Source organism: Ursus americanus, chromosome 1 (assembly GCF_024610735.1).
Source record: "Ursus americanus isolate L20-20 chromosome 1, mUrsAme1.1.p, whole genome shotgun sequence".
In the NCBI taxonomy this organism is placed as follows: domain Eukaryota; kingdom Metazoa; phylum Chordata; class Mammalia; order Carnivora; family Ursidae; genus Ursus; species Ursus americanus.
In genome coordinates this window covers 49780163-49924341 of record NC_142127.1, presented here as the reverse complement: position 1 = coordinate 49924341, position 144179 = coordinate 49780163, and the positions used below count along the sequence as shown (strand labels likewise).

Here is a 144179-nt window from a genome sequence, read left to right as displayed (position 1 = left end):
GTATGACACATTTTGCACAACAGCTGGCCTGGTCTCTTCCAAACTCCAGTGTCATGAAAATGGGAACTGGGCAATTATTCTATAAAGACCAAATATGTTGTAAGCAAATATAATGCATGAATCTTGATTGATCCCAGATTGAAAAAAAAAAGTTATAAAAAGACATTTGGGGGAAAATTGAATACAAAGTATACATAATAGTTATTGTTACTTTTCTTAGGTATGATCATGGTATTGTGGTTACATGGGGGAAATGTCACTGTTCTCAAGAGAAAGTCAAGTGTCCCAACATCTACAACATTCAAATGTTAACAATCAGTAAATCTAGGTGAAGGATGGGTAGGTGTCAATTGCATTAACCTTCAACTTTCTTGTTGATTTGAAATGTTTCAACTAAAATGTAGGTGGTGGAGACTGGAATATGGTCTCGATGGTTTTCTCATTCCCTCCGTGATCCTGGACCGCAAAGCATTCCCCATGTCTTTGTAAATTATCTTTTGTTTCAAATGCCTTCTACTCTGACCCTCCTGAAACACTTGAAGTCAAACACACACCTGTTCCAAGCAAAGCATTGTTTCCACTGCCCAAAAGTGCGCGGGGCTGTCCTCTTCACAGCTGTACCACTGTGAGCACTTTTCTGCTTTAGCACCTCACATGTTTGTTATTTTCTCATAGCTGTGTGCAGCTTTAAGAATCTGTCGCTGTCTCTTTGTGACTTAAAGATGAATCATTCTCCCAGTCACTAAAGAAAAAGATACCATATGACTTCCTCATTGCCGTAGAGCAAGAAGGAGCCACTCCCAGAGCCCTGGCTCGGATCACTGGTGGATTCCAAGAGTGGCTTCTGAAGTTTCTAGCGGATGCCAAGTGTCTTGGGAACACCATGGGGCTGAAAATTGAGACTCCCCTTGGAAAGTCCTTCCATCTCTCAGGGCTTCAGTTTCATTAGTTAAAGGGAATGATTGGAAAGAATGCGTTTAAAGTTCCCTTCAAACTCCAACCGTTTATCATTCAAGTCCCTGCTTCCTGGAACATATCGATTGCGGCCCAGGAGGCAAAGCCAAGGGTGAGTCCTGCTCCTTGAGAACAGTCCTCAAATTCTTGGGTGCTCCCACATGAAGGAACACTCTCAGCTCTTCTCCCAGCAAGCCGGAAACATTTTAAGACCTAACCCACCGCCACACCTGGCCTATTCTTACCTTCCTTCTGAAAACAAATGTGTCGGTTGGCAACTTGTGAAGCCTCAGAAGAAGAATTAATTCCATATGTCCTTAGCATGCTATATAAAGAGAGCATCAAAGGAGGACACTCTGTGCGGAATATGGTTATCCGCTTCCTTTATTCTCCAAAGCTGACTGTTGTCTGTTAGCGATGGGCCCCCTTGGAAAATTCTGACAGGGCAAAGGAAAGAAGATGATGGAGGATAGGGCAGAAACTGCAGAGGAAATCCATAAACTTTCATCCAGGGTGTGAACAGGGGGGGATAAAGAAGATGAAAAGTTTAAGAGATCGGTAATAAATGCAGAAGAAAAAACATGCTAGAAAATGGTGTACTGAAGACTGATTCATCCCCACATTCAGTTCAACACCCTTGTGCTTCAACGGCATTTTCTATCCTGTTCACTTTTCTAAGAAGAAGGCAAAAACATTTAAACTACATCCTTCCCTGGTTGACCATTCAAGCCAAGCAGTGGCCCACAAAACTGATAGTTCAGTCGAGAACCTGTTGCACTCCTATGACTGACTACAGAGTTTAAACGTGGCCAGCTCGAAGCCCAGAAGTGGACCTGCCCCACCTCTAGGGAACACAGGCCAAACAGAACTCTCTGGTCTTTTGCGTGACTTTTGTAAGAATGTATTTAAACAAAGTAAAAAGTGGGGCGCCTGGGTGGCTCAGTCAGTTAAGCATCTGCTTTCACCTCAGGTCGTGATCCCAGGGTCCTGGGATCCCTGCTTAGTGGGGAGTCTGCTTCTCCCACTCCCTCTATTCCTCCCTCTGCCCCTCTCTCTGCCCCTCCCCTTGCTCGAGCTCTTTCTCGCTGTCTCTCTAAAATAAACAAATATTTTAAAAAGTAAACAAATAAAGTAAAAAGAAAAGAAAAAAGATTTCCTTTTAAAGGAAAGAATGTAGTCTGCAGGGAACTCTGACCTCCATCACCGAGAACCGAGGCGATTTATTGGTACCCAGTTTACATATTTTCCTAGTTAAATTAGATCGATCGTTCATTGCTTATTTAACAAATTTGCTATAGTCAATGTATTTGTAGTAAAGACAAGTTTAAGCGCTTTAGAGACCTGAACCGGAGTCTGTCGGGAAGAGCTCCCACAGAAGTCAAAGGTAAAGGCCACTTCCCCTGAATGTTTACTGTGAGCTGTATTTATGCAAATATTTGTTTTGTTTCTTCTTTTATCCTCTATCTCTTCCACTCAAATGTAAATTCCATAAAGATGGGGACCATATCTGTGTTTTTCACTATTGAAACTCCAGCCCACAGGGCATAGCGCAAATGCAGTAAGTAGTTATTGAAGGAAGATATAGAGAATGTTTGTAATCGGAAAACGAACAAAGCATGGTATGGTTCCCCATTAAGTCACATCTTTTTTTTTAAATAAAATCTCAGCAGATTTTTTTTACATAGGGATTTTTTTTTTAACATGGAATCTTTACATAGATCCCTTAGCACATTCTCACGAAGGTCACTCCTGAATATTTTGTGAGCTTTGTTTCTAAAAATAGTGTCTCTCTCTCTCTCTCTCATTATACTTTAAAGCCCATCAATGCCAGTATGTGGGAAAGCTTTTGATTTGAGTATATCTATCCTGCTTGCAGCCAACATACTAAACTCTCTTATTAAATCCAAGAGTTGGGGTTCATTTTGTTTGATTCTCTTAGTAGGCTAGGTATAAAATCGTATCATCTGCAAATAATAAAATTTTGTCTTTTCCTTTCCAATGATCTAAATCTTGTTTCTGTTTCATCTTTAATTGCACTAGCTACAAACTGGGAAAGACATCAAATGATAATGGTAGTGGTGGGCGTTCTCTAATCCACTCCTGGTTCTAATGAGAAGCCTCTGGTGTTTCCTCGTTCTGATTTTCACAACTGGAGCCCAGCAAACCCTCATGTGCCCACTTCCTTTCACTTTACTCTTCTAACAGACCACTTAAAATGATCCTAACGTAAAAATGTAAGTCTTAGTAACACCAGGGTGGTTAGCTCTTCAAAGAAGTGTCCTTTCTGTCCCTAAGGCACAACGTAAGGACCTTTTTCTGCCTCCGTTAACCGCACGCGCGCACTCACAAGGCAGGTGTAGCACGCGCAGTCACGCCAGGCCGTCCGGGCTGCGGAGGGGGTGGGGCGAGGCTGATGCCCCAGGGGCCCGAGCACAGCACCGCACTTGCAGCTAGGGCAGCCCTGCTGCTGAGGCCCCGGGGAGCCAGCGCCCTTGGCAGACATGCACATTCTCATGCTGAGTCCGGCAGAGTGAGACAAACAAACGGAGAATGACTGTGTTTGTCCTAATCAGCCTAAGAAGTGAACGTTGTATTGAAATGATACAAAAAGAATTACTTCTGCTATTGCTCTAGACCACGATGCTGCTGAATTCTGGGTCTTTCCTTGGTCCACCCACCCATCTGTGATTGAGCAAATTCTTCTGTCCCTTCTACTTGCTTCAAAGCAGATTGGAACTGGAAGCCATTTTAGAATTTTTGGAGAGACACTGCCCTTCTCTGGTCTCAGACGTCCTCCCTCCCGCAGACCTCTCCTCCTTTTCAGAATGAAACTCTTCCATTGTCCACAATAGCTAAACTGCGGAAGGAGTCAAGATGCCCTTCAACTGACGAATGGATAGAGAAGATGTGGTCCATATACACAATGGAATATTACTCAGCCATCAGAAAGAACGATTACCCAACATTTGCAGCAACATGGATGGGACTGGAGGAGATTATGCTAAGTGAAATAAGTCAAGCAGAGAAAGACAATTACCATATGGTTTCCCTCATTTGTGGAACATAAGGAATAGCAGGGAGATCGGTAGGAGAAGGAAGGGAAGAATGAAGGGGGGTAAACAGAAGGGGGAATGAACCACAAGAGACTATGGACTCTGGGAAACAAACTGAGGGTTTCAGAGGGGAGGGGGTGGGGGGATGGGCTAGACCGGTGATGGGTATTAAGGAGGGCACGTATTGCATGGAGCACTGGGTGTTATACACAAACAATGAATCATTGAACACTACATCAAAAACTAATGATGTACTGTATGGTGACTAACATAATAAAAATTTTAAAAAAGAAAAAGAAAAAAAAGAAAGAACCTCTTCCACTAGCTGCCTCCAGGTGATGAGGACCGTGGACACAAATACAGAGGAATAATCAGCAGGTGCAAGGGCATCAGGACCTCAGTGTATGGACTTGATGTGCCGCCTGGGCAAGGAGGGCTTCCCCCGAGAACCGCATTTTCTACAGGCCTTCATCCAAGCTCTGGTGCCATCAGAGCAGCCATAGAGGATTGGTGTCACTGCCACCTCTCTAGGTGAGAGACTACCCCTAAGGGATCCATTATGGGGAAGAGACCTGGCAGGTGGTTGACAACAGCAGGTATATTTCCCCTTCCACCAACCTTTGGCACCAGCTCTACTGCCAAAACCCTAACCCACGTTTGAGTAACTCAGAACCTTCCTTCCGCCCTCCTAGCTGCCTCCATGGCTACGGCACCCTGTTTAGCAAGGGGAGGCAAGAGTGCATGCACATCCGCACTGGTGCTCATGGATTGGGAGCAGGAAAGCGGCTGCCTTTGTTCCCCTCACCACACCCCTGCCGCTGCCCCTCTCACCCCTCAGAGGAAGTCTGCAGCAAATGGCTGAATCAAGCTATATTCCAGAGCCAGCCCTAATCCCAACTGTTGTAATGTTTGTCCTCAGTTCTATGTCTCATTCCCTGTTTGGCTTCACTCCAGTCTCCAGTTCTGACCAGCACCTACTCCTAATGCCCAGCTCAGCAATCCAAGCCTCGGCCTTACGCTAATATTAGGAGTTGTAACTAACACACACACACACACATACACACACATATATTTAATCTTTACAGCGATCCTCTAAAGTAGGTACTATTATTATCCCCCCTCTTTTACAGATGAGAAAACTGAGGCTCCAGGAGATTAGATGACTCCCAAGGCCACATAGCCTATAAAGAGCAGAGCTGAGATTTTTTTTTTAAAGATTTTATTTATTTATTCGACAGAGATAGAGACAGCCAGTGAGAGAGGGAACACAAGCAGGGGGAGTGGGAGAGGAAGAAGCAGGCTCATAGCGGAGGAGCCTGATATGGGGCTCAATCCCACAACGCCGGGATCACGCCCTGAGCCGAAGGCAGATGCTTTACCGCTGTGCCACCCAGGTGCCCCAGAGCTGAGATTTGAACCCAGAATCTGCAGTTCTAACCTCGGAGCTTGTACCCACACTGAAAGTTCTAGCCTGCTGTTCCCAGTCCACCCCCAGACTCTCCAGCTCTGATGGCAATCTGAGCCACTTGACAATACAGCTGAGCCCCATGGCCTGCCGCCCCAAGTTAGAAGGCAGAGTATGCCCACCCCATGCTGCATCATAGGCTCTCCTGACATACCCTTGCCCCTCCTACGGACAACAGAGCCCAAGTCAATAGGAGGTCAATACTGAGCCAGGTCAAGATGGTCTGCTCATGGAAGCCCAAGGAAACTCAGGCATCAAAGCATCCCAGTTGCTAATTAAAATGAGTTCCAGATATCCAGAACATAACCATGGCACCCTTCCAGAAGTGCCCACCTTCCAGAACTGCAGACGACGCTGTCCCATCAAAAGCATTCCTGTGTCTGGAATTGCCTGTGAAATCCAAGGAGTGAGCACTGGAAGAAGGCAGCTGTGGGAGCACTGAAGGCCTGAAGGTGAGAAAGTCCCCAGGAGAGAGGCCTTCACTTCCCCAGCAAGGAGCAGCGCTGGAAACCACCCATGGCCATTGTGGCAGAACCCCAGGCATTGACTTCTCTGAGCTGTGTGCTGGTGACTCCAGCTGCTGTTCTACAGCCTTCTGGACCAAATTCTGCTGCCCTACTTTATGTGGCTCTCCCCACAAACAGGTCTAATTTTATCCACACACTGACTCAGCATCCCTCAGCCCCATCCTGTTCCTATCCCCCATCTCCATGCTTCCAGCCACCTCCCTAAGCACTTCCTAAGGTATTCATCATTGTCGATTATTATTCATAGTCAGATGAACAATTTGTTCGGAATTTACAGCAACCAAGCTAACTCATTTAGTTCTTATATTCATAAGTTCCTTTTAGTTCTTTGAGGTGGCTATTTTACCCATTTTATAGATGGGGAAACTAAATCCAAAGCTCAATTGCCTTGAGGCAAGCCACTGACCTAATCACTTTCAGAGGGCTGTATAGCCAAGATTCAGAAAGTATTTTGTATTGAGATCAAGATAACTTTACTTTTGGAATTGTTGGGAAGGTAAAACAAAAGGTACCCGCTGGTTCCTCTGGCCTTTGAGTCACCAGCTTAAGATTCTTGAGTTCAGTAACAGAGATCAGCCTGGTTCTGGGGGTCCATGCTCTTAACACCTAGGTATTCCACTTCTCTGATTCCCTTTCTTCCTGTTGAGCCCGTCAGCTCTAAATTGAGTTGTGTGGGGAAATAGGCAAAGAATCAGTATCAAAGAGTCCCCAGCATAACCCAGAGGAGAATTCCCACTAACCTACCCGCAATACAGGTAACTCAGGTCCAAGACAGAACCTTGTGCAATAGTCCCCCCTTATTTGTGGGGGATGTGTTCCAAGCCCCTCCCGTGGATGCCTGAAGCTACAGATAATTCCAAACCCTATATATACTATGTTTTTTCTTATACTACATACCTACGATGAAGTTTAATTTATAAGTTAGGCACAGTAGGAGATGAACAAAAATAATAAAATAGAACTATAATGGTATACTGCAACAAAAATTATGTGAATGTGGGGCGCCTGGGTGGTGCAGTCGTTAAGCGTCTGCCTTCGGCTCAGGGCGTGATCCCAACATTCTGGGATCGAGCCCCACATCAGGCTCCTCCGCTAGGAGCCTGCTTCTTCCTCTCCCACTCCCCCTGCTTGTGTTCCCTCTCTCGCTGGCTGTCTCTCTCTGTCAAATAAATAAATAAAATCTTTAAAAATAAAAAATAAAAAAAGTTATGTGAATGTGGTTTCTCTCCCACTCTTTTGCTCTCAAAATATCTTATTGAACTGTCCTCACCCTTCTTCTTGTGATGAGGGGAGATGATAATACGTCTGTGTGAGGAGATGAAGTGAGGAAGGCGAGAGGTAGTATGAGGCCGCTACGGACCTTCCGATGCTACCTCAGGAGGACACCTGCTTCCAGACCGCGGCTGACTGCAGGTAACAAACCCCGAGCAGTGAGACCAGGGATGGGGGGCACTACTGGAGACCTAAACTTATGCATGATGGGGGGGGGAGGATCCCGATTCTTAAATCACAATATGGAACATTTCCAAAGGGAGGCAAATTTGCTTTATTTTGTTGTTGTTGTTGTTGTTGTTGTTTTTGAGAGAGAGGGTGTGCGTGTGGGAGCATGAGTGGGGGGTGGGGAGGAACAGAAGGAGAGGGAGAGAGAGAATCCGAAACAGGCTCCACGCCCAGCGCAGAGCCCAGTACAGGACTCAATCTCATTATCCTGAGATCCGACCTGACCCGAAATCAAGAATTCCGTGCTTAACCAACTGAGCCACCCAGGCACCCCTGCAAAACTTGCTTTAAAAATTAAAAAAGAGGGGCACCTGGGTGGCTCAGTTGGTTAAGCGTCTGCCTTCGACTTAGGTCATGATCTTGGGTCCTGGGATGGAGCTCTGTGTTGATCTTCCTGCTTAGCCCCTCTCCCTCTGCTGTTCCCCCTGCTTGTGCTCACTTGCTCTCTCTCTCTCCTCTCTGTCAAATAAATAAATAAATAAAATCTTTTTTAAAAAATTTAAAATTAAAAAAGAAAAGCACAAAATGCCATCAAAGTCATTTTGTGTCTACTACAGTATCTCATTAAGACAATGCTTTCCAGCCACATTCAGTGGGCAGGTTTGGGGGGGGGACAACAGCAAAGGACAAACATGAAACATGTTCTAACCTAGGGGCCATGGAATCTTTGCTGGGTTTCAGGGGGTCCATGCAATCTTGGAAGTTCATTCAAAATTTTGTGTATTTGTGCCTTTTTCTGGAAAGAAGTTTCAGAGCTATCACCAAGAAGCCTATCACTCACGAAAAAAACAACACTAAAAACACAAACTTAATTGTAGATATAAATATATTCTATAGGGGTGCCTGGGTGGCTCAGTGGTTAAGCATCTGCCTTCGGCTCAGGGCATGATCCCGGTGTTCTGGGATCGAGCCCCACATCAGGCTCCTCCGCTATGAGCCTGCTTCTTCCTCTCCCACTCCCCCTGCTTGTGTTCCCTCTCTCGCTGGCTGTCTCTATCTCTGTCAAATGAATAAATAAAATCTTTTTTAAAAAATAAATAAATAGGGGCGCCTGGGTAGCGCAGTCGTTAGGCGGCTGCCTTCGGCTCAGGGCGTGATCCCTGCGTTCCGGGATCGAGCCCCACATCAGGCTCCTCCGCTGGGAGCCTGCTTCTTCCTCTCCCACTCCCCCTGCTTGTGTTCCATCTCTCGCTGGCTGTCTCTCTCTCTGTCACATAAATAAATAAAATCTTTAAAAAAAAAAAAATAAATAAATAAATAAATAATAAATAAATATCTTCTATAATCCAAAAGTATTTTCTCAAACCCAACTACCCCTTCCTCCTGAAAATTGTGACTCCTTCCCCACTGGTACCAGAGAGTTGCTGGGGCTCCAGGAACTCAGTGCCACCAGGCTTGGCAGTCCAGCTAGTAATTCCTATGATCCTGTGCCTGCCTAGCGATGCTGGAGACCCTTCCTCAATGGAAGGCCAGGTATGCTCCCATAGCACCCTAATTAAGCCAAATGGGGAACATTCAAAATAGCTGAAAGGGAGAGAGCATGGAAAACAAACATCCAGTCCCCAAGAGAACACAGCTCAAGTAAGCTGAGGAATTCCTGGGGGAAGGCTGGAAGGGCTGAAAGGCTGGAATCACTCAGGGAAGCAGATGAGATTTCTGAAGGTTAGGAAGGAAAAGCATATTACATGGGCCGGGCTTGCAGGTGTAACAAGCACAGATCAGAGGCAGGAACAGATTAAAGCAGCAGAGATGCGGGGAAGGAACAGATGGACTGGTCCAGGGCCAGGGCGGAAATGAAAGGCAAGATGAAGGCCATATCATCAAGCATCACTGAGAGATGAGGCTTGAACTTTTATATGGAAGGTGTCACAGATTGGGCAGATTTCAATGGGGAAGAAGACCATGTGACTAGGCTCTAAAGGAGAGGACTGGGAAGTGGGGTTTAAATGATAGAAAATAGAAGAGAGATATGATTACTGAGAAGATAAATTGGCCAGCACACGGAGGGTCAGGTATTAATTTTGAAGGCACATGGTAGACGAATGGACCAGTCAGCAAGGGGCGTACAAGACCAGATGCAGGTGTGGATATATGGGGTGACTAGGGTCAAAGGAAATTGAGGGACCCTCCCCATGCATGCTTGGGGTCCACCTCTGCAGAGGTCTTCCCTCAGCTCTAGCAACTGACTTTTAATGTAGAATTATTGTGAGTACCCGTGATGGTCCCAACATTCGTCTCTGCCAACACTTCATCTCATACCTTTTAAGAAAAGGTTAACTGAGTAGCCAGGATTAAAGAAAAATATAAATTACAGCACAAGAAAGCCAGAAAATGACCAATAGCTTCCTAGTCCATTCTGGAATCAGTTCTACACCCTGAGCCTGGTGTGCATTCTTTTCCTTAATTTGTTGTTGTAGGAAATTGTGAAATCCCAACATCCTAACGACCATCAGTAAATGACCGGTTAAATAAATTCTGTTTTATCTATACCCTGGGATATTATGCTGCTACTTAAAGGAAAGAACAGCATCCCGTTGTGCTAACATGAAAAAGTGTTCAAAATTCCATCTGGGGAGGGGGGCGCCTGGGTGGCTCAGTCATTAAGCCTCTGCCTTCAGCTCAGGGTGTGATCCCAGAGTCCTGGGATCGAGCCCCACATCAGGCTCCTCCACTGGGAGCCTGCTTCTTCCTCTCCCACTCCCCCTGCCTGTGTTCCCTCTCTCGCTGGCTGTCTCTCTGTTAAATAAATAAATAAAGTCTTTTTAAAAAAACAAAATTCCATCTGGGGAAAGAAAAACAAGTTGGAGATCGTACATATAATACAATTCCACTTGTTAAAAGGAATTATACAAATTAGTACGAACTGTAGAGTTCTTGATATTCATCCAACCATCCATCCATTCATTCAAGAAACATTTATTAAGCGTCTTCTATGTATCAAAATCCCTACCGCTACAGAATTCTATTCCAGTGGGGGAGATGGATAATAAACAAGAGAGCTCAGCCAAAGTTATGGGTGCCATGTAAAAAGGGCTAGGGGTAAAAAGAAATCAGGGGAGGGGAACAGAAGTGTGGGACAGGTACGATTCCTGATACCACCGTCAGGTTCAGGAGACCTCCTGGAGGTGTACTGAAGTAAAGAGTGGAAGGAGGTAAGGGGAGAGGGGAGAGTCAGGCTGCTGTCTTGAGGGGACGAAGGCTGTGAGGCTGGAGCATGCCTAGAGGGCTCGGGCTGGTGGGGAGGAGAGTTGGGGGAGCAAGCAGAAGTCCAAGTCCAGGGTAATAGAGCCTTACAGACAGGATAAGAATACTGCTTTCACTCAAAATGAGGTGAACACACATGCAAAGAAAAGCTTCTAGAAAGATATTAATAGTGGTTAATTGAGAAATGGGATTCGAAATAGGAGTGAAAAGCCTTTTTAATTTTCACGTTATGAACGTTCATACGGGTTTTAAATTTTATTATGAGTATCTATGCCTTTTATCATTAATTTCTAAACTAGTTCAAATTGCAAGATGTCTTTTTAATATTGAAAATCATTATTCCATTAAATACTTAAATTCAATGAATTTGCTACTTTTAGAATATTCGATGTTTTCTTAGATTCTGTATTTGTCTTTTGGCATCCATTCATCACAGGATCTGTTATAGTAACTCTGTTTTATTTTCTGTATTCTTGATACTCTGGTATTTGGGAGCCACACAGACTCAGAGAGAGACTGCCCTTTCCAGGGCTACTAATTCCTAATGATAATAACAGCTTGCCAAAGAGCACACCTTTCATATGCAAAGCAACTAATCCCTGAGTCTGTATCCCCAACTAGTTCCTACTCTAACTCACGAAACCAGGCCACTGTCTCCACAGCCCTAAGTCAAACCCAAGGCCACATATTAGGCAATTTGGGACAGGCTCTATGCCCCAAGGCCCAACGGAATTATTCAAACTAGCCAGTCCTTAACTGCTTTCTCTGCCCTAACTTGCCTTTCCCCAGAAACCCCAGTAAAGGCTGTGGCCTCATGACTTCCCCTCCCTCCTGTCTTCTGCCTGCAGATCATCCTCGTGTTGGGGGCGGGGGGTGGGGAGCTGTGTACTGTGGTATAAAATACTTTAGTGGCATGGGCCTCTCAGGTTTACCACTCAGTCACACCAACATAAATTAAACCCTGGGCATCATAATTTTAGAATATGCAGCTATATACCTTTAAAAATTCCAGAAATAGGGGATAAGCCACCATTTCATTTTGTTTTATTTTTCATTTTAACTGTTGGATTAACTCATTCCCCAGCTCATTCAGACCTCAGCCTATGTCTTTGAAAAATGGGAAATGAAGACCACTGAAAACCACGAAGGAACAAAACTGCAAATCTGAAGTTTTTTAGTGACTGCTGAGCAGACTAGTACCTGTTCAAAAAGAAAAAATCCCATCTTACCGCCACACTCAACGGTTGCTGTAGGTAGAAAGGCCTTGGAAATACAAAGCCAAAGGGTGCATGTGGTTTTGAATTTGAGGAAGTCTGTAGGAAAAGCCAGGATGGGGCTTTCAGCTAGATCTGAAGAGGGGTGGATCACAGAAGAGCACCTGCTACAGCCCTCAAAATTTTACAGAACAGAGATTGCGATGCCTAATTTGAGGTGTCAGAGTACAGACTGCATTTTTATACAAAGGAAAGATTTGGAGCAGAAGTCATTGGAAACCTAAGAGAACCTAAAAGATGAACCAAATGTAAATCAGAAAAGGTGTATGAATGGGCGATTTACAAGTGTTTGTTGACTGGGGTCAATCTTTGAAAAAACAGTCATAAAATGCAAATCACAAGTTTGTATTAGGGAGGGGTCTGCAAATTTCTGGAAAGAGCCAGATGGTAAATACTTGTAAGCCATACTGTGTCTGTCACATCAACCCAACCCCGCCATGATAGCACAAAAGTAAGCACAGATAGTACATAAATGAATGAGCTTATGTGTCAGTGAAACCATACTGATGGGCACTGAAATTTGAATTTCACGTAATTGTCATGTCTCACAAAATACTATTCATGCTTCGATTTTTTCCAACCACTTGAAAATGTAAAAACCATCCTTAGATCCCGAGCTGTAGTTTGCTAGCTCCTGACTTAGGGACTAGAGTTTAGAAGGTTTATAAAGGTCTATAGAAGGAAAAACATGTTGGGCTTCGGTTCTTGTTCTGAACCTGCTGGTGTGGGGAATCTTGCAAAACTCCTTGACAAGGAGGTCCTATACCTCATTACTCTTAATCCTGAGTCTGTCCTGGTGTACCCAGTCCTCGCTCTCCCTCTGACTCATCAAAAAGTGTCCTAACCCTCTTTTCTCGGGTTGCTGTGGGTTTCCACTGTGTGTTAGGTCAATGTTACATCTTTAAGCTAAAGCAACATCAAGGTGGGCTTATTTATGAGCCATTAGAGAATTTTTTAGATTTGGGATCCCAAAAAGGCTTTAAAAGTATTTTATCCAGGGTCACCTGGGTGGCTCAATCAGTTTGGCGTCCAACTCTTGGTTTCAGCTCAGGTCATGATGTCATGGGTCGTGGGATCAAGCCCCACATGGGGCTCTGGGCTCAGTGTGGTGTCTGCTGGAGATTCTCTCCCTCAGCCCCTCCCCTACAGGCACACATGCGCTCTCTCTCTCTCTCTCTCTCTCATAAATAAATCTTTAAAAAATTATCTGATCCAATTCCTGTATTTTAGGAACTAAATAAACAAAGAGTCAGAGGGGATAAATGGCTTGCCCAAGGTCACCCATTTCATTGCAAGCAGATCTAGGACTAGAACCCACAGTTCCAACATCTTCATGTTCCCATGTTTCCACTCTACTACCTTCATTTGTATCCTTAGAAAAAAATTATGAGGCTTGCTATGGGATATGGGTGGTGGTGGGAAGGGCTGGAGGTGGAGATATTGTAAACAATTAAACTCTTTTTAAAAAGAACATAAAACAGAATGCCATTACTACATCCATAGAATTTTTTGTACTGTTAGGTCCCAAATATAGTTTGAGGGAGAAATCATAAATCTCAGGTAGAAGGTGAGAGATGAGAAGTATTTGCAGGGGATCCTCCAATATACTCCTTCACTAAGCACTGCCTACACACTAATAATAATAATAATAATAATAATAATAATAATAATAATGTCTTCCACAGAGGTATTCTACAACATAGATATTCTACAGTAGTTCTCAAAGTGTGGTCCAGGAACCCACAGACATCCCAAAACCTTTCAGAGCCTTCACAAGATCAAAACTATTTTCATAAGAAAACCAAGATATTGTTTGCCTTTTTCACTCTCAATCTCTCAAAAACAGCAAAGTTTTCCAGAGGCCACATGGCACACAATATCATAATAGAGTGAATGCCACAGTAGATATAATAATCCTGGGGTGCCTGGGTGGCTCAGTCCTTAAGCGTCTGCCTTCAGCTCAAGTCATGATCCCCGGGTCCTGGGATCGAGCCCCTCATTGGGCTCCCTGCTCAGCAGGAAGCCTGCTTCTCCCTCTGCCACTCCCCCTGCTTGTGTTTCCTCTCTCACTGTGAATCTCTCTGTCAAATAAATAAATAAAATCTTAAAAAAAAAAAAGAATCCAGCTGTCTTCTATCAAGTGAAACATAAAAGAGATTTGCAAAGATGTAAAACAATATCACCCTTCTCACTATTTTTTTTTTGTTTTGGAAAATATTGTTCTTTTTCTGACAAATATATTATTTGTAGTAACATCTGATGGATTTATTATTTTTAATGAATTAAATATTTTTAAACTTTTTAGTTTTATTTTCTAATACAATAAATATCAATAAATAAACAAGTGGCTTTTTTAAAGGATTTTATTTATTTATTTATTTATTTATTTATTTATTTATTTATTTATTTATTTCTCATCTATCTATCTATTTGTTTGAGAGAGAGAGCCAGCGAGAGACAGCACGAGCAGGGGAACAGGCAGAAGGAGAAGCAGACCCCCGGCTGAGCAGGGAGCTCAATGGGGGGCTAGATCCCAGGACCCTGGGATCATGACCTGAGCCGAAGGCAGACACTAAACCAACTGAGCCACCAAGGCAGCCCTGGGGCAGGGAATTTAAATGAGGTCCTCCCTCCTAAGGAGAACATCACAGGGGAAGAGAGAAACACTCAGGGCAAAACTCATACCCCAGGCGTGAGTATAGCTCCAAGGAAAGCAAGTATTTTAAAAAGCCACCTTCAGAGCCCTCCTACAGGAGCTATGAAAAGAACACTTAGCTCCTGCCCAAGACACCTGCCCAGGTATCTACCTGTGTCTTACCAATCGATAAGTACACGATTCTCCCTTAAAAAGCCCCCAGAAGCACTCGAAGGGAGCAATACTAAATGTGGACCCCGTCATTTGAGCCTGAGCCCAACTACCTTGATCTCTTATAGCAAACAGTTCTTAAAGACAGAAATCAGCAGATACATACCGACGAATGATTTATTCCACCTCTTATTTCTCTACATTGAACACTTTTTAAAATTTTTTTTAAATCTTTTTTTAAAAAAGGAAAAAGGAAAAAAAGCAGGGGTGTGGTGGAGCCTGGGTGGCTCAGCCAGTAAAGCACCTAACTCTTGATTGCAGCTCAGATCATGATCTCATGGTCCTGGGATCGAGCCCTGCAATGGGCCGCACTCAATGGGGAGTCTGCTTGAGGATTCTCTCTCTCCCTCTGATCCTCCCTCTGCTCATATCTCTCTCTCTCCAATAAATAAATAAATAATAAAATCTGTTGTACAGATGTACACTACAACAACTTTGGAACACAGTTTCGAATTATTTACTAAAGTATCAAATACACATATCCTACGATCTAACAATTCCATGTCTCATTCCATATTCAATAGAAACACATATATGTGCACCAAGAGACATGCAGAACATTCTTCACAGAAATGAAGACAACCCAATGTCCCTTAATAATACAATGGATAAATTATGATATTTTTACATATGGAATATTACACAGCAGGGAACATGAACGAATTGTAGCTACACATACTACATGGATGAATCTTACAAACATGAAGGTGAGCAAAAAAGACACATAAAGGAATACGTTCTGTGGTGTTAAATCATTATGTACTATCTTGGTATATTTTAATAAAAGATTGAGTGCCGAATGAGAAAAAATTCCTACCAAGCTGGGAAACCTAATGTAGCACAGAGTCTAGGCTCTGAGAAACAACACTAGGGGGTTAAGAAATGGGGTGAGTCACTTGAAAACTGAAAGACTAAGATCTTTCCATACTGATATTGGGCAAACAAAGCCTCATAGTGTTGCTGATTGGCTGTGGATATGCAGAATTGTGAGCTAAGTAAAAGGCCTGGGCTGGCTGGCAGAGGTCCCTGTACACATGGGATTACAGCTCCAACTTCAAGGTTATGGCTCGGATGCCCCTGTGGCATGTATGATATGCCCCCCTGGGGACTGTTCTACCCAGCCAGGCTCATGCTGGTGTCAGCAAGCAAGGTAGTCAAGCCAGTGTTTGTTAGTATTTTTCTATTTGTGTATAGAATTCAAAAATAGGCAAAACGTTAAAAATCAAAGAAGTGATAATCATGAAAATCAGGATAATTGTTACCTAGGTAGAAGGGGGAAGTTGAGAAGGAGGTGAGCAGGGTAGGACACATGAAAGGGGTGCTGGGGGTAACAGCAGAGTTCTATCACTTGATGTGGGTGGTGTTTTCATGGCTTTTTATAATTATACTTACTTTATAATTATTCATCATACCCTGTGTTTTATGCACTTTTCTCTGTGTGTTATCATTCACAATAAAGGTTTAAAATAAACAAATCAACTTCATTTTATATAACTATAGAAGTCTGTCTGAAATTATTAGACTTGTAATAAGTGTATTAATACAGCTTAATTTTTGCATGAAGGTATCAGTTGAAAATGGAAGCCATCTATTTCTCACTGGGCAAATTATCGTATGCTATTTTAAGGTCTCCTGCGTATTGATTTAAATACAGATGAGCTGTAGAATAAGTATGTTTAACACACTATTCTAAAATGGTGACACTGGGTTCGAAGGTATTCCAAGAGCATTCTAAGAACGACTTTTAAAAGTGCTGTATTATAACCAATGTTTAACTTGGATCCCCTCCATTTTGCTAAGCTTTACACCAATTGAGCTAAGGTTTACAGGCCATAAAAAGCAATCAGAACGAATTGTGACATTCTCAAAATATTAGAAAACTAGTGCTCTGGAGATCATACTCCAAAAGTTGGCTCAAGCAAATTCCAATATGCAAATGTATGCTTTAAAATTAAGCTTCATTAAAATGCACTTACGAATTTAAGTGGAGGCTGATTTTATAACCACATTTGGAATTTAGATTCTTACTACTTTAAAACCAATGCTATGTAAACATGAAAATTAAGTAATCAAATGATGCTTTGCCCTCCTTTTACAACAACTTCACTTGAAACGATTGATATACTTCAGGATATAAACCCTCAGAACACCCCAGTGAGGAAACAGAACCCCTCGGCTTGAGCGATGCACTTGGCCCAAGTCAAAAGCAGACTCCCTTGATCCCATGAAGATCACTGGCTCAGGAAACCTCGAGAAGGCCTTCTGCAGCTCATCCCAGCAGCCTTTCCCAGGCCCGAACAGGCCCTCTGCATTCTCCTGTCCGTGCCTGCCAGCCCCCGGAATTGGCTTACATTCTCAGAGCATGCCCCTCCTAGCCCTCCAGGTCCTCTCTCCCCCAGTTTGGCTGCAAAAGGGCCTCTCATCTCCCCAGCACCTCTCATTACAGACCCAGTTTGAGAAAAGGACAGAGCATGATAAAAGAACAGGACACAGATATTAATAACACTGGCCCAGCATGTAATGCAGTCCACACCCCTCAAAAACCTGACAGGGAAGTGTCATTAGACCCTCATTTTACAGAGAAGAAAATCAAAGCCTGGACAACCTGTAAAATCTGCTTGAGGTCACACAGCTAACAGAGTGGAACCCAGCTAAGCCAGGCCTTGGTAATCGACTTCTCTGCCTCTTTGCAGACGCGGTGTCTTCGACTGCTCCACTCGGTGGTTCAGAGCTAGGGCTTTGGGTCAGACAGTCCACGCTGGAGTCTCAGGTCTATCACTTCCAAGCTGTGTGACCTCAGATGGATTGCTTAATCTCTCTGGTTTCAGTTCTCTAAGACAAAGCTCAGTGAATGGTAGCCATTACTATTTCATTCTCAGATGCTAATTTCGAGTGTAGACAGACCTCTGTTCTCAAACTTTCCTTTGCCTAAGGATCACCTCAGGGAACCAGTTAAAAGTAGATCTCTCCTCTGCCCTGGGAACCGCTGAGCCAGGTCCAAGAAGCACCACTTTAATGGTTTAACAAGAGTCCTAGAGATTCTGAGGCAGAGAGCCAAGATTCAGCAAAGAGCAACCAAGTGCTTCTATCCTCCATACACATCTGTACATACATTTGTTTCTCTCAGGGAAACTCTGGCTCTAAGAACTTGAGGTCTTTCTTCTGAAATAAATGCCACTCCATATGTGCCTTCTGGCTGGTGGCTTTCAAACATTTAGACGATAATCACAATAAGGAAACCATTTTACGTAGTAACTAAACACACACACACACATAAATTTTCCACGAAATAAGGTCTTCAGTGTGCATATTGCATTTTCATTCTTTTTTTTTTAATCTTTTAATGCTAGGCACAACTTCCAATTTCATATCACAACCCAAAAATAAGTTGCAACCAATAAATGAGCTGCAATCAGGAAAGACCAACAAACACTAGATGAATAAATAGAAAATCTAAGCAAAGAAACAAAACTATAAAAAGGTACCAAATAGAAATTGTAGCACTGAAAAAAATATGTATAGGAAATAAAAACTGCACTTAATGGACAGATTGAAATGGCAGAAGAGTCCGGAAACTGGAAATTATTCAGATTGAAAAGCATAGAGAAGAAAATTGAAGAGTCTCAGACACCTGAAAATAATATCACACAATCTCACATACACATAATGAGAACTCCAGAATGACCAAAAAGAGAGAGAGAAGCCAAAACTGTCAGAAATAATGGCTTCAAAGTTCCCTAATTTGGTGAAAGACATAAATGCAAGAAGATTCAGGAAGATTGAGCAAAACCCACGCAGGAGAAATAAAAACACACCTAGGCATAGCAAACTACTAAAAATCAAAGATAAAGAGAAGAATGTTTAAAGCAGCCACAGAGGGTGCCAGGGTGGCTCAGACGGTCGAGCGTTTGCCTTCAGCTCAAGCCATGATCTTCAGGTCCTGGGTTCAAGTCCCACCTGGGGCTCCCAGCCCAGCAGGGAACCTGCTTCTCCCTCTCCCTCTGCCTTTTCCCCTACTCATGCTCTCTCTCTGTATCTCTCTGTCTCGAATGAATAAATAAGATCTTACAAAAAATAAATAAATAAATAATAAAGCAGCCAGAGAAAAATGACTCATTACTACAATGATATATTTAATAGCTAACTTCTCATCTGAAACAATGGAGGCCAGAAGGTAGTGATGCAACACCTTTAAAGTGTCTAAAGAATAAAAAAAACTTCCAACTCAAGGGGCACCTTGGTGGCTCAGTCTGTTAAGCTCCCGACTCTTGGTTTTAGCTCAGGTCATGATCTCAAGGTAGTGGGACCGAGCTTCATATGGGGCTCTGCACTCAGTATGAAGACCGCTTCAGATTCTTTCTCCCTCTCCCTCTGCCCCCTCCTCGCTCATGCTCTCCTCTCTCTCAAATAAATAAAATCTTTAAAAAAAAAAAAAAAAAACCTTCCAATTCGAAATTCTATATCCAGCCAAAATATCCTACAAGAATGAAAGGAAATAGAAATGTTTTCATATAAATGACAACTAAAAGAATTCACCAATAGAACTATACCACAAGGAATGCTAATGAAGAAAATTCAGGTGGAAGAGAAATAATACCAGATGGAAATTCAGATCTTTAAGGAGAAATAGAGAGCACCAGAAAGAATAAATATGTGGATAAATATAAAAGACTTATTTTTTCTCTTAATTTATTTAAGTACATCTGACTATTTAAAGAAAAATTATATCAAAGTATTGTGGTATTTATAGCATATTTATAATAATGCATATGACAACTATAGCATAAAGCAAGAAGCAACAAACTTTCTCTATAAGGGGTCCAGATGGGGAATATTTTAAGTTCTATAAACCATGTGGTCTCTGTTGCAACTACTCAACTCTGCCACCATCATATGAAAGCAGACATAGACAACATGTAAATGAATGGGTATAGTTGTACTGCAATTAAACAAAAGCAGGTACAGGGCAAGATTTGGACTAAAAGCCACATTTTGTCGACCTCTGGCATAAAGGATTGGGGTCAGTGAAACTGTATGGTTGCAAAATGTTTACATTTTATGTGAACTGGTACCATAACTCTAAGTAGACGCTAAAAACTTAAGGATTTATATTGTAATCCCCACAGCAACCATTTGAAACAAAACTTTAAAGAAAAATAACTAAAAGCCAATATAAAAAATAAAATGAAATTCCAAAAAATGCCCAATTGACTTACCAGAACACAGTGAGGGGGGTCCCTGGCTGGCTTAGTCAGTAGGGTATGCAACTCTTGATTTCAGGGTCATAAGTTCAAGCTCCACGTTGGGTGTAGAACTTATTTTTTAAAAAGTGAAAAAATAAAAACAGAGAACAATAACAAAAACTTTTTAAATTCATAGAACCAATAGGGAAAAAATTGTAAAAGGATAGACTTAAATCTAAATCTATCAATAATTTATATTAAAAATAAATGAACCAAATACTCCAATTAGAAGGCAGAGATTATCAGACTCAAACAAAAAAGTAAGACCCAACTATATGCTTCCTACAAGAGACACATTTGTACCAATTATCAATATATTGCCTCCCAGCCCCATATTCATATTTTATTGCAGGCTCTGTACAAATGGAGCTAGGCCTTTTAAATATCTTCTCTTTGCCACCTGGCACAATATTAAGCTTTGCAGAAACAGTGCAGGAAAAGAGGATTTTCCTTCCTGGTTAGAGTGCTTTCTCAGCAGATACCCAGCACTATCAACTTCTCTAGGGCCCAGTTTTTGCAATGCACAGTGGTCAGCAGCACACAGCAACCAGCAGCTTTTCCAGGACTTCCTGGGCAGTTTCATAGCAGAAATTACTGCCAGCGAGATACCTGCTGCATGAATAACTTTCCTCAACACCCCAGAGGGCAAGTTTCTGGCAATTTCCAGAGAGTAGATTTCCAGCAAGTTCTGTCAATGCAGCACCACACTGATTTCATGGCCATTCTGTAAGCCATGGCTCCACACTCTCCAACGAAGTCTAGCCCTCAGCTTTGGCAAGTGGGTGGGAATTATTAGGAGGAGGGAGAAGCTCTTCCTTGGGCACCCTATCTCAGCCTTAAGGCTAGTGGCTGACACTAACATCTGCTGTTCTTATATTCTTTAGAATTTTGTTCACTTCTTATTAGTTGATTTCTCATTTTCCCAATCCCCAATTTTACTTAAAAATTCTTTATATTAAACTTTCCTGGTTGAAATTACTATATAGTTTGTCTCCTGTCTCACTGATATGGCACTTCTAATATAAAGACGTAGGTTTGGGGCATCTGGGTGGTTCAGTCAGTTGGGCATCAGACTCTTGATTTCCACTCAAGTCATGATCTTGGGGTTGTGGGATCAAACCCTGTGATGGGCTCCATGCTGGGCATGGAGCCTGCTCTGAATTCTCTCTCTTCCTCTCCCTCTGCCCCTCCAACTCCCTGCTACCCTGCTAGCACACACATGTGCACTTCCCTCTCCAAAAAAAAAAAAAACAAAAACAAGTTTTTTAAAAATGTAAAAGGAAAATACCCTACAAACAATAATCATAAAAAGAGCTGAACTGCCTTTATTACTATCCTATTTGGTAGTCTTTAAGACAGAGTATTACCAGAAACATAGGTATATAACCAATAGCAATCATTATTAAAGATTTTCACACCCTTCTCTCAGTAATTATCAAAATGAGACCAAAAAAAAGTAAAAACATAGAAGTTCTCAACAATTCTATCAGCCACCTTAATTGGAATTTTAGAACATTTACTCAACGACTACAGAATGTGTGTTTTCTCAAGCACATAAGTCACACTCACAGGAACAGACCATACATGGGCCATAAAACAAGTCTCAATAAACCTCAAAAGATTAGAATCCTACAGAGTATGTTTTCTGACCACAATGGAATTAAATTAGAAATGCATGCTGAACATATTTTTCTCTGAATTACTCGAGACTCATTATTCTGAATATTAACAATTTACCAGATCCATCAGGGCCTAATCAAACTGTGTTGGGACATTCTCCCCATGTCAATTAGCTGTGTTTGATGGTATCTATCAGCTTTTTTTTTTTAATATAATGATTTGAGTTTTCTTTTCTTTTCTTTTCTTTTAAGATTTTATGTATTTATTTGACAGAGAGAAAGCACAGCAGGGGAGCTGTAGGCAGAGGGGGAGGGAGAAACAGGCCTCCCACAGAGCAGGGAGCCCACCTCGGGGCTTGATCCCAGAAACCTGGGATCATGGCCTAAACTGAAGGCAGATGCTTAACCGACTGAGCCACCCAGGCACCCCAATATCTATCAGCTTTTGGTAGTTTTTCTATTCCTATCCCTGACTATCAGTTTCCTTTTACTTTGTTTTCCTTTCATCTTGAGAAACTTTGAACTCCTATTTCCATTTGTAAAATGAAAAAGGACAGAGGTGTCTGGGCGGCTCAGTTGGTTAAGCATCTGCGTTTGGCTCGGGACATGATCTCAGGGCCCTGGGATCGAGCCCTATGTCGGGCTCTTTGCTCAGCAGGGAGCCTGCTTCTCTCTCTTCCTCTGCCTTCTGCTCCCCCTGCTTGTACTCTCTCTCTCTGTGTCAAATGAATAAATAATATCTTCTAAAAAAATAAAATTGAAATTAAAAAAAGAAAATGAACATTATATTTTCCTAGTAGTTTGTAAGGATTAAAATTAAGTAATTTATTGCATTAGTATCTGTCATTCAATCACTCAATAAATATTAGATAATCACACACACACACACACACACACACACACACATACACACACACAATTATATGCCAAATTTATCTGCAGGCCTTACCTCTCTTCCAAGAGCCAAATGATACCTGATATTTCTGCTCGTATATCTCATAGGCATTGTGGTAGACGGATTGCAAAAGTGTCCCAATTCTTTATCCCTTCCTATAACCATGTCCTTTGCAATGTGACTTTGTAGTTCTTCCTACCACAGGGTGGAATTTACTCAGGGTGACCAGTCATTCCAATTTGCCCAGAACTGAGGAGTTTCCTGGGACACAGGGCTTAGAGTGCTAAAACCAGAAAAGTCATGAACAAACCAGGATGAATTGGTCATGCTAATTCTACTTTCCCTTTTGAATCTGGGCTGGTCTTGTGACTTTGGCCAACAGAATGCAGTGGAAATAACAGTGTGCAAATCCCAAGCTTAGATCTCAAGAGGCATAGTGAGGTTTTCCTCTTTCTCAGAACCCTGCCACTGCTATATGAACAAGCACAGGTCAGCCTCCTGGATGATGAGAGACATGTGGCCCAGTCACTCTGCTTGCCCCAGCTGCCAGTCATGTGAGTAAGCCATTCCAGACAAGCCAGCTTCCAACTGACCACTCAGCCCTCCACAGACACATGAGCAAGCTTATGCAAGATCAGCTGAACCTGGCCCCAATCACCTGACTCCTAGACTTATAAACAATAATAAATGTTTATTGTTTGAAGCTAACAACTTTTGGGGTAGTTTGTTATAGCTAACTGATAGAGATACCTCAAAGTCAGCATGTTTAAAACTAAACTCAGAGTTGATCATTATGTGACATGATGAAGGTGATAACTATTGCTAAAATGGTAATCATATTACAATAAATAATGTGTCAAATCAACATGTTATACACCTTAAATGTACACATTATATTTCAAATACATTTCAATAAAAAGGGTATGACTGTATTCCAATAAATCTGTATTTAAAAAATGAAATTCATACTGTTCTCCCCAGCTCCAAGGTCCTCTGTCTTGATAAAGAGTACCACCATCCATTCAGTTCTTTATGCCAAAGACCTAGGAGTCAGCCTTGAAACCTCCTTCTTCTTCGCCCTCACCAAATTCTATTAATTCTACTGCCCAAATATTTCTGGAATCCACTCACTTCTCAACATTTTCCCTCTCTCCGCCTAGATTAAGCCGCCATCACATAGCACCTAAACTATAGGGAAAAAATTACCTAGCTTATCTCCCCACATCCATTCTCATCCCTTCTACAGTCCATTCTCCAGACAACAAAATGTTCTTTTTAAAAAAGAAAGAGAAGAGAGGGGGCAAAAAAACAAAAACAAAAAACTGTGGGAAAGACCCTGTTAAGAAGATGAAAAGACGGCCCGGTGCCGGCTGCTCTTTCCAGGGGGAGGAGAGGAAAAAAAAAAAAAGAAGAAGAAGAAGAAGAAGAAGAAGATGAAAAGACAAGCCACAATGGGAGAAAATATTTGCAAATAACACGTCCAACAAAGACTCTCAAAATTCAACAGCAAAAAATGAAAACAATCCAGTTAGAATATGGGCAAAAGATGCGAAGAGACATTTCACCAAAAAAGATGTGCATGTAGCAAATAAGCCCGTGAAAAGATGTCCAACATCCTTCGCTGTTAGGAAAATGGGAACTAAAACCACAAAGAGATACCACTATACACCTATCAGAGTGGCTAACATTTTTAAAAAATGGCAGCAGGAAATGCTGGTGAGGATGCCGAGAAACCGGATTTGTACCTTGCTGGTGAGAACACGAGATTGCACAGGCACTCTGGCAAACAGCCCGGCAGTGTATTAGTTCGCCAGGGCTGCCATCACAAAGCATCACAGACTGAGTGGCTTAAACAACAGAAATTTATTTTCTTACAATTCCAGAGGCTAGGAGTCTGAGATCAAGGTGAGGGTAAAATTGGTTTCTTTTTTTTTTTCACAGCTTTATTGAGATATAATTGACATACAACACTGTGTAAATTAAACATATACAATGTGTTGATTTGATACCTATTGCAAAATGACTACCCCCAGCCCCATGTTGGCCAACATCTCCATCACACAGTTGTTTTTTCTAAGGCCTCTTTCCTGGCTTACAAATAGCCATCTCTTCCCTCTGTGTGTGTGTGTGTGTGTGTGTGTGTGTGTGTGTGTGTGTGTGTGTGTCCTAATCTCCTCTTTTTATAGGGATACGGTGATATTGGATTAGGGCTCACCATGATAACCTCATTTTAATTTAATTACCACTTTAAATGCCCAATTTCCTAGTACATTAACATTTTCTGATACTGGGGATTGGGGCTTCAACATATGAATTTGGATTGGGGGCAGAATGCAGCTCATACCAGAAAGTTACTTTTAAAATTAAACATATAACTACCATATCACCAGGCACCTGGGTGGCTCAGTCAGTTAAAGCACCTACCTTCAGCTCAAGGTCATGGTCCCAGGGTCTGGGATCGAGCCCCACATTGGGCTCCTTGCTCAGCCTGCAGTCTACTTCTCCCTCTGCCTGCCATTCCTCCTGCTTGTACTCTCTCTCTGTCAAATAAATAAATAAAATCTCAAAAAAAAAAACCCACGTAAAAAAATATAACTACCCTGTGACCCATCAACTGCACTCCTGAGTATATATTCCAGAGAAACAAAGACTTATGTTAACACAAAAACCTATACATAGATGTTCACAGCAACTTCACTCATAATATCCAAGATCTGACAACACAGATGTCCTTCAGCAGGTGAGTGGCTAAACAAAGTCTGGTACAAATATGGCATGGACTACTACTCAGCAATTAAAAAAAAAAAGGATTAAACTACTGATACACACAATCTAGAAGAAGCTCCAGAGAATTGTGCTGAGAGAAAAAAGCCAATCCCAAAATCTTTCATATCATGTGATTCCATTTATATAACATTACTGAAATGACAAACATTATAGGAATGGAGAACAGATTAGTGGTTGCTGGGTCAAGGGGACGGTGGAGTGGGAGCTAAGTGGATGTGGTTTTGAAAGCGCAGCACAAAGAATCTGTGGTGACAGAAATAGTCAGTATCTTGACTGTATCAATGTCAATCTCCTGGCTGTGATTTATACTATGACTTTTTAAAACATTGCCATTGGGGAAAACTGAGCGTGGAGCGCCTGGGTGGGTTAAGTGTCCGTCTTCCGCTCAGGTCGTGATCTCGGGTCCTGGGATCGAGCCCTGTGTTGGGAGCCCTGCTCAGGTGGGGAGGCTGCTTCTCCCTCTCCCTCTGCCCCCCTCCCTGCTTGTGAGTGCACACACTCTCGCTCTCAAATAAATAAATAAATAAATAAAATCTTTTTAAAAAAACTAGTAAAGTACAAAAGATGTTTTTCCATTATTTCTTACGACTGCATGTCAATTTATGATTATCTCAATACAAGAAATTTAATTTTTTTTAATGTTTTAAACCTTTCGATTTTACCATTGTTCTTATCCCAAAACCCTATTAGGTCCCATGATCTAGCACCTGCCTACCTTGCAACCCTGTCTTGTAGACTCTTCTCACTCACTGTGGGTCAACTCAGCTGGCCTTCTTCCAGGTCTTCAAATGTGTCTTTCAGACTCTGAACTCTGCACATGCTACTCTTTCTTCCTGTAATGCTCTTCTCTCTCCTTTTAACCCAGCTAACTCTAATTGATCCTTCAAGTCTCTTTTCATTCAGTCACTCACAGGTGATGAGGATCTGGCACTCAGGATACCCATGGTCTATACTAATAGAGTTTAGAGCATTTGCTTTTCTGGATCTGGGTTCCTTTTGAAGTTTGTTTTCCCTTTTGCTATCCCAAAACTTTAGTAAAACCTTGTTTAAACATCTCAGAATCCCCCTAGCTGTTCTTTGGGTTATGATCCTAAGAAGGCCAGATGGTCAAAGTACCAAAAGTGTAATGGAAAAGAGTGTACTGGAATCCTCCACTGAGCTCAGCTGGGGCAGATAATTACATAGGGAGAAATGCTCAAGGTAACTGTTAAGACACAACAGTTGAGGCTGTGAAGTCTAGCTGCCACTTTTTTTTTTAAAGATTTATTTATTTATTAGACAGAGAGAGACAGCCAGCAAGAGAGGGAACACAAGCAGGGGGAGTGGGAGAGGAAGAAGCAGGCTCATAGCGGAGGAGCCTGATGTGGGGCTCGATCCCATAACGCGGGGATCACACCCTGAGCCGAAGGCAGACGCTTAACCGCTGTGCCACCCAGGCGCCCCTAGCTGCCACTTCTTTCACAAGATGTCTCCCTTTGTGGAGAGTGTCAGGGTTTGGATATTTATGTTATAATGAAGTTCTGTTTTGTTTTATTTAATAAACAAACAACACTTTCCTTGTACTAACATGTACAACGTGTTGGCTCTACTCTGAATTAGGATGATGTTGATGAAGACCGTGAATGACCACTGGGTGTCGTCGAAGTCTTATACACGGCAACAGTCTTGGTTGGCATGGCTCCTTAGTGGTCTATCTTTTCTGGAAGGTGGAGATAAATTGTGCTCAGCTCTAAATGGAACCAAAGCACATTATCAATCTAGAACTTAGCTGTGTGGTGACATGGGCCAGGAGAATATAGCTGAGGACTGGAAAATAAGCAAAAAATAATGTCTTGAAATCATCCAAAACAACATCCCAAAGTCCTTTCACTTGTATTTGTATACTTTCTTCAAAGTATTAGGACAGCTATCTGGGCCCTGTTAGTGGGAAATCTACTGTTTTGTTTTGTGTTTCTATTTTAAATTATTTCATTATTAGTACTTTTAGCCTTTATATTGCCTTTACCTTGGCTCATCCTATTAGGTACGGGTACAGACTAGTTTAGGTACGGGTACAGACTATAGTAGGAAGTGGGCTTATCCCCTCGTGACAACTCTAAGCATAATAAGCATGTGTCCTAAGGCAAGAGTGACACTGACATGGAAGGGAGCGCCCCACATGGCCAGGTGACAAACCTCTGCAACATGTCACCTTTTAGGAAATACATATGATTTGGGCTTAGACCTGCCAGAACCTCACTAACGATCATTTTAAGACTTGTGTTCCTGGGGCACCTGGGTGGCTCAGTTCATTAGGCGTTTGCCTTCGGCTCCAGTCATGGTCCTGGGGTCCTGGGATCAAGCCCCCATTGGGCTCCCTGCTCAGTGCAGAGCCTGCTTCTCCCTCTCCTACTCCCCCTGCTTGTGTACTCCCTCTCTCTCTATGTCAAATAAATAAATAAAATCTTGGGGGCGCCTGGGTGGCTCAGTCTTTAAGCATCTGCCTTCAGCCCAGGGCGTGATCCTGGCGTTCTGGGATCGAGCCCCACATCAGGCTTCTCTGCTGGGAGGCTGCTTCTTCCTCTCCCACTTCCCCTGCTTGTGTTCCCTCTCTTGCTGGCTGTCTCTCTCTGTCAAATAAATAAATAAAATCTTTGAAAATAAATAAATAAATAAATAAATAAATAAATAAATAAATAAATAAATAAATAAATAAAATCTTGAAAAAAAAAAAAAGATTTGTGTTCCTAATGACAACCACCAGCTGTGCTAAAACCTATTTCTATCCATGGGCTGAATGCACCTAGGAATCAAATCATTTGAGTTCTATGCTCACCTCCCAATAGAAAGTCTGATTTTCACAGACAAAAGACATTCTGGATTTTTTTCTATGCTTTGCTGACAAAGTCATCATCTTCTGACTCGAAGGTCATATTAGTTTTAGTAGTTAAGCTTATGTATCTCCAATGTGATGATGCAAGGCCATGATAGAATTTGCTGCAGTCCCAAGTTAAGCATTCTATTAGGTGACTCCAAAGAAAGCATTTGTTTTTTTTTAAATATAGATACCAAAATTCAGTAGCTTAAAATATCAGAAGTTTATTTCTTGGTCCGGTAACCTTCCAAGACAAGTGTTGGAGATTCCCCTAAGTGACTCCCTAGGGCCAGATCATCCGCATAGCTGGGGCTGGTTCCCTCCAGTGGATGGGGAAAAAGATCAGGGAGGAGTCTCAATGCTGTGTTAAAGGTTCCATCCTAGGAGTGGCACACATGACTTCCGCTCAAGTTCCATTCATTGCCTCGAACTGAATCACATCATTAATACCTAACTGCAAGGGAAGATGGGAAATGGTGGTCTAGCTGTGTTCTCCCAAAAATCAGATTTCTAGAGGCAGCACTTGGTCCACAAGTATCCATTACTAGTTCAAATCATGAAGTTTTACTCTGATTAAACATTAAATTGAGGCACAGAGCAGTAAATTTTCCCAAGATCATACAGCTAACAAATGGCCAAGTTAGGATTTAAGCCTAGAGTCTCTACTTTTAACCACTCTACTATACTTCTAATACTCTTTGATTCTCTAACAACCACTCTGCATTACTTTGCAATTTTTTAACAATATTTTTTTAATTAAAAAAAGGATGCAAGGAGCCAGGGATAGCTAACCAGAGGGACAATTTCCTATGAATAATTTGCAGGGCTCCTCCCCACCCCTACCCCCTCTGCATTTTCAGAGAGGTGAGCAGAAGCAGCCTGGGTATGCCGCATGTGGAAACCGCCCAAGACCTCACATAGTGGCACTCTGCCCAGCGGACTGCAAGAGGTTAGGGCACTGCTGCATGGGTTAGAAGCTACTTTAGAACCTTTCCTAAATTCAGTGCTGCAGGCAGCCTCACCAGCACCTGACCTCTTCCCAAAGCGCCTGGACCACGCATTGCCGCCCTCTCCCCTCTCCCCCCCTCCCGCCCCCGCCCCAGGCCCGGATCCCCTGCTAGCTCTGGTCCACTGGAGCCTGGAGGCCACATCTGCTCTCAGCGCCTGGAGAAGGCTTTCTCTCACTGGAGAAGAAAGTGAGCAAACACCCTTGCCTTGGCCTCTTAACACCTGTGGAGTCCAGGTCAGAGAATGCTGAGTTCTCCAGATAAATGAGGCAGCAGTCAAGAAAACATGTAATGGTATGTTCCCAGGCAGTAATCCCATGATGGGGGTACTGTTATTATTACCAGCATTCTACAGAGGCAAACAATGAAGCACAGAAAAATTAAGTCCTTTTCCAAAGGCCAGACAGAAACCAGTGGTTCACCTCAGCAGAATCTGGCTCCTACTCCACGCGTGAACACATCCTCTTTGCAAGCCTATGAATTGGCCCAACTCTAGTGGGTGAAGAAGTAGCATGGGGCGGGGTAGGGGGAGGGGAAAGGGAGTGGAGAGAAAGGAATCCGTGTACCCAAAAGTTTCAAAGCGTTCCTTACAAGTTCTCCCCGTTTGGTGGGGTTTGTGTGTGGATAGGAGTGCGCGCGCCCGCACGCTTTAACCACTCAACAGACAAAGTAAAAGGGACCTGACTAGGATCTAAGACCTGGAAGGCAAAAGGAAAATTTGGTTCTGAAAGTTCCAGAAGTGTGCCATAACTGACAACCGAGCGCTGTGAGCCTCAGGTGGTGAGGTTTCACCCTCCTCCGCTCTTTTGGGAGGGGCTGAGGTTTCAACCTGACAGCCTGGAGCCACACGCGAGGACAGAAGGTTCCAGCACGAAGCCGTGCTCCCTTCCCGGCTCCTGGACGCAGCCCGGGAGCGCCCCGCACCTGGCGGGCTGGCGCCCAAAGGTTCCCTGGGGCGTCGGGCGGTGCAACCAGTGCGGGGAGCTGAGGCTGGGAGTAGGGGTGGAGAAGGTCGGGGATTGTTTTCTCCCAGGTTGGAGGAGGAATCTTGCGGTGAGCCATTTGCACACCTCCCTGTCCCTTACGCAAAGTAAGTGCTGCTCTAAGTGCAGAGTGCCCATGCCAGCGGTCTCAGTGTTTGTCCTGGGGCGGGGTGGGGGTTGTAACTTATTCCGTCAGTGTTCGTGGCCCTCACCACCTGGACACCGGGGTCTGGCAGCTTTTAACCAACGAAGGAGTATGCGTTTCCCTCTCCCACTGCTGCTTGCCCACCTGAGCTCTTAGTAACCAGGCCTGTGAGCTCGGACTCAAAGGTGAGGCCACCGGCTTAGCACCTCAGAGTCTCGACCCATGCTGAGTACCCTCAAGGGCCAGGAACCCTAGCTTTTGTTCTCTTTAACCTTTGAGTAGTCTATAAAGTGAAATGAGCCTGGGCGGGGGGAGGGGGGCCGGTAAGACCGAGAAGGCAGAGGCTAAATTGGGTCTGAAAATTCTAGAAGCACGCTGAACTAAAAATTCAGCACTATAACTTCCCTCGGAAAGCCCATGGCTGTGAACATCGAGTATCGCCTTATTCCCATTCAAGTCCTTTTGGTTTACTCACACTAGCAGATGGAAAGGTATTCCTCGGCAGCAGCGGAAACAGCAGGGTCTCGGGTTGAAGAGCAGGGCCAGGCGGCGCCTGCCTTCAGCCCTCAGTCCCTCACGGTTGACCCTGGAATCTGTTTCAGGATCTTCCCAGGGCCGCCCATCGATCTCTCCCGCTCAATGCCCGCGCTCCTGCTAGTCCCTGGGAGAAAACTCTCCTTCCAGTGGGCTCCTGGGGCTGGAGGGGTGCGTTGGAAACTGTCAGTACCCCCTTCCCACCTGCCCCATGGCGCTCAAAGCACCTGGCCCAGGAAAAATGGGGTAGTGCGGCCTTCCCCCATGAGCCCCAGTCCAAAAATCCAGCGCGAAGTGCCAGCAGCCTTGCCCAGACCTGAGTTTGAATGATGACTCTGCTGGGTGTCCCAGAAAGTTTTCTCGAGGTCCCCACATCAACAGTGGGTGTGTTTCCATTACGCCCTCTTGCAGAGTTTACACAAGAAAAAAAAAGGGGTCCAAGTACGCAGACCCCGGAGTCAGAGACGCCATCTGCTTAAGAAGGGCCAAAGGGGCTGGGAGGAAGCTGACTGCACCCCAAATCCCTGGAGGCTCTGTTAGGGATTGGGGATCCTGGGAGCAAGTTGAGAACACTAGCAATGTGAAAGGATTGGGCAAAAGTTGTCCCCAAGAAGACACAATGGCCAATGAGGAAGGGACAAGAGCAGGCCAGTATGGTCCTGGAAAGGTGGAGATGGGAGGCTCTTATAAACTTCTAACCTCTCCCAACATCTTTGAGTTCTAGAAGGAACCCAAAAGAGATTCAAAAGCTCAGATTCCTAGAGCTACTAGGGGGACGAAAACACAAAAGAATGCCTCTAGGACCAATGGCCAGAAACCAAGTCCCCGGGAAAGTGCAAAGTGGGGACAAGGGGCAGTCCCGCAAGAGTGCATGTGACACCCCCTCCCCCCAGGAGAGTAGGCTAGTGTAAACGAGCCTATCCCTCTGTGCATAAAAGGCACCCCACCTGCCTACCCCTCGCTCCCTCCCCACAGGGGGCATCCTCCCCCCCACTGAATCCCTCAGTGTAATGGAGGATGCCCAATGGTAGAGGGGAGGCAGTGCCCAGCCCTGCCTGGGGAAGCCCAGGCCAGCGGTAGGTCAGGGGCTGAAAACAAGGCATCGCAAACCTGTTCTCCAGCTAGTTTACCAAGGCTTAGAGTAAATACCCTGTGATTTGTGCTACAGCAACAGAGAAAGGAGGGGTACCTGACTCAGAGAATGTCCTTTCTACCATCGACCTTCAGTGTTCCTCTGTAGAATGGAAATGATGATTCTGTCCATATCTGCTAAGGGTTACCTCGAGGCTATCATGGGAGGACACGGTGGGACTCCGTGACCAGATAAAGCGCAGCAGCAACAACCTGATGGGCACGGGATTCGTCGGGAATGTCTTAGCGATGAGACTGGGACTAGGAGGCCAGAGCAGAAACACTGAGCTCCCCTACTTCCCCCATTCTTCTCTAGTTCTCAGCAGAGTAAAAGAATGCCTCCACGGAGCAAGAAAACCAAAAGCAGAAAAGGGGAAGGAGAGCGCTCTGAGGCCGAGGAGGGAGTGTGCCATGAAGTGTTCCCCTAAACTCGGTCTGAACGCCCCTTCACCCTGCTCAGATCACTGTGGAGAGGGGTGCCCCTCTGCTCTGAATAGTGGACAAATGTGTCCATCCTCTAGGGTACTGTCTCCCTGACTTTAAACCAAAATGAGGAAATCATTAGGATATTGTGATGTGGTGACCAGATCATTTGGGCAAACCCAGCTTTGTGCCTGGGTTATCAGATTTAATATTTCAAGTCTTTACTTTATTCTCCAAATGCAGTTTTAAGTTCTGCTTCTCTGGTTCCCTCGCTCTTGCTCTCTCTCCTTGCTCATTGCCTCTGGCCTTTTCTCCCACATACAAATACAGTCCCTTGTTTTCTAGTTAAAGGGAAACTGGAGCCATATTTCCTTCCAGGAAGATGCCATTCTCCAGATCTCAGCTGACCTAGACTTCAGGCTATTAATGAAGGTTCTCATAGATAACAAAATACAACAAACTTGCCACCATGAAAAAGCCAAGAGGACATGCTTGGAATGGGAACAAAGGAGCAGAGAGAAGGCAAAACCAGGGCAATTGTCTCTTTTATACATTTTCAGGGGGGAAATTTCTAAATCAGACCAAAGCAGCTACCACTGTGGTGACAGAAAGACTCGGAATCTGGAGTCAAGACACCAAAAGGCAATATTGATTAAATATCTAGAGGTTAGCTTTGTAACTGGGGCCCACAAAGCAGCAGGCTGAGCACGGCGGCAAAGCAATGCAGTCCCAAGCATTTCTCACTAGTTCACCAGCCTCCATCAAGAGCCTTCCTTAACCAAAAGGAAGGCTGGGAACTAAATCCAGGCAGATTTGAGGGTGGATTACCTTCTTCATTATTCCGTAGAGAGTGAGCTGTGTGTGGATGCTGGAGTTTTAATTACACACTTGCTTTTTCTGGGGAAGAAGACCAAGATCATATTTTTCAAAGTATCAACTTGTTTTCCGTTAGGCAGCTGTTGAAACAAGTTCTTTCAGCGACATGTTATGTCTTTAGGAAGGGGTGCTTCAGATGGCTCGCACTAGCACAATTTTGTGGCTTTTAATTACTATTTTGTTCTTTTGGGGGGTTTCAGAGACTGGCGCCTCAGCGTGATTAGACCGTCTACTGGGCCCGCTGCAACCATGCACACCTCCAGCAGGTGGCGCCACAAGGCAAGCACTGCCGCGGGAACCGCGGTCTTGGAGAGTCCAGTAAAGGCGAGTGTCCCTCAACTCCGGACCACGGTCCCCAACCACTAGGAAATACTGATGTGGAGGAAGTCGCCAATTCAGATTTAAAAGAAGAAATTGCCGTGACAGTACGAAATAGGGTCCTAAACTGAATGAACTGTAAAATAGGGTTATGTGCTTGAGATAAAACTTTTTTCTATTTGTTTCTGAAAGTTTACCAAGACTTCTAGTATCGAGACGACTCTCTCACCTAAGTATTATTCCACTTCTTTGTCGTAAACATACAGAATTTAGAATTAGAACGAACGTTGAAGACCATCTGGTCAAGCATTCCAACCTAGACAGGAAATAACCGGGATCGCTTTTCTCCTGTCAATTAACCACCAAATATACATAATTGCTCGAAGTGTCGCCCTATCAGGAAAGTACAAGGGAAAAAAAATGGTTTCAAATATATCATTAGTAATAATACTTTTGAATTTATATAGCTTTTCTCACAAGTAACGAGAAAGAAATCGTTTAAACATTATCTAATTAATTGCCTAATATTCCTGTGGGTTGGTTAGGAAGTATGTGGAAGTAGGTATTATTATACGAGTTTTATGGATAATTTAAATCAATTGACTTTGTCAAGTGCCGAGTGACTGACAAGAGTAACCGCCAGACACTTCGAGGAAAAGCGGAGCTAGCCCTGGCCCGACTCTCGGCACCGCTTTGATTAATGTATGAACGCTGACCTCGGACAGGAAGATACGAATCATTGGAACTGGCTGGCGCCTGTACACAGAATGGGATGGGAGACCCCATGTCTTCTTCCTCTGAGACGAAATGCCAGTCTCCGTCTTCACGCCTTCAGTCCTACTGCTGCTGGCCGCCCTGACTCCCCACCGCGCCCCTTCCCCAATCCCTCGGCTCGCCGCTCACATTCAGCAGCGGCCTGTCTGCGCCCGCAACCACAGCAGCCGCAGCGCCCGCCCTGTGACACCAGCCCCCCGGCCGGGCGTACCCGAGCGCCTGTGGCCCCGCGGCCCGGCGCTTGGGATTGGCTGTTGCTAGGTGACGTCGCCTGCGCTCACGTGACGAGTGTTAAATGCCCACCCTGCCCGAACCCGCCCCGCAGACAATCGTAAGGCCGCTCCGGGCTGCTCACCTGCTCCCGCCTCCCGGAGCCCTGGCCTGGCCCCGCCACCCCTGCCCCCTCCACGGCCCGCCCCCCGCCCGAGCCAGCGCTGGGCAAGAAGCCGAGCGGGTAGAGAGGCGGAGAGAGGATGCGGCCGGCGGCAGCTGTCCCGAGCAGTGCACGGTGATCGCCTCCCCCGGAGGAGGAGTTGCCCAGACCGTTGCCACATTTCTTGTTTTCCTCCCCACCCTCTCTCACCCCCCGTAATTACATTGGCTGCCGGAGGGGACAGGGAGAGACGGAGGAGGCGCCTCGCTTCCCCCCTAGCGCCCGCCACCCCTGCTCTTTCCCGTCCCGGGCCAGGATGACTGGAGTCTTTGACAGTCTGGTGGCTGATATGCACTCAACCCAGATCACGGCCTCCAGCACGTACCACCAGCACCAGCAGCCCCCAAGCGGCGGCGGCGCTGGCCCCGGCGGCAGCAACGGCAGCAGCCTCCACAAGCCCCAGGAGTCGCCCACGCTCCCGGTGTCCACAGCTACCGACAGCAGCTACTACACCAACCAGCAGCACCCGGCGGGCGGCGGCGGCGGCAGTGGGGGCTCGCCCTACGCGCACATGGGTTCCTACCAGTACCACGCCAGCGGCCTCAACAACGTCCCTTATTCCGCCAAGAGCGGCTACGACCTGGGCTACACCGCCGCCTACACCTCCTACGCACCCTACGGGACCAGTTCTTCCCCGGCCAACAACGAACCTGGTATGCACAAGGCTGGCGTCAAGGGGGACAAGTCAGTCTAGTTACTGGGATGGGTGGGATAAAATTGTTTGGGGCGGGGATCCATCCGGAACCCTTGCCGTTTACACTGTCTGCTCCCTGCCCGCCCTGCGCCTTTTACCTTTCTCAACCACCAATCTGCCGAGGGTCACTGGGTACGTCCCTCGGTGCTCGGCTGGTGGGACCGGTTGGCTTTGGGGGGCTGAGGAGGCGCGCGGTGCATGCTTCACGGTAACCTCATTTCCTTACCACCTGCTCCTCCTTTCTCTCCGGTTGGCTCCTTCTTCCCATTCCCGGAGAATCCAGCTCCCGGGTTCGATGGCGGCGCGAGTCCGCACTTAGCGAAGTTCCCTCTGAGCGCCCCGCTGCGTCTCGGAGAACCCGCTTCCCGGCTCAGGCCAAGTCCCACGCCAGGCCCTTACGCCCAGCGGGAACTGTTTGGGGCCCCCTGATTGCGCTGTTCTCACGATTGCTTTGCGTTGCAGAGAAAGAGGACCTCGAGCCTGAAATTCGGATAGTGAATGGGAAGCCAAAGAAAGTCCGGAAACCCCGCACCATCTACTCCAGTTTCCAGCTGGCGGCCCTTCAGAGGCGTTTCCAAAAGACTCAGTACCTGGCACTCCCCGAGCGAGCGGAGCTGGCGGCGTCTCTGGGCCTCACCCAGACTCAGGTGAGTCTCCCGGCCTGGAGGGGAAGAGGAGCGCGCTGGCCCGGGATAGCTGGAAAGCAGGCGGGGTCAGGACGACGTTTTAAAAAGTATTTTTAAAGTAATTTAAAGGATTACGAGGCCCGCGCCTTGGGGGGCCTAAACTTCTACGCCTGAAGCTGAAATCCCCCAGGGCGCCGCCGCGTGTGAGAAAACGAAAGGACCGGGGTGGGCAGAAATCCGCTTCCACATAGGCTTTCCGCGCGATACTGATTAAGCGGGTAAAATAATTGGCCCTCCTGACCCTCTCCCGCTGTCACGATCACCACGGTGCACCCACACCAGCTGTCTCCGACTTTCTGAGATTACCTCCCAGTAGAGTGGAAGCCGGCCCAGCCTCCAAGGCCTCGCCACGTGATCCGCTTACCTGCCCAGCGTGCTTTCTACCCCTCCTCCCCTCCCCTGCCCCAGATCCAGGTTCTTCCACTAACGCTTGGGTCCCTTTTCCACAAAGGTCAAAATCTGGTTCCAGAACCGCCGGTCCAAGTTCAAGAAGATGTGGAAAAGCGGTGAGATCCCTTCGGAACAGCACCCCGGGGCCAGCACCTCGCCACCTTGTGCTTCGCCGCCGGTGTCGGCGCCGGCCTCCTGGGACTTCAGCGCGCCGCAGCGGATGGGGAGCGGCGGCGGCCCGGGCAGCGGCGGCAGCGGCGCGGGCAGCTCGGGCTCCAGCCCGAGCAGCGCGGCCTCGGCTTTCCTGGGCAACTACCCGTGGTACCACCAGGCCTCGGGCCCTGCCTCACACCTGCAGGCCGCCGCGCCGCTGCTGCACCCAACGCAGACCCCGCAGCCGCACCACCACCACCACCACCACCAGCACCACCAGCACCACCACCACCATGGCGGCGGGGGCGCCCCGGTGAGCGCGGGGACGATTTTCTAACCCGAGGGAGACTACGCCAGAGACTGAGAGAGCAGAGACCGGTGATCCTCAGTGCTCGCCCCAAGAGCCAAAGGGTCCCTCCAACCGGCCCGCAGACGCCTCCCACCCTCAGGGAGGAGCGGCCCGTGATGGCCTGCCACGGGCCCTGCTCCCTCGCGCGGCCACCGAGCGGCCAGGAACTGGAAGGTTCTTGGAGGCACCCCCTCCCCCCCGCCCTCGGCAGGGCCGCCTGCCTTGGACGCCTTGGCCGCCTGAGCCCCGCCTCGGACATGCCTCCCCTCCCCTCCGCGCCCCGCGAGGCGGTCGGGCGCCTTCCTCGCCGCGGGCCATGAGCTGAGTCCAGGGAGGGACGCCTCCCCCGCCCGCGAGCCTTCCTGGGTGCTCTGAGGCTCCTTTCTCCGTGCCCACCCCCAGGCCCAGCTCCAGTCGGCTGGGCTGATTGACCTCCCCGGCCTGCGCGCCCTCCCCCACACGCCCCCGTGACCCCGGCGGCCCGCCGCTTTTTTTCTGCCCTGCTGTCTCCAGCCTTTGGAGCCCCACTCTACCCCGCCTTAGATCTCCCCCAGGAACGCTCCCTTAGCTCTCTCCTCATCCATCACCAGTGGAGTTTTTTTATTTTTATTTTTTTAAAAGTTTAGGTGCCTTTGCGGATGACCTCATTTTGACGTTGGGGAAAAAATGATTTTTTAATATGTGGACACTGCAAAAAATGTGTTTAAATTATCTTTTTTAAAACCTATTCAGGATTATTAGGCTGGACTTCGACATAGAGTTTGTAAATAAAGGTGTCTGTGCAGATTTTCCCACTGATTTATTTGTATAAAAATACTTGTCTTTTCAGACTTTTTTTGTAACCCCCACTTGTGAAAACTGCGGTTTAGCAGTGACCTCAGCAACCCCTCCATTTTATTTTTCCCTTTGAAAATTTTCTCAGTTAAACTAAGCTACTGATTTGGTTTTGTTTTATCTTATCCTAACGTCTTTGTTCTTGAAATGAAAGGTATTTTGGGGTTATTTATTATGAAAACAACATGCTCTTAATGTTGATTTTACAATATGAAGAGATTATTTAAATAAATTATTGTTTTCATTGGATGTGTGCGCTTGTTCCTTGGTGTCATGACCTGGAACCTCGAGCCTCTGCCCGGGCGGGGAACCTGGCCAGCCAAGAGTGACATTTACATCTTTCAGAGGCTTCGAGAACGGTGAGGCGCGGCCAGGCGAGAACAGGCGCGCTCCGCGCGGGCCTCCCCGAAATGTTCACGCTCTGCGGGCACTCGAGTCTCGGCGCGGGGTTTGCCAGCTCGAGGCGCGGTGAGTGACTCAGCGCCGGGGCTGCTGCAGCCTCCGCCCGCCGGGCCCCTCCAGCGCCGGCGCCACTGCCCCGCGCCTGGGCGGTCTCTGCCGCCCCCGCACCCGTGCTGTTGGCCAGGCAGTGCTTCCGAGCCACAGCGGAGGACCTGCAGTCGCAGCCTGAGCGCTGCCGAGGCCGGGGTCAGACCCCTACGTTGGACCCTTCCCTCTGTTTGCCCTGTGGACCTTCTGGGGCTGGCTGAGCTGAGAACTCAGTGAGTCACCCCGGTCCTCGGGAAACTCGGTTGGCTGCTCTGGAATGTAGGGCGACCCCGGCACACAGGGCTGCGCTAACACACATACAATCACACACTGACTCTTACAGTTACATCTATACTATCGCATACTCTCATTCACGCACACACCGTGACACACTCCTGCGTCACACACATAACACTGACAAAAATTCATGCACGCGCATCTTCTTGTACTCTGACACACACACCCACATAAGCACACTCATGCATACAGGCACATTCACACAGAGACTGGTGCACATCACCGTGGAGTGGCACCCTTCCACCACGCATTCTCCGAGGGGAAAGGCCCACACACCATTCAGCTCTGCCTTCCACTTTGGGTCCCACCCAACCAGCTTCAGCTTCCAGTTTGGGAAGTGACCTTACTTTCGGTCGTTCTCTGCAAAGGCCAGGGGCAGGTGGGTAATGCAGGCCTGAACTAAAAGTCCCTTTCCTTCAAAGCACTGAGGCCTACAACAAAACCATCTTAGTTTTAGTCACTGACTCTGTGACTTTGGGTACCCACCTTAACCTCTCTGTGCTGCAGCTTGCAGATCTATAAGATAGGAGAAATAGTGACAGCTATCTCAGAGTTTTTGTGAGCATATGATGAGACAATGATGTGACAGTGCCTGGCATATGGTAAGCACTCACTTTTGCTATTAGCAGTACATCGTTTTATCCCAATGCCCCCCAAACAGGGAGGCTTTACTCTTGCCTCCGATTATGAGGCCCAGAGCTACCCAGAGGCCTTCCCGGCTTCATGTGGAAGAGCAGCGCTCTAGAGCTGAAAGAGCTCAGCTCCAGGCCCTTCTTGCATGAGAAACTGAACCTCAGCCATCCGCTCTGAAGGGACCAGCCTCTACTGGAGAGGAAATTAGGGGCAGGCCGAAGAGCCCTGCTAGCCTCTCCTCTAGGATGACTATTCAGGCCATCCTTGTGCGTCTTCAGATCACCTCTGCCAAAAAGCAGACACGCGATGGGGGTGACTTTCTAGGTGCAGTGGCATCATCCTGAGAAAAATCCTGTCTTTTCTGGCCAGTTTGGAGGCCTGCACGGAGTCTAGCTTACAACAGAGTGTGGTCAGGGAGTGAGGCTCTGGGAAGGACAGGGAGGCTACAAATCCAGTGTGCATTCCCATTCCTACATTGTTTTCCCAGGCTAGGATAGGCCTGAGCTGAAGCTCATTGACCCCGTCATTCTAACTTCTCTAAGCAGCCGCTGCCTAGCAGACCCCCATTCCTGCTCTCCCTCCCCCCAGCTCCAAATTCCGTGGTTTTCTTTGAGTGCCAGTAGCTGGTGCCAGCCTTTCTCCCGCGGTTGAATGTGCCCTCCCCTCCTTTGCGCGCATTCCCCTCCCCCTCCTGAAACCAGCGAGGAGAGACGGGGCAGTAAATTGGCTGGTGTCGAGGATCTGCAGCAGACAAGATGATTAAGAGGCCTACGCTGGAGCGCCCGGGGCAGGGAATGTCAGCCCAAGTTGGAATCACGCAACAGGCCTTGGCATGAGCGAGCCTGGGAGCCGGGAGGGCGGGCGGCCCCAGCTCCGGGGTGGGCCGAGGCCCCACAGACTCGCTGGAGTCACCGAACCTGGCACCCGGCGGCGGCGGGGTCGCGCCAGGCCACGGCGCGTCTTTCCCCGGGAAGCCCGCGAAGCAGAGAGCAGGAGGGTACCGGGGCCAGAGGAAGGGGGCGTTTCCGCAGACCCGGAGAAGGGCAAAGAGACGCGAGAGCGAGGATGCGCCCAGGTCCCAGAATTGAGGGGGCGGGGAGGGGGAGGAGTGAGCGAGGGGACAAACAAAGCCCGGCTAGGGGAGGCAGGGGCCGGCTCCAGCCCCGCCGGGGGCAAGGAGCTGGCAAGTCTTTCTCACAGTCTCACGGCCCGCCGAGAGACGCGGAGCCCTGTGATCAGCCCGCCGCCGCGCAGACACGCTCCCCCCGCGCGGGACTGCGCTCCCCAAAGCGCGAATGAAAAATGGAAATGGGAAGCCGCGATCTCGGCTCCCTACACTGGGAAACCAGTCGCGCTCGGAACACACATAAATCTTCATTGTAATCCCCTTCCATTTGCTCGCGTGAAATATCAGGCCAGAGACAGGATGTGACAAGCGCTGGGAAACAGGGGGAGGGAAGCCGAAGAGTGAGGGGTGCCCGGCCCTCTCCGTTCCACCCCCTGGCAGGGTTGCTCGGAACTCTGGCAGAGCGCTAGTATTGAGTTCCAATTCCCGAGGCTGGCAGCCTGGGCGCGCCCTCTTCCACATCTCCTCCCATTCCCGCCCCCCCTCCCCGCAGCGCGCGCAGGGCTGCAGGCCACCCAGCCCCGGGTGCTCCGCGGGGCGTAGACACACCCCCCTTCCCGCTGCCCCGAATTCCCGCCGCCCGCCCCGCGGCTCCCGGGCTGGGGAGAGCAGAGAAGAAAGGGAACGGATCCCGGGCCTAATCAGCGCGGCTGCAATGTGGGACCGTTTAGGAGGTTTCCCCCTCGGCTTTCTTTCAGGATTACTTGTGAAAATTGTGAATATCCGTCCTGTGTAAGAATTTCCGAGACTGGTGGGGCGAGTTTGGGGGAAGTATCAGGTTTGATGGGGGCGGAGAGAGCGCAGCAAAACTGGAGCTTTGTTTACAAACAGTTCAGCGGTAGAAGGGGGTAGGAGGGAAAGAGGGGTAAAGGGAGGAGTGCAGATGTGTTGGAATGGTCCCCTCCAGTGTTAGAAGCCCCTCGAAGGGGAAAGATGTTGGGGACCAGAAAGCCCCCTTGCCTTTAAAAAAAAAAAAAGTCGCACACTGACGGTAAAACCTAGGAGCAACTACCCCACTCCCACGCAGCCCACCCCCGCGTCCCTGTTCCAAGCACTAGCTCAAAAGTCAAAAGCCGCTCCTTTCCCGCCAAGGAGCAGCGACCACCAGTGCCTTAAAACTGTTTAGGATCAGAAACCTCCTTGAGAATGAAGCTACGGATCCTCTCTTCCTCCTAAAATACCTCCCTTGCATTCGAATTTGGGGTCCCCAGAAGCCAGGGGGTGGGGCGTGATGATCCTGAGGTTCCAGTTACGAGCGCCCCTGGCCCTGTCCGACCAGGCTTTCCGGAGACTGGTGCGCTCTGGCAGGGTCATGACACCCAAAACAGCCCCAGAGAAACCTCCCTCTGCCGGGACCTCCTTCCCCACCTGGGATCTGCCCAGCGTGCCTTTCCTGCTGCCCCGCCCCCTCCCTCCTTAGACACACCAGCAGGGGCGGATGCCGAGGCCCCAGTGCGCTCCGAGGCCCCCCTGGCGGGAGTTCCCCTCGCAGGGACGGGTTTGGCAGTGATTGCCACATTACAAGATGTTACATTCCGCCCTGGGGCCTGGGGCCGGGCGGGGCGGGGGAGACAATATGTTTCATGAAAAGAAAGAGCAGGCAGGTCTTGGAAGAGCAGCCACTCGGAGCCTCCACGTGAGAACACAGGCACAGTCTCTAGAGACCTTTCTTCCAGGGGCGGCCTCTGGCTCCGACTCCGACTGTTCACTGGTCCTCAGGGTTGGGCCAGACCGCAAACACTGCTGAGTCTCAGCGATTTGCGGGCAGTGTGGCAGCGCTCCGGCGATTGTCCGGAGGCCGTTTGCGGAATCCTCAGGAGCCCTGGCGCCACAGGCTGCGTCCCGGGTCGGATCCCGCCAGCAGGATTTGGGGCGGGGGAGAGCTAAGATCAGGTGTGCAGCCCGGGAAGGTGGAGAATTCTCAGCGACGTGGGCCAAGCGGGGGCTGCAGGACAGAGGATTAGAACTTAGGGGACGGAGAAGAGGCGAGAGGGAGGGAAGGACTGGAGTTGGAGAGCGCGGGGTGATCCCAGGGGGCAGACTTGGGCCCGTACGGCGCAAACATGGCGGGCTTCCCACACTCCCGTTCCTGCCCTCCTTTTGGTGGTGCAGGAATCTCAGACACCCTAGAAATGAAAACGTCGCTCACGGAACAATGGGGATTTCTGGCCCTGGAACTCGACCGAGTCTAGGATGCTGCGAGAGGTGGCCGCACACCGGGTGGATTCTCCCGCCCGTAGCCGCCGCTTTGCCCCCTCCTCCGGGGCAGCCCCCGCCCCGCCCCATCCCTCCGCGGCCCTGGCCTCAGCTTCTTAAAGTCGCAGGGTGTCTCAGCGCTCGAGAGAAGCGCCGCCCAAGTGGGGAGTGAGTGTTTCTGGGGGGCGCTATCTCGGGATGTTGGAGACCAAAGAATGGCATAGGGGACCGCGGGGTGGGCCCCGACAACCCTCAGCTTCTTCCCTCCTCATCCCAAACCCTCCGAACAGCAGGCTCGTATTCACATCAACTTCTCAATCCGACGGCTGCTCCTGCACCCCACTCCCCGCCTCCCACCCCCTGGCCTGCAAATTCCAGGGCCCAAAAGGGCTGCACTGTGAAGGGGGTTTGCGAGAATCTGGGAAATGGGCCGAAGGAAGGGTGGTAGAAATGGAAATAAGAAAGGACGGAGTGTCGGGATGAGGGTGCAGGAGGTCCGGCTCAGTCACTTTATTAATAGTTGCCGCATTTAAGGTGGGGGCCCGGGGCTTCCGTCTCATCCAAACCGGGAAAAGCAGGCACGCGGGGAAAGGGATTCTCTTCTCGACATGTTCACGAGGAGAACAGTGAAAATTTGCCTTAGGTGGCCAATTTTCTCATTTGCCCCTATTAAAAGAAAGAGCCCAAGAAATTCAATTAAAGCCACCCTGGCCAAGGCGCTATTTGAGGCATGAATGTCTCCCCTAAAGCTGCAGCAATCATGTGGCATTAGACACTTCCGGAATCCTATAGCCAACCTGAAAAATCCCAGACCCCCTTTTTCCCTAATTTTTGCTCTGATCTGTAATTTTATCCACATTTGCACTAGTTTGAGCATTCTGGCTCTCCCATCTGAAAGCCTGCAATTACTATATAATTCTTCGCAATTTCAGATGTCCTAATATGGACTGTAATTTTTGCGCAAGACAATTTCCTGCTATTTCAAGCATCAACATTGTCAAAGTTGTATGTACATAATAAATGGGAATATCAATGCATAGTTTTTAGCATAACATCTTGACTCCTCGATAATTATATCCGTTCGGAGCCTACGCAGAATTAGCCTGAATTGCATGGTAACTGCTGCTGCTTTAAAATTTTTAAAAATTACTCATAATTTTCCCAAAGATTACCAAGATCTCGAGTGCACAATGTCATCAGCGTAATGAAGAGTAAACATTTATGCTAATAATCTGCAATTTTTTTCATCAGCTATAAAGACAGAGGCTATATAGCCGAAAATTTCAGTCCTATTCTGCAAGCGCAGCGCTGCTAAAAGCCTGCCGCGCTCGGAGGCGCCTGGTCCTGGAGACCTCTTTCCACTCTTTACTCTCAGGATAGGAGGATGGGGCTGAGGGATTCTTTTTGGTTTTCTGGTTTTGCTTCGATCTGGTTTGGTCGGTTTTGTATTTCTTATTTTTCTTTTTTTTTCTTTCCTTTTTTTTTTCCTTTTTTGCCTTTTCTTTCCTGTCATTCTCCCAGCCAAATGCCGCCTTCGACCCTTTTGATTTGCTCTAGCAAAGATTGTGTCCAGATTATCTGAAATTGACACTGAAGAAGGTAAGGGTGGAAACTGGTTTCATTTTTCAGAGGGTTGGAAGGCTGCGCTGCGCCCGCCGCCGCGGCTCCCGCTCCGGGAGTAGGAGGGTGGGGGAGTGATTATGTATGCACCAGCTAATTCTTCCATCAAAACTTCTTGTCAGCGATGTCAGGATTATTTTTTTTCCTTTTTATAAAAACACTTGATGTTTCAGGAAGTGTTAATCCCTGAAGGTTGGGGGATGAGGGCGGGGGTAGCAAAGGAGTGGGTGTGGGTGACAGGTTTCTTGAGCCTGGGGAAGGCACCCTTTAGAGCCGTTTGCCTGTCTACACTGGAGTTGGGGTCTGCTGTGGAGCTGGGGACCGAAGGAGGGTTTCTTTGAGTCATGGGAGGGAGAGACCCTTACCCTCCGTACTGCATTTGATGGAGGTGCCTATGGCTTGTGCGGGATGAGGAGCAGAAAAGTTCGCTTCAGCCTGTGATTTCAGGATGTTTACCCCAGATGGTGGCTTGACAAAACCCAGATAATTCTGAAATCAGTTTTTAAAAGATAAAGAATGAAAGAGATAGATAACTGGATAAAAAAAGAGTACAACCGGGGACCTGGGTTGCTTCTTTCCTCTCAAATTTTCTTGGGATCGAGTATCTCAGGTTCTATATCCAGCACCTAGACCTACCTTTCCATAGGTGACAGAAATGGACAATTTCTTCAAGAGGAGAGATTTAGTTAATTTCTCCACCAAATAATTCTAAGAATAAATTCATATTTCTGTTCATATAGATAGAGGAATTTTTAAACTTTTTGTAGCTCTTAAAACTAGCGCAGAATAGGGAAGGCTGAAGAGCCATCTGACCCAGCCCAGGTTCAGATCCCAAAAAGAAAGAAATAAAAATAAAACCTAATAATCAATGAAGGAAAGCTGTGAACTATAAACACATTTCCAATTTCATATTTTTAAAATATAGCCTAGATTTAGAAACTGGATTCTTGCACAACTAGACTACTACTTGCAGGACCACTCAGTCCCAGGCTAATGAAAGCCAAGACCAGTGAGAAGGGGGCTGGGGATTGTTGCTTGTGCCCCTACACCCCCCACCCCTGCCCCTTTTAGAGCTAGTGTGTATGAGAGAAGATATTAAAGAGGTATCTGTTGTTTGGCAATTTTGCTAAGTCTGTCTTCACTACTTCGATGCTGTGCATTTGCTAATTTGGAGGCCTGGCCATTGACAAGCTTGCTCCATACACCTGCAAGCAATTTGCCGGCTCCGGTACCAGAGAATTGCAGAGATGGCAGCTCGCACCTATTTGATTTTTTTTCCCTTTTCTCAATGCACAGCAAATTTGGCTTTCAGTGCGTTATCTCTTTTGTTAATGCAAAAAGATTCCCTGGGCGAAAAAATTGCTCATAATTACCAGAGAGATGGGGAAACTGCATTAGAATAAATAAACCTGAAATTACTGTAATTATGTTGTGTTTGATGGGCCCGGCTTGTAATCAAGAAGAGAATACAGTGAAATGATGCTGACCCTCTTGGGTTTGCAGCTGTACGCGCACTTTGGGGTCTTTTTTTGCAGAAAAGAGTCATTTTGATAATCATTAAGCTGTGTGTAACCTATTTCAGAAGTGTTTTAAAATGAGGTTCACATTTTTTGAACAAGGGGAAAAAAAATCCCAAAATTGCATTTTGCCATTACAGACTCATACATAAGGAAAGGTTGTGTTTTCTAAGTGACAATTGTTAAGACATAATATTCGAAATCAGTATTTAATCATTATAATGAGGTATTGTTTAAATATAACCACCTTTAGATTATTCATAGTTTAATTAATATACTCATTATGAAAATCTTTGAATCAGATATTTGATGAACTACTTGTCAGTAACAAGGCAGCATTAATTAGGCCTATATTGAGATTAACATTTTTTAAAAGTGCAACCGCTTATAATTATAATAGAGCCTAACTAAAGACCGCCTTCGTTGAGCTAAAACTAATAATTTCTCTATTTGAACTGTTAGCAAGAGATTATTAAATTAGTATAAGCTAATATCTCAAAATATTAAAATCCGATTGACCAAACAGATTTTGCCTGTGGCTTCAGGCGCTGAGCCCTGGCTGCCGCACCGGAGTTGAACGTGTGAAAGCAACCCACCAAAACCTCCCCTCTTGCAAAGTCACAACTCCTGGGAAAACCAAATCCGGGAAGGTCCCTACCCCGGCGGCGGAATCCAGCCTGGGAAATCCTGTTCCCTCTCAGCTTTGAGATCCGTCCGCTCCCGCCTCCGAGATTTGATCTCCCCCATTTGCCTTCCGGGTTCTGGAGACCTGCGGGAGAGGAAAAGTCCTAATCCCAGGCCCTGAAGGGGCCTCGAGGTCCCCGGCTCCATCCCCCACTCTTTCCCCAGCTCCCTCCATCACCGCCCCTCCACCACTTCCCCTCCCCTTCCCAAAGGGCGTCAGAAGAGCCTGGAGCATCTGCTCTTTCACCAGCACCAATTGAAAAATGGGTGCTTGTCACAACACAGATCACTGCCTTCCCCGCTTTGCTCCCCACCGCGCGCTGCAAAGGGCCCCCCAAAGGCGGAGGCCAGTCCGCAGGAAGCAGTGTCGCAAGGCGAATGAGAGGGAAGCGGGAATCGCTCAAAGCAGTCGGTCGGGGCCCGCAGCTTCCCCGAGCTTCCTCCGCTCGGCTGTGGGGTCTGGGGTTGAGGTTGGGGTGAGACGCCCGGCACCGGGTGGAGGGAGCCAGGCTGGTTCTAGTTGCTCGGAGTCCACTTTCTCCTGGAGAGAATTCATCAGAGCGTTCCACTGGAGGAGCCCCCTTACCGACCTGGCCTCAGGGCCGTCGGGCTACGGTGGGGGGTCTTGACTCGGCCAGCTCCTGGGTTCCAAGGAGTCAGCGAGCCCTCCTGCCCCTCCCTTGGCATTTCCATCTGAGGAGCGGAGAGAAGCTGGGGATCATTAGGAGGGAAGGGGCTTCTCGTTGTGGACGGGCCCGACGGGTGGGAGTGACTGTGGAGGGGCCCAGGTGGCGCCTTGGGAGTGTCCCCCGGAGCTCACTGATTGACTGGGTGTAGCCTGACAGCAGAGTCCTTCCGGCCCCTTTCCGGTGTCTGGCCGCGTCTTTTCCGCGTCGGGATCGAGCGCCCTGCGGGCAAGCGAAAGCCGGAAGGCCAGATCTCGGCGGTGGCGAGGGGCAAAGCCCGGCGTCTCTGCTTTCAGCCCTCTAGGCTTCCGGCGAGGTAACGGGCTGTGGGGTGGCGCTCACGTCTCCCATGCCCAAAGCCTTTGAGCTCAGCTTTCATCTCCCAGCCAGCTTTCACAGTCCCTTTGGTTCCTGAGACCCGGCTCTGTCACGCAGCACCTGTTCCTGATTCCCCCCCCCTTCCAAGGACCCTTGCCAGACAGTCGCTGCCCACCCTTCTAACCCAGGTAGGGATCAGACCCCTTGGGGATTAGAAGCAGAGCAAGATGAACGGGCCCAGCGGCTCGGGAGGGCCTCGCCCGTTATTCTGGTTCTGTCTGGAGCCGGGAGTCGCTACCTCTGCATTATCTGTCCCCAGAGGTGGAGGCCCGGCCCAGCCCACAGCACCCCTTCACACAGCACACCAGACAGCAGTTCTTTCTCGAAACCATAATTTTACTGTCTCAAAGAAACTTTATAACTTATTTACAAAGTTCTTTTTCCCAAGATACAAAGCAATAAGTTAACATTCTCAATATAAAACTAAACTTTGACATAGAGAACACAAAACACAGTTGATTTCAATTGATCACATTTTCCAAATTTCACAAGTAAAATGTCAAGATTCCCATTTCACAAAGCATCAGGCTTTACAGCCACACACAACAGAACGGAAAAAAGCTAAGCTTGTGCAACATGTTTACGGAACAATAATAATAACAATAATACTTAACAACAATAATAATATGTACAGCGATTAGATCCTGCACTGGAGACTGGGCGTCCAGGGTGCTGCCTGGCATTATTCTGTGGTCGAGCCTCTGGGGATTAATGCTGCTTTTGTCTTACTTTAAAGCTCACTGGCTTTAGGGCGCTCGTTTATGCCTGCCTGTTTTCTCTTCACTGCCCATCGGTCCTCTCGCGCTCCCCAAGCAGGGAATTAGGATTTTTCTTCTTGTCCAGGCAAAGCGACCAAGGGTTTTTCCCGAGATGAGAAAATTGTGTTGGCTTCATTTTTTTTTCTTTTAAAAATAGTACGGAACATGTAAAAATGCAAAGCATTAGGTTCCAACCTCTCCATACCAGCCAAGTACAAAAGTTACTGTATTAAGTTAAAAATCACCAGGTCCTCCTTGTTCGTTTTTCCGGGTGTGTTTGAAGTAATCGGTACTTTCGGACCATGCGCTCCTTGCGCTCCACAGAACTGCGACCTGGCCAACATTCACCATCAGGCGAAGTCCATTTCTCAATAAATAAAACCCCCTCCCTCCAATTTCCCCCAATTCCCGACCGAGCTACACAGATGGTTAGGCAGGCCCAGGAGAAGGTCAGAAAGGACAAAACGTCCCAGCATGCGGAACTGGGCGGCCCGGCGGCCCGAGCCTCTTCCGACCTGGTGACTTTTTGCAGAGGCCGCAGAATGAGGACAGCGGACAGACGAGGACCTCGACTTCGTCAGCGCACAGATACAGAGCGAAAGGAGACAAGAGACAGACAGAACAGAAAAAAAGCTTTTGCTTTTTCTACATTGTTTTTTGTGGGTTTTTTTTTTTCTTCTTTCTTCCTGATAGTCCCACACAGCTGAGGGTCGGCGAGTCGGGTCCATCTGGCTCCTCTTGCTGCTCTGGCTGTCTCGGGAGGTTGTGCCTGCGTTCGGAGACCGCTGTCTGCTGTCACCGCGCGGCCTAGGCCGGGGCGAGGGCGAGGGCGTGGGCGCCGCGAAGTCGCCAGTCCAGACCGCGCGGGACTCCAAGGAGGTGGCGGGCGTCCTGCCTTCGCTGTTCCTTCTTCTTTGCCCCTGGGGCCTTCTGTAGGCCCAGGGCTTGCGGACGGGGTGGATGGACCGGGAGGCGGGAGGGGCCCGGGCCAGGGGAGACGGGAAGGAGGCGGGAGGGTGAGGGCGGCAACCTCACATGAGTTGGGGTTGCTGCATAGCTTCTTGGTGCGCCGAGGGGTACCACGACGTGTAGCTGGGGATGTAGGAACCCGCGCTGCCGCCTGAGCCCTTCCCAGATGAGGAGCTGGGGTTCCAGCCAGGCGGCACTGGCGGGGAGCCGGCAGACAGCGCCCGGCCGTTGGCCAGAGCGCTACCCTCCAGAGCCGCCCCGCCCTGCTTCATCAGTTTCTTGAACTTGGAACGCTTGTTCTGGAACCAGATCTTGACCTGCAAGAGCGGACAATAATGTGACTCGGCTAGGTCCATTGTGCCTACCCTGGTCGTCGGGGAGATGAGGGGGCCGTGGGACAGTGGAGAAAGGATCCCCTTCGCCGCCCTGCGCTACTGGGCAGCTCCCTGCTGGAGGAGCAGAGCCCCACCACCACTTATAAGAACCAAGGCCTCGAGGCCAGGCTGCGAGCCGCTGTTTGCCCGCAGAGGCAGCTCTCAGAAAGCCAAGGGGGCGTGGTGGTGAGGAGTTAGGGGAGATCCAGGCCTTCGCTTGTCAGGGACTCAGCCCGACCCTGGCAATCGTCTGGGGGAAGAAGCAGCGCCTGCACACCATCGAGTCTTCAAGTCCAATATGAACATCAATAAAAGAATCGAGTGGAGGGAAGGAGTGGAGGAAATTTATTTGCAATGCCACCTGCTTTCTCTTTGCTCCATCCTTTCTGCCCTTGAGTGAGTTGGGGGCTGAGTGAGGAGGCCAAAAGGTTTTGTTAAACTTTTCATTTGGACTTACATCAACCTTTCCTTAGTGTCTGTTTGCTCTCCCCAGCTCTGCTCCAAATCCCGGCCCAGACGTTGGAAACCTGCGCCAGTCCTGATCAGAAAGCCCATGGGATCCCCAGAGTCTTAGAGCAATCCGGGAAGGAAGGTCCCATTCCTCCTCCAGGGTCTGGGACTTGGGAGGTGAGAAGGCGGAGGAAAGGATTTCCCCTTACCCCAACCCGGTGAGAAGGAGGAGGAGGGAGACAGAGGCTCCGGCCCAGGCCCTAAGCGATTAGCCACACACTTTAAAGGCAAAGAAGGGATTAAGCCCAGCGTCTATTGTTCCAGTTGTTCGGGCACGTGTGACCTCAGAGTCCCCAAACAAAACATCTAGGGAAATCCTTCCGCGCCCTAATCAGATTGTCCAAGGAGTGAGGGCCGGGAGGCAGGCAGCGCCGAGTACAGAGTGCAGCGACAGAGCCAGGGCAGAGAGAACTGGGGAGGAAGGAGAGACGCAGGGAGAGCCGGGGGGTGGGACGGGGACACACACACACACACACACACACACACACACACACACACACACACACACACACACACACACAATCTCCGACCCAGAGGCCCAGAGAGCGAGAAATGAAGCTCCGGGCGCAGGCCGGCCGCGGGAAGCCCGCTTGGCAGAGGGGCAGCGGCAAGGTACCTGCGTCTGCGTGAGTCCCAAGGAGGCCGCGAGCTCCGCCCTCTCGGGCAGAGCTAGGTACTGAGTTTGCTGGAACCTCCGGTTCAAAGCCTGCAACTGCAAACTGGAATAAATCGTCCTGGGTTTGCGGATCTTTTTCCCCTTGCCATTGAAGCGCACTTCACCGCCTTCCACCACCGTGCTCTTCTCGGAGTCAGCCCCTGGAGGGACAGCAGAAGCGGGGGCTGCTGTTAATGCAGGGACAGCCTTTAGTGCGGGGAGCCGAGGGCGAGTGGCAATCAAAGGGTGGCAGAGGCTGGGCCGAGAGAGAACGCTCAAGAAACTCCGAAAGCCAGGGAAGTGTCCCGTAAAGTCCGAGGGCCGGACCCGGGCCGCTGCAGGCGGACTGGGGCAGTTCCCAGGCGTGCAGTTCCTGCCTTTGCAGAGAAAGTTTGCTATTTTTGCAGGCGGTAGTTGAGGTTTAATTACCCTTAATTGCATACATTGTTTATAGCGCTACGCAATAAATAATTACTGAGACTAATACGTGCACATGTGGGTTTCTCTTTTCCAAAGGGGCATTGTGTGCTCGGCGCACAGAGCCGCCCAGAGGCCCAGACAGTGCCAGGGGACGCTCTCGGATTTATTCTTTGCTGGATAGATGTGAGTTGGGTGGAATTTTTTAAAAAATTTTTTCTTTGCTATGACAAGGATCCATACATAGATTGATAGCCGAAACCTCCATTACTCCGGCGCCCTCCCCACCCCCACCTCTCTCTCCTCTCCCTCCTCTCTCTCTCTCTTCCTCCCCCCCTTCCTCCCTCCCTTCCTCCCTCCTTCTGTCCCGCTCTCCCTTCGTACCCTTTCCTCTCCCTCTCCGTGGCGGGCGCACGTACCTGGGTCCTCCAGGCGGCTCTGGGCGAGGCTGGCGCTGCCCGGGTAGGACTGCACCGAACTGATGTAGGGGCTGGACGCGTGGCTGCTGACCGAGTTGACGTAGGGGTAGCCCAGCGGTCGGGAGAAAGACGAGGCCGAGCTGTAGGCGCCGTCGGGCTGCGAATGGCCCGCCGAGTGTAAACAGTGCATGGAGTAGTGCCCGTGGGACATGGGAGAAGGAGACATTTGCTGGTTGGGTGGCCCAAACTCCATAAACACCGCCTTGCCCGACACGGGGCTGTTGAGACTTTCTGGCATGGTGGTCATGGTCATCTCTTCTCGCGGGGTCTGGGTGTGGGTCTCTCTCTCTCCTCTGCTTCCCTTTTGGGGGTCTCTGTGTTTCTCAGGACAGGAAGGAACCCAATTTAAGCGGAACAGGGGTTTTCACTTTCCATTCATAAGAAAATGGAGTTTGTCTCTTTGAAAAGTCTAAGCATGATGCTGCCGAGCTCCCCAAACTCGCTTCAAAGCTTTGACTCAGCCAAGGTCATAAATATTCATGAGCTGGCGGAGCTGATTGGTCCGCTGTCTTGCATAATCACCGGGGATTGGTCCGAGGCGCTCCGGCTCCGCTGGACTAGAGCGGGAGAGGTGGCCCGGCCTCGGGAGAAACGCGTCCACACTTCCCGGCCGGGGCTCCTCTGCAACAGAGCGCGCCGTGCGGAGCGCACAATGGGCTGCAGCGCCCGCTCCGGGACCTCAGCGGCCCGTGGCTCTTCAGCCTCCCGCCTCCCCGGCGCGCCTTACTTCCCAGAAACCCACCAGCGGTTCGGCGCAGCCGCCCTCCCCCCACTACTGTCCCCACCCTCCGCCCGCCCCCAACACCGGGACAGGGGCACCGCTTCTCCTAGCCGCCGTCACCCGGTCCAGCGCTCAGCGTGGGCGGCTCTGGAGCCCTGCCGCGGCCTCGGAGCGCGAAGTCGGGCACTGGGGTGGGGTGGGGGGCACCGGAGGCGGCCAACAGAGCGCTGTCCTCTTGAGAGTCGTGCGCCTAGCGCAGCGCTCTCGTTGGCGGCGCCTCCCTGGCCTGGGTCCGCTCTGCCACATCCTGGGGTCGGGTTTGGGGCCCTCCGGACAAACTCACTCACTCGGCCGCCGCGCCGCCGCCGCCGCTCCCTGGGGCCCGCTCGCATTGCTCCAGGCCCAGCTGGCCACTCCAGCTCGAGGCTGCACCGGTCTGATCAAAGCAGAGCGCGCAGAGAGCCAGGAACCCGCGCTTCTCCTCCCAGGAAAGGCGGCCGCACCGCCCCCTCCCCCCAACACACACCCCCTCTTTCCCTCCCAACCTTCCTCCGCCTCCTCCTCCCCTCCACTCCCTCTGCGCCGAAAGCCCTGGACTCACTCGCCCCAAGGGCGAGGCGCAGAGTGGAGCCGAGGAGCCGGCGGGCTCAGTTCGGCTTGAGCCTCAGATACCAGGTGGTCATTTTCCGGCCTCCTGGGGTCTGGCAAGAGTACCCGGGGTTTAGGAGTCCTGCGGACCACCGAAACCCGCCGCAAAACCAGGCCAGTGGTAGGCACGCAGATCTGGTTACAGACACGTCTCTCATTGTCGCCCCGGATCCTCCTCATCTCCAGTGGTCAAAGCGAGCGCCACTGGGCCTGGGGGCAGGGCTGGCAAAAGCTGCCACGGCGCCTTCTATCTTCTGGGGCGCTAGGTACAGAAAAGCGCACAAAAGCCCCCCGCCGCAGCCACCACACAGCCACCCCCACGAGGCGTGGCGCGCACCACGCTGTCTGCGAGGGGCTGTTGGTTCCCCATCCCGCCAGCCCCACGGTGAATCCCAAATTACTTTGTTAGGTAATTAGAAAGTGTTGATAATTATTTCTTTCATAATTTAGCGGTGTGACGGGAACGGGGAAATGATCTTGTGAAAGTTCACACGTGCAGATGTATTAGTTACTGATTCATTTGATTAAATGGTAGTCTCAAGTGCTCGGATCCGCAGCTGAAGGCGCCCCATTAGCATAACACTGATGTTTAATTTTCATACGCATAATTAGCCATATATTTAACACTAATAGCAACATGCAGCCTTTCAGCGTTAAACAGCCCGGGATTTGATCTGGCCTGAGCTGAACCTTCGGCGATGCACCTTCCCCTGTCTGGGGTGCGCAATGAGCACAGGACAAACCTCTGTAATCAAGCACATTTGGGCAGAGGGAACACCAATAAAAATGAACATTCAAAACAAATTACATCGGTGCTGTCGTTACAGATATTAGTGGAAGGGGCTTCTCTCTTTTTTAACTTCTGTAGCCGCAGCTGCTGCCCGCGGAATTCCTCTCCTTTGGTTTAAGGGCATGATATTGGGGGTAGCAATATTTCAGGCAGCGTGGTTGGAGCAAAAAGAAAAACAAAAACAAAACAAAACAATCTTTCAAACCAATAACTGGTTTGCCAACGTTTAAAAAGATTTCCCCCCCCTTAATCACCGAACCACAGGGTGATGCTTTGTAGCAACAACCAGCTAATGACTCCGCCACCAGACTACTCCTGGAGCCGCTCGACTCCTCTTGATTTCCGTGTTGCACTTGTGGTTTTAATTGCTCCTTCCTAGCTCCCGTTTCGGGGTGTGGAGTGCGGTGCGGTGCGCCCTGCACAGCAGCACGCATGCCGCCCTGGCCCCTGGTCTCTTGCGCGCACCTCTAGCGGGCCCTGCCCACGTAAGTGATCGCCGCGGCTGGCGCCGGCTCGGGGTTGGGACCGAGGGAAGTGGCTGTTGACTTCTGGCGCTCAGGGCTACACGTGAGGAAACCCGACGGCTGGGCGGCCCATGGGCCAGTTTATTCCAGAGAACTGTAAGGTGGGGGAAGGCGAGAGAGGCGGCCGCGGCTCGCGACCGTCTACGGGGCTCTCTGTCCACATCTGGAAGGGGGAATCCAAGCCTTTCCAGTGCAGGGGACCGGGCTGGCTCCGTGGAACAAAGGACTCGCACGCGCCCCCTCAGGAAACGGTTTCAGAGCCTTGTTTATTTTAGAAATGAATTATATGTGGGTGAGGGAGTGTCTACACTCGGGAATTATTTCTTAGCCCTAGAGAAGCAGGTCGGGGAGGGGCGGCTGAGCCGGGGTTCTCGGGCGCTGAGACACCCGGCCTTGAGTAGCTTCGCAGTGAGCGATCTTATCTCCACTCTGTGAGCCCGGAGTGAATCCCTCCCACACACCCCACCCCACCGCACCCCACCCCCACTGCTAAGACGACACCTGTTCTGAAACGTTGGTTTGCTTAGATCTTTGCCTGTCCCAACTCTGACAGGAAACAAAACTCTCGCATTTATCCTGAGAGTCCCGGATTCCGAGTAGAACCCGTGGGAGACAGCGCAGGACCCGAGTCTGGTGGTGGTAGCCGTAGCCACGCGTGGCCTGAAACCTCGGCGGCCCCGGGTGTGGTTTGGGGCCAGTTCAGCTGAAAGGTGGCGGTGGTGGTGCACAAAGTATTTTAAAATCTGCTTTCTAACTTCAACTTCAAAGCATGTTGAACGGAGTTCGTTCTGAATCAAGTTTGTTTCCTATGGAGCTGCCAATACTGGCTGGTGCTGGTGTATATACATACATGTGTGTATAATGTTTAAACGAGCCTTAAACTAGTTACTTTAATAAATAGGATTATAAACCTGTCCCATAAATACTTCCACCTCAGAATAATTGCTGCACAAACAGCATGTTATCCCAGTGGTTGGTAAAACCCTGTGGTCCTAATGAAATTATTCTTGGGGAACTTGGAGTAAACTGATCCGTAGATAAGATAAGCAGCTTACCGTTGCATTCTGATTGCTGTAGGAGAGAAGCGAAATCATTCTCTGGCAAACGTCTTCCAAGGCCATCTGGGCCAGGTTCCTTCCTAGAGAATCGGATTGTTCAGGAGCAGCCAGTCTCAGTCTCTAGGCCTTTGCTTGGCCAATATCTCAAACACCCTGAAAAGTTTTTCTATGGTCCTTGTAAATCTTCAACCCCTCCCTCACCTTTTCCAGCTCTCAGATCCACTTGAATTGGAATCGCCTCTGTCCAAATTCTCCATCCCTGGGCACGGAGAAAGTGAGCTGGAAGGGTAGGAGGATGCCCAAGAGAATCCGAGTCCAGGGAAAACCTTGAACTAGCCACTTTTCCAAGTGTACTTATTGGCCTGTTTCCCATCTCTTCTCCCACCAGTCTGTGTCACAAAGACAACTGCCTCTTGGGTCCTGATCACAGAGACCACCTGTCATGGCAACTACAGGTGCTTGCATTTCCCTGGTGCTCTCCAGCCCAAGCTATATTTAGTGGGCGGCAACTTTGTAAAACCCGCTTCAGTAGAAACAAAAGTTAGCACAACCCCTGGCTGCCCGGACACCCTCAGCGAACTTGTTTCTAAAACCATGATCAGAGGGGGTCTATTCTCTATGTGGCCTACTAGACGCCCAATACCTCTTCACCTGAGCCCAGGTCTGAACAGGTGCTCAGGGGGAGGTAATGAGTGCTGAGGAAGGGAGGGTATTCCGATCAGAAATGGGTCTTTGGGAAATGCAGAATGTCGGTGGTTGGATTTTCTGCTTCTGAAGCAGGTGAAGCTGCAGGCTTGCCGGCTTCAATCCCAGCTAACTTGGCTCTTGCCCTCAAAAGTTTCCATATCTCCCCCTGCTAGAATCCTCTGGGTCTCCAGCAGGAGAGCGCAGTCCAGAGGGGACCAATATGGGGACAGGTCGGCTTAGGAGCTAGACAGATGAGCTGGACACTGTTCACATATGGACGGGGGGGGCAATGTTCTAATTTCTAGTGCAACAGACTGTGTGTGTGTGTGTGTGTGTGTGTGTGCGCGCGCGCGTGTGTGATGGAGGGGTGAGAGGATCCTTCAAAAGTAACCTCAGGGATGGCCGCTTGGGGCAGGATGAGGGATGTGAGGAGGAGCCACAGGGGCCGGGGAAAGTCATGTTTGTGGACTGCTAAAGCACTGTAGAGGCCAGACCCAGGGTTCAGGGGCAAGGAAATAGCTGTAACCAACCCCACCGTTTGTGGGCTAATCTTTTCATCACAAAGCAGCTATGAGGGGGAAAGAACTGGAAGGGCTACTGCCAATGTGGGATCCACAAGGGGGAAAGAAGAGACTTTTAAAAAATTCCCATCTAACATCTAGGCTCATTCTTTCCCCCACGCGCCCATGTGAAAAGTTCAGAGGCTCAAAAATTAACCACCTACCCTCTCCCTCTAGTAACTGTCAGAGACACAAGGACCACAGACACAATGGGTTTAGGAGGGGAACGCCTTTTACTTGGGCAGTCAAGACAAGGGAAAGAGAAAACAATGCATCTCTAGAAATCCCTCTTCTTCCAAACGAGGGCGCCCCCCCAATCTCCCCTCCCCCCATCTCTCTGAAGCCGCGCGGCCAAGGCATGGCTTGAGATCTGAGTTCCCAACTGCCCCCAATCCCCACCGGGTTTTTCCAAGACTAGAAGCTAGGTTGGTTACTGCGTGACCTCCCGTTCGCCTGTGTCTTCTAAAAGTTCTCCAGCTGGATTTCAGCAATTCAGGATAAAAAGCGCCTGGCCTCTGCGACCTACGGGCGGCTCCTCAGGCCTCGTGGGGCAGTTTGGTCAGGATCTGCACGCCCCCCGACGTGATGAGAACTGTGTGCTCGAACTGGGCGGACCTGAAACACACACGGCGGCGGTAAGAACGCGCGAGAGCGCCGGCGGGGCGGGGAGCAGCAGCTCGGAGAGCCGTCGGACCAACCTTCCCTTCCCATATCGTTTAAAAGCAACGGCACAGAAAGCAAACACCTTTGATTGTCCAGGGAGACCACAGTCCAGGCATCTTCCAGGACTTTAAATTCCGGGGATCCCTCAGTTATGATTGGCTCTGTAAGACGGAAAATATTTACTGCAGTGATCTAATCAGATTCCTGTCAAATATTGTTTCAGCTGATTATGAAAAAAGAGAGTAAGAAGGTTCTCCTCCCCTCCCCCCAAAAGCTTCCCCCTCGGGTTCCTGTTGTCATCTCACAAGGGCTGATAATTGATGTTGCTTACATAGTCGACTACAAACTAAACAGTAGGAAGAGGAAACACTACCGCATTAAAAAAATGTATGAAGTTGCCTAGTTCGTAATTTTTTTGAGAAAAAAGGGCATTTTAATCAAGCCTTAATTAGGACCCCGTGGATAATAACCACCCAAACACCAGTCCCTCTTATAAATACCAGTCAGTTTTTAAAAATATTTGAATTTTTAAAACATGCTTAAAATGTTCATTAATCAGCAAATAACAATTTTCTTATTTCACTCTAATTACTTCTCCATTAAGTACCACAGTCAGAAATATGATGCCTTTAGGGTCTTAGATGATTGGAATTTGGGGGCGATACCAATCACGTGATCAGCCAGGAATGGGCCGCCAGACAGTACATATCACTTGCTGACAGGGAGCAAGGGACATGATCAATTCTAGTTACTGGGTGTTACTGAAAAAAACAAACCAAAACCAAAACAAAACAAAAAACCCAAAAACAAACCAAAACAAAAAAAACCCAAACACCACATTATGCTGGTAACAGAATTAGAGGTTGGATGGCTGTCGTCTCCTAAATGTGTCGGTAAGTATCTGATTTAGGAAGATGGGGCTCGAGGATATTATTTAATCAGATTTGCTATGCATCTGAATTATTTCATTACGCTGATTGGCTTTATTATTCCTTCACGGGACTGCCTGGCCTAGGCCAGCACTGCTGTCTCCATCCAGGGAGCCATGGCTCTCTGAATGCGAGCTTGGGCACTGACCTATGGTGAACGCCATTCCTTCTTCCATGAGTAGATCACTGTCATTTGCTGCAAAACAAAAAATATGGGGTGGGGGGAGTGAGAAATGGAGAGAAAGAGAGAGACAGAATTAGAGGGGCAGGATTGCTCAAAAAAACTTGGTCATTTTATTTTTTTCTTTTAGGGTAGAAGGAAGGATGGAGATTTCTAGAATCCTGGTAGTGGCTATCACCAAGGGGTTATACACAGTGGTTCTGAGCTTTAGCCTTTGCATTTTCTTTGCTTGGGATCAAGGCCCCTGAGAAGGGTGCACCAAGGCCTAGCAGAGGCAGCTGGGGTGTTTTAGACACCTGTTGCATGTTTTAGACAACCTCCACAGTCCCCTGGCCACTTGCTTCCAGGTCTCCTGGCTTCACTGGTTCGTAGGCCCTGCCTGCCACCCCAAAGAGAAAGACATCTTGGGGAACTGATACAAAGGGAAGACAGCCCCTTGGGGTGCAGATTAAAGCAGGAGGCTAGGACAGTGGTGACTTGAAATAATTCCTAGTGTTGGTGCAGGGTGGGGCACACATCTGACATACTCTGCACTCCTGCCTAGACCTCTTCTGAGCTGCTTCAGGTGGGGCTCTTCGGTGCAAAAGGAATTCTGACATGCTGGGTCCCTGGGGATCTTCCAGGGAATGGGTTCTTGGCAGTATTTCCTCTAGGGACTGCTCTCACCCCAAGCACACAGGTCAAGGTCCAACTTTCCTTCAGTCCCTGTCCAGGTGTGCAGCCCCCATTGGGGGCACTCTATAGAACTGCCTCCTACCCTAACCACTGCTTCTGGCCCACCCTCGCCTTCTCATTGTAGGGTGCACACCCAGGCAGTAAAAAGCAGGAGGTCCTGGGGAAGGAATACAAGGGTGGGTACAATCTAGAAATCACTAAAGAGTACATGCTGCTAAATACGTCAGCTGTCAACGCTGTGTAGGATGTAATGAAGTTTAACCACAACAGTCAGCAGTTAGAGAAGGGGGTAGAAAAAGAAAAACAAAACAGTCATATGTGCATGCTGCTGGGACATTGATGCAGTGGCATTTTGTTTTCAGTAACTTTTTCTAGACAAATATCCCTTGTGTCTTCAAGCCATCACCCTTCAGGGGAAGACAAAAAGCGAAATAAACCCTATTCTGAGATTGAAACTGCTGGGCTCTAATCCAGTAACATGGTAATGTGCTGGTTACAATTAAGTAACTCCCCCCCCATACACACACATGCATACACACAAAAGGATGATCATATGAATTCAAAGTCAGAGGAACATCAGGACCAAAACTGCCTTATTCCGAGTACATTCAATAAATAGCTCGCAAATCAACCTCCTTACCATGATGCCAAATTTCTGGATGTCCATGAAAGTAAGATCCTATCCCATGTCCCACAAAATGTGGACAGACGTGCAAACCGTTCTGATGAGTTATATGGCTTTAAAAGTGACCAAACAAAATATTTAATTAAATTAGGTAAGTTTTTAATGGACATTTAGATAAAGTCACTTTAAAATAGTCTCTGAAAGAGAAAAAATCAGTTATATTTAGAGTCAGATGATAACATTAACGTTTTCATTATTCTGGAATAATTAAATTTTTTGCCATTGCATGCAACAACTCCCTTTGGATAAATGAAGAAAACAGGTATGTATCTAACACAGTAGTTTGCTTCATTTACCTTAATACAGCATTCAGACAAGGCCACTTTTAGACAACAGATGAGTGCACACGCACACATATACCGATCTGTATGCATCACCAAGATACAGGTGCATAGAATGCAGTTCACAAAAACTTGCCTGGTTTGTATAAAGTTGCACAAAAAACCATGCAAATTACTACTGATTTGGGAAATGAACAGAGAAATAAAAATGCAATCTAGAAATGTGACCTCCTACTTTTATAGTTCCCTTATTCTGGCGTATTTCAAAACATTATACATTTTAGAAGCAGACACACCCATACAAAAGGTCAAATCGTGTTGTCAATATTCTTGAAATACTCCAAAACTTTGCGATCATTTGGGATTTCCACTCAAGACATATGTCATTAACAAAATCACACAGAATGCTTTTTAATCACCATGATGCTTAAGAGAAGCTAGTATTGTGATTCCTAATTCTTAATACTTTATTAGTTCTTTCTACATGCAAATGTACTGGGTTCCATGTATTCCATATAAATGAAGTCTGGCATATAGAATCCAACCCTAAAATCTTCACCTACAAAGTTAAGAAGTTATTTTTGAAATAAGGTGAACATACTCATTTCTAGGGGCACCAGAAAGAACATACAAACCATGAACAATTTATATTTTCATGTGGATGAGGGGAATAGTGCCCTAACCCTAACCATACAATGGATCAGGATTTACAGGACTACTATTTAAATTCTTATCAAAGTCAAAGTTCTTAGACCCCAAACTAGAGTTTCCAACAGACCGTGGGTTTAGTTGAACATGAACTCAAAGGCAGCATCTCTACGAGCATTCATGTCAATACACTTATCTCTGAATATGTTTAACTTTCCTCTCCAGGCCTGCAAGATACCTTCCCTTAGACCAGGATGTCACCATAAATAGCAGGTGGACAGCCTCTCATTCAGATTTAATTTTCATGTAACCGATAGCGCAGAAATAGGTAAGCTACGCATGTGTCGATGACAGGAATAACAAGTCAGCAGTTTTCTCTCTTAAAGTTGTACTTTATAGTTACAGTTATCTCTGTGCATCTTTGCAGTTGGGGCAGGAGGTATAAAAACTTTTTCAAGGTGTTTCTATTTGCACCACACAATTTCTGAGTAAAAACTGAAAATAGAGAGTGGATAGAGGGTGGAAGAGAGATGATTAGATAAGATGATAATGATCTAGACTTTTTTTTTTTTTTACAAGAATGGGTTCTACCTAAACCTGTAAATTATGTGACTTCAGTCCCAACAAACCTCAATGATTCTACGAACATTCAATATAAACTGTTCTCCTATTTTCTTTCCTTAAAAGAAAAAAAAAACCACCCTAGGATCTAACTGATTGGCAGGCATCACGGCTACATCTTAAATGTGTGTTACAATGGCAATCTTCATTTTAATTTCTGATGAGAGGAAAGGAAGAAAGCCCACTCTGAAAAAACACTCGGGGTCCCTCCGCCATCACACCTCTCATTCCTCTTCATAAAAGAGGCTGTGCAGTTACAAGGTGCCTAAAGATATTTGAGTGCATTCTCCTACAACAATTTACTGCCTGGATCCTGCTGGAACTTATGGTTACAGGAGTATCATAGAATGTATGTGTCATGAATGCAAAGGTCAGGATTTCACAGCCGGGTGGAAGGAGGAAAAGCACAGGACAAATTTCGCTCAGGTCCTTGGCTGAGCACCCATCTCAATGCTTGATTCCCAGGAGCTAAGTATATATTTCTGTCTGCATCTCAGGGTATTTCCCTTTTGGATTTGTAGTGAGCTTTTTAATGCATACTTGCTGGGACTAAATGGGATCAAATCTCACTAATGTTCTTAATTACTATTTAAAATCATGCCTCTTCTACTATTTTGGAATATATGGGAAGCACAAGATTATTTGCCCTGATTCTAGGGTTTTGCAAGTCTAACTTCGTAAGAGACAATCCGAGTGACCTGTAGTAGCCAATTCCACTCGAACATGGAAGCAAGTGGTGGTAACCCTGTCTGTGGCATGGGAAGGTGGGGCATGTGTGCTTCTCTTAACTGGTGTGGTGAGGGAGATGGAAACAGCTGGATGGGCAGGGCTGCCCAGGAAATGCTGAGGTCGCTCCCCAGCACCAGCCGTCACAGGGCCGGGACCCCTTCTGAGCACGAGGGTCTTCTTGCCCTGGACATTCCCACTCAGGAGATCTGCCTTCTTTCTGCTGAAACCCACCAAAAAGAATTCTCCTGGTATTCGCCGTTCTGTTCTGATTTTCTCTAACTAAAAATCCTCTCAGACAGTACAACACTTAGCCATGAGCCTGAGTGCACTTATGATTTGAAGTCACAGGGACTATTTGGGGAGGGAGAAGAGGGGAGAGGAAGAAGAAGGTGTACAAATGTAGTTTCTGAACTTACTCTGGAATCATACTATTTGTGCAGTTCCTGTTTCAGTTACCGTTCCTCCCTTAAGGAATTTCATCTTGTGACCGTTTTCTTCCATTTAATTACCTTTCCTGAGGTAGTTTTCCTCGATTGAAGTATTGTGTAGATAAATTAAAATTCTTAATACATTTCAACTACATTTTGTGACTAAGAATACATTCCCCAAGAGGGCAGAGGAGTACTATGTTTAAGTGCATACTCTCCTCAAGAAATAAAAATGCACATGGAAATAGTTTATCACCATTTTTACATGAATTCTATAAACAGCCCTAATTTCCAAACGGTCCCATCTCTAATTAAATGGCCCCTGATTTTCCAAGTTCGGTCTTACCAGATTTTAATTTTAAACGGTAATCTTTGAATGAAGGAATGCACAAGTCCAAGGATTCATTCTAAGGACGAGGAATGTTTAAGTACAATTAGTAATATTTTTAAAGCCAACAACTGTTTTCCAAAAGAGTGGTACATTTTTTTGTTTCAAGCTGGATCACAAATTACTGTATTTTTCTTACAATAGTGCTGAACTTTTATTTGAGGTTTTCTGTTTCCGAAAAGCAGACATGATGGATTGAAATAAAAGATAATTTATTGCAGTGCTTACTTTCATGTGCAGAGAGAAGCAGTGTAATTGTAATTTACAGTAGCTGTCAAGAAAAATCCATCACAGATGACATTAAAATGACTTATTTTGCCTGAGCCACTTATTGTTTAAATGTGCATAATCTAATAGAAAGAGATTATTTTTAAAAATCTGCTTTATATTCTTCTAAATTAATATCAAAACATATACTTATGAATTAAACATTAAAAACCATTTATTGATACTTTCATCATGACATTTACAACTATAAGTTTAAATTATTTTTTATTGAACTGTCACATATTTGGGATGCATGAATCTACACATTCACGATATTCTCATATGTACAGATCATATCATCTAGAGATAATTTGAATATACAGCTTTAGAAATAATTTAAAGCAAATGGAGGTACAGCGAGCATAATAACACTGTAATCTAAAGATCACTAGCCATCCCTCATGAAGCAAAAGGGCACACAGAGAACTCTTTTCATTAAACTATTGTAGCCAATACTTCTTCAGAGGTACCCTCCTACCCTTACAGGCTTCAGAGAATTTCAAAATTTCCTATAAAGATCACTAGGTTTTTGGTAACATACTACTAATAAAAGAAGCTTGAATGTTCTTTTCATGGTGTATCAGTAGAGGGAGGCTATGCAAAAGATGGTGAATATCTTAAAATAAATGAGACTGAGTTGAAAGATGTTTGTAAACCTTCAGTCTGTAATGATTCCAAGTACTTTTGGCTTAAAGGTGGAGCTTGTTTGTTTATTTACTCCCTTGAGATTTTGCCTGAATAAGAAAGGGCAAAATAATAGAGGTCCGGAAATACCGCCTTAACACTGGTTAGTCCCCGGTGGCAGACAGAAACCATCTAAATAATGAAATGTATCAGGCTCCAAGTAAAAACTTCATTGTCTTTTATTTTTCACATAGTTTTGTAAGTGTAGCTGTTGGGACTGATCCGGTTTTGAAAGGAGCTTGTACATGCAAATTCATACTCTTTGAAACTGACCTTTGTGTCCAGATAGCTAAAATCCAATGTCACTTTCAATTCTACTCTTCTTCTTCTTCTTTTTTTTACGTAGCTAGAATTAATGTAGTGAATATGTAATGAAATGCATTATCCTGCATGGAGATTTATCAGATTTTCCGACTGAATGCTATGCTTTGCTAGTACTAGCTGGAGTTCACCTGCATGTTGGTGTGGCGTGTGGCTCTTTTTTGTAAAGAGTTAAGTCGTACACAAAAAAAGGGAACAAAGGTCAGCACCCAGCCGCCACTTGAATGTGAGATTTTTCTTTTTATTCCCCTTGATGTATACTAGGCTCTGTGTTATTAGTCTTAATGATGGAAAATTGTAGTGTTGATACAAATCTTTTTTTCAAAGTAGTAGGCGGGAGCTCCATTTGTTAGTAAGTTTTTTTGTGACTAAAAGCCACGGACAGTACATTTATGTAGCAGTAAAAGGCCTAGATGCTCTTTCCATAGCAGAGCTAATTATTCCTACTGTGACCTTACTGATCTAGCCTGTTCCTAGCACATCTCATCTGCACGCCTGTTCCTCTGTGTAGATGGTGTCAGAGAATATGAAAAACCCTATAATGAAACCATTTTCATGATGGAGAAAGGCTACTGGAGTTGCACTTGCTACAAAGAGGCTCAATTATATGAGTAATTGTGATAATTTTCTACATTCATAGCCTTCAATGGGGAAAAAAGAATGAGAGCCACAAAGGAAAATTACTTTAACAAGAAAGTACAGAGAGTAAAAATGGAAGAAGAGACAAAAAGGGGAAAAAATAACCAGAAAAAAAGTTTAAAAAATAGATCTGGAGGGAGGAATAGCGAGACAGGGAGAACAACAGAAATGCTCAAAAGCCCATGTGCAGCTGTGTTGCACAATTAAATTGAATTTTTTTTTCTGCAGTTGATGAATGTGACTACTGCAAATGTGCCTCTGTAGTTAGCTATCATTTGTTGTTCCGTGACAGGAAAAGGATAATTACCTCTCAGAGAGAATCAAAGGCTGACATGCCCTTTAGACACAGCCATGAATGCAGAGCTCGATAGAATGCTTGAATAAGAATCTAGTGTTCTCTGCCCCCTTCTACTGAAGAATAAATTTTGTTAAAATGCAAGAGCACCACCAGTAAATTTGTTGAACCCTAGGTGTTCAAAAATATGAGATCCATCTATCGACTCATCCCATTTGCAAAAATAAAACTGCATTTTGAATTCATTTCTATTATATTCATGGACAGTAAGATAGTGAGATATGCATTAAATTTCTTTTCCCAGTAGGGGTCTGATTCAACATTTCCTATGAAAGAACAGAGAGACACTATCCTTTTTTCCCAGGCTAGTTAGCCTATAATTTAAAACTGTCAAAAACACAATTTTGTTCAAAGTCTTCAATAAAAGCTTCTCAGATATAACCCAAAGAGATTTTACTAAAGTTTGATTCAGACATTGTTACAATATTTTTAAAGCCATAAATACATTTAACTGATATTTTACTGCCTTTTTTTCTTAAAGTATTTGAGGGCTTACGAAGAAAAAAGGCAGCATCTTTTCAAGGTGACTAAGCCTTCCATCCTTTAGACAAACGGGAAGTATTCAATGGTTCCTATTAATGAGAACACTACTTTAAAAGGTACTGATGTGATCATCTTTAATAAAATGTATTACTTTTGAATGAAAACACATATTCTGCGTGTCTACTTCAAAACAGTTATGGGGGTAAAAAAAAAAAAAAAAGACCTAAAAGTAGGTAACAGATCACGGGGAAAAGTCTTGAATTCAGAAAATACACATACACTCAAAAAGCAAGCACAGAATACTGTTTGGAAAATAAACAACGGTTTACAGGAAAAAATGAACCAGACAAGAAAAGGACATAAGCTCACCCTTTCGGCCTGTTTGCTAATCCACTAATTTGAAAGGTAATTTGAAAAATTGCTTGAGGCCATTTTTTTTTTAATCTTTGTATCACAGGAATATGTTTCACTTCATTCCTTTATAAAATTTAGCTTTTCTCCTGTTTCATTATCCAAGAGTTGGGATGCTTACCCCCTTCTTAGGTACTTTCTTCCATGTTTGGTGTGATTTTGAGTAAAGGAACACTACAGACCAATATGTCAAGCTAAAACTAAAGCAGTCATATAAATATTGCTTGCCGCTCCTCTAAGTTTCCTGCTGACCCTAGTATAATTCACTGTTTTAAAATCTCTCTCTCTTTTTTTAAACCCAGGGAACAACATTGCAGCTTGGCAGTTCACATACTGGTATCAGACTGAAATGATGGTTCTGAATCATAAAACATGTCATCAACTTTATACCAAGCCACCAATAACCTTTGTACCATTTGCCAACCCTCCCTTTACTTGTCAGTGTAAGGCTTACCTGATTGTGTTTCCAATTACAGAGAAGGGAGCCCCCGCTCTGCAAGCTGCAATTGCTTCATCTCTACACCTCCTGGCAACCTCCACTAACTTTTTACCACATTCATCCACATTGCCCACCAAAAACGTTTCAGAGGTGTCTCCATGGTAGCCATTGTAATAGACCTAAACACAGGCAAACATTTTAAAATACGTCCTGGTTTAAAAACGTACTCTCCGAAAGTATATATTATGTTCATTTATGTATTTAGTAGATTCATACGTTTCACCCTTCCAGAACCACTCTCGTTTCCCTACAAAAAAAAAAAAAAAAAAAAAAAAGGCTATGCTAAAGCCTTACAGAAATTAAAAAGATGAAGCCATAAGATGATATTACAAAATTTAAAAATAAATATGTAGCTAGCATGGCTATTTCAGCATTATGATTAGCAATGCTAGTATAATGTTCTGATTCCTCATTTTATTTCTGAGAAGACAAAACTACACACGCATAAATTAGTGACCAAAGACACTGACCCACAATTACTACAATAGCTCTAGAGAACCCGGAAGTATTTAACATAGTGAAAAGTTTCTTCAGTGTCATGAAGATACTTGATCTTTTATTTGCCAATTCTACATTTGGAAGTGATAGACAATAATAAGAAGAAATAAAATAGACATGTCAGTATTAAACAGTAGGAGAATTTCATTCCAAGAACTGAAGTGGCTCAATATGGGAATGAAATATGTTAGGGAAAGATCCTCTCTGGAAGGAAAACCTTAGTCAAATGTTCCAGATAGCAGAATGTCAATAGAAAACACTATACATGAGGTTTTTAAAGGATTAAAACATAACAAAATAGGCTTAAGAATAAAATACAGAAAATACAATTTCATCAGTTGCCAATGATTCAGCAGGCCCTATAGGATCTTGAAAGACACAAGATTCATTATAAAAATCAATAATTAACAAACACTATAATGAATATAGAAGGTGGAAGGGGCTGGTTGAATCCTGATGCTTAGATATAGCATGGAATTTGCTATTTTGCATAAATTTGACCTATGTAGTTATTTTTCACATTTCTCTTTCTCATGAAGCAGAATGCAGAAACTTATAAAAAAAGATATTTATCTCAGCTTTCTATTTTAATACTGAGTTAATGTCTTAAATCTGTGTACTATTCTGCACTAGAACAATATTCTACTACACTCTTTAAGGGAGGCAGGAAAAGTCTTTATTCAGTCTTCACTTTATAAGTCAGAAACTTGAAGCATAAACAGGGTAACTGGTCTAAGGTCAGTGGCCAAAATACAGAGGTAGGTCCAGATGGATTACTGGCTTCTAATCAAATGTTTTCTCTACTATGTCAAATGACCTTAATTACCTTGCAACAGAGTAGTATTTTATACATTTTTTTCCATTTGCAATCCAAGAAAGTACGAGTTTGATTTTATACACAAATATATTACAGTTACTAATATAAGTGTAATTGTTTTAAAAATGTATAATTCAGTGTTTATGTAACTGTTATTTAAGTAAAAAATATTTTTAAAAATCTTTATTTGCCTTTTTATATTACTTTTTGCTAGCTTTCAAAAGGACTATGTGAACGTTTCAATATATATGGGAGTAACAATACTTCTGAAAGTCTATGACATTATCTATAATTAGGGTTTATGCTCACAAAGTATTCTTGTTTTGTACTTCATTTATTAAACAAATATTTATTGAGCAACTACTCTAGGCATCTCACAGTCTGTTTTTTTAACATTCAACTTTCAAGGGGGAAAGAAGTGTATTCTTCTGATATATACTAGATGTAAACAATGATAAAATGCGTAACGAGTATTTTCTGATAAAATTACAGGATCTGATAATGGAGTCTTTCACTTAATAACATACCTCACAAGAAATATAATTTGTGGGGAGGGGTAAAAAAAGAAATATAATGTATTAAGATAGTAACCAATATGTTTTCCTGACTCTCATATTTCTAGACATTTGAAGTATTTCACCTTGCTTTACGAGTTTTGTAATTGTAAAATATTTGAATGTTAAAAATTTATTTAAAGTCTTCAGGAAACAGAAAAGGCACGGAATATTCTCTTTGATGCGTTGGGAGCAGTAGGAAAGCGTGTGCTGATTTCATTCAAAGCAGCAATATTTTATTAGGGGGTGATTAGGTGAGATAATAAATGTAAAACCCCCAAATCAGTTACAATTCAAAAGAAAAGTGTATCAGGAAAAATACTTTATTTCAGGTATACTTCATAAAATATCTCCTACATGATTCTGAGTGGGAAAGATAAACCAACAGAATATATGTGGAGCAAATGTTCAAGTACTCTAAGTAGGACAAAATGATATATGAAAGAGTAGCAGCAATAAAGGAATCGTTGGCTATGTCACCATCCAAACCGATATGAAGCAAATAGGGTGAGTTAATTTAAACAACTAAACATTTGGCTGAACTCAACTATCGGATGCCAATTTCCACCTCATTCCCACACCTACCTAAGTTCATGGTCTAGATACAAAATAACTATTATGGAAAATATTTCCTCCTTCATAGAAGCTATACTCCTTGAATGTGGTCTATCTCAACTAGTTCTCATCAGATGGTTAAATTTTACTTATTTATTGAAAACTTACTTATTAATCATTAGATGTATACAATTTATTTACAGTCTACATAATCCAAAGGGACCATTACAAACTTTTTTAGTAAAACGAACTGCCAAAAGCGCAAACAAGCCAAATCTGAGAAAAGTGAAAGGCTCAGGGAATTAGAAAAGGTGAGAGCTTGCACAATTTGAAGTTCCCACGTGAAATCACTTTGGGTTGTTATTTAAAAGAAAGGCTGTTAACCATTTGGTAAAAAGTTAGGTTCAGAGAGAAAACCACTCTGCTCGTATGCTCCAAGTTCAAGGCTCTCTATACCCTCTATGCCGCAAATGGAACACGACGTTACCTTCAGGGATTTTAATCAATCTAAGGAACACTGCTAGCAAAAGAGTTGCTGTCCAAATAGACTGACACACACAGGCCAATGTAGCCCCTAATGACAGAGTAAGATAATGACAGGCCCCACTCAAAATCAGCAGGAAGAGGAAGATCAATCTTGGCAGAGTGAAGGAAAAATGCTGGCTTTCTTCGCGTTAGCTCATCTCATACATATCTAGCTTCAGCAGCTGCCCAGTGCTGTGGTGCTCTCTGCATTAACCACACAGTGGATCAATAACAATTACACCTTCTCAAAAACATGACACATAGCAGGATTGGCCTGACATTTCACTTAGGCCAACATTGATCTCAGTGCATCTGATTCCAGCCCTAAATTCAAGGCAGGCCTGGGTTTCCTTGGAATAAACACGGAGTTAAAGACAAAAAAGGAAACCAGCTGCTTGCGTCTGGGTCTAGAAGTAAACAGCACTTCCCTTGGTGCAGCTCGCATTTTCAATCCACAATTCTTCCTGGTGCTACCAGCAATTCTGAAGTTGATCAAAGACTATTTTTTATATTATTTACTCACCGTGACATCAATGTTGATAATATCTCCATCCTGAAGAGGTCGACTGAAACGTAAACAGAATAAAAGTGGTGATAGACAGATCTCAATAAGAGGAATGTAAAAATAAATACCTAAGACTATCACAAAGCCAGTGAATTGCAATGATAATCTGGAGTGGAAGAGGAATAAATGGAAAAAACTACATCTGATCTTTATGTTAGTCATGTCCAATTTTATAAGAAATACAGAATATGAACACATTGCCATTGTTTAAAAATCTATGAAAAATTCTTTAAAAAATGTACTTATCAGTTACCTTAATTTTGCAAAGAGCTGAAACAATAGTTGATAACCTATTTTGCCTACGTTTGGATTTCTACCACTTACATGGTTAAATGCTAAGAAGGTAAGAGAAATATTAAATGAACAATGACCTTTTTGGATTACGCACCACTGTAACAAACATTAAATTATGTCCACTTAGAAGCAAAACACTTCAAAATTTTTGTCTTACCATAATCAACTCACAAGTTTGCAGGTGGCTTTCAATTAAGCTAGTGTCTTTCAACATGTGTTATAGATCTTAGTCTCATGTTTTAGTTTCCAAAGGAACAATATGTTATTAAGCAATAAATACCTGTCAGGAATACCATGACATAGCACGTTGTTTACAGAGGTACAAACAGATTTTGGAAAACCTCCATAGCCTAGAGGTGAGGGATAAGCATCATGACTGATGATTTCCTGATGGACAAGAGCATCTATCTCTTCGGTTGTCATGTCAACCTAAAATATTAAATAAAGAAATTGTGCAGCCACAGTTGAAGACATTTCCTGCCCTCGCCGACCACGTCTATAGCTACAGCACTTTCAGATGAGACGGTACAGATTTACTGATAAACTTGTGATACAACATTTTAATTAATGGTGATTAACATTCAATATTTAAATTGTGCCTTTTTGACAATTGTTTGGGTAGATGATGGTGTTATGGGCTGTTAGGAAATGGAAATTGTAAGCCCTAAGACCCCTTAAATTATCTGTGAGTCATTAAATGACATGACTCCTTTTGAGCCTGAACACTTCACAAATATGTTCTTAGGCGATTCCTTCCTCTTCCTCAGGGGTTAGTACCTCAGGCTAGCTGAAGCATATAAATAAATTCTCGAAAGTATCTTCAGTTTAGATGACACAGCTTGAAAAAGTAGGTCGACCCACACCTTTTTAGCCCAGTGAAACCTTAAATGGGCTTTGCAGCCAAGATGTGAAGATTATGGATCATTATTTTAAAAAACTTGGTCTGATACATATTGTAGAAATTTGGTTTTCACAAATCTTGATGTCTTTCATGCCTAAATAAATCCACTGTTTTTAAAAATATTTCTCTCTTATTACAAGGCATCCAATTGCTCCCAAACTAAAAAACAAAACAAAATAAAAAAAACCTAAAATTGAGTTTTACGAGTACATGAAGATACCTCCATAAACTCATAAGTCATAAGTACAACTCTAAAACAAAATCTTTTATTAAAAACTACCTATTTCTTTATTTAAAATTACCAAGTTCTGCATTATTTGACATTCACATTATGCTTAGTTATGTTGCTATAAAAGTTTATTACACAGATGATACCCTGTGTTTTCACCATTGAGGCTCACTTCCTAAATTCTGCCCACCTTCTGGAAACTACAGGACCATATATATATATATATATTTTTTTTTAATGATCCTTATAAAGCAGAGTGTTTCAGATTATTCTGGAAGAACTAAATCTTGCAGTAAGATAGTTGTCCGTAATTACATTTCTATATTATCCATAGCTTTGTGTATGTGCTCTAATCTTTCTTTGCACAGCTAATGCAAGAAAAAAGGAGACAGAGGATGAGGCAGAACAACTCTTAGGCACACAGAAGTAATGTGGGGAATAAAAGCAGAAACTACAGGCAGGAATAAGGGGGCAGAAGTCAAAGCTGTCTGCCATTGATCAAGTTGGATAGGCTGATTGGGCCCAAAGTATCACCAGAATCTTGCTACTTAAAATTGAATTTGGATTTTAAGTTACCTCTAGAATAAACACATGAAATAATAACATCCCCTTCCCCCATCCCAAGGCCTGACTTGATTTTTTTAAACAAATTAGATGTGTACAAAAGAAGAGTGAAAGGGAGAGAGGGAAAAGAGGAGGGTTTGTTGCCCCTTATGTAAGTCCTTCTGAGGCTTGGTGAGACGCCACCTTTAAACTCTTCCCAGCCAGGAGGAGGACATGACGGGCCAGCTGACAAGCCTGACGAAGCCCTTGAATCTGATCTTCATTCTTAACTTCTATGCTGTCTCCCCAGTCGGGTACAATGCCTGTCGTCACATAGTCTGGCTTCTTTATGTGCTTGAGGAAAAAGGATTGAAAATGAAGATCAGAACCCAGCACACGACAATGGGATCATTTTTTCGGACACAGCCTCCTGCTTCATGGAGCTCTGCCCTTCCTGCCGGAGCACCGACCTCCGAAGCCAGCACGACAGACCCTCCAGGCTGCCCCCAGTTCCTTCCCCTGCCCTTTTGAACTTAACATTGCCTGTTAGTGCTGCCTCTGGATGGTCTGTTAACCTTACTGTGCTTTGAGTCAAACTGGTCTGAAGTAGACTTCTCGTCAAAACAAACAGTAGTTTTCTTTTCTTCCTCCTCCCAACCCCGTAAGCAGCATTCTTGTCATTGATGGAAAAAGAGCACCAAGCTTCCAAATTGCCAAATGGCTAATTAAGAGCACTTTCATCTTCTCAACACAAAGATAAGATTTATGCAAAGGATAGCTCACAACACCCTCTCCGAATGAATATATGTAAAAGGCTGACTGTCAAGTCCGCTGAAGCCTATTACGTATACACTTTTCTTACACTCTGCAACTGTACCCAAACTAAGAAGGGACTAGAGAACAAAACCCAACAGCTTTCTTTTCTTTTTCTTTCTTTCTTTCTTTTTTTTTGAGTACATAAAAAAATACCTAGAACATTTCCATCATTTGTCAAAAACAAACAAAGAAACCCCCCAAACTCAAAACATTCAACTCTGATCGCCCTTGTAGAACATTCCCCACTGCTTACTCAAACCTATGGGCCGTATTCAGAAAATAAATACTATTTTACACCCAGAGCTTCTTTCAGTCCCAAGGTTGTGCCCAACTCTTTACAATCTATTTATGGAAACTGCCACATAAGCATTGTGGAACCATACCCAGTAAGGGTACACAGCAGTTGGGGACAGGAAGCTGAGGAGACAACACTCCTCAACTGACATCACAGCGACTCTGGAAGGGCTGACGTTAGGGTCTGCTCTTTGTGAAGCGCAACACACCTTCACTCATAAGACCTTCACTTATTCTTGTGCTCAGACGGGCCCTTCTGACACAGGTCGCGCCAGTGCTTGGGTAGCCAGAGCCGAGCCCGGGCCAAGCGTCTACTCCTACAGCTTTGCCACCAGAGCCCACGAAAGCTCACGCAGTCTCCCCCACAGACCGTGCTCCTGTCTCCACTCTGCTCTGTGATGTGGCCAGGTTACAATTACAAGCAGAAGGGCTACTGGGTTGTCACTGACATTCTGAAACAATACATTCATCTCTCTGGAGACTTCTTTTATTTCCTACTAAGGAAACACCAGGAACATACTCTGGGTTCTGGTAGCCTGTCTCACTGGCCTATTTCCATACACAAAAAAAGTGCCACTCACCTTCAGAGAGTATAATATACTTAATGTGGGTTTACTGTTAAAAAAATGCATCAAAGGGAGAAAGCAGGTGACTTTTGTGACAAATCTAGACTTCTTTCAGCTATTCTCGTTCTTCCTACATGACCCCCACACCTCCTTTATATTGCATTTCAAAACATGGATAGATTGTCTTTCCAGAGAATTGTAGTCTCTGAAAAAAAATCAAGAATGCTCTGAAGCAAGAGGTTTTATATAATTACTGTAAAGGAGGATTCAAAAACAGCAGCATTAATACTGCGGAAAGTATAAGAGCAGGCTTTAGGAAAAAACATCCAGTGTACTAGTTTCAAGTAACCTCTCTTGAATGATCCCAATGTAATGGTCCATTTTTTTCTCTAAAAAAGTTAAGAAACTATAGACATGTACTTTTACCTTCATGTTAGAAATTTAATATAGAAAATTTCATGATAGAAACGATTTCTAAATGAGCTAAGCAGCTGTAAGCTCAGAGCTTTATTTAAAAAAAAATGTTATAGGACGGCGGATGTTACAGTTTCTCAAATCACAATTTTAGATCATAAACCAAGTTTAAAAATCTTGATTCAAATGGCTCAGAAATCAAAGGTGCAAAGACATTTGATCGCTTCTGCGGTTAAACTTCATCTTGGCTGGAAAAAGCAGCAGATAATAGGCAATGCGGTACCTCAGGGACTGGGTGAGCTGAAGAAACTGCAGCCGGCAAAACTATACTGTGGGAAATCTCTCTTTGTCTCCGGAAAAAGAAATTTCTTCTTTGTTGACTGCTTGACTGCTTGTGTAAGTAGATATGATTGAGTGGTGAAGAGAAAATTCTGTGACAACCTATGAGCAGAAATGGGCATATTTTAAATTAAAAAACCTAACATAGTGCTACATTTTAAGATGTTGCATTGTTGTCTATTAAATCATTATCCTAATCCTTCACTGGCTCAAAAAGGAAAAGCCCCAAATAGAAAGGAAAGTGGTGATATTCTGAGTTCTAGTACGATAATAGCACAGCATATCTATGAGCTAATAATATGTTTACATAAATGTTTGACAATGGAAAACTTGACTCTAATGGGAAGCAAATGTATAGAGCATCTGCAAAAAGAACAATTTCTGCTGTGGTACCTTCCCCAGCAATGTCCAGGATGACCCTAGATTCAGGGCACTGTTTGGGTGGCTTTATATTCTTTAAAGCTGTTTTCCTTTCAAGAAATTGCCAGCTGCACTTTTTGCCCTTGATAGGATTACTACTCTGTGTTAAGTTCACGTGCAGCGAGGCTTTATACCGACATCCACTATGATGAATGCTCAAGTCAGATAAAGACTAAAAAACAGAAATGTAGGGTGTGACCCTGAAACAAAAAGAACGTAGGGTCCTAAAGTGCCCACAACAGGAATTTAGAAATAGCTACCAAAATTTTAAATGCACATATCCTTTGACCCAGCAACCCATCTCCTAGGACCTTACCTTGCTGATATTATGCAATAATGGATGTAAGAAGACGTACCCTCACTTTGTGGTAGAAAAAAATGGGGAGTAACGCAAATGTCCATCAATGGGGGACTGGTGAAATATAGTATGGTATATCTACACAACAGAAAACTATGAAGCTATCAGAGAATAAGCTAAATAATTTATTTCTATGTGTTGACATGTAAATGTATTGTTAGGGAAAAGACAAATGCTGCACAATATGTATAAAAAGCCCACCGATGTAAAAAAGAATTTATACATTTATATAAGCTTGTATATCCCTATAAAATTTCTGAAAGTTGATAGTCATCAATAGTGGCTATTTCTGGGGCATGTGATTGGGCCTGGGGTGGTGAGGAAGACTTCCTGATTCATTTTATTTTCTGCTATACTGTTAGTTTTGTTTTTTTTTTTAAGATTTTTATTTATTTATTTGACAGAGAGGTACAGCCAGCGAGAGAGGGAACACAAGCAGGGGGAGTGGGAGAGGAAGAAGCAGGCTCCTAGCGGAGAAGCCTGATGTGGGGCTCGATCCCATAATGCCGGGATCACGGCCTGAGCTGAAGGCAGACGCTTAACGACTGCGCCACCCAGGCACCCCTATACTGTTAGTTTTTTTTAAACCATCCACTTGCATGTATTACTTTTATAATTAAAACAGTAGTTTGAAAATTCCCCAACATGTCACAATTGCATGTCAGGGGTCAGCAAACTACAGCCAAATCTGGCCTGCTGCCTGTTTTTTACAGTCCACAACCTAAAAATAAATTTTACATTTATAAACGGGCAAAAAAGAGATAAGAAAAATAGTATTTTGTAACATGTGAAATTACATGAAATTCAAATTTCAATGTCCATAAGTAAAGGTTCATTGCAACACAGCCACACTCAATCGCTTACGATGATCTATGGCTGCTTTGAGCCACAGTGGCAGAGTTGAGTATTTGCGACAGAGACTGTACGACCCACAAAACCTAGAATATTTATTATCTGGTCATTTACAGAAGTTCGTCGACTCCTGGTCTAGAGGACTGGTTCTCAAAATGTGGTCCCCAGACCACCATATCAGCATCACAGGGGGAAAGATGCAAATTACGGGGCCCCTCAATTTACGTACTCAAACTCTGGGATGAGGCCAGCAATCTGTGCTGTAACAAGCCCTTGGGGTGATTCTGATGCCCGTGAAAGTTTGAGAATTACTGACCTAGAGTAACATTTCAGCTGTGAAACATAATAGAAACATGAGCTGCACGTGAGTACTGGCCTCCAAGGTCAAGATCTCCAAGTGAACTGGAAAAAGGCACGGACACAAACAAATCCCCAATGTCAGTGATTCAAGGTCGTAAGTTTCACTTGATTATGTTCTTCCATAAAGTTGAATGAAATAGTGTTGAATCAAACTTACAGAGGTGTTTTGGTGTTATTTTAAACAATTCCAAATACTAGACAAATGCAGGAATATGACTTCTTTTTAAAAATCAAAATTTGCTTGATAGAGGCAGATACATATTTCCTGAAGCTTGCACATTTCCCTGAGACATCACCACCAGCTCTAGGATTGCCAACTGGTATATGGAGCAGGGTAGTATCCTAGGAAAAGCAGATGGTTGGAAAGCAGAAGCCTGAACATTCATTTCAGCCCCACCATTTGTTAGCTGTGTGGCCCTGATCAAGTTTCTTGAGTCTCAGGTGAGAATTAATTGGAATACGTGAAAAAAGTATGTGAAAGTATGTGAAAGCTCTGTATTCAGTAGATGCCTAATAAATGGTAGTTCCTCCAAGAACACTTAAAAAGATTTTAATGAGAAAGAAATTGTGCACTCCATTATAGCTTTATTACTGAGCACTTAACTATGTGTCTATTATTGTTCTAGGCACTTTACATACGTTAGCTCCTTAATCTTAATGAGAGCCTTCCACTGCACTCCACAGTTGAGGATACTGAGGCACCCAAAGGTAAGTAACTTCCCCAGGAACATGCAGTAAGTGCCAAAGCTGTGGGAAAGCACTTCAAGTTGCTTCCACAAAGTATATTCTTTTTCTCATACACATGAGAAAAAATGACCTAACACACATGGAAACACCCAGAAAACATAAAAGGCATCATAAAACTATTAAAAGTTACCATCGCTAGGTTATTTTTCCCAAAGTGGTGATGGGTTTGACCTAATCCATCCACTCTCTCAAGCCAAGCTCCCTTTGCTGAGCAAACACATGCTTCGGTGAGGTGGCCGACAGAAGTTGGCTGGCAGTCTGTGGTTATGGGTCCCAGTTAAAGCAAAGACTTAGTTGGAATCAATCTATGACTCCAGGCTCCCTAACTGCATCCTGAGGTAGGACCACAGACAAGACACAAGTTCACAAGCATTTCCCTTCTGAGGAAAGTATATATTATGATTACTATTAATAATGATAACACTAATAGAATTAGTAACAATAATATTGGTTAACATTTAATGGCCACTTTCTTTGATGAAGCACACAGTGCTAGGTGCTGTACATACGTTATCTCTTACCAACTCTGTCTGGAAGGCAGGCAGCTATTAATGTCACTATTTTACGGATGAGGAACTAAGATTCACACCTCTGGTGGTCAGTGGGAGGCCTGGGCTCCACGTCCGGTAAAACCAAATCGAGGACTGTGCCTGCCACTCCAACCTGCCTTCCTCCAGTGTGCGGGGGCTCTAGTAGATAGCATGCTTTCCCACAGAATGTGTTTGTTTCAGGGATTAGGTTTTTTAAAAAAAGATTTATTTATTTATTTATTTATTTATTTATTTATTTGAGAGAGAGAGAGAGAGACAGAGTCAGGGGAGGGACAGAAGGAGCAAATCTTTAAGCAGACTCCCTGCTAAGTGGGGAGCCCGCCTCAGGGCTCAATCCCACGACCCATGAGATCACGGCCTGAGCCAAAACCGAGAGTTGGATGGATGCTCAATGGATTGAGACACCCAGGTGCCCCAGGGATTAGATTTAAAGGAAAGTTGGTTTGTGTGTGTGTTTTTTAAAGATTTATTTATTTATTTAGAGCAAGTGAGAGCACACGAGCAGGGGGAGGGGCAGAGGAAGAGAGAGAGAGAGAGAGAGAATCCTCAAGCAGACTCCCCGCTCAGCATGGAGCCCAATGTGGGGCTCGATCCCAAGATCCTGAGATCATGACCTGAGCCAGAATCAAGAGTTGGCTGCTCAATGGACTGAGCCACCCAGACACCCCTAAAGGAAAGTTTAAAAAAAAAAAAAGAAAAAAATAAACATCATAGGACCATCCAACATTTAGAATGAAGGTACCTTCCATGAAAATTCATAGATCTGATCTAATTGGGAGGTACTGTAGTAGTGAAAACAGCATGAGCTTTGAAGGCAGATAGATCTGAGTTACCACGGCTTCTGAGCCCCGCGTTCTTCACCATTACATGGGAACAGAAGTGTTTTCCTCACCACTCCGTCGCTGTGAGCATTAGCTGAGATAACATACATAAGCAAACCGTCTCAAAAGCCGGTGCCCCATAAACATTAATTTTTTTCTTCTCCCTTCTCAACTCTTCAATAGGTTTACCTGTGGGCCTCTAAATTTATTTATTCTTTTATTCAGCAAATACTTACTGAGCTCCTTCTGTGTGCCATGCTCTGGATGCAGGGTGACCCAGATGACAAAGTCCCTGCACTCATGGAGCTTATATTCTACGGTGGGACACAGACAAGAAGCAAACCAACAGGGGCGCCTGGGTGGCACAGCGGTTAAGCGTCTGCCTTCGGCTCAGGGCGTGATCCCGGTGTTATGGGATCGAGCCCACATCAGGCTCCTCCGCTAGGAGCCTGCTTCTTCCTCTCCCACTCACCCTGCTTGTGTTCCCTCTCTCACTGGCTGTCTCTATCTCTAATAAATAAATAAAACCTTAAAAAAAAAAAAAAAGAAGCAAACCAACAAATACGTTAGATTGTATCAGATGGTGATATGCGTGGTGAAAAAGGGGCCAGAGCCACACAGCAGCGGATGGCACCTTAGAACCATGGTTCTGCTCCTGGTCCTGCCAAGGGCTAACCATGTGACCTCAAGTAGTAACAATAACAATGAACACTGGCTGAGAACCTCCGGGGGCCAAGCTCTATGCTGAGCACTTCAGACACTGCCCACTGATATAGAAGGCTTAGGAAAATGAGGGAGGTCTCTTTTAGCTCTGACATCTGTGCCTTCATTCAGCAGCATCTGATTGTCATGCTACATCCCAGGCAATGGGATGATGTGGACGCCGATCAATTTTAGGACTCACGAAGATTTTTTTCAATGCAGCTGATTACATGAAAGAGAGATCATCTTTATCAGCATTATCAAGTTCAAGCAGACAGTCATTATAGGGGGAATCTTTTCTATGTACTTAAACTTGAGGCATGAAGTCACCAGGCCTCTACTAGGATATCTGGTTGAGGCTTTTGAGACATTCACTTCGAGGATGAACAGTGTTGCCAATGTACCTGTCCTGCCAAATGATAGGCTCACTGCCGAAAAAGATGCAGGCACACCCACACACGACTTAAACGTTGGGAACACAGCCTGAACGTATCCAATCTGTTGACAATTACGGTTCTGCAGTGTACTCAGAAATTCCACTTTCATATGATACTTTTTTATTTGAAGCAAAATCTTTTCTTTCAATCTCGTAAAAGACACCCTATAAACGCTGTCACAAGGTAACAGGATAATAAGGTACCACACCGTGTTTATTCTACTAACTATTCATTACAAACCAGAAAAAAAAAATCTAGTGTTTTCACAGGTGAAATGAAGAAATGGGCTTAAGAAATACATGCCTTTAGAAGATAATGGTCCTCCAATTAATGTGGCAAAAAAGAGGTGGGGCAAAATCCTCAGTTTTGTTTATCATACTGTAATTAATAAATAGTAGTTAACAAATTTTCTAAATGCAGAGTGGATAAAACTAAATTCTCCAGTACCCATTATATTCAGGGTCATAGGATAACCAAACTACAGTTACTGCCACAGATCATTCTAGAAAAGGTTTGTTGGGTTTCCTTTATATTTCCTTTCTTTATAAAAGCACTGTTTTGTACACCAAAAGCTGATACAATACAAATATTATATGTCAATGATCTCTTGATTAAATAAATAAATAAAAGCACTGCAGATACCATAACACAACTGTATCTAGCTTCCAATTTGCTATGGTCAATGTTACAGCTAATGGATGTATGACATCCATCATCAGAGGCAGGGACACCAGCCAGGCTTCCATTAGTCACAAGACTGGCCTCTCTGTCTCCTGGGCACCACGATTTACCCGGGATGCACACCACACCCCCCTTTTTTTAAGGTTTAATTTTTTTTTTAAAGATTTTATGTATTTATTTGAGAGAGGGAGAGAGAGCACGAGTGGGATGAGGGGCAGAAGGAGAAGCAGACTCCCCGCTGAGCAGGGAGCCTGATGCGGAGCTCAATCCCAGGACTCCAGGATTGTGACCTGAGCCGAAGGCAGGCGCTTAACTGACTGAGCCACCCAGGTGCCCCAAGGTTTTATTTTTAAGTACCCTCTACACCCAATGTAGGGCTTGAACTCAAAACCCCAAGATCAAGAGTCGCATGCTGTACCGACTGAGCCAGCCAGGCATCCCAGACCCCCTTTGGTTAAAGCTATTTTCAGGAAACAAGTTTCAGGTGTGTACTAATTATTGCAAGGGACAAGCTGATCAATCTGAAGTTAAGGAGACGCAAGTTGAAAATCATCCGAAACCTTAGGAGGGAAGAGCCCCAGATCAGCCAGGAGCTGCTCTGGACTAATCTGGATCTTCAAAGACGGATTATAGTGAGTGTTGTTACTGTTGATTATGTAACAGAAACTCTATCTAGGGCCTCCTTGGGCAGTACATCTATACGTGATTTGTTATAAATACTAGAATATTTACTGTTATCAAAGGTAATAGTAAGAATTATTTTCAGTGTCACAAAAATTCCATCATTCCATCAGCGTCTAGTTTCAGCTGAATGTCGAAAATTATAGGCAACTGCTTCTTTCACTCCATGGAGAAGCACACTGTGCAGCCTGAATGTCTTTTGAAATTGGTGTATGTCCTCTGGATCCTGTAGCACAGTTTTCATATTTTAAATTTGTATCTGCAGTGGAAATCTAAGTTATGGTTTTAAATATGAAAATATTCGGGAATAACATCAATTTCTAAAAACGGCATTTTATGTTCCCTTTCCAGATTAAGTCTGAAAGGTGGGATTACAGAATTCAAGTATGATGGAGGGAGGAATGCATTTTAAATAACTGATGTTGGTGCACGCAACATGCCCTATATTTACTGGCCTCTTACTCAGGGTCCATTTTAATTGTTATCTGCTCGTGCATTCTATACCACATAATGAAACGCTTCCATTTCACCCACTGAGCCCTGGGTTTTTCTGTGCACCTCTACTAATGACCCTTAATTAAGCCGACTTATCCTTGAAAATGTGAGTTTTCTTTTGGCCAACAAGTATTTTTAAGGAAGAGGCCTGAATGAACTTTCAAAGAGACATTTAAAATGCTTATTATTTTAAGCAGCTGTAAAGCTGAACAAAGTATATTTGTACTCAAGTGTGGGCCACCAACACCTCTATTTTTCATTGTATGTTTCCAGGGAAGCACGGTCACCCTGAAGCAGGGCATCAATCCTCAGTTATGTTACATTTCAGAGGTATTAAATATCTGGGTAGACAACAACACAAGAAAGTAGCCTGTACTACTTTACATTAGTTAACAATGTCAACCAGAGATAATATGTAATTTAAAAGATACTCTGTAAAATGTCTTACTGAATGTATTTTTTCATAATGATCAAATGCCAAAGTCTAGTAACCAAACTATTATTTATAGCATATCAGCATCTAATTGATTTTACAAATGGAGGCAATTATTTTGGATGAAGGGGGGAATGTGTGCCAGATTTAAATGATTTATGATTACTAAGAGAGAAAACAATGTTTTGCTAATTCATTTTCAAATATGGCTCTTACAGTCATTGATAATTTTAATTTTAAACCAAATGATTTGGTTAAATAATACATTAACTTAACAAAATAAGTAACTTACTTTGTGACAGCAAACTGAGATAGTTTTAACTGTTTAGAAACATTGCTTCCTACAGCAGGCTCAAAAGGGACTGTACCATAGAAATACATTTTCGAGGTGCTGATTTAGAGCCACAGAAAGATCACACTTCATGAACTCCAACGAATTACCGAGAGCAGGAGCATGGGCTTTTAGAGCGCTGTGTGCTCCAAGTCCAAAAGAGAACACTGCAAATGCATCCGTGCCTTATATTTCTTGACCTAAAACACCGACTGTCTACTTGATAGGTTTGATAACTTGCACAAATGTTATGAAAGGAAAATTAAATAGTCTGCATCACTTGATATAACTCTCATCGATTTTTATAATCTAGTACTAAGATGTACCTGTTTCAAAAGTAAATGAGAAAGATTGAGGGTTCCTTCCCATTTCAAGGAGACTATAAAACAGAAGAGAAGCTCACATTTCACAAGAAATAACCTGTGCATTTGTTGAAGAAAAAAGAAAATCAGCTCAGGGAATGCCCCAGGCTGCAGCAGATACTGATTGGGCAAAGCTAAAGGACAAGGGCCCTTGAAACTAAACAAAAGCAAATTCATTCTGTTGACAGATGTTGATTACATCAAAGCAACAGGAACTCCCCCAACTCCCCAATTTTTTTTAGACAATTAATACCTCTCTACAATTTACACAATAAGGACAAAGTAAGTTTCCAAACCAATCATAATAAACATTATTAAACTTATTTTTTAAAAGTCTCAGTTCAGTTGAAGACTGTCCTGGTGTGTTTTTAGCTCTGGGCTTCTCCAAACAGTGGTTTATTCATTCCCATGGACATGTCGGGGAAGCCAAGCTGGCCAGGCCATCAGCCCCTTCCTTCCAGGGGTTAACTGTTCTGGCTGCCAAATAAAATACAGAGTGAGCCATGTAATTATGGAGACAGTCAAAGGGCAGGCTCTATTTTGAAATCTATTTGCACAGACAAGGTCTTCCAATTGAGCTTACAGGAAACAAGCTGGTAAAGAGTCTCCTTTTCCCCAGATGCTTTCCACACTTTTTCTCCAATTCAGGAAATCATGGATATGGACACCATATACCATTGCTTCCAGGATTTCAAGCTAAGATACCACGACAAGAAGAAGAGTGGATGTTTTACAAACTCGTAAAAAAACCTTTTTTTTCTTTTTCTTTTTGCCTAATTAACAGCATTTGGCAATAGCCTCTGGATGATAAAGCAACAGTGTTTATTAAACAACATTTCTAAAGAGGATGCAGGCACAGTTATGCAGGTGTTGGAAAACAGATTCTTTTCTTAATGCTCAAAATAAAGCATAAAGTCAAGTCTAAAATATATTGGCATAAACACTTGTCTGAAAGAAAGATTCTACTTGACACCCAATAATGTTGTCCTTGAAGTTATTCACAGCTAAGACTGCTAAAACAGTAACAAAGATTCCAGAGAAATAAAAAAGAAATGTGTAAAACAGTTTAAGTGAAAAAAAAAAAATCGCAAGTCACTTTATGCTGCAACATAAGCGTTTGTCCTAGTTGCTTAAAGCTCTAAATTTGCAATTGCTATGAGACTTCACCAGGCTCAGATTAAAATAGAATCAGGCCACTACTTCCAATAAAATGAAGTAGTCAAATGAAGGTGACATAGTCGTCTTCACCGATACTAGCCTGTGGATGTCAGCACTCGTCATCAAGCCATAAACCAAAGCCTGGGAGTCCTGATTCTAGAGAAGATGAGTTGGAAAGTCCGCCATGGTTACAGCACTTCTGGGGAAAGGAAGGGCGGTGGCCTGAGGGCACCCTCTTCCAATAATAACAACATTCAAGAATGATGCCCAGGTCATGGCAAAACATGACCTTCCCCAAGGCTCCATCAGGAAGTGGGCTCCACGCTACATCCCTCCTCCTTTTTAAAAATTTAGCAACAGCAAATGATAGAGTATAATGACAATGACAAGCTCAGAAATGGGGTCAGGAAAATACTGCCTTTTCTTTTTTACAAAAGCCAGTAGGATAATATGTGTTATTCATTAATGTATACTACCAGCACCCAGGGATCTGTGGTTTAAACAAAAAGCATTCCCCTCTTCTTGGGAGACAAAAATACCCACCTACTCTAGAAACACATATCAATAAACAAAACCTAGTTAATAAAATAGACTTATGTTTGTGAGCTTAGAAGAAAATTCCTTTAGGCTGGCCCAACCACAGGTGGGGGAGGGGAGTCAAAGATTACACTAAGAACTCAAAATCTAAAACTGAAAGCAGATCATTTGATGGATAAATGGAAGTTACACAGAAATGACTGATGTGTAAAAGGAAATGGGGCTGTTGTGTGAAATTTTTCCATTTAGGGTAAAAAACGTTTACTTCAAAATTTAAATCTAAATTCATTTTTATGATCATAAAATATTGAGTCACACTGTAGTATATGCTTAGAAAATCCCATTGTCTCTCAGCTAAAGTTTAGAGAAAAGCAGCTTTTTAGCACTTCAACAATACATATACTCAGGCAACTTCCTGGACAAAGAAATATTGTGTCTTTCCAGGGGAAATAAAGGAGCTGTTTATTAGGGCTGTGGTTAAAATGTAATAATTCATTCTAGTTGAGCCCTGTGGAAAATGTCATCAAAATATCATTTTCTTTGCCAGATTTTCTGGATGCCGTGATATCGTTTAAATACAGAATAAAAGGCACACTCTGATTAGAGTAGCAGTATATCACCACCACCCAAATGAACCAAAAGCAAATGTTCATTCCATCAAAGGAACAGGAAAGAAACTCACACAGTCCCGATACCCAGAGAACGCACACTTGGAGGGTAGCACAGAACATCTGGCAAACTTCAACCTCCCAAAATTTCTCAAAAGAAGCATTCCTGTTACCACACACTTTGGCTAAAGAAGAGGAACATAGAAAAATTTTATATTAAAGCACATACATAGGAATCACAAAGAACAACTTCAGAGAAATCATACATGGAATTCAACTTAAGAGAAAGTTCATATAAAAATAAATATGCGTTTTTTAAAAATGAAATAGTAAGAAAGCCCTTCTTTAATTAAAAAAAAATCCTTCATAAGTACCACTGTCATGTAAAGCACTACTCAAAATATTAGTTATTTGGATAAAAATACCCTGTAATAGAAGACAGTGGGACTTACGATTTGTGATCAAAGGCACGGCTTTTACGTGAATATTTTTCCATTGTATTAAAGCATTTGAAAAGAATGTAATTTTAGTCTTCATCCCACAACAGTGTCACCTGAATTCTATATGCAACATGCTCTAGTTACATTGCTGGATGTATTTCTTTCTCTCCTTTAATGAACGACTTAAAGTCATTTATGCAAACAATTGGTATAAAATAGCTCAGAGCTTTGACCAAAACTGCAGTATTAATACAAAAAACAAAACAAAACAAAACCCCACAACACTACATTGTAATATTTTTTCTGAGAATGTTTTCACTGTACAATACAATTCCAAGTGAAAGGCATGAAATAAAAAGAAAACATTTAAATATAAATTCTACCATTGGCATTTTGACACATGTGGGAGTTTTGTTTCTGCTCTGTAACCAGGCAATAGGAGTGGAAGGTAGGTAGGGAGGTCAGTAATCACAACCCAAAATGAGGAAGCTAAAGCTCCAGGAAAACAATATATTTCTAACCTTCTGCAGTTGAGATTACATAGATTTAAGACAATAGGAGCCAATCACTCATCAAGGGGTTATTTTCACGAGAAAAATAAAGAGAAAATAAACAGTAGCCTCTGAAGTAAAAGAAAAAGTTCCAAATTATCTAAAAGTAGCTTTTTGGACTGATGTAGTCATGTTGCCACAAATAATTTTATATTCAATTAAACTGTATGGACTTAACCATGTGAGTAATCACTCCATAGCTTCAGGCATTAATGCAAAAAGTGCAATGTATTAAAATGGTACAGGCTTGAAAGGGGAATACCACAGAAGTCTACTTACAAACTGACCTTTGTCTTTTTTTTTAAATGGATGCTCAACTATAAGACCATTATTTTTGTACTGAAGATTGAAAATTGGGGTGCCTGGGTGGCTCAGTGGATTAAGCGTCTATCCTCGGTTCAGGTCATGTTTCCGGGGTCCTGGGATCCAGCTCCAAGTCTGGGCTGTCTGCTTATCGGGGGAGCCTGCTTCTCCCTTTCCTTCTGCCCCTCCCCCAGCTTGTGCTCTCTCTCTCTCTAACAATAAAATATTTTTAAAAAATCAAAACTATCACATCACCCCCAACAGAATGTGTACTCTGTCTGTACACTCCATCTGTATAAAGCAGGCTGCTTCTCATGTCTGAAAACACAATTATCACTTGAAAACTTTAGTAGACCAAGACTAGTCACACTTGGTGGAATGACAAATTCATCATCTCATTTTTAGACCAAAGTCTTCAATATAACCACAATACTAAAATATGTGATGTATACAATATTTGAAACATGTTTATTGTCTAATGTGAGGTGTACTGGACATTTCTTGAACTATACTCTTAGTAGAGTGTTACACAAAGCAAAGCAACCCTAAAATGCCTAAATAAAACAGCAAATTTGGAGGTAAAAAGAAGGAAATAGAATGGCATTTAAAATATTTTATATTTGGCTTGTGAAGGCACCATGGGATCATATTTACCTGACTGAGTTCTTGCTTAAATTGGTTTTCCTTCTCTGAACAATAGTTGGATCACTTGGACAAGTTAGTTAAACACTCCAACCTTAGTTTCCTCATCTGTTAAGAGGAATAATAATACCTTCCTCACAGGGTTCCTAGGATAATTGTATGACATGAGGTATGGAGAGTGACACAGGGTAAGCACTTGATAAATTATAATCAAGATCATTAGTTGCGTGATGGAGAGAGGTCACTCTAAAATGGACTAATCAGTGGGTAGAAACCAGCCTGAATTTCCAAATATGCATTGGCTAATTCACAAAGCATTCATGAGATCCTCGGCTGGGTCCCAGAGCTGCTACTTAAAAAGCATGTTATCCAAAACACTGGGCCTCTCCTGCCTGCATCACAGGACCACCCTGACCATCAAATGAGACTGCAGATGTATTAATACTTTACAAACTGGATAGCATCTTGTGATTGTAGTATATTGAGAGAGGACTCAAACTCAGTAGGGTGAAGTATGCACAGCCTAATTTTGACATTTTTCTCAGAGTTCTTGGTGAGGCCTTGTCAGAATGCTGATGGCTAATGGTGAAGTCTAAGGAAAATCTCTTCTTCCGTTCAGAGGCATAAAAGACCCCAGCTTTTCTCAAGAATCATATCCTTCCAAACACATTAGTATATGGAATAGTTTTTATATCTGTGCAAAAGGTGAGATAGGAGAAATCACATTCTAGAAAGATTCCACTTGGCAGTGAAGACATTCCCTGTAAAGCTCATTATCACAAGCAATTTTAAAAGTTAGAGTAGAATGGGGGCGCCTGGGTGGCTCAGTTGGGTTAACCGGCTGACTCTTGATTTTGGCTCAGGTCATGATCTCCGGGTCGTGAGGTCAGCCCTGTGTCAGTCTCCTCACTCAGTGGGGAGACTGCTTGAGATTTTTTTCCCTCTGTCCCTCCCCCCAACTTGTGCACATGCACAACACATGCTCTCTCTCTCTAAAATAAATAAATAAGAGGCACCTGGGGGGCTCAGTTGGTTAAGTGTCTGCCTTCAGCTCAGGTCATGATCCCAGAGTCCTGGGATTGAGCCCTGCGTCAGGCTCCCTGCCCAGTGGGGAGTCTGTTTCTCCCTCTGCCCCTCACTCTGCTCGTGCTCTCTCTCATCACCTCTCTCAAGTAAAAAAAAAAAAAAAAAAAAAAAAAAAAAATCTTTAAAATAAAATCTTAAAAAAAAGAGAGCAGAATGCTATCTTTATTCTGTTACTAAATAGTGTTCAGTCCGTATTGTGCTTATCCATAGTTACGATGTCCTTGGTAAACTCAGGAACTTAAAGTTTATAAGATTATAAATATATTTGTTTCAGTGTGCAACTATTTAATAGAGCTATTCTAGAGCTCACCAAACCTTATTGTTTAAATGTACCAAGAAGTCTTCTCTGCATTAAAAATTCCTGTTTATTAAACAGTGATACAGGAGAACTTATTTACATGTCAAGCACCACCAACATACATCATTTATGACAAAAAAGGCAAGCACTCCATAAGAAATGCTCAATCACTGTCAATCACAAACACCAAAATATACATAAACCAAAGCAAGCCATGTGAACTGTATTAAATTCAGCTAAACACAGAATTACTAACCAAACAAACAAAAAAACAAATAATTATCAGTGACTCACAGACCTATTTACACGGTACACAAAATAACTTGGAAAGGTGTAACCATGGAAACCTGAAAGCCTAAATTTAGTGCCTTTAAAATTTGCATTTATTTAAACACTGTGCAAACGATGTCCTTACAAAGTTTAAATATTTCAAAAGCAGTCAAAGCTTATCTTTGTTATCTGATCATTGATCAAAATAGTTTCAACTATAAATTAGCTGCCTTTAAAATTATTCAGGGACCAATTTAATGAAACTATGATAAAAATGTCAAACATTTTTTTCTAATTTTTCAGCAAACTGTTATTTTCACAACCACTGATTAACAATTGAAAAAATTCAATTATATACAACAAATCTCCTAATAGTCAAATAATATTAAAACATGCTTTGACATAAAGACTTTCCTTAAACTCACACTGTTGCATGCAACCACCCCCACTTCCTCTAATTAACTACTAAAGCAAAAATGTTATTAGCTGTTTCGGTTTACAGGTGATTTTCACTGACAGTTACCATTTGAATAGTTTAATATTTAATGCTATAGTTAGTCGTAATGTCTTATATTTTATATTATAAGCTACATGAGTAAAACATTATATTGTAGCTCGCTGGCTCCCACACTCAAGATAGAATGTTCAGTGTGTATTTCATTATGTAGATGAGCAATGGATGTTGTTTGACATGATTTAAATGGGTCAACAGTATTTTCCTAGTCACATTAATCATTCAGACAGCTGGAATTAAAAAAAAGGGGGTCTTGAAAACTAAAACTAGAGAATCTATTCACACAAATGACACTTACCATTGGCGGGTTATCTAGGATGTGGTTAAGCAGAAGGAAGAGCTACAGACTTTGAACACATGTTTCATTATTTATTCGGAAACCACCTCAAGACCTAGCTCTATTTTCAGAATCCAAGTGAACACCCACAGGGACAGATTTCTGAGATACTGTAATTTTTTTTTTTTTTTAAAGCATCAGATGGAAATCCGTAAAAACTCATTCAATTTCAAAAATTTGGGGAGCCCAGCTGCAAATGACACTGGGCCTACGGGTAGGGTCAGGAGTATGTTGTCTATAAAAACATACAGCAGCACAAATGAGGGCACAGCCCTCACTGTGGACAACAATCCTGTCTTCGCCTGCTGATGGCTCCTAGGAAATGAAGAGGAGAAACAAGAAGAGCAGAACCAGCTCTTAAAGATTAGCTGCAAATCACCTTGCTCCAGGCTGAGTCAAAAGAACCTTGTAAGGAACACGGAAACAACAGGTGTGAGCTCACAACCAGCAACTCCACAGTCCTCTTTCCCTTTCATTGTCATGACCGACCTTAAACTGTGTCTGACCGAAGGATGACTTTGTCTACTTGGCTAGTCAGTGTGCCGGAATACTATTCTGGACAGTCGTCCTACCACTTTGTTGCATATGAATCAGGGGCTTCTAGTAACAAGTATGGAAGTGACACACAACCTTTGCGAGGGAGGCTCCTTAGTGGGTCTTTGGCAGCTGTGAAGAAGACAGTGTCTAGCGTTAACGTTTTCTTATTTGTTATTATTTTTTATTCTGTTCAGTTAGCCACTGTATAGTACATCACTAGTTTTTGATGTAGTGTTCAACGATTCATTAGTTGCGTGTAACACCCAGTAGCATTCACTTTTTCATTCTGAACCAACTTCTCAAAGGTCATTCTCTTGAGTGGATGTGCTCTGTCCTCTCCTGAAACCACGCAGAATGAGCCAGAGTTCATGGAAAGCCCATATCTTGTTCTGTTTTATTATGAAAATGGTACATGTGTGGTAGTAAATATTTTTATAATACTAAAAAAGCACAAACAGTAAAAAGCTTTCTCAAATGATTGCTGTTAATATTCCGCCAACACACTTTAGAACATTTCTCTAAGTATGCACTAATACATTATATTTTATATTAATTTATCATATTTTATAAATATTCAGTTTGTGTATGTAGTTTTGTTAAGCTTTTTTTTTTTTTTTTGAGAGAGAGAGAACATGCAAGCAGGGGGAGGGGCAAAGGGACAGGAGAGAGAGAATCTTAAGCAGGTTCCCCACCTAGGCTGACTAAGCCACCCAGGGGCCCCAAAGCTTCTGTTTTGAAAGCACTTAACTTCTCTCCACAATATATGGAAGATACCCATCTTTACCAAAAAATACAGATCTACACAATTCTTTTTAGGCCTCCTGGGTTGTTTTATTGGTTTCATAGTGTTCCTTTATATGGATGGGTAACATAGCCCTTTATTTAACCAATGATAAGCATTAGGTAAGTTCTCTTTTTTTTTGTTTTGTGTTTTTGCCTTGCATAATATACTTTTTACAAATAAAGTTGCACATTTGACCAATTAGTCTTTTTAGCTTAAGCTCCTAGTAGAATTCTTAGGTTAAGAAATATGCAGAATTCATGGGACGTCTGGGTGGCTCAGTCAGTTAAGCGTCTGCCTTCGGCTCAGGTCATGATCCCAGGGTCCTGGGATGGAGCCCAGCATCAGGTTCCCTGCTCAGTGGGGAGTCTGTTTCTCCCTTTCCCTCCACCACTCCCTCTGCTTGTGCTCTCTCTCTGTCAAATAAATAAATAAAATCTTAAAAAAAAAAAAGAAATATGCAGAAGTCTGCCATTTGCAAAACTGTTCTCCACATAATAACGATTTATATTCCCAATGGTGCCAATTTCCCTACACCCTCACCAATATTACTAACGTTAAAATCTTTGTCAGTTTGATAAATGAAAAATGATTACCTTGCTTTTACTTATTTCTCTTCAGATACTACTAAGGTTGAAGATCTCTTTATGTTTTTACGGTTTTTTTGTGACATCTCTATTTAGGCCTCTTGGGTTGTTTTTTACTTGACTTATTTTTAAGAGTGTTCTGTGAATTAGAAATATTAAACATTTGTGTACTCTATTGTTTCAAATTTTTCAGTCTGTCATTTGCATTTCAACCTTGTTTAAAATGTTTTTGGCCACACAACTGGGCTTACATTGAATTTATGGAGTAGTTGAGGGAGAATATGACTCTTTAAAATACTTAGTTGCCTTATTTAAGAGATATCTTCAGGGGTGCCTGGGTGGCTCAGTTGGTTAGGCGTCTGCCTTCAGCTCAGGTCATGATCCTGGGGTCCTGGGATCGAGCCCTGTGTCAGGCTCCCTGCTCAAGGGGGAACTTCTTCCTCCTCCCCACTCATGTTCTTGCTCACTCTCTCTCTCAAATGAATAAATAAAAAATCTTTGTTTTTTAAAAAGAGAGGTCTTCTTGGGGCGCCTGGGTGGCACGGCGGTTGGGCGTCTGCCTTCGGCTCAGGGCGTGATCCCGGCGTTATGGATCGAGCCCCACATCAGGCTCCTCCGCTATGAGCCTGCTTCTTCCTCTCCCACTCCCCCTGCTTGTGTTCCCTCTCTCGCTGGCTGTCTCTATCTCTGTCAAGTAAGTGAATAAAATCTTTAAAAAAAAAAAAAAAAAGAGAGGTCTTCATCGGTACTGCAGTCTTTTTAAACATCCCTCAGTAGACATCTCATGTTTTTTTCACACAGGTCCTATATATTTGTTATTTGTTTATTCCTGGGTCTTTTATATTCTTGGTTGCTTTTATAAATGGAATTTTTTCCATATTTTCTGCCTAAATACAGGACAATTTATTTTTTGTATAATAATTAAATTTTTCTCTTAAAACGTTAAGTTTAAAAAATTGAAATACTCCAGTGTCATATTTTTATGACATATTTTATTTTATACAGACTCACACATTTATTCCATTGGAAAGAAGTAAGTTGGGCCTGATGGGTTAACTGGACTTTTCTTTCCATCATTGCCAATTCACCTGTCTTACTTTGGCTCTCCCCAAAACTACCCTCCCTCTTCCCAAATATGAAGTGCTGGACTGGGTGGGCTAATAGGTGCTGGAAGCACCAATAAATTAAGACAAAAAAGGGACAGATTCTTTTGGAAGGGTTTGGTATTTAAAATATTTCCCCCAAAAAGCAATGATCTAATTATGGCAGGGAGGAGAGGGGGGAAGTACAACTTTTTCAGACTTATGTATCTAAGTTTATTGCTTAGTCTTGCTTTTGTTTTGGATTACACGCCTGGGTTGGCTTGGAGCGACGGTGAATCTTTTTAGTGCTGCGGTCCTGTCTTGATTCAGCCCTTCTATAACTGTAACTGCGCCCACAAGCGCAGGACCTGAATGCATCAAGCAAATGGTGCAATTACGAAACTTCCCCCGGTCTTATAACCGTGAAAGAGACCAGGAACTTTAAATAAAAACAAATTTAAAGTGAATTTGCCAGCCTTCTGAACAAGGATTCAGTGTAGCTCTAGTTCCTAGGATCCTCTCGTATTTAGTGACTTCCCCCTGAGAAGAGCAACTACGTCTTGAAGTTGTAGAAGAGGGGCCAAAAGGGGAGAGTCCTCTATTGCTCTCTCAAAGCAAATGTTCTCCTGCTGTATTTTCTTTCATGAGTTTCAGAATACTACTTCCAACTCCACCTACGAGTTTGGAAAATCATGATGCTATACAGATGAGAGAAAAAAAATGACTAATTTTTTCCATTAAAAGTATCTGCTCCATAGGTAACAGCATGGAGTTCATTATTTGCTTTTCCCTATATTTGAAATTTACAATAATAAAAAGTTTAAAAAGTATTTGAACCAGCACTTTAAAAAAATGTATCTTTCCTAGAGAATTCTAAGAAGTGTAGGAAATGGAAGGATTGTTTTAAAACTAGATGCCTTTTACATGTGAAAACAACCAAGCATTTAAAATGAGCATTGACCTGCAGTTGCTCCTGGGCTGTAAGCTAGGAACAGCCCCGGGACTCCTGCTTCTTGATGGTGGAACCATACAGTTATTCACACATGTCTCATTTGCATTTCACAACCACATGTGCGTCTTGGGAGTGATCCTGGGGTCCAGACTTTTAGCTGCTTCCATACTGTGCAAGTCAAACTCTAAAAGTACACTAGAGCACAGGGCTGGACACTTAATTGTTTCTGAGTGCAGTGTGATGGTAGGGGCTGGCCGGGATCTGAAACGTGTTTGGAGCTTAGCCATGGTGATGATGTACAGACAGGCAGGAGGTCTTCACGGCAGTTCAACACTGGAAATGTTGGAGAAACACTGCGGGGTGAGGGGAGTTCTCTTCCCACCTCTGCCTTATAAAACCTTAGGCAGCAAGGAGATTTTTGCATGATGGTGTGGGGCAGATAGTTTGGAGATAATATATCAAATAAGAAGGCTATATAATCCTGTAAAGGAGGTAGTAGGGGACTGACATGGACAGAATTTAGACTTACAACTAGTGTTTCATCATTATAAATCCACCCTGCCGTGACTAGATGATGCTGACCTCACTGAGTAATCTGAAAGACTAGCAATATTTGGGTTTGGTGATTGCTAACTTCAGACCTCATAAATATTATGTAACTCTAGTCTTTTTGCCTCTAGCCAACCAACCTGACTGCAATTTTCAGCCACAAGTGGCAAACCGACACTGAGAATTTATGAGCTCTGCTGTATTAGTAATGCACATTTCCTTTTGAATTATGCTAGCCTGTAGCCTGAAGCAGATTATTAATTTATCATTCCTTTTACCACGCAAGTCTGAAGTTCTGCAAGTGGCTCAGAAAGCGACATGAATATTGCTCAATGTTTTAAGTAGGTTGGTTGGTAAATAAAAGTCCACGTACGACAAATGAAAAACAGATGAATTTTTTGTATTGCTAGAATTTGTAAGCTACCTTAGCTAATTAAAATTTGGTCCCACTGACAGTGTGTCCATAGAAAATGATTCCCTATCTTATTAGAGATGATTTTCACTTTACTATAAAAAAATGCATAAGGTACAGTTTTCTTGAAGCACAGTATTCAGGTAGTCAATCTATACTATGGATAAAGTTAGTTCTACACCAAGATAAATATGTGGTCTTAGCTGTTTGGAAAACATGTTCCTACACAAACAATGTGGCTAAGTTCTCAGGCTACCCCTTTGCCTATAATATAACTGAAATACTACACATCTGCAATGAAAACAAAAAGCTAGAAACAATTCAGCTGCAAGCACCTACTATTTGAGCTACGTTATGGGTTTTCTGAGCTACCCTGGGAATGCTGCTGCCATTTACAATGTAGTTTTTCTAAAGAACGATGGGTTGCACATGGGTGGACAATTAGGGAAAGTAAAAAGTCTACCCTACTGCCTCCTACCTCCCATTCTCAGCATGGTCCTCTCAAGTCCCAACCAGAAAGGAGATGGAGGCTGGGTGGCCCTGAAAACACTAGAGTAAAGAGAAGGCCAAGTTTCATCCCTTCCCATAAAACCTGTACCTGCGCAAGAGCCAGGATTCTCATGTTGCATCAGCTTCCAACTTCTAGAGCAAGTGAAAGGAAAACAAGCCTATTCTGAAGTTCAAGCAACCCTTTTCACCTATTCCTTAGTCCCAGAATGCACATCTCAAGCCCCAGTATAGCCACCCTGAGAGAGAAACACGTGGAGCTGGAGGACTACTGTCACTCTATCCCAAGTTCACCAACATGGGTAGGAGGTCTAGTTAGTCATTGTTTGCAAATTCGAGCCAGTGGAACTGGACTGTCTGGCGTCAGTGATGGCTCTAAGATTCACCAGCTGTCAACTCTCAGCAAGTTACTTGACCATTCTGCACCTCGGTTTCTTCATTTGTTAAAAAATGGGAAAAACTGTTATAAGGATTAAGTAAGTTCATATGTCTTAAGTACTTATTAGCATGGCACCTGGCACAAAGCGATCACTAAGTTATCACTCAATATAGGTTTAATATCACTATGAATGAAGAGTTACAAAAATGCTCTCTCTTTTTTTTTTTTTTAAGTAAGCTCTAAGGCCCAACGTGGAGTTTGACTCATGACCCTGCGATCGAGATTTGCATGCTCTCTATTGCCTGAGCCAGCCAGGCACCCCTCTCTCCTTTTTTAAAGCTATATATATATTTTTTCTAGTCTTCAGAGTAGTCGTTAGGAAGGAGGGTGTAATTTAGCAAGTAGACATTAATAACCAGAAGGAGTTTCTGTACCTCTGAAATACTCCTATACCCCCGCTCCACATACACACTCCTCAAACAAAACTCAGATGTTTAAATTACAAGTACACAGGGGTAATAAACAGTAAACTTATTTTATGTATGTTGTTTTTACTAATAATATTTTAAAAGAAAGCATTTTAAAATTCAATGCAAGTACAGATGAGAAAGTGGAGCAACAAAAACACTCACATTCTACCAGAGAAAGTGTTGACTGGTATAACCACTTTGGAAAACTATCTGTGAAGTTGCTGGCTCACTCTTAGGTATATACACAATAGAAATGCATACAGAGGTGCAGCAAAAGACACACGCAAGAATGTTTGTAATAGAAAAAAGTGCAAATAACTCAAATGTCCATCAACAATAGAATGGATAAATTATGATAATTACGTAAAATGAAAAGATTATACAATAACCAAAATGAATGAACTACAGTTACAGACAACAACATGGATGGATCTTTAAAATATAAAATAAGTCAGGGGCGCCTGAGTGGTGCAGTCGTTAAGCGTCTGCCTTCGGCTCAGGGAGTGATCCCGGCGTTATGGGATCGAGCCCCACATCAGGCTCCTCCACTATGAGCCTGCTTCTTCCTCTCCCACTCCCCCTGCTTGTGTTCCCTCTCTCGCTGGCTGTCTCTATCTCTGTCAAATAAATAAATAAAATCTTAAAAAAAAAAATAAGTCAGACACACAAAAAAGAATACCTACTGTATGATTCTATTTATATAAAGTTCAGAATCAGGCAAAATTGAATCATACTATTAAGGAATTATACATGGGGGTGAAACTATAAATGAAAGCAAGGAAATGAATACTATTAAGGTCAAGGGTGTGATTACCTAAGAGATGGAAGAGATCTGAGCTGGAAAAGGCATGCAGAGTTCTGGGGTGCAGGCAATTTTTTGTTTTTTTAAACTGGAAAGTAGTTATATAGCTGTTTGCTTTATAATCACTTATTAAATTGTACATTTTTTACATGTTTCTCCCCATGCATTACAATAAAGTGCTAGAAGGACAGGATGGAAGAAGGCAGAGAAAGAAGGAAGAAAGGAAGGGAGAAAGGGAGGGATAAAGTCAGAACTAGAAAACAAACAAAACAAAAAGAGAGAAGCATTGTAACAATCAGGTTTCTGTATATTGTAATGCAAATAATCTGAAATACTTATTAATGTGACATTAAAGCAATTTTTTAATCAAGGAAAATTAAAAATCAGAAATAATTCTTACTATGTAGTGAAAAAATTAATAGCATAGTTGTCTATATTACATTGACTAGGCTATGAGAAATTTATATTTGAAAATTTTTCAAATGAATTCTTGCAATTACTCTATTACTTCAAACTAGTTAATAAATACCCTTGATGACCATGTACCTATATTCTTATTCCAGAGCTTTTTAATTGATATAATGCACATGGGACAACTATACTACTTGCTAAAGCAGAAAAAGCTGCAAATTTTCTTAGCAGGAAAACTATCCTTTCACAAGCTATATAATAACAACAATAACAACACAGCGGACATGTTGTAGCAATTTACACAGTAACTTCATACATATTTAATATGGTCCAACAACCTGTGTAAGGTAAACTGGTAAGATATACTTACTTTACAGGCAAAAACCCCTGAGACTCACGGAGCTTCGAGATTTGCCCAAGATCACAAAAATTTTAAGTGGCAGATGTGGGTTTCAAACCTAAGCCTATTCTTTTTAAAGCTCTTATTTACAGAAAATTTCAAACATACCCAAAAGTAGACATGAGTATAACAAACTTCCATATACCCATTATCTAGCTTTAACGATTATACACTCATGCTGATCTCGTTTCATCTATAACCATCCTCCCCTCCCACAGAATTTTTTGGAAGCCAATCCCAGACATTATATCATTTCATCTTTAAATACTTCAGAATGTGTATCTAAAAGATGAAAACTCTCTTTAATGATCTAAGAATATAATCTTATCACACCTAAAGAAAATTAACAGTAATTCCTTAATATCATCAAATATTTGGACAGTCTTCAGATAGTCTCCTTTGGCATATTTATATGACAATTACATATATGTTATATATAAAAATATATAAAATTATATATGTACAGTTTTTTTAGATTAAACAAATGGTTAAAATAGGATCCAGGAGCCGCTGAGCGGCTCAGTCGGTTGAGTGACCAACTCTTTGGTTTCCATTTAAGTTGTGATCTTGGGGTCTTGGGATTGAGCACTGAGCTCAGCGAGGAGTCTGCTGGAGTTTCTCCCTCTCGCTCTGCCCCTCTGCGCACGTGTTTGCGCTTGCTCGTGCTCTCTCTCTCAAATAAATAAATCTTAAAATAAATGAATGAATGAATAAATAAATAGGATCCAAATAAGGTCTACCCATCGCACGACTGACATGTCTCATGTGTGTTTTAATCAATTCCTCTCTCTTTTTTTTTCTTCCATGTGATTTATTTGTTAAAGAAATGAATTTGTCTCTAGAATCTCCACATTCAGGAATTCACTAGTGGTACCTCAGTAGTGTCATTTAACATGTTTCCCTGTCCCTTGTATTTCCTATTGACTGATATTAAAATTGGGAACTCATTTTGACTCAAGTTCGGGTTTTTTGGCAAGAGTATTTCATGGGTGGTGGTGTTCTCTGACAGCTCTCTTTTTGTGTTGTCGGAAGCCATTGATGGTCAGTGCCTAGATGCATTAATTCATTAGGGTTTTGCCAAGTGGTGACATTTTATCAGTCCTTCTTCATTTGTTGGCAAGAATACCTCTATACAGAAAACCTTTCTTTGATCAAAGTAGTTGGTCTAACTGAGGTTCAGTTCATACATGAAATCAAGCCTAAGACTTGATTCTTTTCCTCTACTTAATCAGTTTTCAGAATTAGCTAGTAAAAACCTAGAGCTTTGAACAACTAAATTCAGTGTTCTTAATCAGAGATTAGATAAAATTTCTTTCTAAAAAATTTAGATATAAAATTTTATATATTTCTATGGAAATGATCTCTATATGAAATTGAGTCAATGAACTTCACTTCACTTCACTTTGAAGTCAAAATACTGGTCAGAGTCCAGTAAAACAGAAACATTTTACTTATTATTATCATAAAGTAAAAACACTAATCACCCAGGCTTAATATGACATATCTTCTCCATCCTTCTCACACTTTCATTTTGGGGGTGGGTGGGGCTGGAAGATTAGAGTTAACAAGACTGCAATTTAAAGGGAGGTAAAACCCGATTCCAAATGGATTTGTCTTTAAGAAAGAAACCCAAAACCAAAAGAAAACAGGTAAAATTAGCTATTGGAAATTATGGCCATGTGAATCAACCCTTGCTCCCCACATCTGGCAGCACTTAGCTCCCCGAGGGCATGCTTGGTGCCCTAGGGCCCCAGTACATATGTTTGACCAGCCGGGCAACAACAAAGGACACAGAGGCTAGAAAAAGAGGCAGCAGGTAACCATCAGGCCGGCCAATATTGACAAAACACACAATGAAGCAACTGGTTATTCCCATGGCTGAGAAGTCAACGAGGGAGGGCTTTTATTTTAGGATTCAAATTCCACAAGCTGCCTCTTTAAGTCACTGGGTTACTTCCTTGTTTTAATCAGTCCACAAATCCTCCCTTTTCTTTCAGACACTCAGTGAAAAACATCGGAGACAAACTGTATAAAGCCACCTTGTGTTCTTGCCAAAAACCCATCTGAGAATTCAACTGGACTGTTCCCTGGACTCTACTTCCAGACTGTGGAGGAAGTGAAGGTGCCAAGTTATTCTGCACACACACTGCTCAAAAAGAGACAGAAGCGTTCCTGAATGGCATAGTCTATCTTAACATAGCCATTCTACAACTTAGATGAATACAGTACTATCAGTTTTAAATATGGCTCCTGCCTAAGCAGACATTTCATAATTATGAAGTAGGGGCTTTGCCTTTTCCACAGCCTAAAGTCCTCTTGGTTGATTATCTCCCTTATCTCGAACCAAGAATCCCTACACTCCCCTCCACCTCTTCACCAAAACTATTAAAAACATACCAACTCATTCCTTATAATTCATCCTTAGCAACACAGCACTGATAACTCCTATTAAACTAAGGCTTTATGGTGAAATTCCTTTAACCCAAAGGAATGATTCTAACAGCTGGAAATTTTAGGTTCCAAACAGTGTGGAAGGGAGATATTTTGGGGCCAGTGGACCTTTCCAATGATTTTAGTTACATCTTTGTTAATAATCTGTTTCATAAATATGAAGCTCTAGGGAAGGAGGAGATGACTAGCAATGTCTTTAGTCTCCCTTTCCAGTGAAATATTTCTGTTACAAATTTTTGAAAATGGTAAGCCCTTAAGATAAAATATTTCTAAGTTGTCATTCAGTATTTACTCCTCAAAACAACTTCTTGAAACTAAGCAAGAGGAAGATTTTTTGATGTATGACATATACATACATACACACATATATGTGGGTGTGTGATGAATTGTGGAATTAAGACATCTTTTAACAAATGGATCACATACAATTAAATATTTGGAGAAGCTAAATATATTTTCATTTCTTTTTTATTATTTTTAAAAAGATTTTATTTACTACATCCAATGTAGGGCTCAAACTCACAACCCTCAGATCAAGAGTCACATGCTCTGCTGACTGAGCCAGCCAGGATATAGGGAAATTACAGGGATATTTTCATTTTTAAATACAGGAGAAAGTTAAATGAAAGGTTTTATTAAGAAACAGAATATTTCTTGCTTATTGATATTACTCCAGTGTCTCCAATTTAAGATAAAGGCAGAAGGGTAATTGATGAGTGCATTACAACTGCTCATGACTTTATTATAAAACCAGAAGCATATCCAGGATTTGAACTGGGAATGCTGAAGGCTGGGGCCAGGGTTCATGGGTTAAGAAATGCACAGGGGTTTTGTCCAGGGCATGCCTCCTGTAACGTGACGGCAATGTTGTGTCACACATCTTTAGATCCCCTTACTTCTTGCCTGCTTTTTAGCTCATTTCCACCTCTGCAATATGGTTGTTTGTTTGTTTTTTTTAAATGTAGGCTTAAAAATGAACAAAGCTGGGGTTCATGAGTTTGAGGAGGTTATTTTTGTGGGCTATAGTTTTTTCATTCACCTGCTATTTTGGAAAATGTTTGCCATAAATGCCCGTACTATAGCGGACTCTAAAACCAGAAAACACAATCCCCATCTGTGCTTTACTGCAATATAGACAGTTTCTCCTATGCAAGTTTGTGCTTAGATTTTACAAATGGGCAAGAACTAAAAGGTGTTGGAGTTTTTACAGTTCAAGGATTTTTAGTTATATTTTTCACAAAATTTAAATATATTTTAAAAGTGAATAAATGAGTACATTTACAATTATTGGCAATAGTAAACTGTACTTTTGGTTACTAATTTTTAAGTTTTTATTTAAGCAATCTCTACACCCAACGTGGGGCTCACACTCATGACCCCGAGATCTGAGTGCCTGGGTGGCCCAGTCGATTAAGTGTCCGACTCTTCATTTTGGTTCAAGTCATGATCTCAGGATGGTGAGATGGAGCCTCGTGTCAGGGCATGGAGCCTGCTTAAGATTCTCTCTTTCCTTCTCTCTCTGCCCCTTCCATCCCCACACTCCCCTTCCCACCCCACGCACTCTAAAAAAAAAAAAAAAGAGTCACATGCTCTTCCAGCTGAGCCAGCCAGGCACCCCAGTAGACTGTACTTTTAAAGGTGACACATTCTCTGTGGAGTTTATTGAGCTTCTCCTGGTTTGTTATGGTTTGAACACACACCTGTTGAATTCTTTTTTGTTCCTTTAACAATAAATACATGATTAAAGTAAATACTAATCATGATAAGTTTATGAGAAAATCAAGAATCAAGTTAGAATATGTTTTTAATGTTCTTAAATTATTGAAGTGAATCTGTATCTATAATAGACATTTAAAGACAACCACTATCCTTCCTTCTTCACCCCTAAGAAACGGATTTTCCTCCGTGGCTTCAATTTTTTTTTTTTTTTTTTTAGAGGGAGAGAGAGAGTGTGCAAGCACAGGGATGGGGAGAGGGAAGGAGAGAATCTTAAGCCGGCTCAGGCTCGATTCACATAAGCAAACCATTCACAGTGGGCATAAAATATAGTTACTTCATTCGCTACCTGAAAAGCTGGAAATGAGAAAACCTCACACAAACTTCACCACAAATGACATACGTAGATAAATTAAAAATGAAGAAACTGATTTTTTGAAAAGTATAACATAAGTCAGAAGGAAAAATCAAATAATATACACATATATATGTGCCTATATATGTATAAAATTATATATATATAATCAAATATACATATATACATATATATACATACATACACATACATATATATTACCTATAAGTACAAGATGACATCTGATGGCTAACCTAGACTCAGAGATATGTGGTTTTATGTGTCAGGTTGGGAGTTCTCTAGTATTTATCAGCTACCCCAGTGCTGGCTCAGTGCCAGGCAGAGAGCTGACAATCAGTACGTTTGTCGAATGAAGGAATGAACCCTGGAATGATCTCGGCATTCTTCACATTGCTCTGAAGGAGAACACTGGGATGTAAGTAACCACTTATTGCTATGAGTAAAATTGTCTGCTCCGATCCAGAAATCTCACGCTTGCTTTCAGGACAAAATAGATAAATACAAGTATTAAAAACTCATCTCCTCTGCCTCAGAATGGGATGGAGGTACAGAATTGGTGGCTCTGACTCACTTGTACTTATGCCAGGTCACCCTGCCTGCAACTGTGGTTTCATTACAGAACTCCAAACTTCTTACTCAATTGTGTGGTCATCCATTCATTAAGATGAACATGTCTCAGAAATGGAAATAAATGTTGTAGGCTCTAGGACAAATTTTAAAGATTACTACATTGTGAAAATGAGACTAAGACATGAATGCAAGACAGCCTTACTGCTTTTGGTAGCAAACAGTGACCTAGTATGCAGCTACGGGTTCACTGCGAACACTTTAGAAGCCTAACTTAGAAAATGAAAAATCCATGATGAGAGGGAGAAGGTTCTCCCATGAGTTACTTACTAAGTTAAAATATGGAGCTTTCCCTAGGAAACAACAGATCTCAGCAACGGCCACTAATAGGACAAAAGAGAGAAAACGAAACATGTGCCTCATTATGGAAGCATATGATACCACCTGTGATGTATTCTTGCCCCCAAACTGAACTTTAATCTGGTCAAACTCCATGATGGAAGTGATGGAGTTTATAGGAAATACAGGGAAAGAAAAATGGTAAATGACATCATGGGGGATCCAATCAGAAAATCTAGACTGAGAAAATCTACAGAACAAATGAATTGGTTTCTTCAACAAATAAATCACAAGGGGGAAAAAAAGAGGGAGGGGGAACCTATAGATTAAAAGATTAAAGAGACACATCAATCAAATGCAATATGTGGACTGTGTTTGGTTCCTGATTTCAACAAATCAACTGTGAAAAAAAGGAGAGAGAGACCATCAAGGAAATGTAGACACTGACATATTTGATACTAAAGAATTCTCAAATTTTATAAGATTTAATAATGATATATTTCTAGAGTACTTATATTTTAATATTTTAGAGTTACCTACTAAAATATTTATTAATGTAATGATATCTAAGATTTACTTCCAGAAATAATTTGTGGAGGAGGAGTAGATGAATATAGAAATGAATCAAAATTGTTGTAGTTGGGTGATGGGACCATGGAAGTTCATTACACTATTCTCTCTAATATGTTTTAAAATTTTTCCCAAGAAAAAGCAAAAATAACCCCCATAAGATTCTATCAGTTAACTTAAGACCCAGCAAAACACATCTATACTGATTCTCATGTGGTCCAATAATTGCATCAGTATCACACTGGATGTTTACTAAAATGCAGATTTCTAAGCTCTGTCCCAGACCCACTGATTCAGAAAACCCAGGTATGGAAGTTGGAATCTCATTTTTTTTTTTTAAGATTTTTATTTATTTATTTGACAGAGAGAGACAGCCAGCGAGAGAGGGAACACTAGCAGGGAGAGTGGGAGAGGAAGAAGCAGGCTCCTAGTGGAGGAGCCTGATGTGGGGCTTGATCCCAGAACTCTGGGATCACGCCCTGAGCCGAAGGCAGACGCTTAACGACTGCGCCATGCAGGCACCCCGGAATCTCATTTTTAACAAACTAAATGATTTTTATACACACTGAAATTTCTTACATAAATGATTCTTATAAACATTAGAGTTTGAGAATCACTGACTGGGCATTTTGTGTCAGGTTTCATTTCTCAATTTCCAAGTGAGAAAATCAAAGAATGGAGATAAATTAGTCAGCCAGAGTTCACTTTGAGACCCTGAAAGAGTTCGAGATCTTTGAGCCTCTCAAGTCTTGCCTGTCTAGTCTACTGTTCAAACACCAATTGAGCAACACAGCCACATTTAAAAATATATTATCATTAGCTTTTAAAAGTTTGGTTCAGGGGCGCCTGGGTGGCGCAGTTGGTTAAGCATCTGCCTTCAGCTCGGGTCATGATTCCAGGGTCCTAGGATCGGGCCCCTCATCAGGCTCCCTGTTCTGCGAGGAGTCTGTTTCTCCCTTTCACTCTTCCTCTATGCTCTCCCTCTCTCTCAAATAAATAAATAAAAATCTTGGGGGGAAAAAAAAGTTTGGTTCAAATTCCACCAGAATCAATTTACCCTTTTGACCCTTCAAGATTAAAAAACATGTGCACACACAAGTATTGCCAGAGGCCCATATAAGATATCTTTGAGAAGAGGGCTCTACCAGGATGTAAGAGATAGTCTGGCATTCTGATGAAATAGAGGTGTTCTTGGTCAAATCCCTGGGATTTGGCTGAAACTGAAACCCCATTTTCATTTGATAGGGCCTTGGTATAAGGTATATAACAGGAGAGTCACCTGCTTGCCATTTGGTAAAGATTATGTGTCAGGGCAAGTCTTTCTCCATGGTTAGGATTCTGGAGGCCAATTCTTATCTGCCCAGAGAGGTCACGGACTGGGCTTCATGGTTTGGATTTCTCAGAGCTCTTCTTGTTTGTAAGGACACCCCTGGCTTCCATGCTTGGTAATGGACTTTCAAAAGGTAACTGGAGAAAGTATGAGGTGGGCACATTTTTCTATTTATCTAAATGGCTACATTCACACCCCTCCCCCCTTTTGGTATTAATTCAAGTGGTCTGATTTCAAATGGGGGTGGGGATTAGAATTAAAAATGGAGGTACACAGATCCTTTACTGAGCAAAAACCAGTACCTTCATTTCCACCCCCCCAACATTTAAGAAAAATTTTCAAACATACAAAAATGTTCAAAGAATTTTAAGGTAGATAATCATATTACCTAGATTCTACAATTAACATTTTACTATATTTGCTCTTTATCACACTTCCAAACATTGCACCATTCATCTTTCCGTGGCAGGGAGTGTATTTCAAAGTAAGTTTCAAAGCTCAGTAACCCCTTCCCCCAAATTGCAACATGCATATTTAACCAAACGTCAATATGTGTTTAGAGGTCCTTTTTTTTTTTTTTTTTGTATTTTGAGGTAAAATTTACATATTATGACAGACACAAATCTTAAGCATATCATTTGATGAGTTCTGACAAATGTATACACCTGTGTAACCAAATATCTACCAAGATACAGTCTATAATCACACCCCAAGAAGTTCTCTTCTCTCCCTTCCCAGCAAACCCCACCCTCACCAAGTGCCTATAGAAATACATATTCTGATGCTTCCACATCAACTGGTTAGGTCAGGGACTAAAATTATTGTAACACTTCCCAAATAGGCTAACTTAGGCCAGAGAGAGATTAATTATTTTTCTTATATCACATGAATATGACATAAGAACCAAAACCTCAAACGCTGAACAGTTTCATGCTTTTCCTATTTGACTATATTACAAAGTTTCACTTAAAAACTTCTAAATTTAATTTAAATCAAATTCATGACTTCTGACTGTTTCCAAGCAGATAGACAATTTTTCCATAACCTTTTATCAAGGCAAACCTACAGGAATAGCTAGTATAGAGAAAAACAATCATAAACGCATTTTAAAAAGAGACTAAAAATAATTCACATAGGAAATGCAATTAAGTTTAATTACATTGAATGCTAATACTCCCCCTGCAATCATAAAAAAAATGTTTAAAATATGGTCTAATGAAAGGAAAAGCCCCTAGTATATTGCACAGCTAAAAATAATACATTTGCTTAATATCTGAACTTTTGTTATTACTCTAAATCTAATACAATCCACATTTCAAAAATTAATGATTCTGTTCATTCTACAATTTTCTACTCATGCAAGCAAAGGCAGTAATGTTATAAGAATATTCTTAGGATATCTGAAAACTACCAATAAACAGTATCTTTTCTCGTATTTGTTTAATAACTGCTGTCACTCTTTTGGTAAGCAGCAATCACAAGATGTCAAACAAATTCTGCCTTGACTGTGGGTACTGATAGATGTCTTTGCTTGTTTTTATTAAAAACAAAAAAATTTTCCCTGAATTAATTACCACCACTGGAGAAGTGGGGCACTGCTGGGATGTGCACCAGCCTCTGGAAAGGCAGAGAGGCAGCACAGAAAACCACAGGGCAAACTCGAATCCCCGATACCACCGGAACACATTTTTCTCGAGCTCCCTTGGGGACGCAGGGACTCAAAGTCTTAGATTCCCTTAAAGGGAAAGGCAGGCGCATGCAGGGGGGCAGGGTGGGATCATGTTTATCAGTCCCAACAGTTCATCTGGGCCTGGATCCAGGTAGTCTGCGTGTCTAAACGTGATGAACTATAGGCGCCACCAGGTAACGGTAGTGGTCAGGGAGCTTGCCAGGAACCTGTAACTCAAAACTGAAAAATGAAATGAAGAGACTACTTTGGCCAGGCAACTTCTTTCTTCAGGGTGCAATAACTGCAAACTACAAAGCTGAAGGAACAGACAATTCTTTGTATGTTTTAAAATTTCTCCTCCCTCATGTGACACAGCATCTGGGCCCAAAAAATATACACAGATAATTTCCAAACCTGCATTTTAATACCAAACTGTCCTGTTTCTGCAGAACATCCCCCTTCTCTTCCTCCTTTCTTCTTTCTCTTCCCCACATTCTGCAGGGGGGCTTGGCCTATGGCAGGGAGCCAAGGCCGGCCGAGGTCTCGGGTGTATCCGGAGGGCAGGTACGAGGGGCAATGGCGGCGGAGCAGAGGCCTGACCCTGTCCTGTCAATAAACCTTAACCCCGACCTGCCAGGCCCCTGAGCCAGCTATTCTCTGTCTAGCCTCTGTTCTAATTGCTCTAAAAATGACTCTTCATTTAAAAGTACCTTTGTGTAAACAACCCACAGGAACTGACAGTCATCAGAATTACCACACAGTTCTAGTATTTGAGGAGAGCAGGAAAAGTCTTTCATTGTGGGAGGACTTTACCAACAGTTTCAACTGCTGTGCAAAACAATGCTCATCACTCTTTTAGCGAACTCTGCAGGTGACATTAATTTGACTTTTAAGACTGTTTACAGTGAAACGTTAGATCTTTTGATTAAGTTATTTGAGAGTAAAGATGGAGAAGATGTTTTCCCCACAGAACCAGCCTGTTTTTCTTCTGAGCATCCCTGAGAGGTAAGTAAAGCTCAAGTCCCGTGCTTCCTCATCCACGGGATGAAGCTTTCCTATAATCCTGAAAGGACCAATGCTTTTTTACCTAAATATGAAAATCCAAACAAACAAAAATTTAAAATGGGGAAGTGAGGGAGATAAGAAAAGAGGTTTGGGAATAAAGTTTTTTAAATAATAAAATTAAACCAGTCTCGTAGGTTAGTATAAAACACAAACTTCTCTTTACTGGTTTGTGGCTTAATTCTTTTTCTCTTTCTCTTTACAGTAATAAAACATTTATATCACATAATTTACCTAGGACTTCTTGGAATCGATCCCTAAATTATTTCTCTCCTAAGGACAAAATGGGAAAGCCAGTTATTGTCCATTTCATAAAAGGAAACCAGACTCGAATTTTGCAAATCTTCAGCTCTCTTCTGATTGGGTACAGGTTAAATTCTGCCTTTTAAAGTATAGCTTATTTAAATAGTTCCAATTAAATAAACTATTATCTCTAGTAATTTATTACTAAGTCCTGACAAAATTAAAGAAAGCCCCTCCTTTTCATTTTCTCCTCCCTTTCCATTTTCTCCACAGTCCTTATCACCTTCTAAAATACTCTGTGATTTATTTATTTGTTCATTGCCTCTCAGCGAAAGCTCCTTGAGGGTAGGGACTGTTGCCTGTTTTGTCCATTGATGTACTCCAAAGTGTCTGGCACATAGCAAGCCCTCAACAATAGTCTTAGAATTAATGAATAAAAAGTTGAACACATTAAGGAAACACTCTTAAATAAGGGTATTTATCTTATTTCTACTTATCTACCTTACCCCATATTTCAGTATAATAAGCTATCTAACTTATTATACTAAAGAAGATTACATATGGTTTTTTTTCATCAACTCAAAAGCTTCCCCCCACCCACAACACCAGTTAAAACGCAAGAAGAAAAAGGGTTGATATTTCAGAGTTGAGGTAGATCTTAGAAAGCACTTAAAACTGAGGTCTGAGCCTACAGAATCCCCCAAGGAGCTTGTTGAGCATGCAGATTCCCAGGCCCCACTCCACACTTACTAACAAGGAATCCCTATGTTCAAGTATTTTATCATCTAGAAGGAAAAAAACCAGATAAACTGATTAATCCACGGTTGTGATCAGGATGCTGTTGGAACCAGAAGGCAGTGCATATAAATCAAAGTGTACTTGAGCTGAATTCTAAAGTATGAGCAGAAATGTATTCGACTAATATCAGTGGTGGTATACGCATTTCACACAGAAAGTAGTCTTTGCAAAATCTGTAGGTGCTATGGCTTGAGGGAAGAATGTCCATCACAAGATTAGAGAAGGTGGCTGAGGGTCAAAATACAAAGAGCTTTGTATTCTAAAATAAGGAGGTTAAATTTTATCTTAAAAACCGGGGGAAGATGGCGGCCCCTGGGTGGCTTAGTTGGTTGAGCATCGACTCTTGATTATGGTTCAGGTCATGATCTCAGGGTCATGGGATCAATCCCTGCACTGGACTCCACACTCAGCATGGAGTCTGCTTGAGATTCTCTCTCTCCCTCGCCCTCTGCCCCTCCCCTGCTTGTGCATGCTCTCTCTCTTTTTATTAAAGATTTTATTTATTTATTTGACACAGAGAGAGTGCACAAGCATAAACAGGGGGCACTGCAGGCAGAGGGAGAGAGAGAAGCAGGCTCCTCACTGCGCAAGGAGCCCAAGGCGGGGCTCGATCCCAGAACGCTGGGATCATGATCTGAGCTGAAGGCAGACGCTTAACCAACTGAGCCACCCAGGTGCCCCTCCTTCTGTCTTGAAATAAATAAAATCTTAAACAAAACTGGGGGAATACATTGAAGCCTTGAACAAAGAAAACTCATGATCATATTTAAATTTTAGAAATATCTTGGGACACCTCGGTGGCTCAGTTGGTTAAGCTTCTGCCTTCAGCTCAAATCATGATCCCAGGGTCTTGGGATCAAGCCCTGCATCGGGCTCCTTGCTCAGCAGGGAGCCTGCTTCTCTCTCTGCCTGATGCTCCCTCTGCTTGTGCTCTCTCCCTCTCTGACAAATAAATAAAATCTTAAAAAAAAAAAAAGAAGAAGAAAAATAAATTTTAGAAATATCTGGAGAATGGATTTATTGGGGTGGGCTGGGGTTAGGGACAGATTAAAGGCAAGGAAATAAATAAAAAGGCTATTGCAGTACAGAAGGGGACAAGTGATGTGGCCCTGATTGGGAAGTCATCCAGGAGGCAGCAACTACATACAGCATCCACAGTGGCTGTGTGAAATGAGTAAGAGAGTCTAGAAATTGCTTACTCCCTTCTCTACTTCCCCCGGGTTTCTGGCCTAGGACCTTGGGTGAATGCTGGAGTTATTAACCCAAACAGGGAAAAGAGGAAGAGGAGCAGACTTTTGGACATGTTGACATTGCAGTGGTTCTCAAAGTGTGCTTCTTCCGACTAGCTCCATCAGCATCACCTGGGAACTCACCAGAAATACACATTTTGAGGGGCACCTGGGTGGTTCAGTCCATTAAGCATCCAACTCTTGATTTCGGCTCAGTTCATGAGATCGAGCCCTGTGTCAGGCTCCACGCTGGGCATGGAGTCTGCTTAAGGTTCTCTCTCTCCCTTTCTCTCTGCCCCTCCCTCTGCCTCTCTCTCTCTCTGAAAAAGGAAGGAAGGAAGGAAGGAAGGAAGGAAGGAAGGAAGGAAGGAAGGAAGGAAAGAAATAAATTCCAGGAGTTGGGTGGAGCTCAGCTATCTTTCAACAAGCCCCCCAGGTAATTCTAATACACACTGAAGTTTAGAACCACTGGTATAGCCTGATCTCGGACTCCAGAGGAGAGTTAGCTTTGGGGAATGAATAGATCATAGATAGATAGATAGGTAGATAGATAGATAGATTAGAAAGGAGTGTAAAGCCTAAAGCCATAGGCTGCCAACTAAGAGACATGCCTAAGGTCACATGACAAATTACAACCAGAGGTAAAGTTACCACTCCTCCAGTCTCCTGTTTGCTACCTCTGTACAGCATGCAAGTGTCTCTTAAGTGAGACTCTTAAAGGAAAGATTTCAAATACAATTTATCTTATTTGCTGTACCTTAATATAACAAGATATCCTTCAAACTCTGACTGCAATTCATTATTGGAATCCTTGCATTCTCATAAATGTGTCAATAGCCAGGAGGTCAAGTTGATCACCTTTGCCATCTGTGGCATGAAAGGTCCTCTTATTTCCCAGATGCACATATTTTATAATAACCTTTTTGCTTTTCTGCTTTCATATCTTAATCATCACAGTAGGTCATTTGCATAATAAGCAGACACGAATGTAAAGGTCTCAATTCTATTTACTATCCTGAATCTTCTCACGCCAAACATCCTATCCAACGGCAATTCCATCTCCCCCATAGGACACTTCCTTGTATTCAATGACACCAGGACCATTTACAGGCTCTCTTCAATGTTGGGAAGGAGTTATTTATAGCAAGATTCTCTTTTTTTTCTCAAGTTTTCATTTGGGTTCCAGTTAGTTAACACAGAGTGTGACATTAGTTTCAGATGTACAATATTCAACACTTCCATACATCACCCAGTGCTCATCACAAGTGTAGTGGATTCTCAATTAAATTTCTATTTTTTACATAAAAACCCTGAATTTTCCCCTAGAGGTTTTTTATATACCCTTCTAATTACTACCTTATCTTGTCTTGGGTTGATATTAAAAGGTTCTCCCTTGTATCTAAGTATTAATGCTACTCTTGGCAAGATGACTAAATTTCACTCATTTAGCAAATAGTTATTTAGTTCTTACCCTCTTGTGTATTCACTGGGGACAGAGAGAGGTGGTTAGGAATTACTTATACACATTTTCTGCCCTAGCTGTCTCGATAATCCAGTAGCATGCCAAGGTTAGTGTGAAAACCATTACAAATATAACAGCTCAGGATTCACAGTAAGTGACTACGGAAGAAAAGATGGACTCATTGCATCTCATCCCATTCCAACCTCTTTCTAAGTGGTCTTCTGTACTACAGAGACTGGATCGTTAAAAACTACATTTCCCAGACTCCTCTACATAGAGGTTCTACATCTGAATTTTGCTCTACCAATTAGATGCACTTATGGGATATCTGAAGGGGGAAGTGTGGTGAAGGCCTCATTCCTGTTGCTTCTGCTATTCTTTTTTCTGGTGGGGAGCATACTTGTGGAAATGTTAGGTTTTTCTGAGCAGCATTCTGCTGTCCCATAGTAGCTCTGTGAGTACCGAGAAGTAGCTGGAAGTGGTGGCAGCTTAGCTGCTCTGGTAGGCTAGCTCCACCTGCTCCCTTGGTGGGTCAGTTCAGGGGAGCTGTTCCCTACATCAATCCTGCAGGCCCAGCCTATAGGCTGTTTCTTTACCCTCCCAACAATTAGGAACACCCAATTCCTACACTAAAGGCATTTCTACTTGAAATTGCTAGAGTGACTGCAGTATTCTGCAACTTAACTCCAACTGGTAGGGTTCCAATATTGGTGGAAAAAAGGAAGGGAGGGAGGAGGGGAGGCAGACAGACAAGATCACAACTATTAGGGAAAATCAAGAGAGGCTCAATTGAGAAGGTGGTGCCTGACACAGTCCTTGATATACAGACAGTACTTTGACAAAATGAAAGGGAAGGGAATTGCACACTAGACTGAAAGTAAAGTGTGAACAAAAGTATAGAGTTATGAATGCCAGGGTATGTTAAGGGTTGAGTGGTCTGGTTTTTGCTAAAATATGCTTATTTGGAAGAGTAGAAAAAGACCATACTCTGAAAGATTAAAAAGTGCTTAAAGAGTTTAGATTTAATTCTGCAAATTATTAAAGTTTTTGAGTAGGGGAGTGCCAATATTAGAAATGACTTCTTAGGGAAATTAAAAGGGTAACAAGGACTGGAATGGGGAATCAGGATATGGTACAATTAGGTGGCTTTTACAAGAGGACGGATGAGAAGTAGTGAGGGATTAAATCTCTGTGGTAATTAAGGCAATGTAAGAAAGGGGATGGACACAAGAGACTGCAGAAGTATAATTTCCAGAACTTGACAACTGATTAAATATATACAGATTAGGAGAGAGTAGTCAAAGATGACTCTCAGGACAGGGTTGCCATTAACAGAAAGAGGGAGCACTGAGGCGGGAGGATGAGTTGGTTCTGATCTAGGGAAGACTTAATTTGGCTTTGGATTTACTGAATGTGAAGTAGCAGCAGGACCTTATGTGAGGGTGTCTAGAGAGGATTTGAAAAGGCAAGGTTAGTCCTGAGAAGAGAAGTCAACCATATTGAATCTGGAAACTTCTCTCATTATCTGATGACACTTTATCTAAAGAATTACCTAGAAAGAAACTAACTGTAAAGGCTTCCTCCTCCTCTAGCTACTCCTCACCCTCTTTTGCAGGCTTCCCTTCCCTGATCACCCCTTACAAATCAGTTTTCCTTAGAGTTCCATTCTCACTCCTCTTCTTGACAACCTACCACCTTCCCCTAGGGAGCTTACATTGTCACCACAAGTTTATGACTTCCAAATCCGTATCTCTAACCCAGATCCTTCCCTAGAACTCTCCTTATCTGTTTATCTCCTCTGCTCACTACAATCTCTACTTGGCTGTCTCCAGGCACTTCACACTCAACATGTTCCAAGTTAGACTGATCACATTCTCCTCCAAACCTGGTCCCTACTCCAGTGTTCCCAATGAATGGCACCATAATCCAATCAACTGCCCAAAACTGAAGCTGGAAATCAGTGGGTCACCAGCAACTTATCCTTTTCCATCACCACCGTCCCCAAATCCAATCAATAACCAATTTGTGAGTCTACCACACAAATATCTACTAAAACCATTCACTTCTCTCCACCCCCACTATCCTGGTGCAGACCCCTATAATCTTTTACCTCAAACAGTTGCAACTACTTCCCTACTGTTCTCTCAGTTTCTAGAGTCATCATCCTACAAATCATTCTCCTCCTTGAAGCCAGCATGCAAATTTACCATGCAAATTTGAACATGTCACTCCTTCACTTATGATTTCTCACTGGACTTCCTAACTGCCATTGTTGTTAAAACCTAAACATCACACTTGTGTCGGTTAGCTTTTGCTTTGTCAAAGTACCCCAAACATTAGTGCCTTAAAACAACAAACTTTATTTCTCATGACTCTGTGGGTTGAACAGGCAGTTCTTCTGGTCCGGGCAAGCTCAGCTGATCTCTGCAGTAATCAGCTAGGGGCTCTGCTGAGCCTGAGATGACCTCATTCCCATGTCTGCAGGTTGGCTCAGCATCAGCTGGGAGATGGTGAAGACTCTACCACATGTCTCTCATCATCCAATAGGACAGCTTGGGGTCATTCATATACGGTGGTCACAGGGTTCCCAGGAGAAGGAAGTAAGCTCCAAAATACCATAACTTTTCAAGGCTCTGCTTAGGTCATCCCAGTGGCCAAAGAAGTTACATAGCCAAGCCCAGATTCAAAGGGTAGAGAATAAGAGTTGACCTTTGATGGGAAGGTCTTTGAAATCATACTACAAAATAACATACATACATAAAGGGGAAGAATTTGTAGCCTTTTGCAATCTACCACACACATGTACTTTACAAACTTCTTATGATCTGGATCTGATTACCTCTTATGCCTCACCACTTAAAACCTGACCCTTGTACAGGACTCCCATCTACTTCAAATATAACAGGCTCTTTCCCTTTTAGGTCTTTGCACATGTTGTTCCTCTACCTTGAATACTCTTTCACTTCACTATCATTTGTTCTTCAGGTCTCCTCTTAAATATCACCTTCTTTTTTTTTTTTTAAGATTTTATTTATTCATTTGACAGAGAGAGAGAGAGACAGCCAGCGAGAGAGGGAACACAAGCAGGGGGAGTGGGAGAGGAAGAAGCAGGCTCCCAGCGGAGTAGGGAGCTCGATGTGGGGCTTGATCCCAGGACCCTGGGATCACGCCCTGAGCCGAAGCAGATGCTTAACGACTGAGCCATCCAGGCGCCCCTAAATATCACCTTCTTTAGGAAGTCTGCTTTGATCCCCTAAGACTGGTGTAGGTACCGCTATGCTTCACAGACTCTGTGCTTACCCCATCACAGCACTTAACACGTGTAAAGCCAATACCCTCAGATCTGTCTGTACTTTCCACTACATTATAAGCTCCCTATAAGCAGGGACTAGGTCTTCTTTATCATTGAAGCCCCATGCATTGTAAGTAACTGACAGATTCCTGACCAATGAAAATACCAGGTATGACGTGTTAGGTAGGGCAAAAGAAAGTAAAGTAAGGAAAAAGAGAATAAGGAATATGGACAAAAGGTAATTCATGGGTAAATCAGTTTTCAAAGATTAACACTGTGGGGCACCTGAGTGGCTCAGTCAGTTGAGCGTCCAACTCTCGGTTGCAAGGTCAGGTTGTGATCTCATGGGTCGTGAGATGGAGCCCTGAGTCAGGCTCTGTGCTTGGTGCAGAGTCTGCCTGAGAGCCTCTCACTCTGCCCCTCTCCCTACTCACGCACACACACACTCTCTCTCTTTCTCTCAAATCAGCAAATAAATCTTTAAAAAACAAACAAACAAAAACTTGAAGATCAACACTGTTATCCTACCCGGGACTTAACAGAAAAATAAAAAGATTTGCAGAAAAACATGAGACCCCTTAGCTTTCATCATATCAGAGGTGGTAAGACCCTGAGAACTATTCAGTGAGTCTGGGTAAAGGAAAAGGATGGAAAATTAGATGAGGGTTACCCCTAATTTCATAAGAAATTATGAAACTGAAGTAAAATGAAACAAAATATGACACATACCAGGGCAATATTTCTGGCCAACATGCATTAAAATTCATTTCAGAAGTCAATAAAGAGGGGTGCCTGGGTGGCTCAGTTGTTTTAGTGGCTGCCTTTGGCTCAGGTCATGATCCCAGGGTCCTGGGACTGAGCCCCGCACCAGGCTCCCTGCTCAGCAGAGAGTCTGCTTCTCCCTCTGCCCCCCCCACTCATTCTCTCTCTCTCTCTTTCAAATAAACAAATTTTTAAAAAAATGAATAAAGATGGTGAACTGAACGTACATCACCTACTTTTACTGCTTCTCTTGTAGGTTAAAGCATGAACCTATAAGACCAGAGGTAATAGGAGAGCAGATGATGGTGGGGGAAGAAGGCTGGAAACTGAAAAGCAGATGACAGGCGGTAGATGACTTAATGGAAGCAAGAAAACGGAATCCTGTGTAGGTGGTGGAGAGCAGTGAGAATCCCCAGGAGTCAACTGGTGGCACCAGGTTTCTCTAGATACAAGGGTGAAGCAGAACTCAAAAAAGGAAGAGTGGCCAAAAATCTGCTTTAATTTAGAACAGCTGAATCCCTGGATCTCATACTCTGCTCTACAAAGTGGAATGACCACCTCTGGACATCACCATTTTTGCAAAAGAATTATTCTCAAGAGAAAGTAAAACAGAAGGTCTTTGGCTGGAGAGCACCAGGAACATGAAAGGGCAGAGTGCTATAATATATCCAAGTATAGTATTGACTTAATCCCCTGTATTCACATTTGGGTGCTGAGACCCACTCCTCCTCACCATGTAGCCCTCCCACTTAGCTTCCAGAATACTGGCAGCCAGGCCTCCACCTTTCAGGCAGGAAATTAGCAGATCTGGAGACTCTGAAGAGCCTAGGAAAGATGACCTGAACATACTGACTCCTGATACTGATTCCCCAGGATGACGGCCCACCAGATCACTCCCTAGCTCAGAGCTGACCCATAGCAACCCATCCCCCACCACTTGCTCAGAGCTTTCACTCAGTTTGCCTTGTTTTTACTTTTTATTTTGAAATAATTTTAATTTACAGAAAATAGTTCAAAGGGAAACAAAAGTACAGAGTTCCTATACATCCTCCATGCAGCTTAGTTTAATGTTAACATTTTCTATAACCATAGTTTTATCATCAAAACCAGGAAACTAACATTAGTACCTAAAATATGGATAGTTAATAACTAATTATTATATATAATACTAAACATAATTACCTAAAGTATAGATCTTATTTGAATATCACCAATTTTTCCACTAATACCCCTTTTTCTCTTCCAGGATCCAATCTAGTATTCCACAATGTAATTAGTTATTAAACCTCTCTAGTCTTCTACAATCTGACAATTTTTCAGTCTTTCCTTGTCTTTCATGGGCCCACTCAGCTTTTTAAATCCCCTGCTCACAGAGAAGAAACCAACTGTGGATTTCTAATTATCTGAGAAACCCTCTTCTATAGAAGATAAATACCACACAAAAGAAAGAAAAGAAAGAAAGAAAGAAAGAAAGAAAGAAAGAAAGAAAGAAAGAAAGAAAGAAAGAGACAGGAAACAGGACACACAGAGAAGAAAATGTCTAGAAAACTATTAATAACATGCTCAAGAAAAATACAGCAACAGTGAAACAAGAACAGAATACTATTTAGAAAAATTTCAGGCACACAAGACAGACTCTTAGAGATTAAAAATCTGTAAAACCTCAATTGAAGGGACAGAGAATAAACTTGAGGAACTCTCCTGGAATGACAAAGTCCAGATGGGAGCTGGGCATTAAAAGAACAACCACACAAATGAACATCTTTTAAAATGTGGTATGCGGGGCGCCTGGTGGCTCAGTCGGTTAAGCGTCGGCCTTCGGCTCAGGTCATGATCTCCAGGTCCTGGGATCGAGCCCTGTGTTGAGCTCCCTGCTTAGCGGGGAGCCTGCTTCTCCCTCACCCTCTGCCTCTCCCCCTGCTTGTGCTTGCACTCTCTCTCTCTAATAAATAAATAAAATCTTTTTTTAAAAAAATGTGATATGTGTTATAAAGGAGAAGCATGGACCACCGCATTGAGAGAATATACTAGAGGGTAGAGTGTGGGGGTGCTAGAGGGGGTCAGGAAATCCCCCTGATGAAGTTAAGACCTCAAGAATGAGCAGGCATTAGCCAGGTAAGAGTGGGGAAAGAACAGCTCAGTATAGGGAACAGCATATGCAAAGATCCTAAGGAGGCAATGGTTTAGGGAATTAGAACACCTGGAAAGCAGGCCAGTAGACAGGAGTGGAGGGACCAGAGAGCTGGGATGATAGGACAAGGCCAGTGGGCATTAGGAGTCAGGATTTTCATGGTAGTGAAATGGGAAGCCAACAAGAGGTTCTAAGGGGGAGTAAATGACCCAGTGTGTTTTTTATCTATTTAATTAAAAAAATTTTTTTCACTTTAAGTAATCTCTACACCCAATGTGGGGCTCGGATTTACAACCCCAAGATGAAGAGTTCCATGTTCCCCTGACTGAGCCAGCCAGGTGCTCCTCAGGGTGCTTTTTAAAAGGCCACTTGACTCCAGTGTGGAAGTAGTTGAATGACTGTTCACAGTTCCTCTCATTTTATAGATGTCTCATAATTTGCTTAATCATTCCTCTATTTTATTGGACATTTAGAGTATTTCCAGTTCTTTGCTAATATAAGCAACACAGTAATAGACATCCTTGAAACTAAATCTTTGCCAACATCTCTGGTTATTTTCTGAATGTAGATTTGTAGAAGTAGAGTTAAATAATTGAGTTAAAAGGTATGAAATTTTCTGGCTATTTTTTAAAGTTGTTTTTTGAAAATAAAGATTTTTATTATTAAATATGAAAAATATATTTCACAAAACGGGTATCTCCCCACCTATTCAGTTAAATGATATCCACAGATGATAAAAAGTTGAAAAACTTGCATTTATATGTAAAAAAATACCCCCATTTATTTGTTTTTAAAAAATGGTAAGCACTTAAGTCCTCAAAATCAATACTGTCCAACTTCTTGGTTGGAATGAGCCACATTTAAAAAAACCAACCTGACAGCAAGCAGGCCATGCTTTGGAATCAAATGACTACATATTTGGGACATCCTAAAATAGTCTCAATGTAATGTAATCCTCCAAGGGTATATCTATTTGTGTTTGTTTTTTTTTTTTTTTAAAGATTTTATTTATTTATTTGACAGAGAGAGACAGCCAGAGAGAGAGGGAACACAAGCAGGGGGAGTGGGAGAGGAAGAAGCCCAGCGGAAGAGCCTGACGTGGGGCTCGATCCCAGAACTCCGGGACCATGCCCTGAGCCGAAGGCAGATGCCCAATGACTGAGCCACCCAGGTGCCCCCTATTTGTGGTTTTACTTTTTTATAACAATACATTTTTTTGGTGTTGTTAAAAATACACTCACAAATCTGAAAGAAAAGCTTTGTCAGACCATGTTTCCCCATGATGTGTGTGGTCCTGCTCTGCCAAGCAGAGCTGTAGTTTTGCTCTCCCCTTTTTCTCTTTTATTCTCTCTCAAGTGGCCCCTTTCACACGCAGATTTACCTCTTGTGTCTCATCTCAGCGAGTGGCATCACCAACACAAGCTCCTTTCATTTTTTACCTTCTTCCCACTTATATTCTGTCTCTATGTACACATACCTCCTTGCCTTCAAGTTCTTACATATTTATTTTCTCTTCCAGGATGTGAGCCTTTCCCTCTTTTCCCCCACATCCCTTCACCCTCACTTTCAGCTTCCCTCTGATTCCCTGGGCCTCTCATCTCTCCTCTCACACACTGGAGCAACTCCTGCCCCGGGTCCTAGTTCAGGGAACTCTGCCCAAGTGGCTGAGGCGATAATTGGGGCAAGGGTGGGGGTGCAGATGCATGAAGGCTGGGTGTGAGGAGACCAGGTGGCCAGCCAGGGTTTCCCAGGCCTCTGCGGCAGGAGGGGGTAGGCCTGAACTATAGGATGGGGCCGCCAAAGCAGGAGACAGCGGCCGAGTCCTGCTGCTCAACAGCCGGAGCACATACGCAGAAGCCACTAGAAACGCTCTGTGCCCTGGATTGGGTCTGAGAGTTGCCAGTTGGCCATACTGACCTAGACAGCCAATTAAGACATGTTCAAGGTCTGCTGAACAGAACAGTCTTTTAAACTAGGCTAAATCCCCCGTTAAGAGTTGCTGATTTTTCTCCCCATAAATTAGATTTACAGTCATAGTAAGAACTGAAAGACAAATCAAGCAAGGGTACTGAAAACTCGGACACACACTGAACATTAGAGTTACTGTACTTGGAAACAAACCACGTATTTGGTGAACACTGAGGATCTAGTAGGTATGCTTGATGAGAATTTGTACTGGGAAGAAATTTAAGATGAAGGTCAGGAATGATTAATATGCATGCAGGAAGTCATCAACATTTAAGCATAAGCAATATGAATCTCATTAAATCTTCAATCACTTCCTATTGCCTGAAGGAACTGGTGGTAGTCTAATGATTAAAGCAGTAACATTAAAGTAGAAAACAGTAATAGAAAATGCATCTGACCCTTATAAAAGGAGCTAGCACAAGGACCGATGCACCTGAGCCGACTTTGTAAGACTCTCCGCGGCAGCTGTGATTTTTCTTTAACTTGCACTGTCTCCTTGTCCCCTGAGCTAGAAGGCTTTGCTGAAAAGTGACTGCGGAAAGAGATGTTCAAGGGCTTTCTGCTTTCCTTTTTTTTAAATCCAGGTAATTGATAATCTTTCACACGCTTCCCAACAGGCCATCATAGTGCTGTTTGTCGCGTTGCCCACTTACTGCCACTATCAGCAGAGAACAGCACCTCCCTACGCCCCAGCCTTCTCCTGCTGTGTCGCTCACTCACTTTTCTGATTGCTCAGCAATGCCCTGAACAGCTGCTATTCACAGAGCATAAAGTAGGGGAGAAATGATAGAAGACAACAGAGCTGTCTTTTGAAATATCAATTCCTAGAGGGGCTGGTTTTCAGCAGCATCAGCCAGTTGGCAGCGAGCGTGGTAAGGGTGTTCTTTTCATCCCTGACCTATTTTTATTTGATCTTATAGGAAAACCATAAACTTACTGATGACAGAGACAGAGTATGATGCCCCAAATTCAGAATTATCACAGTGCCCAAGAGAAGGATAAACAAGAAAAGATTCCAAATGTAAGAGATAAAAGGACCTCAAGTTTAACTTTCCTAAGTTAATATTTCAGGAATTTATAAGCTTTGTCTGTGGATGTGGTAGAAATTTTTTAAAATCATGGTTGTATTACTAGTAGCCCTTCTTAGGGAAAAAAAAATCATTTTAGGAATGCCTACTCTATCAAAATGGTAAGATTGTAAGTGACTTTCACATTCTTCTTGATACATCTTCATAATATCTTAATACTACCACTACACACAGTTAGTAAGGGCTTATTATGTGTCATGCACTGTGCTAAGAGCCAACGGTAGATGGTCCCCAGTGACCCAGCCTCCTGGCATTCATACCTTGGTCTGCCACACTTTGCTGTTCTGTGTGACTGACAGCATGTGGCAGGAGTGATGGAAGTCACTTCTGAGATCAGGTTATGAAGGACTGTGGATTCTGTCATGGGCACTTTGATCCTCTCTCTCTCAGATCACCAGTTCTAGAAGAAGCAGGCTGCCATGTTGTAAGCAGTCCTGTGTGTAAAGACATGGGTGGCAAAAACTGTGAAGTCTCCACAAGTACTGAGGCCTGCTGTGCGCCATGCGAATGAGCTTGGAAACAGGTCTTCCAGCCCCAGTCAAGTTGGGAGATGACTGTATCTCCAGCCAATAGCTCAACGTCCTGCGAGGTCCTGAGCCAGAGGCACCCAGCTAAGCCACGCCCAGGTTCCGGGCCCTCAGAAACTGTGACGTGGTAAGTGTTTGTTGTTTGGGATAATTTGTTAACACAGCAGGCATTGTTTCTTAAATCCTCATAGTAGCCCAGTAAGGTCAGGGCCTGTATCATCCTGATTTTAAAAATGAAGAAACTGGGGGCACCTGGGTAGCTTAGTTGGTTGACTGGCAACCTCTTGGTTTTGGCTGGGGTCATGATCTCAGGGTCATGATCTCAGAGTCATGGTATCGAGCCCTGGGGCGGGTTCTGCGCTCAGTGGGGAGTCTGCTTGAGATTCTCTCTCTTGATCTCCCTCTGCCTCTCCCCCACCCTGTCTTCATGGAGCTTACATTCTGGTTATGAGAGACGGACATAAATACATGGAAAATAGTGATTTATGTTAGGGAGAAAATACAGGGTGATGAGGGCCTACTGCTAAGGTGACATTTGTGTAGAAAATAAAAGAAATGAATTTGTGAGCAGTGTAGATATCTCAAGGAATAGTGTTAACACGCAGAGGAATGGCAAGTACAGAATGTGCAGAATGTACTGTTCAGGGAACAGTAAGGAAGCCTCTGTGACTGAGAAGGATAGCTTGGGGGGATGACGTGTCTGGAAGCCAAATGATGAAAGTGTTTGAAGGGGAAGGAAGTAGTCAATTATGTCAGGTGTTCTGCTGGTTGCTGGTAGTTCTCATAACATAAGGACTCTTGGGATTTAGTGATTTGGTGATTTATTTTTTTAACAAGAGAAGTGATGGAGTCCTAAGATCTTTTTAAAAGCAATTTAAGAGAAATTAAGAAGAGAGAAATTAAAAATGGAGTATAGACTGTTTGGTTTTGCTCAGAAGTGGAGTTGAGAAATGGGCAGCTAGAGGAAGACACAGGATAAAGTTAGAGAACTTTATTTTTACTTTTTAAAAAGTGTAGAATTTACATACAATGAAACACACACTAAGTACATGATTCAGTGAGGTTTGAAGTCCCCCCTCCACATAAATAGCTGCTTTTGGGGGTTTGAATTTAAAAATCTATTTGTGGGAGATTGAGACATGCAACAGATCTGGTGGGCTGCATTCCTCTGTTTTTTTTTTTTTTTTTTTTAAAGATTTTATTTATTTATTTGACAGACACAGCCAGCGAGAGAGGGAACACAGCAGGGGGAGTGGGAGAGGAAGAAGCAGGCTCATAGCAGAGGAGCCTGATGTGGGATTCGATCTCATAACGCTGGGACCACACCCTGAGCCGAAGGCAGACGCTTAACAATTCTGCCACCCAAGCGCCCCTGTTTTGTTTTTGAAACAACTGCAAACTTACAGAGAAGTTGGAAGTATAAATACAAAGACCTTTTTTCCCTGAACTATTTGAGAATAAATTGCTGCCTTGATGAACCATCACCACGTACTCTTTTAACGTATATTTATTGTGAACAAGAACATTATTATACATGACCAGAACAGAATCATCAAAATTAGAAATTTAATATCAATACATTATCACCACTTAATTCTCAGACTCTGTTTATGTTTCCCACGTGTCCCCAAACACCCATTATAGCTGTAGCAAAGGGGTCCAGTTTAATTAGGCTCAGGGCTTACATCTGGTTGCCTTGTTTCTTTTGTCCCCCTCCGACTGGAACAGTTGTCAGTCTTTTCTTGACTTTCATGACCTTGACACCTTTGAAGATGGCAGACCAGTTATTTTGTAGACTGCCCCTCAGTTTGGGTTTATCTGATGTTTGCTCATGGTTATTTCAGGTTCTGTATCTTTGGTAGGGAGATCACAGAAGTGATGTGCCGATCTTACAGCACCTGTCCGTTTTTCATTAAACTTTCAATTCTTTCATTTATTTAGTTACCATTTTATTTAGTGGATTATAATCTGTTACTATCCTGTATTTTGGTCCTTATATTGTCCCTGATTTGGCCAGTGGGAGCCTAGTTCATGCTGGCTTCTGTGTTTTTACATGTCCTCCTCCTTTTTTGATTACTTCATTCTTTGATTACTTTCTGGAACAAGATATTCCAGGCTCATTTGTTATCTCTGCCACAGCTCTGGAATCAGCCATTTCTCCAAAGAGTATTGTTGGGTTTTTTCCTTTTTCTTTTCTTTCTCTTTCTTTCTTTCTTTCTTTCTTTTCTTTCTTTCTTTCTTTCCTTTCTCTTTCTTTCTTTTCTTTCTTTCTTTCTTTCTTTCTTTCTTTCTTTCTTTCTTTCTTTCTTTCTTTCTTTCTTTCTTTCTTTTTCTCTTTTCTTTTCCTCTCCTCTCCTCTCTTTTCTTTTCTTTTTTTGGAAGAGGAAAATGGCATTTTGAAGCCAAGATCTTCTCGGTGAGCAGGTGAGCTTGTTGCTGTTAGTGTTCTAACCCTAATGAGAATGGGCCTTCTCAGTGGACAGAACTTTATGCCTTCCCTTTCTTTTTTTTTTTCCCCCTAAAGAATTATTTACTTACTTGAGAGAGAAAGCACGAGCAGGAGGGGCAGAGGGAGAGGAAGAGAGAATCTCTAGCAGACTCTGGACTGAGCTCGGAGCCTTATGCAGGGCTCTCTCTCACGACCCTGAGATCATGACCTCAGGCGAAACCAAGAGTTGGATGCTTAACCGACTGAGCACGCAGGTGCCCCAAATTATGCACTTTAAATAGGTGAACTGTATGGTCTGTGAACTATATTTCAATAAAGTCGTTGTTTGTTTGTTTTTTTAAGAACTAAACTCCTCCATACTTCTCTACAGCCGCCACCATCACTTTTCATCAGTTCCTTCCGTTGCTAAAATTTTCGTCCAAGTCACCACGACTTCCTTGTGGCCAAATTCACTGACCTTTACTGAGCCACCCAGGAGCTTCCTCCTGAGCCTCTTGGTTTCTGCCAATTCCTGTTCTGCTTTGGCAACTCCTCTCCTTCCATAAGTCCCTTTCTATCCACCAGAGCCTGTGGATTTCTCCCCTGCATCATTCCTCCTGCATCCATCTTTCCCCTTTCTTCCTGTAGTCACTGCATTAGTTCAGGCCCCCATTTCTCTGTTTCCGCCACTACCTCCCAACTGACCTGTAATGGTTTTTCCTCTCCAATACACCCAGAACACCACCAACAGCACATCTGAACAGAGACCCCACTTCATTTATTTGTCGAAACACTCTGCTGCCCATAAGACAGACCCTCAGCTGGCCCTCACGGCCCTCTACGACCCGGCCCTAACCTGTATTATTAATCATCTCCTATAAGTCCCTTACACAAATGCTCAGCTCTAGCCAAACACTCCATTCCGGAGCCCTCCATATCTTGATTTTTCCTGTATCCACATGGTTTTCCCACCACTGCCCTGCCCTACCCCCTTAGAAATGGCCCCACCCCCAGGCTCCCTGCTGACCTCCTGACTCATCTGTCAAGGCGCAATTCAACCATCATCTCTTCTGTGAAGTGAGCACTCCCCCTCCAAACGAGCCTTTCTTCCTCTTATTCTCAGAGCCCCATTATATGTTTTGCACTGTTAAATGTATTACGCTGCTTCCTCCAATTAAATTAAAAACTGTGTGAGTCCGCTCAGAAGTCACCTCCATCATGAAAACTGCAGAACTTTCCAGTTCTCTCACTCTTCATTCCCACTATACCTGTTCTTTGACCTTGCTGGTAATTATCATCTTAGAACAACTCCCTTTCCCCCCAAACCATCAGCCTCTTCTCTTTTTACTTCTACATCCTAGATTATTCATTATAATAATAATGGACCCAGAAACAAATGAAACAGACAGGGTCCATGTCTCTAGGAAACTTACAACCTAGGGTAGACTCTAGAATTCATTAAATCAATCCCCTTCTTGCCAACCACCCACGTCTCTTACTCCTTGGTCTTTCCAGGGCATCCAACTGGAAAACTCCAGTCAATTCCACTATCTACTTTCACTCTTTCATACATACAAGATGATGCCCATTTGGAGAAAATCACACAGTGGCAATAAATGGGGCCATTACAAATACACGGTCTCTAATTTCACTTGGATCTCAGCACTGCTGGGCAATCCTTCTATTATCCCTTATCAGTTTCCTCTCCTATTTCTCAATCCCTTACCTCACTTCATCTCCAATCTCTGTAAACATGTACAGAAAGAAATAGAAGTCACTGGGGGAATGAGGAGCTTCTTCAATTTTCTGTTCCCTCTCCCACTTGAAGAACTATCTACATGCATACCTACCATTTCCTCTAACCGTAAGGGAGAAGTCTAGTATCTTCACCCCTTCTCACACTTGTGCTCAGCTGGCCCATTCAGGTGGCCCCCAAATCCTGCATATTTACTGCCAAAAGTAGCTGGCTCCAACCCCTAGCTCTCACCCTCCTTGCCTACCATATTAAGCCAGCAAAGCTCCCAGAGGCTGCAGAGGTGCTCACCTCTGTCTCTGCCTTTGGATAAGAGGGTACCTTTGGACACCCTCTGTCTCTAGACTTCTTCATCTGACCAGCCCTCCTTGCACAGCAGGACTCAATCCAGTCTTCTCCTCTGTGAAGCTGAAGATTCCTCAGTCTATACTGGATGATCCCATTGCACCATTTGGTTACTTCTGTCTGTGCCTCTATCTTACTCTGTTGCAGTAACTGACTTACATGTCTGGTCTCCCTAAAAGACTGTGAACTCATAGAGGGCAAGAAATGTGGATTCCAAGTCCACTGCAGTGCTAGTGTCACAGTCTTCATTATTTAGGTTCCTTATTTGTGTTTCTACAACATGTGGGTCACATCTCTTCTTTCTCCCTGTTAATTTGTACACTACTCCTTTGTGATCAGAGAATGTAGTTCACATAATTTTTCTTTCTAGAACTTTTTGAAGTTTTTAGTGTTATAACATCAAATTTTATCCCAATTTCATGTATATTTGTAAAAACAATCTTTAATCCAAGGTATCAAATTTAATACTAAATCAGATTTACTAATTATAACATTCTGAACTTCAGTAATCTTATTATGTCTACTGAAATTGCCAAATTAGAGGCATGCTAAAGTTTCTCACTATGATTGTAGTTTTATCCTTTTGCTTTTAACAGCTCTTGCTTTATGTATTTTAACATGTTATTTGATTCATAGATTATTAATAACTATATTGAAACAACATTAACAGCCACTTTTCATTCGTTCAAAAAAATCTTTATGAAATGTTTATTACGTGTCTGGCACTGTTCTAGGTACATGGGATACACTGGGAACAAAACATACTCCTTCTCCTTATGGAACTTGCATTCTGCGGGGGGAGATGGGCAACAGCAACAAAAATGAAAAGTAAGTAAATCATACAGTGTGTTAGAAAGTGTTATGAGTAGGGCCTCATAGGATGTTATAAGGACTTTGGCTTTTACTCTGAGTGAAATAGGTGTTGAACAAAAGAGTGACATGATCTGACTGACATTTTTAAAAGTTCAGTCTGGCTGTTGTGTTGAGAATCGAGTTGAGGAGGTCAATGGTAGAAACAGGGAGACCAGCAGTGGGTTATTACAGTAATCCTGGAAAGAAACGACAGTGGCTCAACTCAGGGCGGTGACAGTTGGGATGTGTGTGTGTGTGACAAAAATGCATTCTGGGTATATCATAAAGTTAGATTAAACAGGATTTCTTGGCAGAGAATTATAGAGGGAGAAAAAGAAAGGGACTGGGGGTGATTCAAAGGTTTATGGTCTGAGAAACTGACCATCAACTACCATCAACTAAGGTAGGGAAGTTTTTGGAACGGAGCAAATTTTAGGGAAGAGATTATAAATCCAGTTTTGGAGTTTTGGACATGTTGATTTTGAGATGTCTATTAGACATCTAAGTGGAAATGTTCAGTAGGTGGTTGGATGTATGAGCCTAGAATTTAGGAGAAAGGTCTTGGTTGAAGGCATAAATATGGGAGTTGACAGCTTAATGGATCATGGGACTGATGAGATCATTAAAGGAATGAATGGTGAGTGTACAGAGAGAAAAGGTGCATGAACCTCACTGTCCTGTTTGATGCTTTTTGCCCTAAATTCTCTTCTGCCCAATGGTAATATTGCTACTTTGCTTTTTCTCGATGAAAATTTCTCTATTGACAAATTTGATCTTGGGTTAATTTTCTAGCTCAGTTCTCCTGGAAACCTGGTAAAAATGGAATGTCAGCCATCATATTAAGTACTATCACTTATGATAAAAATTATTCCAGACTGATAAACTTCATCAAGGCTATGAATAAATTTTATATCTGGCGAGAACCTATACTTTGTTGTGTGTGGTGACTCCAAGATTTGCAGGAGACAGTACATGCCTGCATGTACTCCCAAATAGCTCTTTGTAGACTTTCTATTGACAATTAGTTATTGCTGGCTATTAAGTATTATAAACTGTTCCAGTTACCATTGCTGTATAACAAGTTAATCAAAACTTGAAAGTATAAAAGAAGAAACCTAATAATTTTATTATGCTCATGGATTATTTGGGTCAGGAATTCAAAAATGAATGTCTGAGGCTGTCTGAGGTCTAAGGCCTTTAGTCAAGAAGACTTGAAGGCTGAGGATGACTCAATGGTTGAGGCTGAAACCCTCTGAAGGCTCATTCACTCACATGTCTGCTGATGCGATGACTCAAAAACTAGGTCTCCTGACCAGACCACCTTCAAGTAGCCTCCCCAAGTGACTTGGCCTTCTCACAATACGGTCGCCCCAGGGAAGTTGGGTTTTTTACAAGACAACTCGGGCTCTAAGCATGACTGTTCCAGTGAACAAGGCAGAGACTGCGTCCCTTTTTACCCCCTTTTATGACAGCCTTGAAAGTCAAACAGCATCACCTCCCCCATTCTCTTTCAGTTGAAGAAGTCACAAGACAGTGTAGATTCAAGGGGAGGGGACATAGACCCCACTTTTCCATGGGAGGAGTATCAAAGAATTTTGACAATCTAGGGGAAAAGCTTTTTTTTTTTTCAGATCACATCTTACTTTAGGAAATTAATGAAAACCATGCATATTATCTTCTTTCAGAAATCTCCTCATATAGACAAAATTTTGCATATATCTGGAAAGTTCATTCCTTCTCTTCCCATTGCATTCAAGAAACAGCCTTAGATTGTTGCAACTGACACTTATCCCATTAAGAAGGACTCCTATGTCCACTCCCCTGATTCTGGGCTGCCTTGCGATTGCTTCAACCAATGGAGAATAACTGCCACAAGGAAAGGGGCTTTTCTTACGCTAGGTGTTGTCACAGGTTCTCTCACTTAATTTTCATTTGACTTAGACGACTTTATATCCCCCTCCTTTTTTTAACAGATGAAGAAAGTGAAATTCAGAAAGTTTAAGTTATTTTTTAAATAGACTTAATTTTTATTTGTTTTTATTGTTTTAAAGATTTTATTTAGTTTTTTGACAGAGAGCGAGAGTGAGAGTACAAGCAGGGGGAGCTGCAGGCAGAGGGAGAGGGAGAAGCAGGCTTTCCACTGAACAGGAAGCCCACCACTAGGCTTGATCCCAGGATCCTGCAATCATGACCTGAGCCGAAGGCAGATGCTTAACTGACTGAGCCACCCAGGCACCCCTAGACTTAATTTTTAGAGCAGTTTTAGGGTCACAGCAAAGTTGAGTAGAAAATTAAGTTACTTTTTTTCATTCATGTGATAAGTTGTAGAGACAGCATCCCAAATCAGATCATTACCCAGTTGCCTTTCTTCTTATATACAATGACCCTTTGGATATTAAGAAGCATATTTATTGTAAGCACAAGATCTGACATTTCACTAGATGCAAAACTGAGTCTCTTGCTATAGTGTGAATGACTAATACTATGAGACTCAACTTGCAACAAGCTCTGGAGGACATTCAACCCTTTCTTACCTTATAGTCTTCTACTCTAACATTAAGTTATAGTAAGAATTCCCTAAACTCATTTTTAAAATTGCTACTTCTGTCAATAACTTTTGGTTTTCTATCTTGAATCTTGCAATCCTGCCTTAGGATTCTGTTTCAACACTGCATGATCCTTTCATATACTTTCATAAAATTAAAGAAGTAGATACACAATTAAAAATAAATCCACATTATTCTAAATAACAACTCATTGGTCACTTTTGGAGGAAAAACTTGTTATTTAAAAACTGGTAAATAAAGAGAACAAATCAAGCATTTAACTTTCCAGGATGAGGTCTATCAGGGTAATTAATACTTGATGAGAAAGTTTCTCTCCGTAGACATTTTTCAACAAGAAATCAAGAAGGAATGATCGGATTAAAATACTGCCATTTTACAAACTCCAATTACCTAAAGGAGCCAAGTAATGATCACCAGTGGCCACTAACATCGCAAAAAGCAACACCCTATGAAGTATTCGTGCCCCTGTTCCCCAAAAAAAGTCTAACCTAAATCAGGTCAGGCCTTAGATCTAACGGTGAGTTTACAGAGGAACATTTTTAATGACCCCATTAGATATATAACCCGCAAAATCCAGAACGTGGATTCAACAAATAAACTTCAAGAAAAAAAGACCAAAAAGTGGGAAAATAAACCTATAGATAAAAAAAAAAAGTGACTTTCTCTTCTGGCCGTGTTGACATAACTGTTATTAGAATTCCCTCCTGTCCTAAACAACTAAATTAACTAGACAAAACATGAAGGAGCTATGTTTTAGCACTGGATATTGAACAATGCCAACAGTGAACCTTGAGGGCAAACAAATACACAGAGTGAACCCAGACTGTCCCCAGTGTTCTGCCAGGGGAAACCGTTCCAATTGTGGCATTTGCAGGTGGAGGATGAGCCAACCACAGCACCTCGCTGCTTTGTCAGGGAGGCAGACAGCAGAGGTCTGGCTGCCGGCGCAGCGGGAATCTGTGTGTCACAGTGCTGGAAGGGAGGCACAAGGTCTACCAGACAGTGGCTGCTGTAGGCTGAGTGTGAACTGAGATTCTAGAGGTTGCGGGGCTGCGGGAAGTTGGAGTCCCAGCTCAAACAGAGTTGAAAGACCTCACTGAGCTGAAAAGTCATTTAACTGAGACCTCAGAAAGACATGCCTTAGGAGTAAGAACTACACATTAGCAGAACAAGGGTGGGCAAATTAAGACATCGCTCGCTGTTTTGGTAAAGAAAATTTTATTGGAATATAGCTATGCTCATTTGTTTAATACTATCTCTGCAGCTTTTGCACTACATTGGCGAGCTGAAGAGTTGCAGTAGAGACCATAGGATCCACAAAGCCTAAGGTATTACTACCTGGCCCTCTGTAGAAAAAGTCTGCTGAGCTCTGCACTAGAGTGAGGACTACACTCTAGGTCTAAGGGCAAAACAAACAGATCCACCCTAACAAAGAATAAAACCAAGGCTGGTGAAACCAAAAAGATCTGCCAGTAATTTAACTGCCTGTCACAACAAAACTCAATGTATTTTAAAGGAAAACAACATGATCTGTACAAGGTATCATTCATTATGTCACATATACAATTACATATTAGATAACATTTAAAGAAGCAGAAAAATGGGACCTGCAATCAATGGGGAAAAAAAAGCAGACCTCACCCATGCCCCCCGTCCCCCAAGCCAGGGGTTCTTCACACACCCTGCACTCAGTGAGATGCACCCTGCACTGATGGCAATGCAGCAGACAAGGGCAAAGAGATGGTGGCCAGGCTCAGACTGGGGCCAATGCTTCCGGCGCGGTGCCTACCCACACAGATTTATTCAAATCCAATAACTGTTACAACAGTTTCGAGTAGCTCCTCCCAGAACAGCGTGGCTGCCCCAAGTCCAGCTAATGCCACCGCCAAGGTAACTGGTGGTGCTCTGCAGTCAACAGCTAGTCTCTTTATAATCTTGTTATCCCTTCTATATCTATCCTGTTTAGAGAATCAGGCCAAGAAACACCTATATTACCCCATCTTCTAAACCCAATTCAAATAGCATCTAGACATCCAGTGTGATAAGGAAAGAACAGGTCTTCATCAAATCTGCTAATTCCACACCTTACTGACACAGAAAATGCTGAGGATCACAAATTTGATTGAAGAGCATGGGAAGGTTTTGACTAGATGATGAATGTCAATATTAACATCCAAAATGAGTTAAGAGATGATTAATGTGGCTTAAGAAATATGGACATGTAAAACTCTACTTTGAAAATGAGAATAGGGGCACCTGGGTGGCTCAGTCAGTTAAGAGTCTGACTCTTGGGGCGCCTGGGTGGCGCAGTCGTTAAGTGTCTGCCTTCGGCTCAGGGTGTGATCTCAGCGTTCTGGGATCGAGCCCCACATCAGGCTCCTCCACTGGGAGCCTGCTTCTTCCTCTCCCACTCCCCCTGCTTGTGTTCTCTCTCGCTGGCTGTCTGTCTCTGTCAAATAAATAAATAAAATCTAAAAAAAAAACAAGAGTCTGACTCTTGATTTCAGCCCAGGTCACGATCTCAGGGTTGTGAGATCAGCCCCACATTGGGCTCTGCACTGGGCATGGAGGCTGTTTCTCTCTCTCTCCCTCTGCCTCCCCTCCCTCTCTAAAAAAAGAAAAGAAAAGAAAAGAAAAGAAAAGAAAAGAAAAGAAAAGAAAAGAAAAGAAAAGAAAAGAAAGAAAATGAGAATTTTTTTCCTACCTTAGAGACAAAGAATGGAATGTGGCAGAGAGATTCAATTTTCATTTGGTTCATTAAATCTTTAAGGCCATAAAACAGGTAATACAAAAAGCTTTCCATGAGCTCCTTTAGAAGAAATTTCTAGGCATTACTATAAATCCTCAATACACTGTTGTACTCTGGATACAAAGTTTTACATTGCTAAGCTATCACTGTTCTTTTTGAGAAACGAACTCTTCCCCCTCTGAGGCTTTGGGTTTGACATTGCATTTGACTTTTTATCTAGTTATTGACATGTGCCAGAGCAATGGATTGGAATCTACCCCAAATCAAAGCATAACGAGTGAATTTTGTTTATATCACCTATTTTTGTTTTTATCACCTATTCCTACTCAACAAAAGCACGAGATTCATGTAGCTAAAGTGATTCCAAAGAGTCAAAGTACATTGACCTCAATTAATTTCAAAATACTTTTTATTTCTGCATATGTTGAACACTTTTTACAAATTAAAAACGTATCTGTTTTGAAGGTAAAATTGTCAAGTCTTGAAATTAAAAAGACAAATATGTGCAGAAGCCAAAACTGTAAATCAAGTATCTGGGAAGTGAAAACTGGAAGCTTACTTACATTAAATTCAGAAAGACTTTTACACTCTTTCTGTAAATTTTTTTTTAAAACCAGAGAGGGGCCTAGGTGGCTCAGTCGGTTAAGCATCAGACTCTTGATATCAGCTCAGGTCATGATCTCAGGTTTGGGGGAGCCAGCCCAGCACTGGGCTCTGTGCTCAGCAAGGAGTCTGCTTCTCTCCTTCTCCCACTACCCCTCCCCCTGCTCTTGTCCTCTTGCATGCATTCTCTCTCCCTTCTTCTTCCTCTTTTTTTTTTTTTTTTAAGATTTTATTCATTTATTTGAGAGAGAGAGACAGAGATAGCGACATAGAGTACAAGCAGGGAGGAGGGAGAAGCAGGCTCCCCACTGAGGAGGGAGCCCAACACAGGGCAGGGCTCAATCCCAGGACCCTGGGACTGTGACTCAAGACAAAGGCAGACGCTTAACTGACTGAGCCACCCAGGCAACCCCCCCCAAAATAAATAAATAAATCTTAAAAAAAAAAAACAAAACCCTCAACCAGAATACCCATATTTGGAATACTTTCTGTTCTCAGTCAGTATTTTTAGATAGTTAGAACTTGATCCTAAGCCTAACGTGGGCTTGACTCTGGAGAGTAAATCTTTTCACAACTGCCTCAATGCACAGAAAGCTTTTTAAAAATAGACCCTCTTTAAGGTCTTTTGTTTGCATGATCACATGCTAATGCTTAGATGTTCCAATATCTAATAGGGGCACAGCAGTCTTAATAAGCAAAGACATGTTCTCCCATCTTCAGGAACCTACACTGAACTACCATACCCAACAGATCTCAAGCTGCTGTGTGTGTGTGAATGAACACTCCCTTTTGTTTCATATCTGAATGCTATACATCTGTTTTGGGTTGTACCTTGTGTTTGTGTATTTATGCTTTGATTCATAGTAACTTCTCATGTTACAGGACTGATCTGCATTGAACACAAACTGTAACTAAAAAGAAATGGTTGAAAGAATAGAAAACCAAGCAGTCAGTAAAACAGGAACAGACCCAGAAATCACTGAAGTGACAGATTAACAGATAAAGACTTTAAAAATGGTTAGTAAAAATATGTATGTTCAAGTACTTAAAGGAAAAGGTAGACATAATGAGTGAACAGCTGGGAATCTCAACAGAGAAATGGAAACTATAAGAAAAGAAACAATTGAGGGGCGCCTGGGTGGCTGTTGTTAAGTGTCTGCCTTTGGCTCAGGGCGTGATCCAGGGTCCTGGGATCAAGCCCCACATCAAGCTCCTCCACTGGGAGTCTGCTTCTTTTTCTCCCACACCCCCTGCTTGTGTTCCCTCTCTTGCTGGCTGTCTTTCTCTCTGTCAAATAAATAAATAAAATCTTAAAAAAAAAAAGCACAACTGAAAAATCTAGAACTCATATGTAGAATATATGAAGAAAATAAAAAGAGCTCCCTGTCTTTCAGGGAACATAATGAAATATCTACAGATGAAATTATATGATATCTGGGATGTGCTTCAAAACAATCCAGTTTCAGGGAGAGAGTGGCTAGAGATAAAGATAAAACAAGAGTGGCCATAAGTTGGTGATTATTATAAGTAGGTGATGGGTATGTGGGAGTTTATTTTAGTGCTCTCTCTACTTTTGTGTATGTTGGAAATTCTCCATATTCCAGGGTGCCTGGGTGGCTCAGTCAGTCAAGCGTCTGCCTTTAGTTCAGGTCAGGTCATGATCTCGGGGGTCCTGGGATTGAGCCCCAAGTAGGGTGCCCTGCTCAGCGGGAAGTCTGCTTCTCCCTCTGCTCCTCCTCCCACTTGCGTGCCACACACACACACACACACAGACACACACACTCTCCCTCTCTCTCTCAAATAAGTAAATAAAATCTTTAGAAAAAAAAGAAATTATCCATGTTCAAAAGCTAAAAAAGAAATCCCATCTCCACAAGAAAAAGCTATTTTAACTGTAAAATAAGATGTTCAAGTGAAGCTCTACACACATATTATTCTCCTTCCATCTTTGCCAAATTCCCTAAGATATACAGCATCCACTCTGCATTTTCAAAGATCTCCAGTGCTTGGGGAAAGTGGGCATTTCACAGAAACTGAGTATTCAATATTTTCTCTTCCTCTCTCTGAATGTTATACACTTAGACATAGATGAAGATACTGGTGTTTCATTTTACAAAATGGGATTATATTAAACTGTTCTATAACTTGCTTTTTCCAAGCAATATATGTTGTAGATATCATTCCTTGTCAACACATCCAGGTCAACATCATGCTTTTTTTTTCTTTTGAATGACTGCAAGGATTCATCAGTGAAGGTCTATATAGCCTACACTGTGCACTGAGATTTTATAATTTCAATAGGAGACAGGAGCTAATTGCGTTATAGAAAGCTGTTTCAAGCAGAGGAAAAACATAAGAGCATATATGGCTTTAGGGACATGCCTGACTTTAGAGAATTTACGGCCATGATTTGATTATTAAGTATGTCTTAATCTATACGTAACAAGCTGTATTATAATAGGGTTGGACGGTATTTGTTAAAAAATACCATATTAGCAAAAATCCATTTCATTCTCTGGCTATCAACACGAGTAGAGTTTAAGTCACAGGAAGCTCCTTTAGCATTTTCCAAATTGCACAAAGACTACATCCTAAAACTTAATTCTAACTTGGCTTGGCAAAATTGAGGATACATTTTCCTAGCACAAGATAGTAAAGGTCTCAGGTCAGTTGACAAAAGTTTGAACTACTTAATTCATGAGGTAAAACAGCCCTCCCCTACCTGGAGGTTAAATTTTTGAAAAACCACTATGGCAAGAGAATTCTCAGTGGAAGAATCAATGGCCTTTGAGTAACAAATTAGCAGAAGCGCTTGTAAATATTTTTACATTTGTTAAACTAAAAAAACCCCAAGAATAATGAAATATTAGTATAATTATATGTATCTTAAATGATAGTATAGTAAGGAATAATAATACAAATATTCTATTTGGATATATTACATAATATTTGGATAACAAATGCTCAATATATAGGGGCACCTGGGTGGCGCAGTCGTTAAGCATCTGCCTTCGGCTCAGGGCGTGATCCCGGCGTTATGGGATCGAGCCCCCATCGGGCTCCTCCGCTATGAGCCTGCTTCTTCCTCTCCCACTCACCCTGCTTGTGTTCCCTCTCTCACTGGCTGTCTCTCTCTCTGTCAAATAAATAAATAAAATCTTTAAAAAAAAATGCTCAATATATAAAATTTGAACACATCAAGTACAAAAAAGTAAAAATCAGTCCAATCTCACCATCTAGAAATAACAACTATGAACATCTGGGTGAACATCATTTGAGATATCTCTTTGTGCACAAGAAAGCAAAGATATGCACTTTTACATAAGTGGGATAAACTGTTCTATACCCTGCCTTTTTTTTCTCAATATGTGTCAATGACTATTTAGGTCTACAGTACATTGGTATCATCTTTTTTTTTTTTTTTTTTTAAGATTTACTTATTTATTTTAGAAGGAGAGAGATCATGAGCAAGAGGCACAGAGGGAGAGGAAGAGAGAATCTCAAGCAGATTCCAGCTAGAGCGTGGAGCCCCACACAGGGCTCGATCTCATGACCCTGAGATCATGACCTGAGCTGAAACCAAAGTCAGACGCTTAACCGACTGAACCACCCAGGTGCCCCTCGACATCATCTTTTCTAATGGCTGCATAGCACTCTGTGCATGGAGGAACCACAATTTACATAGCCATTCTCTTACCAATGGCCATTTCAGATTCTGTCCAATATTACCAACATAAAATCTTATTCAAACACCTTTGCATACTCATCCTATTGTTCTCTTAGGATAAATTCCTAAAAGCAGGATTGTTAGGTAAAAGGCACGTATACTTTACATCTTGACAGACATTGCCACACAGCCCTCTGGAGAGACCAGACTATTTCACACACCCACCAGCTGTGCCTTTCTTAGAGTTTCTGCCAGACTTGCCAACAGTCTGCCCCCTCTCCTCCCACAGTGTCAACTCCTTCCACATGGCTTGTGGAAGTACAGCAGGATAGTGCTTAGGTGCAAGGGTTTACTTCCATCAGCTTCCTTCATCTCTCCCATGGCTACACTGCTTAAACTTCAAGCTCTTCTCTTTTAGATTTCCTCCCTTCCCCCATTTCAACTTCTTTTTTTCTAATTACAAGTCTGATTCACAATTCAAATAACCCAGAATAAAATTCTCATAGTTGCCAAAAAAGATACACAGAAGTAAAATGGCCTTATTTTTGGAGAGAGGTGCGATATAAAAAAGAAAGAGAAGAAGAGAGAAAGGAAAGAAGAGAGAAAGGAAGGAAGGAAGGAAGGAAGGAAGGAAGGAAGGAAGGAAGGGAGAAAAATTCACTATCTAGGGCTGTTATGTGAAGAAAACTGACATTTTGAGGTAATTATTCTTTAGGCTTACCATACAACTTCAGTTCACAAATATTTCTATAGGAGGTTGCAATCTAAAAGGGTTTTCATTTAGTTGTGAAACAGAGTACTTACCATGTGCAGACACTGTGCTCCAGGCTTTGGGGAGGCAGATAAAGAAGGTAAGACATGCCTGTAAGAAGCTCCCATTCTAGTGGGGAGACAGAGGTGTAAACTAATATTTTTTAGAGAAGTGTACATACTTTGATGCCAGGTGACAAGTGTTCTGGTAAACATACGCCCCAAGTGCTATATAATAGTTTGGCTGGGCAGAAGCAAAGAAAGCTTAAAGGAGGGATGGCACGTAGGTGTGGCCTTAAGGGACGAATGGTTTATCAGGTGAAAAAGGACACTAAGGAGCACAATTAAGGAGGCACACAATGGTAAACCTTAGCAGTGATGTGAGGAAAGGGAACTGACAGGAGATGAGGCTGAAAAGACAAAGTGAGGCCAGACTGTCCTAGAGTCGGCTTTCCATGCTAAGGGACTTTGTCTCAGCAATGAAGAGTTCCCAGAAGTTTTTCAGCAGGTAAGCATCATAATCAGAGCAGAATTTTAGAGAAAGAACTATAGTTGTGGGGAAGAGGATAGACAGAGGTGGAGACCAGTTACAAAGGCCCTGTCTAGCTAAGGAATGGTAAAGACTTATACCTAGACCATGCAGAAAACTGGAGGGATCCAAGAAATGGGATTTACTGGGCGTAAGAGTACATTTATCATGATGTGTACCAAGTAATGTACAGAATTGTTGAATCATTATATTGTATATCTGAAAGTAACATAATACTATAGGTTAATTATACTTGAATTAAAAATAAATAAGTAAATAAATAGTTGTGGGAGGGGGGAATGGGATTTACTGGGGCACCTGGGTGGCTCAGATGGTTAAGCATCTACCTTTGGCTCAGGTCATGATCCCAGGGTCCTGGGACTGAGCCCCGTGTGGGGCTCCCTGCTCAGAGGGGAGGTTTCTTCTCCCTCTCCCCATGCCCCCTGCTTGTGCACTCTCTCTCTGTCAAATAAATAAATAAATACAATCTTTAAAAAAAAAAGAAATTAGTTACATCTTAAAAAAAAAAAAGAAAAAAGAAATAGGATTTACTAACTCACTGGACAGAGAAATTTTTAAAAAATGGTGGGGACCAAGAGAACTCAAATGCTTTTACTTAGATACTGACTGGATGGTAATACCATTGATGGAGATAGAGTCTATAGGCCCAGAAGAAGATCTGGAAAAAAATATTCATTTCTATATTGGATCTGTTGAGTTTAAGGGGCCCAGGAGACATTTAGGAAAAGATATCCAACCGAGAGCTGGCACTGAGGCTGGTGCCTGGTTCCAGCAGACACTCTGTTCATTTTTTAAAAATCAACTAGATTTGACAGTCATTGAGGTAGATAAATCTGATTGGTGACAACAAAGACAGAAAGCAGGGATGAAAGTTTAGGACAAAATCCTGGGGAACAATAATATTTAGAAACCTAACAGCAGAGCACAGTGAAAGTTTGGGAAAATCAGATAGGTAAAAGACAAGCCAGGAGAGACTGGCTCATAAAAGTGACCAGAGTGTAAAGGAGAAAGTATGTCTCAATTACTTGCCTTTCCCATTCCTTCCCATACAAAGAATCCTGTGTAGTGCCTTCAGGAGCTGGATCAAGGATTCCTGTAAGTGGGGTTGGGAGTGAGACTAAGCAGAGTTCTTGGAGCCTGGGAGTAGGCATTATGTGCCATGATCTGGGATTTCCTGCCGGTACTAATACCGGGGAATACTTTCACTCCTAAGAGGCTCTCCTTACCTTATCTCTTGCTTTCAAGAGACTGATCTGTCCTTTCTTCTTTCCAGTGTCGCTACTCATAGTTTCTACCCATCCCTTAGCCCATGACGGCAGAGAAAAAGTCTTAACAGCCTCTCAATTCAGTATGTTTAATAAGTATAACTTTGAGCCTGTTACTGTGCCTATTGAACGAGACAGATAAGACATAATTCCCCCTGAACAAGAATTAACAATTAGGAGTGGGGATGTTGAGACGAGGTTTGTAACTACTCTATGCGGTATACAGTGACTAAAGCTACAGTGGGCTGGAGAGTCATGAGAAAAACCTCGTGCCCTTTTTTTCCTGTTTTCCAGGAGGGAAAGATGCACACAGATGCTGATGATAAACCCTGACACAGAAAGACTTATAGTGAATTGACTGACATAAATTCGAGTCTGTGAAAGGAAGAAAAGAGAGGAGAGGAGCCTTCCTGAATTTATCCTTCGTTTTCCATCCTAGGGGTTTGGGGAGCAGGTGGTACAGGATGACGTGTCTGCAAATTAAAACTAGCTACGGAGAGTACATAAAAGCAACCTTTTTTGGTCACTAAACCTCTCCCTGATGACACGTTTTATCTCCCTTTTCTAATCAGAAGATCCCTCTTTTAGTTGTTGCAGCACTGTGGGATATAATGGAATGGGTTATGGCTTCCCTATAGCAGTCTTTCCCAGGACTGTCTGAACCACCATTTGTCAAAATCATTAGAGACAAAAAAAAAAAAAAAAAAAAAAGTTATTTCTGTAATCTGTGGGGATTATATAGATATACACACACATATATGTGTAGATACGTAATATACACATATACACACACAGTGGTTCCATCTCCACTTTGACTATCTCCCCAGATCCTCTTCACCATTACCTGGGGTACACAAAAAAGTCTAAACACCATTATTTCTTGCCAAAAGAGAAAACAGAAAAGTAACTTGATTAGTAAACAGAGCTTGGCCCGGAGCCCAGATCTTAAGAGATGTAAATTGGGGCTCTTTTCACAGGGCTGCACTCTCATGTTGACTTCCACTCTAACATCCAACCAGTCCAAAAATACTGCTTACATCACCTTCTTCTTGCACATCTCTCACTTCAGATCTTCCCGTGGCTCCTCTTACAACCTGTGTGACCTTAGTCATATTACTTAACCTCGCTGCCTCACTTTTCTCGTCTGCAAACCAGGAGTAATGCCTAAATCATTGGGTTTTATTTATTTTTCACAGTACAGTGTTCCTTTATTTATTTGTAATCTTAAAATTTTAATTCCAAAAAATATGGAACGCTTTATGAATTTGCATATCATCCTTGCGCAGAGGTCACGCTAATCTTCTCTGTATCCTTCCGATTTTAGTATAGGCGCTGCTGAACGGTGAACTAACTCATTAGGTTTTAAAACGTAGCTAGCATATGTAAGATGCTGACACAGTATCACGTACTTAAAAAGCACTTAATAAACAGTACCTATTTACTATGAAAATAATATTTACCTCACAGGACTGCTGTTTCTACATGCCTGACACCTAAGCAGTTCCTCAAAACACGTTAGTTCCCCTCTTTCCCAATCCTTGATACAACTTCCCAGTTCTTTCTAACCAAGAATGAGAAACTAGTTCAATTCCAACAAGGATTTCCCTAATTTACCTGCAAAAGTATCTGTACATTTACTAAAATCTCACCACTCACGCAAGGATAACACCTACTGAGAGTTACCCAGGCATGATTTCTCTTCTTCGCTTTAAGTCACTATAACAGAATAATCACATGTTGCAAGTTCCCCAAAAGACGTATTGTATCATGCCAACAGACACAACAAACACCAATTGCTTTCTCTGTGGCAACTGCAGGGGCATTGCCGAGTTACCGAAGATTCATCGCTCCGCAGCCAAAATAAGTAAGTTTGCTACACTAATCATACAACGGACGCGGGGGGAAGAAAACTTCAGAAAATGTCCCATAAACCTCAAGGAGTGACTGCGAATGCCACGCAGTAACGCGGTGCAGGCAAATGACGAGTGAATAAATGTGTCTATTCCTGTGGCGTGTCCCTCTGTCAGCTTCTGTGTCTGCGTGTATTGGTAGAACTGAAAGTACATTCGTGTGCGCCGAAATGTTTGAGCGCGGGTGTGTAACCCCTTTGAACCCGGGTGCTTAGCGAGTGAGCTACCGTGCAAACCCCCACCGGGCTGTTCTTCAGGTGCTTACCTCTGCGGACGAGCAGGTGGACGCCGCTGGGCGCCGCCATGTTAGCGCCGATCACGTGGTCGCGGAGCACTCCTTAGCCGTCCCGCCCCGCCCCACCCGCTGGAACTGTCCAGTCGCAGCCCTGCCGAAGGCTGGAGGCGCCGGGGCCGCCCCGGGGGAGCGCGCGTGCGCGCGGGGGGCTGACTGCGGGAGCCCCGGCAGCAAAGCGGCTCCGGCACTGGGGCCAGCAGGGGAACCCGCGGCCCGCCGAGCCCGCTCCGGCCGCGAGAGGCGGGCTCCAGCCACGGTTCGCGCGCTCGCTCAGAGCCTCTGCGCCCAGGTGGGATGGAAGAAGCCTGTCAGGTAAGCGTGGCATCCAATATTTGTAGCATCAACATTTTGGTGCATGGAAACGTGAAGTTGGGAGGAAAAAATAAAGCACAATCTAGCATTCAACATAGCACTTTGCATCGTCGGTCACTCTGTTGCAATTTCCCTGGATTGAGTTGAAAGGTAAAATTTGGTTCAAAGTCATCAGCTGCCCCTTTGCTGTCCCAGAAATTACATTACTCAGCAGAGACTCCAGACAAGACAGGAGTCTGTGTGCAGCAGCAAAATCAATTCTGGATACCCCAGTGGATCTGTTCTGGGGACTTCTCTTTCCCCAAGGACACTTCCCGCTCAGCCGTATTAACTGGAGTCTTAATCCTAAATTCGACTTTTAAGAATGAGAGGATGACGTCTGCCAGTGGCGCTGCTGAAGGATGAAGCCTACAGAAGGCCAATTATGAGACAAGTGAGGGTGCTGTTGTATCCCTAGTGATGACGGTGTCCATTCTTACAAATTCACTTTTCCTCCTAGCTGCATTTTGGAGCAGATTTCCATCCTGTCGTAGACCAGGTATTATTGATCTTGGTAGCCTGGTGCCAGGCAAAGAACCTGGTATTTAAGGAATGTCTGGTGAAAGAATTGAACTCTCCATGGAACCAGTCAAACCAAGAATTTAACAGTTTCCCAGACTTTTAATGCAGTAAAGATTGATAAGGATTCTTGGTGGATGTGTGTGATGTTCCCTAATTAATTTTTAAGAATTTAAGTACACACTTGGGTAAACATCCAGACAATGAATAAAGGAAAAAGCCCAAGTCCCCTTCCTAACCCTCTCTGCACATCACAGTCCCACTCTCCAGTCAACCACTGTGTGCATCATTCCATGCCTTTTACAGGCAAATATGTGTAAATATTTTAAATGGACTCACATACTTACTGTGAGGACTTGCTTTTTGCACTCATTATAAACATCAATTCTTAGTTCAAATTCATTCTTTTTAATGATTACGTAGTTTTGATATTTTTACGTTCAAAGAATGAATTGTAGCATGTGGCAGTTCACTAGAGGACACATACTATACTTCTTGGAGCCCCAGTTTTGGATGCTTTTGGGTCACCTTGAAAGATAAAGAGAAATAATGTTTTCCAATGAGGTGAGTAAGATGTGCAAGAATGAGAATGAAAAGTACTCCCACATGTTACTTCAGGCTCCACCTTTTTCAAACTCAGATCAGTTCCAGAAAGAGGGTTTTTGAATATGGTAAATCTGTTCTGTTCCCCTGCAACTAGAAGGAAAACGAAAAGGAACCACCATGTGGACTCAGGTGGCACCACCACAGTAGAATCCAGTGAGGAAATGCCCAATAAGTTCGGCATAGAATGTGGGTATCTAGGATGAGCTAGAAAGGACACAGATTGGAACTTGCCCAGGTTATGTAGCTCATCCACTGACCTCTGATTTGGCTTACCTCATACCATATCCCTCTGACGTTAAAAGAATTAGAAGTTGCCACTATATGTCCTCCAGAATCATCAGTTTATGAGATCAATGCATACTGACCAGCAAGATAAAAGGCTAGACCATCAATGTCTGATATTCCTTGCAATTCTAGCATTCTGTCGTCCTGGAAAGTCAGAGCATTAGAAAGAATGGTTTCATTTAGATGAGTAACCATGACTGACTGACTTCTCTACTCCATTTCTGCCCATCCTCCCACCTGTGAAATGAAGATTAATTATATTGTGGTACTTTACTAATTTGAACTCCCACCAATATACAGATTTTGTAGTTGGGATTCTTGAAAAAAAGTTGAGTAGTTTTTCAAAACCAGAGTTTAAGAAATAAAGGATAACTTCTTAATACCTTTAGTTTCTGTGTCCAAAAATTCATTCTTTAATGTTAAAATATTTTTTTAATTGCAATTAATTATTGTTTTATAGGTCTTTTACCTTGGTTTTTACTTTTTACTTAAGTTCATGTCTTATTAACAGCTTTTAAAATCTTTTTATCTTCTTTTATAAAAGAAGTAAATCAGAAATAAATTCTGATATTCATATTTTTGAAGTCAGTTTTTCCTTCTTCTATTTAATGATATTTTATTATAGATTTATACCATATAACTTTTTCAAAAGTTGTATATAGTTTGTAATCAAATTTAAATTATATTGGTTTCTGTAATATATGTATTGAATTTGTAATTCAAATTCACATTTTTAAAATGCTCTAGGGGATTATGCAACATGATGTAAATCTCTTTAAAAATAAATTTTGCAGGGCGCCTGGGTGGCTCAGTGGGTTAAACGTCTGCCTTCGGCTCAGGTCACGATCCCAGGACCCTGGGATCGAGCCCTGCATTGGGCTCCCTGCTCAGTGGGGAGCCCGCTTCTCCCTTTCCCTCTGTCTCCCAGCTTGTGGTCTTGCTCTCACTCTCTCTCTCAAATAAATAAATAAAATCTTTAAAAAAATAATAAAATAAAATAAATTTTGCTTTGTAAAACATCATCCTGTAACTTGTCTTACAAGTTTAGATTTTTAAATACTTATTAAGATTACCTATAATGCAAGATGCTTAAAAACATAAACTGTACTAAGATGCTTACGTATCTATAGAAGAATATATGAATACATTGTAAAACTAACTGAAATAATGCAGTATTTCCTACTGGGCACAAAGCAGATTCTATGACCTCCTGAGGGAAACTGGTGCCCTCGGGCCTGTATGGCTTCAGCAAGACTGTCATCTAGCCTGAGATGCCTTCATTCGCCTTTCCTAACCTTGCTTCTCAATTTTGCTCTATGAATCAGAAAAATCTGTCTTTTGATTTGATTTCAGGATCATTTCTTAGCATTTTACTCCACGGCTTGAGAAGAATATTTCCAATCTTGCCCTCTGATTTATCTGATTTTAGTATGAGTGAATACTTTTATTTATTTACATTTTTCTAAGTCAAATGAACATTCTTTCCAGGAACTAGGAGTCCTACATAAACATATCTGAACATACAACAGGGACCTGACACAGCAGCTCATCAGACCCCTGTAAAATTAGGGTCCAGCTTCAAGTGATTATATGGTCAGGTGGAAAATTTCTTCTTTTTTTTTTTAATGGGTCAACTTTCTTTCTTTCTTGTTTTTTTTTTTTTTTTAAAGATTTTATTTATTTATTTGACAGAGAGAGACAGCCAGCGAGAGAGGG

General features: G+C 43.1%; 3 protein-coding genes, 1 non-coding gene and 1 pseudogene across 7 annotated transcripts; 2 read left to right on the top strand and 3 right to left on the bottom strand.

Annotated features, from left to right (window-relative positions):
• Window positions 1-35121: 35121 nt before the first annotated feature.
• On the top strand, window positions 35122-37293 carry DLX2 (distal-less homeobox 2). The gene is made up of 3 exons (XM_045783366.2): window positions 35122-35518; window positions 36022-36206; window positions 36697-37293. The coding sequence occupies exons 1-3, from the start codon at window positions 35122-35124 to the stop codon at window positions 37123-37125; spliced, it is 1011 nt and encodes a 336-aa protein (XP_045639322.2). The 3' UTR covers window positions 37126-37293.
• A 10619-nt stretch (window positions 37294-47912) lies between these two features.
• Window positions 47913-52057, bottom strand: DLX1 (distal-less homeobox 1). 2 transcript variants are annotated; one of them, XM_045783378.2, is made up of 3 exons: window positions 51700-52027; window positions 50825-51024; window positions 47913-49641 (listed from the first exon to the last, which is right to left on the bottom strand). In XM_045783378.2, exons 1-3 carry the CDS (start codon window positions 52010-52012, stop codon window positions 49387-49389), a joined length of 768 nt encoding a protein of 255 aa, XP_045639334.1. In that variant the 5' UTR covers window positions 52013-52027; the 3' UTR covers window positions 47913-49386. The 2 variants fall into 2 exon arrangements, with proteins under 2 accessions (XP_045639334.1, XP_045639341.1); XM_045783385.2 differs by lacking the exon at window positions 50825-51024 and having other exon boundaries at window positions 49520-49641; window positions 51700-52057.
• A 4914-nt stretch (window positions 52058-56971) lies between these two features.
• On the bottom strand, window positions 56972-140733 carry METAP1D (methionyl aminopeptidase type 1D, mitochondrial). Of its 3 annotated transcripts, none has more exons than XM_045779804.2 (10): window positions 140673-140733; window positions 74489-74646; window positions 72320-72469; window positions 70723-70871; window positions 70107-70149; window positions 66590-66753; window positions 59836-59933; window positions 58488-58535; window positions 57493-57571; window positions 56972-57362 (listed from the first exon to the last, which is right to left on the bottom strand). In XM_045779804.2, the coding sequence occupies exons 1-10, from the start codon at window positions 140710-140712 to the stop codon at window positions 57284-57286; spliced, it is 1008 nt and encodes a 335-aa protein (XP_045635760.1). In that variant the 5' UTR covers window positions 140713-140733; the 3' UTR covers window positions 56972-57283. The 3 variants fall into 3 exon arrangements, with proteins under 3 accessions (XP_045635760.1, XP_045635751.1, XP_045635770.1); XM_045779795.2 differs by lacking the exon at window positions 140673-140733 and adding an exon at window positions 85153-85275; XM_045779814.2 differs by lacking the exons at window positions 72320-72469; window positions 74489-74646 and having other exon boundaries at window positions 140673-140714.
• Window positions 130651-130920, top strand: LOC148110755 (signal transducer CD24 pseudogene; annotated as a pseudogene).
• Window positions 139739-139845, bottom strand: LOC123783397 (U6 spliceosomal RNA). Its single transcript, XR_006777196.2, has one exon. It is a non-coding gene; the product is annotated as a U6 spliceosomal RNA (small nuclear RNA).
• Window positions 140734-144179: the final 3446 nt, after the last annotated feature.

Excerpts from the sequence above, each read along its gene's own strand:
- METAP1D (XM_045779795.2), bottom strand. The coding sequence starts at position 85,201 with ATGTTCTGTGCTACCCTCCAAGTGTGCGTTCTCTGGGTATCGGGACTG. Across the intron at positions 74,647-85,152 it reads TCTCTGGGTATCGGGACTGT|GTTGTCACAGAATTTTCTCT; the intron begins GTGAGTTTCTTT and ends TTCTGCTCATAG. Across the intron at positions 58,536-59,835 it reads TCCAGAAATTTGGCATCATG|CAAATGACAGTGATCTACTC; the intron begins GTAAGGAGGTTG and ends TTTGTTTTGCAG.
- DLX2 (XM_045783366.2), top strand. The coding sequence starts at position 35,122 with ATGACTGGAGTCTTTGACAGTCTGGTGGCTGATATGCACTCAACCCAG. Across the intron at positions 35,519-36,021 it reads CCCGGCCAACAACGAACCTG|AGAAAGAGGACCTCGAGCCT; the intron begins GTATGCACAAGG and ends TTTGCGTTGCAG. Across the intron at positions 36,207-36,696 it reads TGGGCCTCACCCAGACTCAG|GTCAAAATCTGGTTCCAGAA; the intron begins GTGAGTCTCCCG and ends TTTTCCACAAAG.
- DLX1 (XM_045783378.2), bottom strand. The coding sequence starts at position 52,012 with ATGACCATGACCACCATGCCAGAAAGTCTCAACAGCCCCGTGTCGGGC. Across the intron at positions 51,025-51,699 it reads GAGCCGCCTGGAGGACCCAG|GGGCTGACTCCGAGAAGAGC; the intron begins GTACGTGCGCCC and ends CTGTCCCTCCAG. Across the intron at positions 49,642-50,824 it reads TGGGACTCACGCAGACGCAG|GTCAAGATCTGGTTCCAGAA; the intron begins GTACCTTGCCGC and ends CCGCTCTTGCAG.